General features: G+C 44.2%; 1 protein-coding gene and 1 pseudogene across 9 annotated transcripts; one reads left to right on the top strand and one right to left on the bottom strand.

Annotated features, from left to right (window-relative positions):
* Positions 1 to 19,313: 19,313 nt before the first annotated feature.
* LOC132883797 (leukocyte elastase inhibitor-like) lies at positions 19,314 to 128,045 on the bottom strand. 9 transcript variants are annotated; one of them, XM_060917816.1, is made up of 8 exons: positions 127,949 to 128,045; positions 113,016 to 113,193; positions 103,311 to 103,418; positions 102,811 to 102,951; positions 25,471 to 25,588; positions 21,413 to 21,555; positions 20,007 to 20,174; positions 19,314 to 19,920 (listed from the first exon to the last, which is right to left on the bottom strand). In XM_060917816.1, the coding sequence occupies exons 2-8, from the start codon at positions 113,181 to 113,183 to the stop codon at positions 19,513 to 19,515; spliced, it is 1,254 nt and encodes a 417-aa protein (XP_060773799.1). In that variant the 5' UTR covers positions 113,184 to 113,193; positions 127,949 to 128,045; the 3' UTR covers positions 19,314 to 19,512. The 9 variants fall into 9 exon arrangements, with proteins under 9 accessions (XP_060773799.1, XP_060773796.1, XP_060773798.1 ...); XM_060917813.1 differs by lacking the exon at positions 127,949 to 128,045 and adding an exon at positions 127,853 to 127,942; XM_060917815.1 differs by lacking the exons at positions 102,811 to 102,951; positions 103,311 to 103,418; positions 113,016 to 113,193; positions 127,949 to 128,045 and adding exons at positions 29,703 to 29,843; positions 30,227 to 30,334; positions 34,064 to 34,241; positions 43,127 to 43,233.
* Positions 59,971 to 61,382, top strand: LOC132883796 (trypsin-2-like; annotated as a pseudogene).
* Positions 128,046 to 131,563: the final 3,518 nt, after the last annotated feature.

Below are 131,563 nucleotides of genomic sequence, written 5' to 3'. Positions count from 1 at the left end.
CCGCAGGCCTTCCCCTTACTGAAGGCCTCCAGAAGGTCCCGATAGCAGTCAGGAACATTGTCTATGGAGTCTGGCTGAGGACTCTACTGAGGTGGAAGACACCCTAACCTGAGGATGAGAAAGACAGCTCTGGAAGCATGTGGGGGACCACTGCAGAATTTCTTTACTTTGCCAAGAGATTAACGGATCATGTAGCTGCAGCCAGAGATATCCAAGGATGATATCATGATCAATGGTTGAGGTGACATATAAAGAAATGACTTCCTTGTGTAATGCTCCTACTTGAATTTGGATAGGATGGATGCGAGTGGTGATGAGCCAGTCACCTATGGGACCTCCATCCATGGTTCTAATGCTGAGTGTGCTGTGTAGAGGGGTTGTAGGCAGGTTGAGCTTCTGTACAATGTTGCTGCTGATAAAGTTCCCCTCTGCCCCTGAATCAACAAAAGCAGACAGGATGTGTGTGGAGGATGCCATCTTGAGTACAACTGGAATCCTAAAGGATTTAGAGCTGAGCTTTCTCACCGGACTTGTAGATCTGGCAGAAATTTCTGCTGGAGGCCTTTAGGACAGATGAACTGGACACTGCTGAATGTTATGCTCGGCACTCCCACAGTAGAAACATAGACCCTCCTTGTGCCATTGAGCACGTTCATCATGGGATAACTTGATACGGGCTACCTCCATGGGCAAGCTATCCTCAGATGGCTTAATGGGCCTAGCCCTCTCATGGATGGAGGGTCAGTGTTTTAACAGTTGGTCCAGACGAATAGCTAGGTCTATGAGGGAGTCCAACATGAGGTTCTCATCTTTACAGGCCAGTTCACTGATGATCTCTGGGCGCAGACCTTGGCAAAAAACTGCTTTAAGCACTGGGTCATTCCAGCCACTGGCTGCTGCTAGTGTCCTGAAGTCCAGGGCGTACTCAGCAACACTTCAAGATCCTTGAGAGCAGGCGAGTAGACTCTCTCCCATTTCAATTCCTTCAGGTTCATGATCAAAAACCCTTTTGAATAGGGAGAGGAACTGCTCATATGAAGTAGTTTGTTTCCTGCCCTTGTTCCAAATGGCAGGAGCCCAGCAGAGCACTTTGCCAGTGAGAAAGGACAAAAACTTAGAGATCTTGCACTCATCGGACAGATTAGGCATGGTGGTGAAATACATAGCACACTGAAGTAAAAAACCCTTACATGCAACGGCATTGCCAGCGAACTTCTCCTGCACAGGTGTAACGCAGGGCTAGGAGGAGACTCGGGGCATGCTAGGAGGGCCTGCAACATCACAGTTGCGAGTTGTGTCATCCAAGTATTAAGGTTGGCGAGCATCTGCTGATGTTCCCCTAGCAAACACCCCTGCGCATTGAAAGCAGTCTGTTTTGAATCCTCCGCTACATCCATATTGCGGCAAAGTATCCTGTTAGAATGCAGGCACTTACAGATGTATGTGCAGAAGAGAGCAGGATGCAGACTGACAACAAAACCAAAATGAGGGACAGGAATCAGCGTTGGTAAACAAGCAAGGGTTGGGCGATCGGCGAACAACACAGGGTAGATAAGGCAAGAGCAAAACCGTGAAAGAAATAGCAAAAGGGTCAGACTAAATGAGAGACAGAAGAAACAAGGCTTGTTATGAACTGGAAAGACAGAATGATACTTCACACTGAAGTGTTATTGAGGGAAGCTTAAATAGGTGACCAGGTAATTGAGGAAATGAGAGACAGCTGACTTTCACTAGGAGGGAGACAGAGGGCACTGTTAATCTTGGGAGCTGTGGTTCAAAGTGTTCATGTTTGTAGTTTGTTTACTTTCAGTGGGTTTATAGCACATAGCTGTCAAAGACATAATCTGCTGTTACTCAGGAGAGGTTCAGTTCCCTTTTGAGTTTGGTTCCTCTGAAGGTTTCTTCCTTACATCATCTCATGGAAATTTTCCTTGTCACCATAACCTCTTGCTTGCTAATTAGAGATCTAAATTTACATCTATATCCAGATTTCTGTAAAACTGCTCTGTCACAATATCCCTTGTTAAAAGCACTATAAATAAAAATTGAGAAGGGGAGAAATTGAAAGAGGAGAAAGAAATTAAGGTTAATTCATTTGTCCACTTTCTTGCTTCTTGCTGTATTTAGCTATTGTGATTAAGCATATGTTACATATTTCAAACATTATAACTTGGCATTTGTCATTGACTTGGCAAAACAAGAGGTTGACACGGACTCACAAACAATATGAGGGTGAGAAGACCATCACCTATTGACAGACTTCAAGTGGAAAATCAAATCAAGGTTATGGAGATTACAGACTATCATAAAATAAACTAATCCAGTCCTATACCCTGCTGTATCCAAAGTTACAGTCATTATGAAACTGCATGCCTGTAGTGTGATGAATATTAAACACTGTATAGGTCTCATAAAATAGGGATGTAAGTTTTGGGAAAAGGTTTAGCATAATCTGCACAAAGAAGGCAATTTTATTCACCAGAGAACAAAAAAAGGACTCGTGAAAGGACTTGTGAATGAAAATAGACAACATACAGGTAGACCCACAACAACCACAAGCAGACTGGGCAGGATAATTGTAAATAAATAAAGACAAAAAAACAGCAGTAAGGATTGTTGAGAATTACCAGATACAACTCGATCCCAAACCATATTCTTCAGACTCAAGAATAAGAAAGGAAAAATAAACAAGTATTGCCAAGCAAAAAAAACCTCGCCTGGCAGCACTTATTTTATACAATGGTGCTTGAAAGTTTGTGAACCCTTTAGAATTTTCTATATTTCTTTACAAATATGACCTAAAACATCATCAGACTTTCACACAAGTGCTAAAAGTAGATAAAGAGAACCCAGTTAAACAAATGAGACAAAAATATTATACTTGGTCATTTATTTATTGAGGAAAATGATCCATTATTACATATCTGTGAGTGGCAAAAGTATGTGAACCTTTGCTTTCAGTATCTGGTGTGACCCCCTTGTGCAGCAATAACTGCAACTAAACGTTTCCGATAACTGTTGATCAGTCCTGCACACGGCTTGGAGGAATTTTAGCCCATTCCTCACATGGACTGCTCGCTTCAGGTCCTTCCACAAAATTTCAATTGGATTAAGGTCAGGACTTTGACTTGGCCATTCCAAAACATTAACTTTATTCTTCTTTAACCATTCTTTGGTAGAACGACTTGTGTGCTTAGGGTCGTTGTCTTGCTGCATGACCCACCTTCTCTTGAGACTCAGTTCATGGACAGATGTCCTGACATTTTCCTTTAGAATCCGTTGGTATAATTCAGAATTCATTGTTCCATCAATGATGGCAAGCCGTCCTGGCACAGATGCAGCAAAGCAGGCCCAAACCATGATACTACCACCACCATGTTTCACAGAAGGGATAAGGTTTTTATGCTGGAATGCAGTGTTTTCCTTCCTCCAAACATAACGCTTCTCATTTAAACCAAAAAGTTCTATTTTGGTCTCATCCGTACACAAATGTTCTTTTTGGAGAGCAGTAGCTTTCTCCTTGTAACCCTGCCATGCACACCATTGTTGTTCAGTGTGCTCCTGATGGTGGACTCATGAACATTAACATTAGCCAATGTGAGAGAGGCCTTCAGTTGCTTAGAAGTTACCCTGGGGTCCTTTGTGACCTCACAAAGGACCCCAGGACTATTACACGCCTTGCTCTTGGAGTGATCTTTGTTGGTTGACCACTCCTGGGGAGGGTAACAATGGTCTTGAATTTCCTCCATTTGTACACAATCTGTCTGACTGTGAATTGGTGGAGTCCAAACTCTTTAGAGATGGTTTTGTAACCTTTTCCAGCCTGATGAGCATCAACAACACTTTTTCTGAGGTCCTCAGAAATCTCCTTTGTTCACGCCATGATACACTTCCACAAACATGTGTTGTGAAGATCAGACTTTGATAGATCCATGTTCTTTAAATAAAACAAAGTGCCCACTCACACCTGATTGTCATCCCATTGATTGAAAACACCTGACTCTAATTTCACCTTCAAATTAACTGCTAATCCTAGAGGTTCACATACTTTTACCACTCACAGATATGTCATATTGGATCATTTTCCTCAATAAATAAATGACCAAGTATAATATTTTTTGTCTCATTAGTTTAACTGGGTTCTCTTTATCTACTTTTAGGACTTGTGTGAAAATCTGATGTTGTTTTAGGTCATATTTATGCAGAAATAAAGAAAATTCTAAAGGGTTCACAAACTTTCAAGCACCACTGTACCTATATGTTGATAATGGTAATATTTCTCAATCATCAGCTGTCAGGTTATAGTCCTATGAAAATCCATGACCTTGAGTTTGACATTTCAAAGTCATTCAAGGTCAAAAGTCATGGCAGCAACTGAAAGCCCATATGGGACTTCTTATCGGTTGATAATTGTAAACATCTGGCTATCATGAACCATTTTCAAGTTATAGCCCTTTGAAAACCCATGACCTTCAGTTTGACCTTTCAAGGTCACTCAAGGTCAAAGATTATGGTGCCAAATGAAAGCCCATATGGCACTTCCTATAAGTTGATAATGGTATATAGCTGTCTACCATCAACCGTTTTCAAGTTACAGTCCTCTGAAAATCTGTGACCTTGAATTTGACCTTTCAAGGTAACTCAAGGTCAAAGATCATGGTGCCAAATGAAAGGTCATATGGGAGTTCCTATATGCTCATAATAGTAAACATCTGTCTATTGACAACCGTTTTTGAGTTATAATTGAAAATGTGTTATTTTGACCAAAAGGTTGACCTTTCCGGTGACCTTGACCCAATTTCCCCAAAAATTTAATCAGGTAATCTATGGACCATTGCCCACCTACCCTGAAAATATGAAGTCAATCGGTGCAACCGTCTAGACGCTAGATTGTTAACAGACAGACACACAAACAGACAGACAAACAAACAAACCACACTGATTACAATACCTTGCCCTTCTTACTCTGTCGCGGGCGAGGTAATAAGGATGAAGTTTGCAAAAGAACAAACCCAGAAAGACAGGAGCTCCTGGAGAAATATCTTATTTTCAGATGAATCCAAATTTAACTGCATGGATCTGATGGTGATGTTTGTATGGAGAAAGCCAGGAGAAGAATTCTAGCCAAACTGCATTTTAAAACATGGAGGTGGCTGTGGAGGTGGGGGTGTTTTTCCTACAGTGCTGTTGGTGAACTTGTGTTTACTGATGGCATCATGAACTCAGGAGTGTCGAGGCATTTTGGATGCAAGCTTGCAGCAAGCAGTAAAGAAATCTTTCATGCAACAGAAGTGGATTTTTCAGCAAGATCATTATCTAAAGCATACCATCCACATTTTTAAAGGATATTTCTCAGAACTCTATCTACGGGATGCAACTGAGAAGAAACGAGCAGATTGTCAATCCTCTAGTTTGGATGAACTCTATGTTTTGCTGGCTGAAACTAGGAGCAAACTTCCACTACATTTCTTACAGAAAATGATCGATACCATGCGCAGATGTTCGTCTAGAAATTCTGCAAAACAAAATAATAATAATAATAATAAATTTTATTTGTAGCGCCTTTCAAGGTACCCAAGGACACTTTACAGTACAGAATGTTAAAATACTAAAATGTTAAAACAATAGCAAGATGGGTAATAAAACAATAAAAAATACAGGTCAGTAATATATGTAAAAGAAAAAGAAACAAATAAAAATCAATAAGTACATGGTAAAAGGCATTGTATCATGATACAAAATAAAATCAGAGAAAGAAGCAAATAAAATAAAATAAATGAGATAAAATAATAAAAATCAATAAGATATCATTGTGCAGGGAAAGCAAGGCTGAAGAGGTGAGTTTTGAGCGTGGATTTGAATGACAAAAGGGAAGTGCATTGTCTCAGTGAAAGTGGGAGGTTGTTCCAGAGTTTAGGGCCGGCAACACTAAATGCCCTGTCACCCATGGAGCGGAGGTTCGTGGAGGGGATGGACAAAAGAAGCGTGTCAGAGGAGCATAAAGTGCGAGTGGGTAGGTATGGGTTAAGGAGACTAGTGAGGTATGTGGGTGCTAGGTTGTGTTGGGCCTTGTAGACAAGCAGGAGAATTTTGAATTGGATGCGATATTGAACAGGAAGCCAGTGTAATTGATGGAGGATGGGTGTTATGTGATGCCAAGGTCTGGTGTGTGTGAGTAGTCTAGCTGCAGAGTTTTGGATGTATTGTAATCTGTTGATAGATTTAGCCGGAAGACCAATGAGCAGGGCATTGCAATAATCAAGTCTAGAGGTGATGAAAGCATGAACGAGGGTCTCTGCAGTAGTGAGGCTGAGAGAAGGGCGGAGTTTGGAGATGGTTTTAAGATGAAAAAAATGCAGTTTTAGTGATATGTTTTATATGTGAGTCAAAGGAGAGAACAGAATCGATAATGACACCCAGGTTTTTTACTTCAGATGAGGTAGTGGTGAAGTAGCCAGGAATGGAAAACTGTGTAGTGTTTAACTTTTTCAGCAATGCCGGAGTGGCGATGACTATGGCTTCTGTCTTGGTATGGTTGAGTTTTAGAAAATTATGTGTCATCCAGTTGCTTATATCGTTGAGACAGGTGGACAGTTGTGAAAGGGGAAGTGAGTGAGAGGGTTTAGAGTGAATGTAAATTTGTGTGTCATCAGCATAGCAGTGAAAGTGTAGGCCATGCTGGCGGAGGATGTAACCCAGGGGGAAAATGTAGATGATGAAGAGCAGGGGGCCTAGAACAGAACCTTGGGGAACACCATGGAGGAGGGGTGCACTAGGGGACCGGAAATCACCAATGGAGACAAACTGTTCCCTACCCATGAGATAAGACCTCAACCAGGAAAGTGCAGTGCCAGTGATGCCCAGAAGAGTTTCTAGCCGTGCAAGTAGAGTGTTGTGGCAAACCGTGTCAAATGCAGCAGTCAGGTCGAGCAACAGGAGGATGCTGAAGTGTCCTGTGTCAGCAGCTATCAGTAGGTCGTTGACAACCTTCACAAGGGCCGTTTCTGTGCTATGTTTAGCCCTGAAACCAGACTGCAGTTCCTCCCACAGGCTACACACCGTCATGTGGTCCTGGAGCTGTGAGGCCACAGTATGCTCTAGCAGCTTGGAGATGAAGGGAAGGTTTGAAATAGGGCTGTAGTTTTTAAAATCATCCACTGCAGCTCCAGATTTTTTTATTACAGGCGTGATGGCTGCAGTTTTTAAAGAATTAGGAACAATGCCTGTCTGGAGAGAAGTGTTGATAATGTTGGCAAGGAGGGGACAGAGAGTTGGCAGGCAGGCTTTGACTAGAGGGGTGGGCATGGGGTCCAAAAGGCAGGTGGTAGGCCTGGCCTTGGTGGCAAGATTGTGGACAGTTTCTTCACTAATAGCAGAGAAGAAAGACAGCAGTTGAGGGGGGGTTATGGGGAGAGATGGGCCATCATTCAAAGTGGGAGAAGAGAGAGACTGTAGCTGGTTATAGATGGTACTGATCTTGTTTCCGAAATAGTTCAGAAACTCACAGCAAAGATCTGTTGATGGTGTAAGTGGGAAGGGTTTTGAAGGTTGGAGGATTTTGTTCACAGTGAAGAAGAGAGCTCTGGGGTTGCTCTGACCTTTGCTGATGATCGCGCTGTAATAACAGGACTTAGCCTTGTTTAGGGCTTCCTTATAGGCCAGAACATGGTCTTTATAGGCTTGTAAGTGGACAGTTAGCCCAGTCTTTCTACTGAGCCACTCAAGCCTACGGCCAGCTGCCTTCATTGCCCTCAGCTCAGGTGTAAACCACGGAGCTGAGTGAGAAAAGGAGACGGTACGTGTTTTCAGGGGGGCAAGTTTGTTGAGTGTACAGGAGAGGTTGGAGTTATAGGATGTTACAAGGTCATCAGAGGACGGACTGAGTGGTAGGACTGAAAGTCGGGATTGTAGTAGGTCAGATAACTCAGCCGTGTTGATGTTTCTGGTGTTCCGATATGTGATGGAGCGAGGGGGGCGGAGGCGGCACTGAGACACAGGGACAGCAAGATGGAAAAGAATGGCTATATGGTCAGAGATAGCGAGGTCTTTAGGGACAATGTCATGTGGGGATGTTCCACTGGAGCATACAAGATCAAGAGTGTGATCTTTTGAGTGTGTAGGGAAATGTATGTGCTGAGTAAAATCATAGCAGTTTAAAACGTTTAAAAATTGGTGGGCAAAGTTACAATGGTAAGAGTCAACATGTATGTTAAAGTCACCCAGAACAAGAATGGAGGAATACTTGGGACATAGAGAAGAGAGCATTTCAGTAAATTCAGTTATAAAAACAGAAGATGCCTTTGGGGGTCTATATATCAGTAAAATGAGTAAAGGTAGGCTCCCAGTAAAACCTAAAGCAAGACACTCAAAAGATGTAAAAACCTGCAGGGGCACAGACACAACTTTAAAACAAGAGCGATGTATTACAGCCAGACCTCCCCCGCGCCCTGACAGGCGGGGCTTATCAAGGAAAGTATAACCTGGAGGCGCAGCTTCATTTAGCGACATATACTCATTAGGAAGTTGCCAAGTCTCTGTTAAACACATAAAGTCCAAGTCTTCATCTGTTATTAAATCGTTGATGAATGGCCCTTTGTTATTAAGGGATCGCACGTTTAAAAGAGCAAATGACGACAGTGTGGTAGAGCCATGTGTTAGAGATGGCTCAGATAATTTTGCAGTACATAAATTGTCCACATTTACAGAGTGCTCCTCAACAACACCAGTGTATTTGCGATACTGACTCCAGATAGAATCAATGTTATTGGAATGGGAGAAACGGGAAAGCAACCTACGAGAGCCTCTATGGATGTATTTCGGCCGACAACGTAGAATGCCAAGGTGTTGGTGTATTTTAAGGGCGTCGGGGATTTTATACGAGTCCTTGCGTAGGCTGTGCAGGAATGCTGCTGAATATTTTAAGGCCATCATTGAATGCAACAGTTCATGCAGAAATTGACAAAGCACTGGTGACAGCAGCCAGAACCCCTGGACAAGGCTCCAGAGCAGCACCACCATATGTCGCATCGGGAGGAGTGGGAGACAGAGGTAAGCAGATGTAATGACTCGTATCGCCGCGAGTTCACGGCAGGAGCATAATCTGCAGTGGTGGCCTAGAGAAATCTAGTGCGTTAGCCAACAAGAGCGGCCACCGACAAGCATAAGTAAGGGGGCTTACCCACTGAAACAGAAAGCAAGACACCTACTAAGTTGTCCCGGGCTACTGATGAGAGGGCTCGCACAGATAAGCCTACATGAATCTAGTACGTTAGCCAGGGAGAGTAACCACTGGCATGTATAAGGGACCTACTCACTAAATAGCAAGCAAGACACTTACCATGTCAGCAGAGTACCCCCGAGAGGGCTCGCACAGAAACGTGGCACAACAGGCACTCACCGACAGACCATCCCACGATGACAGTTGATCCGGAATCAAATACAATCCACAGGTAGTCCGCAACACTCCACCCAGCAGATGATCCAAAGTCAGATACAATCCGTAGGTAATCCAAACAGTTAAGGCCACTCGTAGTAGAGTAGAATCACAGGTAGCCCTGAGGTTAGCGAAAACGTTTGCTCACCAGTGGCGTAATACACGTACAGCAATGGAGAAGGTAGGGTCCACAAGTTATAATGTTGGGTTTAGGGAGACCGTTTTGGTCCAGTTGGCCAACTCAATCCACAGGTTATAGCGGGGGGTAGCCTATGCCTTCCGACAGTTCACTCATGTAACCCCAGGCAGAGTTGAAACATCCGGGGGTGTGGGTCAAACAGGTAGCCTGATGCTTAGCGCACAGGTAAACAGGCCAGCAAACACGCATCCAATAAAATAATCAAACGGTCAGCGACTCAGACGTACGTTTAGTAAGAAAGTTAATTGAATTCGGATGGCTAAACTGACATGACAATAAATACTAGGCAGAATAGACGAAGATAGGCAGAGGTCAACCACAAACAGACCCGGGGAGTAGCGGCAGCCAAACGCGCCGGGGTTCACTCGCAACCGGAGAAAAAAAAAAACTGGAAAACCTTCAAACAAAGGATGGCAAACTACTGTAATTATTTTTATGGCCACTGTATATACAAACAAATTATATGCATATGCTTTTCACACTGCCTGAGCATTCAATGTAGAATAGAAAGAATGGTATAGGTAGGGCATAGAAGTAGTGCACTAGTTGAGACAGAGCAAGAATCTCACCTTGAACCAATTGTGAAAAAAAATGTGAAAAACTCACATTTTTCAGATGAAATACATTGTGGATCTGACTGACAGATTTAAATAATATTGGCTGGCATTGAGTGGTATATCGGATATATTACATTCAGCTAGCATGATACTGAACAAGTCGAAAATGAGTTCAACATCATGCTAGCTGAATGGAATATATCTGATATACCATGAAAAAAGCCAGCCAATATTATTCATAACCTCTTATCCTGTGCAGGGTGATGGGCAAGCTGGAACCTATCCCAGCTGACTATGGGCGAGAGGTGGGGTACACCCTGGACAAGTCACCAGGTCATCGCAGGGCTGACACACAGAGACAAACAGCCATTCACACAACCATTCACACCTACGGTCAATTTAGAGCTACCAATTAGCTTAACCTGCATGTCTTTGGACTGTGGGGGGAATTCAGAGCACATGGAGGAAGCCCACGCAGACACGGAGAGAACAGGCAAACCCCACACAGAAAGGCCCCCATCAGGCACTGGGCTCGAACCCAGAACCTTCTTGCTGTGAGGCGACAGTGCTAACCACTACGCCACCATATTATTATTATTCATCTCATCTCATTATCTCTAGCCGCTTTATCCTTCTACAGGGTCGCAGGCAAGCTGGAGCCTATCCCAGCTGACTACGGGCGAAAGGCGGGGTACACCCTGGACAAGTCGCCAGGTCATCACAGGGCTGACACATAGACACAGACAACCATTCACACTCACATTCACACCTACGGTCAATTTAGAGTCACCAGTTAACCTAACCTGCATGTCTTTGGACTGTGGGGGAAACCGGAGCACCCGGAGGAAACCCACGCGGACACAGGGAGAACATGCAAACTCCACACAGAAAGGCCCTCGCCGGCCCCGGGGCTCGAACCCAGGACCTTCTTACTGTGAGGCGACAGTGCTAACCACTATGCCACCATATTATTATCTCATCTCATCTCATTATCTCTAGCCGCTTTATCCTTCTACAGGGTCACAGGCAAGCTGGAGCCTATCCCAGCTGACTACGGGCGAAAGGCGGGGTACACCCTGGACAAGTCACCAGGTCATCACAGGGCTGATACATAGACACAGACAACCATTCACACTCACATTCACACCTACGGTCAATTTAGAGTCACCATTTAACCTAACCTGCATGTCTTTAGACTGTGGGGGAAACCGGAGCACCCGGAGGAAACCCACGCGGACACAGGGAGAACATGCAAACTCCACACAGAAAGGCCCTTGCCGGCCCCGGGGCTCGAACCCAGGACCTTCTTGCTGTGAGGCGACAGTGCTAACCACTACGCCACCATATTATTATTATTATTATTATTATACATACACACTCTCTTTTCCAGTTTTTCAATGTCCGTTGGTATGTTTTTCTCTTGTAAGGCCCAATCCCAATTCTAATTTCTACCCCTACCCCTCCCCCTTCCCCTCCCCCTTCCCCTTGGCCCTTCCCCTTGAAACTGAGCTACAAGGGATAGGGCTTGAAATTCAACCCCTACGTATTGGGATAGCCCTTCAATGATCGCATACATCATCGCGTACCTCCGTCAGCGTTTACGTTAGCAAAACGCGACCAAATGCATCATTGGTTGCGACCAGCCACTACAGTCAGAGCCAGAACCAGAAATCTCTGCTGGCAGGGTGTGATTTGTTAACTAACACCACTGAATGGGATATCTTTGGCGCTTCGTGCACCACATCCGACAGAATGAGGTGTCAGAACACTCATGTAAACAATAAAAGCGAGAATAACAGAACAAAACGTACGCAGTCAAGCAACCGAAAACAATACTCACTCCCAAAGCTTTTTAGCAGCAGCTTGGATTTCAGAAATCGCTGCTCATTCTCAGCTCGAAAGCGAATCAAGCGGCGTGTTTCCTCTGGATAACAACTTAAAACACGTAAATAATGGAGAAAATACATTTATGACAATCTTTCGCCGCGGGAACCGCCATCTTTCTGAAATCCGCATGAAATCTCGCTGAAATCCGCATGGCATTGTGGGAAATCACTCAAACCCCTTCGTTCGGAGTCAGCTCCAGAAAAATCTCCGTTTGGAGGGGTACAGAAGCCCTACCCCTTCCCCTACCCCTCCGCGTTAACTGGGATTGGGATACCCCTACCCCTTCACGTGAACGCGCAAAATGGAGGGGAAGGGCCAAGGGGTTGGTCCAAGGGGAGAAATGGGATTCGGCCTAAATATGCGTGAAGAATATCTAATGAAGTTTTGATAGCCTTTCTCTTTCCTGGTGAACAAAGAAATGCTTGTGTGCATGCGCAGCAGAAAACTTCCTCACTGGATACTTCCATCAGCTCTGATGTTTAACGTCATGTTGGCTTGACAACCATGTAATAGCGTAAACCATATTGCACACCAGTGGCGGCTGGTAGTCTTTCAAACAGGGGAGGCTGGTCGGTTACGATATTTCCAGATTTTAAAAGAAAAAACACATCAATTTTGCCCATACTCTTGCCTCTGATCTGGCTGATTGTTGGCAGGGTCACAAACTGTGAAATAACAGGTTCTTTTGGACCATTAGCCTACTGTCCAATATACATGATGGTGGTGTTGGGGGGGGGTATATATTTTAACATTTTATATTTTAAAATTGTGGCATGTTGTTTAAAAATTGATCATTATTGAAAGCAGCTCTTTGTCAGGAACCTCAGCAGTAACAGCAGTGTTCTGGAATAGGCACAAGCACTGACCTTGGGGAGCCAAACATAGAGCTGGGTGCCACACATTTCATTCAATGACACTTTCCCTATATTTTACTTATTTTGACTGAGAAATGTTTGATTGACAATTTTGATAACCCTTCACTTTTAATCCAGGTCTGTAGTGTGAAATGTTCTCGGATGTGTTTTTGTTTAAAAATGTTTTCCAAATTGTAGCTGTGTTTAATTCATATCCAGAAAAATATATATTCCAATATAATATACTCAGCATAAACATTTTAAATAGATTCTATATTTTTGGTCCATCCATTACAAAAGTAGCCTATTTACTGTTGTTGATGTGGGTCACTTGCTGTTAGCCAATTCACTTTCTCGTACCAGGAGAGCTGAAAGGAACGAGTATTAGTCCCTACCTTTTTCACCAAGTCAATTTGAGGCGTTGGTCTACCCTGCTCTTTAATTTTAATTTTTTCCTCGAAAGGAAGACTGGCAAATGGCTTCGCCAAAATTAAATCAGCAATGCTTGGCATCCGTGCGCAGCTTTCTTGCTAGCTGACTAGCCCCCTCAAGTTCAAGTTCAGTCACTCAAATAAACGAAATTTCTGGAACTAAGATAGCAAACTTGACAACACTATATTTACACTTTATTTACAATGAAAATATATACAAACTAAAAAAGCTGGTAGAAACCGTATGTAATGAATGAAATCGAAATGTAAGCTGATCTCTTACAATACACCACAGCACTTGCGAATCCGCATGGGACTGAACTGAAATTCACCGCTGCCTGTCTATATTTGAAACGAGCTGTCAATCAAAGAAAATATCCGGCCGCTTTCACCAATCACCAGTCTCCTCGCGGAAACTGCCATGTCCCTCCCACTGTGAGGCTGGGACTCCGTGGGCGGACATTTTTGCAGTATTTGTCCAATAACCATCTTGCATTTTGAGATTGAAAAGCGCAGAGCTCCCAAATGCCATTGAAGTCCACTGAGGCTGGGCTGCATCGCGTTGTCACGAGGGGGAAAAACTCACGCACACATTAGGCGAACTGGGGAAAATTATAATGGAATGATTTCGCACTGTAGTTGGGTTGAGCACATATATTTCTATGATTCTGGATCTGAAATAGCAATGTTATAAGGTCGGCTATAACATAAGCCTAGCGCAATTCATCCTACACGATGTTCGTCATTTTTAGAGGAGGCTGAGCCTCCCTCGTTGTCTTAGAGCAATCGCCCGTGTTGCACACTCATTTTCCATTGGGTAGAGTGATGTAATACACATAGGATAAGCGATATGCTAACAATATTGCATGCTATCAAACCAAATTAATGCAACCCGCAAGAACACGTTTTTATTCCATGGAAAAAGTGTCCTGTATGTATAATAATTTCCAATATTTCACTCCAATGACGTCACTCCCAGTGTTTGCCCATTGACTAGACTTGCATTGTCAAAATGGCGAACCGATTCAAAATTCAAATTCTTTTGATTAACTTGCATATTTTTTTGTGGATGTGTCCACATAACATAAAGAACATTACACGGTTGTGTGAAGATATGAAGTTTAGCTTCTAGTGTTGAAAATATTGTCACTCGTTTGCTTTGCTCACTCGTGAATACATTGACCACTCAAAGATAAACCTCTCTCTCTCTCACACACACACACTAGATAGATAGATAGATAGATAGATAGATAGATAGATAGATAGATAGATAGATAGATAGATAGATAGATAGATAGATAGATAGATAGATTTTTTTCTCTCACTAATTAAATGAAAGTTTATTTGGATGAGCACTGCATTCAGATATATGAAGGCACTGGGCAGTTCATCGCCTAATCTCATGTCATTCTTGGTACTTGGATGGGGAAACACCATGAATGCCAGTGGGTACAAGCTGGTTAACTTTAGGGAATATATTTATTTGTATGTAGCAAATAATATTGGAATGCAGTCATAAATGTAGTGTAGTAATATATGGAGGATAAAATGTATGACATAATACTGAAATGCATGTTAAAGAAACTACGAGAAAAGGGCATTTTATGATGAAAATAAATTAAGATATCATACCATTGTTTAAAATTATTACATCAGTCCTCATTAATGACACTGACTGGTTTTCATGGTTTTGAAAACATTTTTAATGTCTTTCACAACTGCACATTCTACACAAACACATTTGATATTTACGAGTCTAAATCAGAGAGACTCCAATTCAGTGACCTTAAGATTATATCTGTAAACCCCTCACACTACAGGATTATTTGGGCAGATAAAACGCTTCCAACCAGCCTTGAATCGGGAACACCCCTGCGATTATAATACCCAAAATCGGCCTGATCATCCTCTAGGGTGGCACCAGCTTTTGTCTTGACTCAAAGCGCCAAAATCTTTTGTATGCTCAGGTAAATGCACATGTTAGCAGTTGCATCAGGTACTGTAAACATACTTACACTTTGTCCACAGTTGCAGCCTAAGCTCTCAGTGTCCTCACACATAGTTTATATTCATACTATTTATTAACAGAATATTTAATACCAGAGATAGTCTCACCTGTCATGGACAATACACTGCTACACCACCAGAGGGCAGCGTCATCTACCTCTCTACACATCTACCCGTCTCTCCTCTCATTGTTAGAATTGTGATTTAGAATGTTTTTGCCTCTGAAGTATTATGTATGACCTGGATTGGCCTTTTGAACATGAAAAGGAGAAATCTTGGATTTGCATCAAAAAAGTCAAAGTCCCTTCCATGCCAGGATCTGGTCTTCCCAGGCAGTTTCCTGTCCCAGTACTAACCAGCTCTTGGAGGCGCATGGGTGTGGCGCTGATCTCCATAGCCCTAGGCCTCTCGCCTATACAGCTAGGATTACAGCGGGGGGCTAGTCCTCTGGTAACTGCAAGAGTTTGACTTTCCTACTCACATCTGTATTGCAGCATGCCTTGCCAGATGGCAGTAGGTACCATTTTTCTGATGGTCTTTGGTATAACCTGACCATGAGTAGAACTCTTAATCTCCCGGTCAAGAGGCAGACACACTAACCACTAGACCAACTCGCAGTTTGGATTTGCATGCATGATTATAATAAACCTCCTGCACATGGATCATAAAGACTCTCTTAAGTCTCCTCCAGGAACTGATTTTTACAACAGAAGCCTGAGGAGGTCAATGGATGAGACAGCTGCTTCTCCAGGTGAACACCAAGCAGTAAGAATATAACTACTTCAGAGATGGCAGTTCCATCATGCCTAACTTTCTTGTCTCATTTCCTTTTCCTTGAAGTCAAGTCAGTTTATTTGTACAGTGCTTTTAACAACAGACACTGTTGCAAAGCAGCTTTACAGAAAATTAAAGACTTTAAACATGCTAATTTTATCCCTAATAAATTTATTTATCTATCCCTGATGAGCAAGCCTTTGGTGATGGTGGCAAGGAAAACCTCCCAGAGACAACATGAGGAAGAAACCTTGAGAGGAACCAGACTCAAAAGGGAACCCATCCTCATTTGGGTGATAACAGATTGCATCATTATAAATAACCTGTTTCTATAACTGTGTCCTATAGAGTCACAAAGTACCACATTATTTTTAGCATGAAGTCTGTTTTGTTGACATTGTTAGCTGTTCATTGATGGAGACTTGAGTGCAAAACTGTTTGTGAGAAGTGCAGTCCTAAAGCTATCATGACAAATGTAGTCCTCAGCCACTGTAGCAAGTCTCCAGAGCCATCTTCCAAGTGCGACTTTTGACTGTCCATGTAAGGCCATCCTCCACAGGAGCAATAGAGCTTTTCCATGAAATTTTATTTGCATTTTGTCATTCTGCTGCTTTATCTGAGATGACAAAGGATTTTATTTTCAAGTGGCTCCCATATCTCCAGAGCAATTACAGTAGTTAAAAATGGTAAAATGATAGATGGTGACACCGTACTACTACTAATAATAATAAGGAGAAGAAGTAGAAGTGCTATTAAATGTTGAAATAACAATTGTAAGAAGACAGACTCATCTATACCTCCCACCCTATATACCAAGTTTCAAGATATTATTTGTCACATTTTTCAAGTTGGGCGGCATGGTGGTGTAGTGGTTAGCACTGTCGCCTCACAGCAAGAAGGTCCAGGTTCGAGCCCCGTGGCCGGCGAGGGCCTTTCTGTGTGGAGTTTGCATGTTCGCCCCGTGTCCGCGTGGGTTTCCTCTGGGTGCTCCAGTTTCCCCCACAGTCCAAAGACATGCAGGTTAGGTTAACTGGTGACTCTAAATTGACCGTAGGTGTGAATGTGAGTATGAATGGTTGTCTGTGTCTATGTGTCAGCCCTGTGATGACCTGGCGACTTGTCCAGGGTGTACCCCGCCTTTCGCCCATAGTCAGCTGGGATAGGCTCTAGCTTGCCTGCGACCCTGTAGAAGGATAAAGCAGCTAGAGATAATGAGATATGAGATTTTTCAAGTTCTGCTGTAGGAAACCAACCCTACCTCTTTACACTGACCTCAGCAGCCCATGGCATAAACCCACTGGATCTTTGGTCCAGGTGAGCTAAAAATTAAAATTTCTCACATTTCTTAGTATCAAAAGGCATATATATATATATATATATATATATATATATATATATATATATATATATATATATATATATATATATAATTACTTAATCAACATGTATACCAACTTTCAAGACCATACCACTCAGTTTCAAAAAGTTTTGCTCCAGAAACAAAACCTACCCCTAAGACTAACCTGAGAGACTAAGTCTGAAATTGTTTCCATGGAAACATCTCATCTCATCTCATTATCTCTAGCCGCTTTATCCTTCTACAGGGTCGCAGGCAAGCTGGAGCCTATCCCAGCTGACTACGGGCGAAAGGCGGGGTACACCCTGGACAAGTCGCCAGGTCATCACAGGGCTGACACACAGACACAGACAACCATTCACACTCACATTCACACCTACGGTCAATTTAGAGTCACCAGTTAACCTAACCTGCATGTCTTTGGACTGTGGGGGAAACCGGAGCACCCGGAGGAAACCCACGCGGACACGGGGAGAACATGCAAACTCCGCACAGAAAGGCCCTCGCCGGCCACGGGGCTCGAACCCGGACCTTCTTGCTGTGAGGCGACAGTGCTAACCACTACACCGCCGTGCCGCCCTCCATGGAAACATGAAAAATTAAAAACGCACATATACATCACCGTGTTAACATGTATACCAAGTTTCAAATCCGTATCATGAATAGTTTTGGATATATGCTCCGGAAACGAACATTGCTCTTAGAAACTAAGTCAAAATCTATTTTCTATGTAAAAGTTTGAAAAATACTTTTTTTTTTCCAAAAATCCAAAATAGCAAAAGGCACCAATTCACATGTTTCTTGATATGTATACAAAGTTTCATGAAGATATCTTCAGAAGTTTTAAAGATATGGCCCGGAAACGAAAATGTGACCGGACAGACAGAACCCGTGTCTATATCCCCCTGCCCAAAGAAAGTTTGGCGGGGATATAGAGACAGCTACCTAGTGTGCCATGGACTGTATTGTAGGTGGCTGATAGGTGGTGATCTGAGATCACCACTTGGGTGGTCTGAGACACCACTTATCAGCCACCTACAGTGCAGTCCTTGGCACACTTCCCAGACAGCTGAATACACACCCTCACCAAAACTCAGTGGACTTCAATGACTCACAGGATGACATAGAGAACCAACCACCCACAGATCACCCTAACGATCCTCTAGGCTGCTAACACCATTCACACCCGGCCCCCAGTGACCTACAGTACACCTACAGGATGACTCAGCAGCCCATGTAACCTTAATGACTTTCCTGAGGGTTGCTTTTGATCCACTAGAGGATAAATACCTGGAACTTCCCACTAATCAGACAGAACCGAAGAAGCATTTCGGATGAAAGGTGAAATACCTTCAAGGATTTCAAACAAGTCCAGTTGCCTTCTTTTAGCACCTACCTTCTCTGCATCCCCAGCCATGGGTATTCTCCTTCTACCAACTGTAGACACACACACACTTTCAGTTGTTATAGCAACTGCTTCCTGCTATTATAGATTACACCAGCTCTGTTGCTGTAGTAAAGATGACATTCAGCATCTGTATATGCCGTATATGCCCAGGTTGGGGAGAAATAAATGGCCCTCACAAGACCGGCCCACCAGGAAAATAGCCAAACTTCCCGACGGCCAGTGCATACATGCATTCTGTCTATATGCATATTTCTGAAGAGTGAGAGGAAGCCCGCATGAACAGACAGAACGTGCATGCACACACACCTATCAAGATTGAATGGGGCCCTGGAGGTGGCAATGCTACCCAATGTGCCACTGTGTTGTACCAGCATTGTTTTCAATATTGTTTAATAGAACACTGATATGTGATGTCAAGAAAATGTTTATTTCATGTAAGCAATATCACATCACCATATTTTACCAAAGTGATTTCTTGGAAATATGTCAGTTGACATTTTCACACAATTTCATTATCTAAACATGTTTAGTGAGTACACACTTATTTAATTATGACATCAAATGACTGCAAAGAATTATAATTGCACTTCAGAACATCAGGCAATTTAAGGAGAGCTGTAGCGTCCACAAAAGAGAAGACTTCGGGTTGGTGTGTGTTGAATGAAAAAGAGGAAGGGGTGGTCAGCCACAAAGGCCTCTGGGGGAATCGGGGCACAACGCAACATCATTATGGCTGCGGTAGCCGCAGCTGCTTCAGTGCCTTCCTCATTCACGTCTACAAAAGACTTGTGCACCACCTTGGAGAGCACCAGATTATTGGAAGGAGACATGCGTGAAAAATCACACCTGTCCAGGCTAAAGGCATCTACCATGCCCATACTAATGAGCAGGTCCTTCATGTCATAAGATTCCTCAAGTTTGAACCGTGGCAGAGACACCTCCACCTCCACCCTGTCCATCATATCGGGCCGTGTCCACTCCATGAAGTTCTCATAGGTGAGCGCTTGCTCAAGCTGAGAGAAAATATAAACACAACATAGAAATGCATTTTATACATAGATTAGTTAGATTTACAAAAGCATGTCAATTTAGCGTTTACCTTCTCAAGGCCGGTAGTGTCATCCTCTATCGAATCAGGTAGCAGAATTAGCATGCTGAGCTCCTTGCCATTGTATGGCATTTCAAGAATCCTGCACCGCAGATCAGCAATAAAGGTCAGGGGAAATTTTGCCTTCTGTTTCATCATCTGCACTGGTTTAGTGTCTCTCTGTGTGTAATCCAAGGGGGGGGGGACAAAAATTCACAAATGTGCATGACAGATCATCACTGTTTTCACATGTTGGATATGCTGCAATTTTTAACTGGGAGGCTTTATTTTTTTTTAATTATTCGTACCCCGCCTTTCGCCCGCAGTCAGCTGGGATAGGCTCCAGCTTGCCTGCGACCCTGTAGAAGGATAAAGCGGCTAGAGATAATGAGATGAGATGAGATGAGATTCGTATATTTAAGTTATACTGTTACTTTTTGAGGGGCAGCACAGTGGTGTAGTGGTTGGCACTGTCACCTCACAGCAAGAAGGTTCTGGGTTCAAGCCCAGCGGCCGACGGGGGCCTTTCTGTGTGGAGTTTGCATGTTCTCCCTGTGTCTGCGTGGGTTTCCTCCGGGTGCTCCGGTTTCCCCCACAGTCCAAAGGCATGCAGGTTAGGCTAATTGATGGCTCTAAATTGACCGTAGGTGTGAATGTGAATGGTTGTTTGTCTCTATGTGTCAGCCCTGTGATGATCTGGGGACGTATCCAGGGTGTACCCCGCCTCTCGCCCACAGTCAGCTGGGATAGGCTCCAGCTTGCCCACAACCCTGCACAGGATAAGCAGTTACGGATGGATGTTACTTTTTGATCTTCGTTTTTCTAAAATGTCAACACTGGCGGTACGATGCTGCGATGGTCAGCACTGTCCCCTCACAGCAAGAAGGTTCTGGGTTCAAACTGGGGCCTTTCTGTATTGAGTTTGCATGTTCTCCTCATGCCTGCGTGGGTTTCCTCCAGGAGCTCCAGTTTCCTCCCACAAAGACATATGGATTAAGTTAACTGGCTACTCTAAATTACCCATGTGTGTGAATGTGAATGGTTGTGAGTCTCGACGTTCGCCAAGCGAAAGATCGGCGACCTGCCCAGGGTGTACCCCACCTCTCATTCAACATAAGCCAGGATTGGCTCCAGCTCACCTGCAACCCTGACGGACAAGTGGTATAGATAATGGATGGATATCAGAACCTGAACTAAATAGGTCTAGAATGTGTTACTTAAACATTAGATATCACTGCAATTCTCAAAGCAAAATAGGACAAGGCAGAACTGCACAGAGGAAGATGGGATGCACAGGAGAAAACAAGTGCAGAGGAGAGGAGAGGAAGGAGTGCACAGGAATGTACAGGAGAGGAGCAGGTACAAGACTGCTTAAAAAAAATAAAATTAAATTTAAAAAAAAAGTGCATGGCACCCACCTTGTTCAACCTGAAAGGACGCTCCTTTGTATTCTCCACCTTGAACTGCGTTGCCCAGTTGCCCTTGAAGTAGATGGCATTCACCAAGACAAGTATGGTACTGTTGTCAATATTTCCTTCTTTCAGCAAGTCCTTGATTTTTTCTATTGTGAGCATTTTAATTCACAAAAACACGTTAAGTAGATGCCAACATTCATGGAGAAACATTGCATGGGAAGAATACATTTTCTGTAATGCAGTCAAATAGAACATATTATAATGATGATACTAACAATAATGCTGCAACTACTACTATTAGTAGTACAGGAAGTAGTAGCATTAGCAGTAGTATACAGTGTCTTGCAAAAGTATTCATCCCCCTTGGTGTTTGTCCTGTTTTGTTGCATTACAAGTTGGAATTAAAATGGATTTTTTGGTGGTTAGCACCATTTAATTTACACAACATTCCTACCACTTTAAAGGTGCACATTGTTGTTTTATTGTGACACAAACGATAATTAAGATGAAAAAACAAATCTGGAGTGTGCATAGGTATTTCACCCCTTTCGTATGAAACCCCTAAATAAGAGCTGGTCCAACCAATTCACTTCATAAGTCACAGAATTAGTTGATTAAGATCCACCTGTGTGCAATCAAAGTGTCACATGATCTGTCACATGATGTCTGTATAAATCAACCTGTTCTGGAAGGACCCTGATTCTGCAACACTACTAAAGAAGCAACATGAAAACCAAGGAGCCTCCAAACAGGTCAGAGACAAAGTTGTGAAGTATGGATCATGGTTGGGTTATAAAAAAAATATCCCCAACTTTGAATATCCGAGGGAGCACCATTAAATCCATTATAACAAAATGGAAAGAATATGGCACCACTACAAACCTGACAAGAGAAGGCTGCCCACCAAAACTCACAGACCGGGCAAGGAGGGCATTAATCAGAGATGCAACAAAGACACCAAAGATAACACTGAAGGACCTGCAAAGATCCACAGCAGAGGTGGGAGTATCTGTCCATAGGACCACTTTAAGCCGTACACTCCACAGAGCGGGGCTTTATGGAAGAGTAGCCAGAAAGGAGGGCATTCATTTAAAAAACATTGCTTAAGAAAACACGTTTGAAGTTTGCCCAACAGCATGTGGCAGACTCCCCAAACACAAGGAAGCTTCTCTAGTTAAATGCAACTAAAATTGATCCTTTTGGCCATGATGGGAAACACCATGTGGGGCACAAACCCAACACCCTGAGAACACCATTCCTACAGTGAAGCATGGTGGTGGCAGCATCATGCTGTGGCGATATTTTTCATCTGCAGGGACAGGAAAGCTGGTCAGGACTGAAGGAAAGATGGATGGCACTAAATACAGGGCAATTCTGGAGGAAAACCTGTTTGAGTCAGCCAGAGGTTTCAGACTGGGATGAAGGTTCACGTTCCAGCAGGACAATGACCCTAAACATACTGCTAAAGCTACACTGGAGTGGTTTAAAGGGAAACATTTAAATGTCTTGGAATGGCTTAATCAAAGCCCAGACCTCAATCCAATTGAGAATCTGTGGCATAACTTGAAGATTGCTGTACACCAACGAAACCCATCTAACTTGAAGGAGTTGGAGCAGTTTTGCCTTGAGAAATGAGCAAAAATCCCAGTGGCTAGATGTGCTAAGCTAATAGAGACATACCCCAAGATACTTTTAGCTGTAATTGCAGCAAAAGGTGGCTCTACAAAGTATCGACTTTGGGGGAAGTGAATACCTATGCACACTTCAGATTTCTGTTTGTTTTTTTTTCCATCTTAATTATTGTTTGTGTCACAATAAAAGCAATTTTTTCACCTTTCAAGTGGTAGACATGTCATGTAAATCAAATGGTGTTAACCCCCCCAAATCCATTTTTATTCCTGCTTGTAATGTAACAAAAAAGGACAAACATCAAGGGGGATGAAAACTTTTGCAAGACACTGTATCAGTACTGAAGGAGTACACAAAATGATATGAATGAAAATCAATACGATCACAAGGGAGCAAACCACAAAGTGGGTCTGCATTATACCCAACTTTTTTTAGGCTTCATGAGAGATACACATGGGCAGAAAGGGTTAATCAGATTAAAAAGCATGCATGATTGATTATACAACCCCGATTCCAAAAAAGTTGGGACAAAGTACAAATTGTAAATAAAAACGGAATGCAATAATTTACAAATCTCAAAAACTGATATTGTATTCACAATAGAACATAGACAACATATCAAATGTCGAAAGTGAGACATTTTGAAATTTCATGCCAAATATTGGCTCATTTGAAATTTCATGACAGCAACATCTCAAAAAAGTTGGGACAGGGGCAATAAGAGGCTGGAAAAGTTAAAGGTACAAAAAAGGAACAGCTGGAGGACCAAATTGCAACTCATTAGGTCAATTGGCAATAGGTCATTAACATGACTGGGTATAAAAAGAGTATCTTGGAGTGGCAGCGGCTCTCAGAAGTAAAGATGGGAAGAGGATCACCAATCCCCCCAATTCTGCACCGACAAATAGTGGAGCAATATCAGAAAGGAGTTCGACAGTGTAAAATTGCAAAGAGTTTGAACATGTCATCATCTACAGTGCATAATATCATCAAAAGATTCAGAGAATCTGGAAGAATCTCTGTGCGTAAGGGTCAAGGCCGGAAAACCATACTGGGTGCCCGTGATCTTCGGGCCCTTAGACGGCACTGCATCACATACAGGCATGCTTCTGTATTGGAAATCACAAAATGGGCTCAGGAATATTTCCAGAGAACATTATCTGTGAACACAATTCACCGTGCCATCCGCCGTTGCCAGCTAAAACTCTATACTTCAAAGAAGAAGCCGTATCTAAACATGATCCAGAAGCGCAGACGTCTTCTCTGGGCCAAGGCTCATTTAAAATGGACTGTGGCAAAGCAGAAAACTGTTCTGAGGTCAGACAAATAAAAATTTGAAGTTCTTTATGGAAATCAGGGACGCCGTGTCATTCGGACTAAAGAGGAGAAGGACGACCCAAGTTGTTATCAGCGCTCAGTTCAGAAGCCTGCATCTCTGATGGTATGGGGTTGCATTAGTGCATGTGGCATGGGCAGCTTACACATCTGGAAAGACACCATCAATGCTGAAAGGTATATCCAGGTTCTAGAGCAACATATGCTCCCATCCAGACGACGTCTCTTTCAGGGAAGACCTTGCATTTTCCAACATGACAATGCCAAACCACATACTGCATCAATTACAGCATCATGGCTGCGTAGAAGAAGGGTCCGGGTACTGAACTGGCCAGCCTGCAGTCCAGATCTTTCACACATAGAAAACATTTGGCGCATCATAAAACGGAAGATACGACAAAAAAGACCTAAGACAGTTGAGCAACTAGAATCCTACATTAGACAAGAATGGGTTAACATTCCTATCCCTAAACTTGAGCAACTTGTCTCCTCAGTCCCCAGACGTTTACAGACTGTTGTAAAGAGAAAAGGGGATGTCTCACAGTGGGAAACATGGCCTTGTCCCAACTTTTTTGAGATGTGTTGTTGTCATGAAATTTAAAAATCACCTAATTTTTCTCTTTAAATGATACATTTTCTCAGTTTAAACATTTGATATGTCATCTATGTTCTATTCTGAATAAAATATGGAATTTTGAAATTTCCACATCATTGCATTCCGTTTTTATTTACAATTTGTACTTTGTCCCAACTTTTTTGGAATCGGGGTTGTAAAATACAGATAATTCATTGTCTGTGTTTCCCCAAAGTCACAAAAGCCCTTTATAAGTGCAAGTATTGCTCCACTTGCCGTGATATCATGCCTCAACTTATCAGCAAGTGGATTTTCTGAAGTCTAAAACTAAATGATATCTGACTTTGTGACATTCCAACTTCAGGAATGTTTGATGCTATGAATTTATTTTCAATGATCTTACAATCTGTTTACCAAACTATTTTTCTTCCCATGAAAGTGTAAATCCTGTATGAAAAAAAAAAATTATATATATATATATATATATATATATATATATGTAAACTTCAAAAACAATACTAACCTTGTGTTTGTTTCTCCACCCACTTATTAATTTTGACACGTTCGGCTTCTGCATTTGATTGAAAGTCGACAGTTTCCAGTTTAGCATTGTAGTACGTTTTGGTGTCACGCAGAAATTTCTGTTTAAAAAAAAAAATAAATAAATATATATATATATATATATATATATATATATATATATATATATATATACACACATATACACACACACACACACACACACACACACACACACATTATATTAATTCAAAACAATGAAATTCATGTAGATTGACAATTGTTGTAGAATAAATACAACTGATAACTTCTAGACCAATATATTATAAAAAATAAGCATGGTCTTTTTCTTCTGAGGCCCTGTCCACACGAGTACGTTTTTGTCGAATCCGCATAAATACTTTATCGTTTCGGCCTCGCATCCAGACGGAGCTGGCTTTTTCAAGGTGTGAAACCGGTATTTTTTGAAAACGGGTCCCAGAGTGGGAAAATCCTAAAACGCCGGATAGCCCGGAGTCGTCTGGACAGCGAAGCGGATTTTTTCAGAAACGATAACGTATAAGCCCCGCCTCTCTAACCTTTAACCTCAGCCGCCGCCGCTAGACGCGTCATAACAACAACGGCGGACTACAGGCTTGTGCTCGTACTGCAGAAACAGCTCAGTCTATTGCGGCTGCTACAACAAAACCTTCTGCTTTTATATTACTGCGAGGAGCAACAAAACTTCTCGTGTTATGAGCTTGTTTTGTAAACAGCGCATGACCTTTATACGCATGCTCCATGGCTTCTCTTCCAGTTTTAGTGTATTGGTGTGGTGGCGTCACAGCGCCACATACAGGCCTGGCATATGTACTACAGCGTTTTGGGTCGTTTCCAGTGAATCGAAACGCTGTGTTTATGGAGATTTTTTTTCAAAACGACAGCATATTGGGTGAGGCCGCATACTCGTGTGGATGGGGCCTGAGTCTTAGTTCTTTCACAAGTTTCTTCCACCTTATGGCCAATTTCTCCATAGAGCTTTTTTCCTTTTCTTGCCTTTGGACACTGACAAGCTGTTAAGAAGCTAGAAAATCATTTATACTGTCAAGAGTGATATAATAATTTAATTTATTACACTATCCTTATTAGTGTTAATACCAATATTTATGGTATGGACTGCATTTGAAAGGTCTTGGGCGGCATGGTGGTGTAGTGGTTAGCAGTCTCGCCTCACAGCAAGAAGGTTCTGGGTTCGAGCCCAGTGGCCAACAGAGGCCTTTCAGTGTGGAGTTTGCATGTTCTCCCCGTGTCTGCGTGGGTTTCCTCCGAGTGCTCCGGTTTCCCCCACAGTTCAAAGACATGGAGTTAGGTTAACATGGGGCGGCCTTGGGCCAAAGTGCCCTTGAGCAAGGTACCGAACCCCTAACTGCTCCTCGAGTGCTGTAGTATGGCTGCCCACTGCTCTGGGTGTGCGCACTTGTGTTCACTGCTTCAGATGGGTTAAATGCAGAGGATGAATTTCACTGTGCTTGAGTATGCATGTGCTTTTTCAATACCGCAAAAGTGAGATAAACAGGAAACCAAGAACAAGATTTCACAATTGACCAATATGACAATATAATGTTGATAGTATGACCTCATACAGCAATTGTGCTTTATGGCCAAAAGTATGTGGACACCTGACCACCACAACTTTTGCCACAAAGCTCGAAGCACTCAATTGACTAGATTATTTAGAGCATTACAATTTCCCTTCACTGGAACTAAGAGGCCCAAATGTGTTCCAACATGACAATGTGCACAAAGTGAGGTCTAAGAAGACACTGTTTGTCAAGGCTGAAGTGGAAGAACTTGAGTGGCCTGAACACAGCCATGACTTCAATCCCACGGAATGTATTTGGGATAAACTGGAATGCTGACTTTGCACCACACCTTCTCACACATCAGTGCCTGACCTTACTAACACTCTTGTGACTGAATGAGCACAACTCCACAGCTGCACTCCAAAATCTCGTGGAAAACCTTCCCAGAAGTGTGGACAATATTACAACAGTACACGGGGACTAAAATGTACAACATGGCAATACAGACTCAAAAAGCATATATGGGTGTAATGTGTTTATTTTTATTGTCTCGATATACTTTTAGTCCATGGGCCAAGAGACCCAAATTAGGGATTTTTGTACCACATAGAGGGACCAGTGCTATCATAGATTTATTTTTTTTAAAATCTACAATAGTAGTTGTTTATTTTAAGGTATGATCGCAAGCCTCTGTGAGTAGCTTTTGTGCTGTAATCATGTGATCAAATGACATCATTCAAACTAGCTTATGGCCAGCAATCTAGAGCTGTGAAATTTGAAGTTATAATTATACTTAAATGTTTTTTTTTTAATAATTTACACATAAGCCATGCAAACAAAGTTCGAATGCACAATAATGGAAATGTTGAATTTTTGTTGTTGTCGTTTTTTGCTACCATGGCAACAGAAATGCCCCATAAAAGTCCACAACTAAAAATAAATTTCACTGAAAAAAAAAGTATTTTTATGTTCTAACTAAGCAACCACATCAATACTAGAGATGAAAGTGGAGCAAAGAAAAAAACCCTGAACTTTTGAAAGTCAAACTAAGATATGGGGCGGGGCAACGTCCCCCGAAAATATTTTAATAACATAACACGCAAAACCCGCATTCTAGTGCATTTTAGCACTTATTTTCACTAAAACAAGTTATAACTTTTAAGCCTTTTTCTTTCAAGTACATTAATGATTAACATGTCAAAAATATCCAATTTAATTCCCCTAGTTAATGAGTAATTTTCAGGAGTGCATTTAGAAAACGCGGTGATTTTCCTGCTACACAGTTCAGTACTTCGAAAAAAAAAAAATCAGACAGTTGAAGGTAAACTCAGCAAAATCCCAAACCAGTCCTGTTAAAAAGTAAAGGTCTGTTAGAGTTTCTAAAGCTTTCAGGTTTCAATGTTGGGGACATTGAGCCTCGTTTATCAATCTTTTAGTAGAGTTGTGCGTTTGCAGAAGCTAAAGTGAACTAAACATTTCCAATTCATATTTATGCGAGTTGAAGCCAATTGTTTACATTAGTTCGCATTGTCTGTAAATTTAAACACACCAATGGATACCAAATTTCTCATATAAATCAGGGGCGTAGGGTGCGTGTGTGTGTGTGTGTCACACACTGACTGGCAGCCTGAGTGCATTATGTAACAAAAAATTATTACCATTGCTAGTTTTAGGCAGCTTATAAACCGGCTCTTCCGTTATTGCTGTTTCTTCCATGTTTTCTTGATGCTGTGTTCTAGAAACGGCACTAAAACTTAGCTTCAAAGCCACAAAATGCAACTTTGATGGGGAAAAGAAAAAAAAAAAAAAAAAAAAAAATATATATATATATATATATATATATATATATATATATATATATATATAATAAACTGCTTACCTCTCTTCACGTCGAAAGAAGGAGGAAAGTTTTACTTGTTTTGATATGGCGAATTATTAACACAAGAGAAAATACTCGTAATTTGCAACTAAAAAGACTGCAGCTACACTGGCAGCTTGAACATGCTTTCTAGTGCGATTGTGTTGCGCTTGCGCAGAACGGTGTCAGTCCTGTGTGCCTTAGCACGTGCACCTGAAGGCGTGCCTTGGGCATGCGCGCCTAACGAGCTCTGGCACGCGCGCCGTTAACAAAGAACACTTGTTAGTTTAATCAATGAACTACGTTTGGGCTATTTAAGGACTGCGCCCACGCAAGGACGATGCGAAGTATTACACCGTGTCTAGGAACGCGAAAAATCCGAAAAATAAATTTCTCCATTCAGAAAACCGGAGATTTAAGAGTTGTCAAATATCCGGATTTCCGGGTATTTCTGGAAGACTTGTCATTAGCAGAAAAAATCTGGAGGAATTTTCATGAAAATCTAAAAATCCGGAATTCCGGGAAAATCCGGAACACTTTCATGACTACAAAACACACTGAAATAAAAGTTAAATCCTTACTTCTGCAGATCATTAAAGAATTAATCATCAGTGAATTCTGGTGATTTTTTTTTTAATGCAACCCAGGCCAAACTTCAAATGTGTCATTATCAGCTGGTCCCTCGGAGTGGTACATCTAGGTGAGTAGACCATTTGTTGTGATATCACAGATATTTCGAAAGCAAAGCTCCATCATGATGTATAATGTGTACTGTAGAAAGGTCATTTTGCACGTCTTTGTATCCAGACGTCTTACCTCCACAAATTTGTAGGTCTTCTGTCCATAAAGCCTATTGGCCAAGCTGAGGGAATAAGGCGCTTCTGCTTTGTTCAGTTTACTCATCAGCTTGTTGAAGCTGTCATGGATGTCACCTGTGGATTTTTTCTGTTGCAGTATCTAGGGAATATGGATGGCGATATAATCCAAGTTAACCAAAAAAAAAAAATATATATATATATATATATATATATATATATATATATATATCTTTGCAGTAAGTGAATATTCAACTCCATCCTGAGAGAATTTTAGAGCCAAAAAATAAATAAAACGGGTAAGCAAGTGAAAACGCACATGTTGCTCATATACATCAGACTTTAATATACAAGCTGCGTCATATAAATGCAAAGAAAGAAGGACGGCACTGGATCCCAGTTATCCACCACCAAGGAGAAGCACCTATATGTATGCCATGAACTACCATCACCAATGTTATTGCCAAATTAATGCTTTTTCCCCATGGATGTTAGTGCCTCCACTGAGTATTTGCATCCAATAACCTTTTGTAAAGCCGCCGGTATCTCGAACGTCTGAGTTTGTTGTTGTGCAAGTGTGACTGCGACTGGTTGAACAGGCTTGGGCACCACTGGTTTGTTGAAGCACAAAACCTACAGTAACATATTAATCATCAGAATTCAAAACCTTTCACTGCATACACTAGCTGCTGTTTGCAGGAACATGACTAAAATCTGTTCAGTGCCTGCACTATGGTCATACATGTACTACATAAAAGTGGACTTAATCATGAAAGAGGATTTTACCATGTGCATTACATCTATTGCACAGTAGGAACTGTTCATACAGGAATTTAAAAGAGCCAGACATTTCTCTACGCACTACTCATGTTTGAGTATCTAAGCTTTGCAGAAGTGGCCATGCCTAAACAAGCACAAAAAGGCCTTTTTTAATTATTATTAGGAAGAATGGAAAGTAAGGAGTGCCTGATAAAACAGTATTTTTTACCTACCACACAGTTTACTTTCCTCATGACAGAAAAAGACCATGAGTAATTCCTAAGACTTGCACGACAGATTGCAACAAGTCCTATTTCAGTAAAGTGACTTGTACTTCATTCATCAACAACCTGCTTTGGGTGCATGTTGAGAAGACACAAGCAGTGAATGTGATACACGTTGAAACCCTTTACCATGGCCCAATAAACAAACAATCCGCTGTGTGAGGAGTCTTGCTTTTTATTTGGACAAGTTGAGAAACGTTCCCGCTCTCACTTCTACAATCTGTTGTACATTACTTCTACTCGCCGCCACAGAAAACGAAGAACTTTTTGTGTCTTGCTACGTTATTAATGTACAATATGGGTGAATTTCCATCACATCATGTATCCTGTGATGTTCCTTCTTTATAAACCACAGTAAACAAACTGCATCCTGCCACATCAAAAGAAGGGAGCAGAGTTGGGATAGCAATTAAACAGAGCTACAATTATAAAGAAATGATAACGGATGATAAATGTGAATTTCTTTAGAATAAAGGTTCACAACTAGTAGTTAGTGTTTTACTTGCTCTATCAGACTTGCGTTAATTCAAGACGGGGTCTTTACTGGGCGGCACGGTGGTGTAGTGGTTAGCATGGTTGCCTCACAGTTCGAACCCAGCGGCCGGCGAGGGCCTTTCTGTGTGGAGTTTGCATGTTATCCCCGTGTCTGTGTGGGTTTCCTCCGGGTGCTCTGGTTTCCCCCACAGTCCAAAGACATGCAGTTAGGTTGACGTGGGGCGGCCTTGGGCTGAGGTGCCCTTGAGCAAGGTACCGAACCCCTGACTGCTCCCCGGGCACTTTGGTGTGGCTGCCCACTGCTCTGTGTGTGCGCGCGTGTTCACTGTTTCAGATGGGTTAAATGCAGAGGATGAATTTCACTGTGCTTGAAGTGTGCATGTGACAAATAAAGGTTTCTTCTTCTTACTTAGCCCGTGTGTTAAAATCCAATGTGTTGGAAGCTGGGAAAACACTAAAATGTGCAGGATGGCAGGTAGTACAGAACCAGGTTCCCAACACTGATTTAAAGTATTGCCAATTATAAAACATAAAATGATATCCCGCTGTAGTACAGTACAGAGATTTGTGTGCATCAGCAATCAGCATGGTCTCATTTTATATGAAATTCAGTGTCTTTGTTTATTATGCTCTCTTTCCTGCTGACTTATTTCATTTTTTATACTGAGTATTTCTTAACTGACTGAATAGTCTGTAATGTATTACAACAGGAGTGAACTCGAACTGCAAAATAGGTCAACCTGGGAGTGGTTTGAGAAATACTGTAATAAACTGTTTAACTACACCCAACCCTGGTCATGAGTGATGACACCATTTATGGCTGACAACAATGGAGAAACACAACATAGTCATGCCTCAATGACTATAAACCTGTAGCACGTACTTTTTTTTTAAAGTCAGAACACCTTTGAGCTGACATGGATTTTGTAATAATTCCACTCTCAGCCGAAGACAGTGCGATGGAGTCGAGGCAATCTGGGCTTGTGCAACTGGGTGTGTCTAAAGACAGATGTGGATCTAAAGATGGTCATCTTTGCAGTAAAATCTTCATTTTTTATGTAGGTCTAGTTCACATGCTCTGGATGGTTTGTAGTGGATGACTATTCTGAAACTAAACTATGTTAATTCGGTGCACTTAGTCACAGCATGCTTAAAACACTCACGTCTGCTAACAGCGCAATTGTTTTGGGATTGGCCTTTATATTCACAGTAACCAGTCTCTTGGAATGCAAACTGTCACACGTGTATGATACATAACTGCTTTAAAAAAAGAAAATAAAAATAGGTACATGTGGCTACTGCTTAAAAATAAAATTGTTTTCTGATCCCATGTCCATACAGTAAATATAGCATATATACATGTTACCAATTATACTCGCCTCATCTCTTACAAGCATCACCAAGCTGTAAGCAGCATCAGGGTTTGTAGTATTTTGTTTACTGTGTTTTGTTCAAAATACAGTGCTGTGAACTTTATTTTCAAAATAGTAAGAAAGCACTTGTTCATGAATTGTCTTAGAAGCATTATTTAGTACTAATGAGCACATTTTGTTTCGCTAGTGTAAAGACTCTAAAATTAAAATAAATAAATAAATAAATAAATAAATAAATAAAAGCGAATAGCAGAAGATTGATATCGGCTTCTCAATATATCTGCCAAAAAGTTTAAAAAAAAAAATTCATTTGACCTTTCAGAAGGACTAAAATTAAAAAGTTAATTTTCTTAAAATAAAACACCACTTACTTCCAAAAATGAAGCGTAATCCCAAAATGAACAATTTAAAATATATATCACAGAAGTAAAACATACCAAGTGTCTGTACTTTATATTATTCTATTCTTACAGTTTTCGAAACTGAAACCTCCGAACCGAGGCTGACTTACACACGCTGTCGCCATGACCCAACTTCTTATTTCCCGGAAATGGCCCGGTGCTAGAGCTCAGTGGTCTCAATACTCTTTTCGACAACTTCCCGTAACAACTCGGAAGTGCGTCACATCTACATCACATCACACACGGGACCACTGGCTGAAGAAGGCGAAGAAAAGAGGACAACCTGGAGTATATTTTAAAATACGAACGTACTTTCCCTCTGTAATAAGCATAAACATGTCTGAAAGTGATTTCTTTAGTCTCGTCCATTTATTTTGAATGGTGAACCGAATTGTATACGCTCACCGGTCATTTTAATAGGAACACCTGTATGCGCATGCACAGTGCGCTACTGTTACATTTCACTCTTACATCACGATGACATAGTGGCTACAGCTTCTATATGACGCAGTAGCCACAAAAACACACATCATCAGGCACAAGAGACACCACAGGTCAACCAAAGACAGGTAAGGACCGTGTGCAATAATATTTGTTTATTATCCAAAAAAAAAAAACATGCCAGATGGTACAAATGTCTATAGTGAAAAATGTACAGATAGTGAGAATATTAGACTAAAATACCCTCAACATTCTTGCTCTCTCTGACTTGTTTGAGCTTGTTTTCTCTTACCAACCCTTCCTCACCCAAATCATCCCTCGTTTTCTTCTGTGACTGTGAATTATTCCTGCTACTAAGCTGTACAGCACTGGTAAGTGTGCTTTCTCTATTCTAGCATCTCTCTGGAAGTTTTAACCAATCTCATTCCACATCCCATCTTCAAAACTCATTTCTACAGGTGATGAGCTCCAGGACTCAGAACTACATTCTCTACTCCAATGCTGCACTGGATCGTCACTGCTTTTGCCAACCAGTCAGTTTCTGACCTTTGTTTCCTACTTGATTATTAACATTTATTGTACCATGTATTTTTTTTTTATTGTTCTGACCTCAGACATCTGAGTTGCTGTGTTGCCTGCAGCTCCGAGATACACCATGGCCAGCGCAGAAGAAATGCTGAGAGGAGAGTAGAAGATATTGTTGGTTTCGTTGGTTTCCTTGATCTTGCTGAACAGGTTAAGGGCAAAACTGGTGTTGGCCACTGACAGAGACTCCATTTTGCAAAATCTGTAGGAAAAATTATAAATAAAATAGTAAACTGACAAAGAAAGTACTGGATTGTTAAAAAAAATTATATAAAACAAACTGCATTTTCGATACTGTTGTTGGGTCTTTTTGTTTGTTTTTACACATCACACATCCAACATCCAAGGTGAATGAAAATTAAACAGACTGACAATGTTACTGAGTGTTAGGTTCCATCCATCATCTGTAACCACTTACCCTGTGCAGGGTTGCGGGCAAGCTGGAGCCTATCCCAGCTGACTATGGGTGAGAGGCGGGGTACACCCTGGACAAGTCGCCAGATCATCACAGGGCTGACACATAGACAAACAACCATTCACACTCACATTCACATCTACGGTCAATTTAGAGCCACCAATTAGCCTAACCTGCATGCCTTTGGACTCTGAGGGAAACTGGAACATCCGGAGGAAACCCATGCAGACACGGGGAGAACATACAAACTTCACACAGAAAGGCCCTCATCAGCCGCTGGGCTCGAACCCAGAACCTTCTTGCCATGAGGCAACAGTGCTAACCATGACACCACCATGACACCCAATGTAATAGATAGATAGATAGATAGATAGATAGATAGATAGATAGATAGATAGATAGATAGATAGATACTCTAATTTAAGACTCTTGTTTCATGACAAATGAGGTAGTTTGCAACTTATGGGTCCTGTATCAGGGTCTGCAATCCAGACTTTGTCTGTTATTTATCATCCTCAAGTTTTCCAAATACTGTTGCTTGGCACTGCCATTCAATTTCTCCTGGTTGGGTCTCTTTTCCCTTCTCCACAGCGTTCAAGATAGCCGGTATCACATCACAAAACAACCCAATTTTGAAGAACTGCTAATCAATTTCCCCAGTGTAATCACAGAAATGCAATGCAAAAAGTTGTCCAACTTCTCTAAGAAAATTATAAGCTTTCCTTATTTCCTAACATTCCCAGGGTAACTGGGTTAGTCAGTTGCCGATTGTCCAGCAAGGGACAAATGGATGGATAAATATCTCATCTCATCATCTCTAGCCGCTTTATCCTTCTACAGGGTCGCAGGCAAGCTGGAGCCCATCACACAAACCATTCACACTCACATTCACACCTACGGTCAATTTAGAGCCACCAATTAGCCTAACCTGCATGTCTTTGGACTGTGCGGGAAACCGGAGCACCCGGAGGAAACCCACGCGGACACGGGGAGAACATGCAAACTCCACACAGAAAGGCCCTCGCCGGGCCCGGGGCTCGAACCCAGGACCTTCTTGCTGTGAGGCGACAGCGCTAACCACTACACCACCGTGCCGCCCGGATGGATAAATATATTATATTATATTATATGAGACAACCGTTTTCCGCAATCGCGGTAAACAAATGGAAAACATGGAATCCAGTATTTGAAACGGCATATCCAAAAAGTTTATCTACACAAATTAAAACTAAATATTTTCTATCAAATAAGCCATTATGGTGTTGGACAGGCCATCTGTCTACAGCAGAAAAAAATTAAAACAAAACAACACTTCTGGAAAAATCCTAAGGGAGTCTGGAGCCAGATTCGTGACGTTATCTGCGCAAGCGCCAGCAGGCTGCGCGAGCTTGCACAGTTTCAGTGCACAGCCTATGTAGACCAAGCGCTCCCATTTCTCTCTCATTGTCCAATCTTTTGGAAAACAATGAGTACTAATCCCATCATGATTGGTGCTGCTACACCCTCCTATGATACATCTGTTAACCATTTTAATAATTACGTGATAACGTTGAAGAAATTTGCAGAAAACCACCAGGTCGTTTTCTCATAAACAAACCAGCGCTGACGTAGGATTCAGAGGGAAGTGTCCCACATGTGACGTCACGAAAATCAACGTTTCCCGGGAAATCCAAATGCAAAGTTTTTTTCCAGAGGTGGACCAATTTGCCTCAAATGGCTTGATTTCAACTGAATTTTTCTGGTATTGCGCAAGGTAAAAAAAAAATTGCAGAGAATGCAGAATGTTACAGATACTTGACCAAAGTTTAATATAAAATAGGAGAATTACATTGATCTTGCTCCTAAATATACCCAATATGTGCACTAAGTCATTCAAATTCTGTAAAGCTGCTTTGCAACAATGTCTGTTGTTAAAAGCGCTATATAAATAAACTTGACTTGACAACATGCAGCACGGAATGACAAACCGTCTCGTCTTCATCTGCTTATCCGGGGTCGGGTCACGGAGGCAGCAGTCTGAGCATGGAAGCCCAAACTTCCCTTTCCCCAGACACCTCGGCCAGCTCCTCGGGAAGAACACCAAGGCGTTCCCAGGCCAGCCGAGAGACATAGTCCCTCCAGCGTATCCTGGGTCTTCCCCGGGGCCTCCTCCCAGGGGGACATGCCTGGAACACCTCCCCAGGGAGGCGTCCAGGAGGCATCCGAAAGAGATGCCCAAGCTAACTCAGCTGATTCCTCTCGATGTGGAAAAGCAGTGGCTCTACTCCAAGCTCCTCCCGAGTGACTGTGCTTCTCACCCTAAGGGAGCGCCCAGCCACCCTGCAAAGGAAACTCATTTCGGCCGCTTGTATCCACGATCTTGTTCTTCCGGTCGTTATCCAAAGCTCACGACCATAGGTGAGAGTCGGAACGTAGATCGACCGGTAAATCAAGAGCTTTGCCTTTTGGCTCAGCTCCTTCTTCACCACGACAGACCGGTAAAGCGACCGCATCACTGCAGAGGCTACACCGATCCGCCTGTCGGTCTCACGCTCTATCCTTCCCTCACTCATGAGCAAGATCCCGAGATACTTAAACTCCTCCACTTGAGGCAGGACTTCTCCACCAACCTGGAGAGGGCAAGCCACCCTTTTCCGGTTGAGAACCATGGCATCGGACTTGGAGGTGCTGATTCTCATCCCAGCCGCTTCACACTCGACTGCAAACCGCCCCAGTGCATGCTGAAGGTCCTGGTTTGAAGAAACCAACAGGACATTATCATCATCATCATCATCATCTGCAGAAAGCAGAGATGAAATCCTGTGGTTCCCAAACAGGATTCCTTCCAGCCCCTGGTTGTGCCTAGAAATTCTGTCCATAAAAATTATGAACAGAACCGGTTACAAAGGGCAGCCCTGCTGGAGTCCAACGTGCACTGGGAACAGGTCTGACTTACTGCCGGCAATGCGAACCAGACTCCTGCTCCATTCGTACAGGGACCGGACAGCCCTTAGCAAAGAGCCCTAAACCCCATACTCCCGAAGCACCCCCCACAGAATACCACGAGGGACACGGTCGAATGCCTTCTCCAGATCCACAAAGCACATGTGAACTGGTTGGGCAAACTCCCATGAACCCTCGAGCACCCTATGAAGGGTATAGAGCTGGTCCAGTGTTCCACAACCAGGACGAAAACCGCATTGTTCCTCCTGGATCCGAGGTTCGACTATTGGCCGAATTCTCCTCTCCAGTACCCTGGAGTAAACCTTCCCGGGGAGGCTGAGAAGTGTGATTCTCCTATAATTGGAGCACATTCTCCGGTCCCCTTTCTTAAAAAGAGGGACCACCACCCCAGCCTGCCACTCTAGAGGCACTGTCCCTGACCACAACGTGATGTTGCAGAGCCGTGTCAGCCAAGACAGCCTCACAACATCCAGAGACTTGAGATACTCAGGGCGGATCTCATCCACCCCCGGTGCCTTGCCACCGAGGAGCTTGCAAACCACCTCAGTGACTTCGGCTTGGGTAATGGATGAGTCCACCTCTGAGTCATCAGCCTCCGCTTCCTCAATGGAAGATGTGATGGTGGGATTGAGGAGAGCCGCGAAGTATTCCTTCCACCACCCAACAAATGTCCCCAGTCGAGGTCAACAGCTCCCCACCCGCATTGTAAACAGTGTTGGCAGAGTACTGCTTCCCCCTCCTGAGGCACCGGACGGTTTACCAGAATTTCTTCGAGGCCGACCGATAGTCCTCCTCCATGGCCTCACCAAACTCCTCCCATTTCCAAGTTTTTGCCTCCGCAACTGCCCGAGCTGCGGCACGCCTGGCCTGCCAATACCCATCAGCTGCCTCAGGAGTCCCGGAGGCCAACATGGCCCGATAGGACTCCTTCTTCAGCTTGACGGCATCCCTTACTTCCGGTGTCCACCACCGGGTTCGGGGATTGCCGCCACAACAGGCACCGGAGACCTTGCGGCCACAGCTCCGAACAGCCGCGTCTACAATGGAGATAGAGAACATGGTCCACTCAGACTCAATGTCCCCCACTTCCCTCGGAAGCTGGGAGAAGCTCTCCCGGAGGTGGGAGTTAAAGACCTCCCTGACAGAGTACTTGGCCAGACGTTCCCAGCAGACCCTCACCATACGTTTGGGCCTGCCAGGTCTGTCCGGCTTCCTCCTCCGCCACCGGATCCAACTCACCATCAGGTGGTGATCAGTTGACAGCTCAGCCCCTCTCTTTACCTGAGTGTCCAAGACATAGGGCCGGAGATCAGATGAAACAACAACAAATTCGATTATCAACTTCCGACCTAAGGTGTCCTGGTGCCACGTGCACTTATGGACACCCCTATGCTCGAAGATGGTGTTCATTATGGACAAATCATGACTAGCACAGAAGTCCAATAACAAAACACCACTCGGATTCAGATCGGGGAGGCCGTTCCTCCCAATCACGCCCCTCCAGGTGTCACTGCCGTCACCCACATGAACGTTGAAGTCCCCCAGTAGAACAATGGAGTCCCCAGTCTGAGCACCTCTCAGTACCTCTCCCAGGGACTCCAAGAAGGCCAGATACTCTATACTATTTTTCGGCCCGTAGGCACAAAACAACAGCAAGAGCCCTCTCCCCGATCTGAAGGCGCAGAGAGGCGACCCTCTCGTTCACTGGGGTAAACTCCAACACATGGCGGCCGAGCTGGGGAGCTATAAGCAAGCCCACACCAGCCCGCCGCCACTCACCATGGGCGACTCCAGAGAAGTGGAGAGGCCAACCCCTCTCGAAGAGCTGGGTTCCGGAGCCCAAGCTGTGCGTGGAGGTGAGCCCGACTATCTCTAGCTGGTACCTCTCAACCTCCCGCACAAGCTCAGGCTCTTCCCCCCCCAGTGAAGTGACATTCCATGTCTCAACAGCTAGCCGCTGTGTTCGGGGATCAGGTCGTCGAGGCCCCTGCCTTCGACTGCCGCCCAATCCACACTGCACCGGCCCCCTATGGCTACCTCTGTGGGTGGTGAACCCACAGGAGGTCGGGCCCACGTCACCTCTTCAGGCTGAGCCCGGCCGGGCCCCATGGGCAAAGGCCCGGCCACCAAGCGCTCGCATACGAGCCCCAACCCCGGGCCTGGCTCCAGGGTGGGGCCCCGGCTGCGTCATCCCGGGCGACGTCACGGTCCTCGGATTTTTTTCCATAGGGGTTTTGGTGAACTGCTCTTAGTCTGGCCTGTCACCTAGGACCTGTCTGCCTTGGGAAACCCTGACAGGGGCATAATGCCCCCGACAACATAGCTCCTAGGATCATTCAAGCACACAAACCCCTCCACCACAATAAGGTGGCAGTTCTAGGAGGGGCATATCAGACATATCACATATCTACAACATATCAGACATAAAAAAAGGTTGATCAATGGCTCAGCAGCATCAAAATATTGAGCACAGAGAGGCTGTGACACAGACTGGTAGCTGACACAGAGTGTTTTTACACCATGCTGGGGCAATACGCAGAGCATACATGTGTGAAATTATTGACGAAACAAAACATGGGTCAGTTTAGGAGCACTGAGAAAAACCGCAGCTTTGACGATCCCAAAATCGTGTTGTCTGAGATCGCGATTTTCGGTCGAAAACGATAGATCGTTCAGCCCTAGTTAAAATGTATCAACAGCAGTGCGGTCTGTTAAGATAAGCCCACACATCAGTTCCTCGCCCTTATGGTGGTAGGCTAAGTGTTATTTTAAATAACTCAGTTCGTCACTTGTCACTTCTGGTTGCATTCGCGAAAAAGCCAAGACCAGCGTCTCGTTACTGTTCGGACGTCAACAAGCTGCTAGCCTCAAACTAGCTCAAGTCCTAACCTAACATTAGCATCAGACTACACTTTGGAAAGGGGGTAGAGTTGGATATAGGCTGCTACTAAAATATTACAGGACAAGATAGTGCTCGTCTATCCAGAATGCTATTAAACTGCCTGACGCAACAAACAAGATTAAAAAATATCCACCTGTATTTTTGCTACAATCGTCTAAAATGTAGCGCTAATGTGCTAGCTAGCACTATGTCTTACAGATGAACTTGACATAGTTATTAAAAGACGTAATGACACATTACTAGGACTACCTAAACATTACACAATGCAAATAGTAGAAATTATATGATTAGAAGATCAAATAATATGGTTAACCTTACCTCTCTTGCAAAAAGACCAGGCGCGACACAAAATTCCGTTACGTAGGACTGATGGAAATCCTTGCGGTGAAGCGCAGCCAGCAGCAGATAATGGCGTGCAGCTTCCGCGCAAAAAAGTGCGCAGTTTTCTGAGTTACTGTTTTCTTCTCATACTTTATACTTCCTATGTTTCATGGACTGTAACAGCATTTGCTTATTTAGTAATTTTAATAGAGAATTTACTTTGATGAAATTATAATCAGACACTCCAACCGCCCCCCCCCCCCCCCCCAAAAAAAACCTCATCGGATCTGTACGATTCACGCAAGTCCCCCAGACAGCCGTGAAAAAGGCGGCATCCGCCAAAAGGCGCGCCGTTTGCATCCCTGGATCCATTGCATGATGTTCGGGTGATGTTGCTGGCGGCGGCTGTGCTGGAGATGTGGGACTGTCAGGGTTCCTACACATTTTCAAATTTAAAATTCCAGACTTTTTCCATACTCAAATTCTCAGGTTTGGAGACTTCAGCGAACAAACAAATACTCATATATTTAAAAGAATTACTTGAAAATCAAACAGGTACTCACATTATGACATACCACCAAAATGCATACCATATTTAGCTTGGCCTAAAATTTGTATCAGTGGCCCTGTTTTTGTCATAAATATATATACACATTACACAAAATACAGGATGCCACTCTGACGCACACGTATCTGATGCACACTTCAAGACATTAAAACACAGGTGTGTGAAGATGTCAAGCACATACAGGATGTCCCGAAAAAAAATGTATACACACTTTTAATCACTGTAAAGTACTGTATGTGTTTATTAAAATCCATAGAATTTACAGACATTTTATTATTTAGTCACCGCCTGTTCTCAAACTGACATCCATTCTGGTCCAGTCACTGCTGACAAAGCAAATCACATTCAATTCTCTTGGTATTTTTGGACGTTCACTTTCAGTGACTGTTGCAGGTCTCATAGCGTAGACTATAAACATCAGTTAGAGGCAGTGATAAAACAGGAAAGTGATGTCTGTAAATTCTATTACACCTTGAAAATGAAATGAATTTTAATAAACACCTACTTCACAATGATTCAAAGTGTGTATACATTTTTTCGGGACACCCTGTATGTTGTGCGCACACACAAGTTTACTGAAGCTTCTAATTTGAAAACAGTCATTATGGCATTTTTTGTATTTACTATTGTGTTTTATGAAGGCCCTGTGTTAGTTCCACTGTAGATCACATTTTGTCCACATACCAAGAGATGGCAGACGTGGCCGAGACGTGGCCACCCTAACCAGTATGTAATGGCTGCAGTGCCCTTGAGCTAGGCATTTAACCCCACATTGCTCCAGGTTGTAACCATGTTGTACCCTGTAATAACTAAGTGGCTTTGGATAAAAGCGACAACTAAATGTAATGTAGTTATAATAATAATGTAATAACAGCATTGTTCAGTTTATATGTATGTTTGTGTACACAGCCTTCATATTTTTGTTGGCAGTTTTTTTTGTCTTGGGTTGCTTGTTTTCAGGGTCCATGTGCCTTATTTTTCTAGCAAATTCTGGCAACACTGCCAAATAAGCCATAAGCATTTTTACACTGACTGGAGCTATGATGTGTGTTCACGCGTGTTCAAGAGGCGTTTTGTAGCAGGGGGTTTTCCTGCGTCTTGTCCAAAGTCTTTCAAGAAGCAAGCAGGTTCAGAGGGTGTGGCGGAGCGCATGCCAGTACAACAGAACACCCGTTTCCCTCCCTCCGCATTTCAACACATTTCTTTGGCAAAATTCAACTGAATGTCAGAATGTTGAGCTTCATTTTACTATGTAGCGGCAAAGGTCTGGAAACACAAATATTTCTCCATACCCTAATTTCCATTTTCCATACTTTTCCAGACCTGGAAAATACTAAAATCAAATTCCATACTTTTCCATACTGCGTAGGAACTCTGGACTGTGGCTGCTACATTACTGGAACGATATCCCGACCTCTATTTGGTGGACTTTTTTTTTCTTTTCTTCTGCTGATTATTGTAAAGCAACCTTGGGTTTTGAGAAAGACGCTATATAAATTGAACATATTATTATTATTATTATTATTATTATTACATTGATCTTGCTCCTGAATTTACCCGTGATATGCACTTTAACAGGACCCCATGGTGCTGTGACAACCAACCCCGTTCTCCCCGATGACTGTCCATCTTGACAGTTCTGCATGTCTGACTTCCTTTTCCGTGTTCAGACTGCAGGAGTTTACAGCCACACCAAGACGACTCGAAAAATAAAATGACTCCAAGAAAAAAAAAAGTTTTGTTAGCTAATAAGACGGCAATCGAAAGACAAGTAAATTCAAATAGATAGTTCTAACATTCACAAAAAACTTTGTGAACTAAAAACCAAGAACTAGTGTTTACCTGGTAAGTACTGCCTGGGGCATCGACCTAATAACCTGCAGGAGATGAGGCTTTGACTGCACAGTTCTCACTGTAAAACCTCCTCAGTACACTCACCTGAGCTCGAACACGGTCCCAGTGAACAGGTATCAGAATAAATGCAGTCAGTGCTTGTTACAGCATGTTATTAGATCATTTCTCAGCCCAACATCTGAACCCCACCCACCTTGGAGGCAAGTCCAGGAAATGACGTCGTAGGTTTAGTCAAGTCACGTGATTGTGAGCTCGCTGGAAAGGAGCGCTTAGAGCTGGCCGCCATTTTACCACTCCCATCGCGTGTATTTGGCTTGTGTGGCATTTGATCAAATTTGCCCCAAGAAAATTTGACTCTCCTGACTTTTTTTCCCTTTCATTACCTCCTTTTGGGGCGGCACGGTGGTGTAGTGGTTAGCACTGTCGCCTCACAGCAAGAAGGTTCTGGGTTCGAGCCCCGTTTCTGTGCAGAGTTTGCATGTTCTTCCCGTGTCCGCGTGGGTTTCCTCCGGGTGCTCCGGTTTCCCCCACAGTCCAAAGACATGCAGGTTAGGTTAACTGGTGACTCTAAATTGACCGTAGGTGTGAATGTGAGTGTGAATGGTTGTCTGTGTCTATGTGTCAGCCCTGTGATGACCTGGCGACTTGTCCAGGGTGTACCCCGCCTTTCGCCCGTAGTCAGCTGGGATAGGCTCCAGCTTGCCTGCGACCCTGTAGAACAGGATAAAGCGGCTAGAGATAATGAGATGAGATTACCTCCTTTTATTTTCTCAACTTTACACACATTCCTTACATATCTTTATAGCGCTCTCCACTGTTACTGTATTTTTTTTTCCTTTTCCAGCTGATCATTTTTTTTTTAAAGAGATTATTTCAGTTTTGGTAGTACGGTGGTGTAGTGGTTAGTACTGTCTGCCTCACAGCAAGAAGGTTCTGGGTTCGAGCCCCGTGGCCGGCGAGGGCCTTTCTGTGTGGAGTTTGCATATTCTCACAGTGTCCACATGGGTTTCCTCCAGGTGCTCCGGTTTCCCCCACAGTCCAAAGACATGCAGGTTAGGTTAACTGGTGACTCTAAATTGACCGTAGGTGTGAATGTGAGTGTGAATGGTTGTCTGTGTCTATGTGTCAGCCCTGTGATGACCTGGCGACTTGTCCAGGGTGTACCCTGCCTTTCGCCCGTAGTCAGCTGGGATAGGCTCCAGCTTGCCTGCGAGCCTGTAGAACAGGATAAGCGACTACAGATAATGGATGGATATTTCAGTTTTTCTCTGATACAGTGTACCTTTCTCTTTCATATATTTCTTCTTCAATATATATTGAAGACAGTATAAACTGAGAACTTTGTGATTTTGAGTCAGTTCACTCTGCAAACCGAACACAGCTTTTATTAACTGATTTAATAAAAGTCTAAACCTTTCTGCAACCTCTTGGACTTTGAATCATTTTTGCTTGGAGTTTAAGTTTTGAGAGTTTCCATAACACCCCGTTGTTAAAAAGAGCAACAAGCTCACTGCAGTCTATAGCGAGGAGCACAGGCATCACTCATGGTGGACCAAGGCCTAAAGGGAACCAATGCCCAGAAGTGGGTCCGGAGCTACGCCACAACCGGCAGACAAAACATTCAAACGAAGAACAAACATCAAAATATATAAACACACAAAAAAAAAGGGAGGGGGATAAAAAGCTCCAGTGTGAAGCATCATCCAAAATGTCGTTACATCACTAGCATATACAGCGCCCTCCACAATTATTGGCACCCCTGGTTAAGATGTGTTAAAAGCCTTAAAATAAATTCAATTTTTATTGCAGAAGCATAATCTCACACTGAAAATTGTAGAAAAATTTAACCTTTAACTCAAGTGAATTAAAATAAAAAATCCCTGACTAAGAAATAATTATTTTTCATAAAATCACCTGTTCCACAATTATTGGCACCCATAACAATTCCTAGAAAATAAGTGTAATTGAAGCATTTCTTTCATTTCTACTGTAGTTTATAAAGTTGATCAGAGTATCTAGGAACCTTTAATTAGTAATTCATCACATCCTGTTTCCCTGGGGTATAAATACGATGTGACACAGAGGCCTATTTCTCTTATCCGCTCTTCAACATGGGAAAGACAAGAGAACTCATCATTCAAGTAAGGCAGATGTGTGTTGACCTTCATAAGTCAGGCAATGGCTACAAGAAAATAGCCGCTCACCTACACCTGCCCATATCTACAGTCAGAGGAATCATCAAGAAGTTTAAAACAACTGGAACAGTGGCAAACAAACCTGGACGAGGATGCAAGTTTATCTTGCCACCACGCACAGTGAGGAGTATGGTAAGAGAAGTAAAAAGTTCTCCCAAGCTCACTGTTCGAGAACTGCATCAAAGAGTAGAATCTTGGGGTCACAAAGTCTCCATAACAACCATCACATGCCAACAAGCTGTTTGGGAGGCATGCACGGAAAAAGCTTTTTCTCACTTACAAGCAGAAACGTAAATGTCTGGGGTTCGCTAAGCGGTACTGGGACTTCAACTGGGACCGTGTGCTTTGGTCAGATGAGACTAAGATAGAGCTTTTTGGCAACAAACACTAAGTGGGTCTGGCGTAACACAAAAGATGAGTATGCGGAAAAGCACCTCATGCCCACTGTGAAGTATGGGGGAGGATCGGTGATGCTGTGGGCCTGTTTCTCTTTCAAAGGCCCCGGGAACCTTGTTAGGGTGCATGGCATCATGAACTCTTTGAAATACCAGGACATTTTAAATCAAAATCTGGTGGCCTCTGCCTGAAAGCTGAAGATGGGTCGTCACTGGGTCTTTCAGCAAGATAATGACCCTAAACATGTGGCCAAATCTACACAAAAATGGTTCACCAGACACAAAATCAAGCTCCTCCCATGGCCATCTCAGTCCCTAGACCTCAACCCAATTGAAAACATGTGGGGTGAGCTGAAGAGGAGAGTGCATAGGAGAGGACCCAGGACTCTGGATGATTTAGAGAGATTGTGCAAAGAGGAATGGTCGAAGATCCCTCTCTCTCTGTGTGTGTTCTCCCATCTTGTGAAATGTTATAGGAGAAGATTAAGTGCTGTATTGTTGGCAAAAGGGGGTTGTACAAAGTATTAACATCAGGGGTGCCAATAATTGTGGCACACATGATTTCATGTAAAAGAATTACAGTATTTCTTAATGTGGGATTTTTTTTTCCCACTGAATAAATGCACTTGAATTGAAGGATGGATTTTTCTCTTTTTTTGCATTGTTGTCCTATATTATTATTTTTTTAAATGAATTTATTAAAAGCCTAAGAACACATCTTAACGAGGGGTGCCAATAATTGTGGAGGGCGCTGTATTTCCTTGTGGAATACCAACATGGCTAGCCCAGGCTTAGACTAGTGACAGCTATGTACAGTAGTTTTATGTTTTAGCTTGGTGACGTCATAATATTACAACCCCGATTCCAAAAAAGTTGGGACAAAGTACAATTTGTAAATAAAAACGGAATGCAATGATATGGAAGTTTCAAAATTTCATATTTTATTCAGAATAGAACATAGATGACATATCAAATGTTTAAACTGAGAAAATGCATCATTTAAAGAGAAAAATTAGGTGATTTTAAATTTTATGACAACAACACATCTCAAAAAAGTTGGGACAAGGCCATGTTTCCCACTGTGAGACATCCCCTTTTCTCTTTACAACAGTCTGTAAACGTCTGGGGACTGAGGAGACAAGTTGCTCAAGTTTAGGGATAGGAATGTTAACCCATTCTTGTCTAATGTAAGTAAGTAAGTAAATAAATTTTATTTATACAGCACATTTAAAAACAGTGCAAACTGACCAAAGTGCTGTACAGTGTCTGGCTAAAACAATAAAAAGAAAATAAAAGCAATAAAGCATATTAGTAACATATGGTAAGAAAACATTTTAGCAGCATTCCAATAAACAAAGACAACTGGGCGCAGTGTACAGTGGCAAAACACTGACAGCATTGACCTACACATAGTAAAAGAAGATGAAGCGTAAAATAATTAAGATACATAAAAAGTATTAAAAAGCAATTTAGATACATAAAAGGTGTTAAAGGGCAGTGGCTTAAGGGATAGAAGAAAACTAAGAACTAAGAAGCAAAGGCTAAAGTGTAAAAATGTGTTTTCAGTCTAAATTTAAAAGTAGTGATAGTGGGAGCAAGTCTGATGTCTTGAGGCAGACCATTCCAAAGACGTGGGGCTGCCACTGCAAAGGCTCGGTCACCTTTATGTATGAGACGGGACCGGGGAACATGGAGGAGGCCTTGGTTCGTGGATCTGAGAGACCTGGGTGCAGAGTGGTGTCGCAGCATATCTGAAATGTAGGAAGGGGCCTGACCATGTAAAAACTTAAAAACTAAAAGAAGTATTTTGAATTGGATTCTAAAACATATGGGGAGCCAGTGCAGAGAGGAGAGGACAGGAGTGATGTGATCATGCTTCCTAGTACCAGTTAAAAGTCTAGCAGCAGCATTCTGCACCAGCTGTAAGCATGCTATCTGGGACTGGGGGAGGCCAAAATATAGGGCGTTACAGTAGTCGAGGCGAGATGTTACAAAGGCATGTATAATGGTTTCTAAATCCTGGAATGATAGGGAGGGCTTAAGGCGGGTCATGACTCTGAGTTGGTGGTAGCTGTTTTTAATGGCTGAGTTTATCTGTCTCTTAAAACAAAGTTCAGAGTCGAAGAGGACCCCGAGGCTTTTGGTGTATGGTTTCACAAAAGGTGAGAGGGTAGATAAACTAGAAGTCACAGAGGGGATTGATTTGGGGGAACCAAAAATGATAACCTCAGTCTTAGAATTGTTGAGTTGGAGAAAGTTCTTGGTCATCCAACACTTAATGGCATCCAGGCAGTCCAACAAACACTGGGTGGAATCCTTTGATGTTAATGGTATGTATAACTGAGTGTCATCTGCATAAAAATGAAATGAAACATTGTGTTGGCGAATTATGTCACCTAGGGGGAGCATGTATAAACAGAAGAGCACCAGGCCCAAAATGGAACCTTGTGGGACACCATATGTGACCGGGGCTGAGGGAGAGGAGGAGTGGTCGATAGAGACTAAGAAAGTTCTGTGTAGTAGATATGATTTAAACCAGAGTAGTGCTGTGCCACTGATGGCCACCCGCCCCTCGAGGCGGTTAAGGAGGATGTTGTGGTCCACTGTGTCGAAGGCAGCACTGAGATCCAACAGAACCAGGACTGCATTCTCACCCGAGTCCAGTGTGAGAAGTAGGTCATTTGTAACCTTCAGCAGTGCAGTCTCAGTGCTATGGAAAGGTCTAAAACCGGATTGAAAAGGCTCTAGAACTGCGTTTTGGGACAGGTAGGGGGACACTTGGGCAAGAACAGCTTTTTCCAGGACCTTGGAAATAAAGGGCAGCTTAGAAATAGGCCTATAGTTGTTTAGACATTTGGGGTCCAGGTTGTGTTTTTTAAGCAGTGGCTGGACGACTGCATGCTTAAAGCAGGCTGGAACAACACCTGATGTCAGACAGGCGTTGATAATCAGTTGTAAAGAAGGGCCTAAAACATCAAGAGCTTCCTTTAAAATGAGAGTGGGGACATCATCACCAGGAGAGGAGGTGGTTTTCATATGCCTGACAATGTCATTTAGGGCAATCAAGGATAAAGGGTCAAAGTGAGAGAGAGTAGCTGTTGAGCGGGAAGGTGGAGGTGTATGTGAGGAGGTTAGAGCTGGGGGTGGGAAAGTAGCTCTGATATTCTCAATTTTGTTAGTGAAGAAATTCAAGAATTCCTCACAAGTATGCGAAGTTGTGATGGGAGCTGGTGAGAGAGGTGGGTTTATGATGGAGTTTATAGTGTTAAAAAGAATTTTAGGTCTATTGGAATGCTGGTTGATTATATCTGAAAAATGTTTGACTCTGGCTGCTTTGGCGGCTGACTGGAAAGATGACAGGGTAGACTTAAAAATTTCAAAGGAGACAGTGAGGTGATCTTTCTTCCATCTCCGTTCAGCTCTGCGGCAGGCCTGCCTGAGTGAGCGAGTGTCTTCATCCAGCCACACCTTGGATTTAAAATTAGAATGTTTGTAACAGAGCGGAGCCACTACATCAAGAATCCCCAAGCAGGAAGAGTTAAATAAAGTAACCAAGTCATCAGGACTGCATAAGGCAGCTACTGCTGTAGACATGGTTGAAAAAACATCCTTACTTAAAAAATGCTCTACAAACTGAGCAGTAGTCTCAGGGTTCAGGCGACAGGAAAACTGTCCAGGGGCTTTGGCTATCTGCACAGGATTTGGAATGCTGATGTTAAAAAATATAGGCTTATGATCAGAGAAAGTGGCATTGTCCATTGATATATTCTCAACAGAGAAGCTGTAGGATAAAACTAAATCAAGAGTATGGCCCAGTATGTGAGTGGCTTGGTCTATATGTTGAGTGAAACCAAATGCATCCAATACATCGCAGAACTCTTTAACCATGGGTTTATCTGGACAGCAGACATGAATATTGAAATCACCCACCAGCAATAAACAGTCATATGTAGAGACCGTCTGAGGTAGAAAAAATGAAAATTCTGAAATAAAGTCTTTATCTGGTTTGGGGGGTCTATAAATTAGTGCACACAACAGCGGGCTTTGTTTAGACTCCACAGTCACACATTGCAATTCAAAAGTGGAATATGTGCTCAAGGAAAGCCTCTGGATTTTTAAAGCATTATTGAAAACAAAAGCCACTCCACCACCTCGTCCAACGCGCCTTGGAGTGCTGATGAATGAACAGTTCGCAGGGCACAGTTCGCCGAAGGCAGAAGACTCACCAACTCCGGCAGAAATCCAAGTCTCAGTCAGAAATAACAAATCCAGTTCATGACGGGAGAAGAAGTCATTGAGTATGAAGGTCTTGTTTAACACTGATCTGCTGTTGACCAGTGCCGCTTAAGCCTTGGTGTGTGTCACTGCCTGCGAGCAGTGTGAGTATTCCAGCAGCCGAATGTTCCCGGGGTTAACCCCACCGCTGCAGATGCGAAGTCTTGGCCGGTTGGAAATGGCAGGTTCCGAGGATAGTCGTGGGATTATAGGGATGTGGCAGGAGTAATTCAGATCCCAGGATCGCCGCGCCAGGAAGAGATCCTTTCGTCCTTCATGGAGTAGGCGACAGCAGCAAGGGCTTGGCCATTGCTTTGAGATAGCGTGAGCCCATTCCCTGACCTTCACCATCAGAGATGCAGGCTTCTGAACTGAGCGCTGATAACAACTTGGGTCGTCCTTCTCTTCTTTAGTCTGAATGATACGGCATCCCTGATTTCCATAAAGAACTTCAAATTTTGATTCGTCTGACCACAGAACAGTTTTCCACTTTGCCACAGTCCATTTTAAATGAGCCTTGGCCCAGAAAAGACGTCTGTGCTCCTGGATCATGTTTAGATATGGCTTCTTCTTTGAACTATAGAGTTTTAGCTGGCAACGGCGGATGGCACGGTGAATTGTCTTCACAGATAATGTTCTCTGGAAATATTCCTGAGCCCATTTTGTGATTTCCAATACAGAAGCATGCCTGTATGTGATGCAGTGCCATCTAAGGGCCCGAAGATCACGGGCACCCAGTATGGTTTTCCGGCCTTGACCCTTAAGCACAGAGATTCTTCCAGATTCTCTGAATCTTTTGATGATAATATGCACTGTAGATGATATGTTCAAACTCTTTGCAATTTTACACTGTCGAACTCCTTTCTGATATTGCTCCACTATTTGTCGGCGCAGAATTAGGGGGATTGATGATCCTCTTCCCATCTTTACTTCTGAGAGCCGCTGCCACTCCAAGATGCTCTTTCTATACCCAGTCATGTTAATGATCTATTGCCAATTGACCTAATGAGTTACAATTTGGTCCTCCAGCTGTTCCTTTTTTGTACCTTTTAACTTTTCCAGCCTCTTATTGCCCCTGTCCCAACTTTTTTTAAATGTGTTGCTATCATGAAATTTCAAATGAGGCAATATTTGGCATGAAATTTCAAAATGTCTCACTTTCGACATTTGATATGTTGTCTATGTTCTATTGTGAATACAATATCAGTTTTTGAGATTTGTAAATTATTGCATTCCGTTTTTATTTACAATTTGTACTTTGTCCCAACTTTTTTGGAATCGGGGTCGTATGAAGAACTAGAGACTTTCCTGAACAGATTTTCACACAAGTCCTAAAAGTAGATAAAGAGAACCCAGTTAAACTAATGAGACAAAAATATTATACTTGGTCATTTATTTATTGAGGAAAATGATCCAATATGACATATCTGATATCTGTGAGTGGCAAAAGTATGTGAACCTCTAGGATTAGCAGTTAATTTGAAGGTGAAATTAGAGTCAGGTGTTTTCAATCAATGGGATGACAATCAGATGTGAGTGGGCACCCTGTTTTATTTAAAGAACAGGGATCTATCAAAGTCTGATCTTCACAACACATGTTTGTGGAAGTGTATCATGGCATGAGCAAAGGAGATTTCTGAGGACCTCAGAAAAAGCACTGTTGATCCTCATTGGGCTGGAAAAGGTTACAAAACCATCTCTAAACAGTTTGGACTCCACCAATCCACAGTCAGACAAATTGTGTACAAATGGAGGAAATTCAACACCATTGTTACCCTCCCCAGGAGTGGTCAACCAACAAAGATCACTCCAAGAGCAAGGCGTGTAATAGTCGGCAAGGTCACAAAGGACCCCAGGGTAACTTCTAAGCAACTGAAGGCCTCTCTCACATTGGCTCATGTTAATGTTCATGAGTCCACCATCAGGAGAACACTGAACAACAATGGTGTGCATGGCAGGGTTGCAAGGAGAAAGCCACTGCTCTCCAAAAAGAACATTGCTGCTTGTCTGCAGTTTGCTAAAGATCATGTGGACAAGCCAGAAGGCTATTGAAAAAATGTTTTGTGGAGAGATGAGACCAAAATAGAACTTTTTTGTTTAAATGAGAAGCATTATGTTGGGAGAAAGGAAAACTCTGCATTTCAGGATAAGACCCTTATCCCATCTGTGAAACATGGTGGTGGTAGTATCATGGTTTGGGCCTGTTTTGCTGCATCTGGGCCAGGACAGCTTGCCATCATTGATGGAACAATGAATTCTGAATTATACCAGCAAATTCTAAAGGAAAATGTCAGGAAATCTGTCCATGAACTGAATCTTAAGAGAAGGTGGGTCATGCAGCAAGACAACGACCCTAAGCACACAAGTTGTTCTACCAAAGAATGGTTAAAGAAGAATAAAGTTCTTGTTTTGGAATGGCCAAGTCAAAGTCCTGACCTTAATTCAATCGAAATGTTGTGGAAGGACCTGAAGCGAGCAGTTCATGTGAGAAAACCCACCAACATCCCAGAATTGAAGCTGTTCTGTATGGAGGAATGGGCTAACATTCCTCCAAGCTGCTGTGCAGGACTGATCAACAGTTACCGCAAATGTTTAGTTGCAGTTATTGCTGCACAAGGGGGGGTCACACCAGATACTGAAAGCAAAGGTTCACATACTTTTGCCACTCACAGATATGTAATATTGGATCATTTTCCTCAATAAATAAATGACTAAGTGTAATATTTTGTCTCATTTGTTTAACTGGGTTCTCTTTATCTACTTTTAGGACTTGTGTGAAAATCTGATGTTATTTTAGATCATATTTATGCAGAAATATAGAAAATTCTAAAGGGTTCACAAACTTTCAAGCACCACTGTACACATGCATATATATATATATATATATATATATATATATGGGGCGGCACGGTGGTGTAGTGGTTAGCGCTGTCGCCTCACAGCAAGAAGGTCCTGGGTTCGAGCCCCGTGGCCGGCGAGGGCCTTTCTGTGCGGAGTTTGCATGTTCTCCCCGTGTCCGCGTGGGTTTCCTCCGGGTGCTCTGGTTTCCCCCACAGTCCAAAGACATGCAGGTTAGGTTAACTGGTGACTCTAAATTGACCATAGGTGTGAATGTGAGTGTGAATGGTTGTCTGTGTCTATGTGTCAGCCCTGTGATGACCTGGCGACTTGTCCAGGGTGTACCCCGCCTTTCGCCCATAGTCAGCTGGGATAGGCTCCAGCTTGCCTGCGACCCTGTAGAAGGATAAAGCGGCTAGAGATAATGAGATGAGATGAGATATATATATACACACCAGCCATTAGGTTTCCCAAACCACCCTACATAGATAGATAGATAGATAGATAGATAGATAGATAGATAGATAATGATCAGTTAATACACTAATAAATTACTATTACTAATATTAAGAATTCTTCCAGATTCTCTGAATCTTTTGATGATATTATGCACTGTAGATGATGATATGTTCAAACTCTTTGCAATTTTACACTGTCGAACTCCTTTCTGATATTGCTCCACTATTTGTCAGCGCAGAATTAGGGGGATTGGTGATCCTCTTCCCATCTTTACTTCTGAGAGCTGCTGCCACTCCAAGATGCTCTTTTTATACCCAGTCATGTTAATGACCTATTGCCAATTGACCTAATGAGTTGCAATTTGGTCCTCCAGCTGTTCCTTTTTTGTACCTTTAACTTTTCCAGCCTCTTATTGCCCCTGTCCCAACTTTTTTGAGATGTGTTGCTGTCATGAAATTTCAAATGAGCCAATATTTGGCATGAAATTTCAAAATGTCTCACTTTCGACATTTGATATGTTGTCTATGTTCTATTGTGAATACAATATCAGTTTTTGAGATTTGAAAATTATTGCATTCCGTTTTTATTTACAATTTGTACTTTGTCCCAACTTTTTTGGAATCGGGGTTGTATGAAGAACTAGAGACTTTCTTGAACTGAAATTATCTGTCATCTGTCCCTTTTAGCACATATCTTAATCATAAGCAAAAGTTTTATATATATATATATATATATATATATATATATATATATATATATATAAATAAATCTCCTTCTCACCCCCGGCGGGGGGGGGGGTGGTATCCATGTCATCCTCAAGCTCGGGTCCTCTACCAGAGGCCTGGGAGTTTGAGGGTTCTGCGCAGTATCTTCGATGTTCCTAGGACTGCGCTCTTCTGGACTGAGGCTTCAGATGTTGTTCCTGGGATTTGCTGGAGCCACTCTCCCAGTTTGGGGGTTACTGCCCCAAGTGCCCCCACTACCACAGGGACCACGCAACCCTTGACCTTCCACATCCGTTCCAGCTGCTCTTTCAACCCTTGATACTTCTCAAGTTTCTCATGTTCCTTCTTCCTGATGTTGGCGTCAGCTGGGATCACCACATCTATCACCACCAACCTCTTCTGCTCTTTGTCCACCACCACTATGTCCGGTTGGTTAGCCAGGATCTGTTTGTCAGTCTGGAAGCTGAAGTCCCACAGAACCTTGGCCTTGTTGTTCTCAGCAGGGCTTTGAACCGGTTCAAGGAACGAAAACGAAAACCGGGAACTTTTTCTATTTCACATGGAACAGAAACGAAACCAGAAACTTTATTATTTTTTATGTTCTGGAACAGAAACGCTTATTAAAAATAATGGTAACCAGTTAATACCGGTTTTTATTTCGTTCCTCAAAGTTTCCGTAGCCTACAAATAAAAAAGCCATTCTTCTCCTGCGCAAGTTTCTATGACCCGCTGGGGTTCACTTCCTGTGTGGCGTTCGCTGACTGAATGGAGAGAGCGGGAAGGTGGACTACTATCACGTCTCCATGTGATAATAAGTGAATTACTGAGTGTCTGAGCAAAGAAGAGCCTGAACGTTGCAACCTCCCTATTGGCTGTTTGTAAAAATGTATCAGTTGTTGCCCTTCCCACGGGAATCATCGCGGACTCGAGAGACGAGACCTGACGAGTTAGTTCGTTGGTAGCAGAACAAAATGTCTGGACACAAATCGGGTTTTCAGAAAAGGAAAGAAAATAAACGGAGGGTTGAAAATACAAAAAAGGAGGCAGAAAATGCAAAACGAGTTTTAAGGTAGGACAAATGGTTACTTTTTAAGGCAGCCCGCCGTGGCTGCAGGCTTTCTGTTGTCTCATTGAATGGTTACTTTTCTGAGGCAGCCCGCCGTGGCTGCCTGCAGGCTTATTTATTATAGCCCATTTAGTTAAAATAGTTGATATAAAATGTTTATAGTTATAGTTATGTGATGGTTGTCCTGAATTAGGCCTTTTTTTGGGGGGGGGGTTGCGCGATGTTGCACCCAGGTCCAGATTAGGACAGAACCGGCCCTGGCTACATTTCAGGTGTAGTTTGTTTTATGTATGTATGTACTTGCATAGATGTGTACTTGGTCTTCCAATATGGCGACTACCGAAATCTCGTGGCGCGGTGACATCATGTGGTAGCCCTCTATAGGGCCTGACTAGCCTTTGGTAACACACTAAACGAATTATCTTTCATTTTTGGCACTTTTTCTGTTTGTGTAGATGGGAAGACATACTGAGAATCCAAATCGCCAACATTTGAAATAATAATTGTTTTGAATTATTTCTTGTCTTATTTAATGAAGGTTGTAATAGAATTAGCCTACATTTGGCTTAAGCTGGATGAGACAGAGACATAATTTTATAGCCATTTGTTAAACAGCTGACAGGGAACGTAATTAACCGTTCCGGGAACGAAATTTTTTTGTTCTAACCGGTTCGGGAACGTCTATTTAATGGTGGAACCCCAAACCGGAAACGTTAAAATTCCGTTTCTGTTCGGAACGAACCAATAGGAAAAAAATTCTGGTTTAAAGCCCTGGTTCTCAGCCACCTTCTGTGGTATGGCCCATTGGGACTTGGGTACTTCTATTCCATACTGGTTGCAGATGTTCCTGTATACTATCCCAGCCACTTGGTTGTGCCTCTCCATGTACGCTGATCCAGCTAGCATCTTACACCCTGCTACTATGTGCTGGACTGTTTCAGGGGCTTCTTTGCACAGTCTGCATCTTGGGTCTGATCTACTCTGGTAGATCCTGGCCTCTATGGCTCTTGTGCTTATGGCCTGTTCTTGTGCTGCCATGATTAGTGCCTCTGTGCTGTCTGTCAGTCCTGCATTATCCAGCCACTGGTAGGATTTCTTGATATCAGCCACTTCCTCTATCTGACGGTGGTACATGTCATGTAGGGGTTTGTCCCTCCAGGTTGTCTGTTCCTCCTCCTCCTCTGCACTCTCATCAGGGTTCTGCTGCCTGAGACATTCACTTAGCAGTTCATCCTTTGGGGCCATCTTTCTGATGTATTCTCGGATTTTTGATGTTTCATCCTGGACCGTGGTCTTGATGCTCACTAGCCCTCGGCCTCCCTCTTTCCGCTTAGTGTATAGTCTCAGGGTGCTGGACTTGGGGTGGAACCCTCCATGCATGGTGAGGAGCTTTCTAGTCTTGATATCTGTGGCTTCTATCTCCTCCTTTGGCCAGTTTATGATACCAGCGGGGTATCTGATGACTGGTAGTGCGTACATGTTGATGGCTCGGACCTTGTTCTTACCATTCAGCTGACTTTTCAGGACCTGCCTTACTCTCTGGAGGTATTTGGCTGTGGTTGACTTCCTTGTGGCCTCTTCATGGTTTCCATTAGCCTGTGGGATGCCAAGGTACTTGTAGCTGTCTTGGATATCACCTATGTTGCCCTCTGGTAGGTCAATCCCCTCAGTCCGGATCATCTTGCCTCTCTTTGAGACCATCCGGCCACACTTGTCCAATCCGAATGACATCCCTATGTCATCGCTGTAGATCCAGGTGGTGTGGATCAGCGAGTCTATTTCTCGCTCGTTCCTGGCATACAGCTTGATGTCATCCATGTAGAGCAGGTGGCTGATTGTTGCCCCACTACGGAATCGGTACCCGTAGCCGCTCTTCGTGATGATCCGACTGAGGGGGTTCAGGCCTATGCAGAACAGCAGTGGTGATAGCGCATCTCCTTGGTATATGCCGCACTTGATGTTGACTTGGGCAATGGGTTTTGAGTTGGCCTCTAGGGTTGTCTTCCACATTTCCATTGAGTTCTGGATGAAGGTCCTTAGGTTCCTGTTGATCTTATACAGTTCCAGACATTCCAGTATCCATGTGTGTGGCATTGAGTTGTAGGCTTTCTTGTAGTCAATCCAGGCAGTGCACAGGTTGGTCTGTCTCTTCTTACAGTCTCGAGCGACTGTTCTATCAACCAGTAGCTGGTGCTTGGCTCCTCTGGTGTTACTGCCAATTCTTTTCTGTGCCCTGCTCATGTATTGAGCCACATGCTTACTCATTTTTGCCGCAATGATGCCTGACAGGGCCTTCCATGTTGTGCAGAGACAGGTAATTGGCCGGTAGTTGGATGGGATGGGTCCCTTCTGGGGGTCCTTCATGATTAGGACTGTCCTGCCTTGGGTTAGCCATTCTGGGTGGGTCCCATCCCTCAGCAGCTGGTTCATCTGTGCTGCTAGGTGTTCATGGAGTGCAGTTAGCTTCTTCAGCCAGTTAGCTTCTTCAGTTAGCTTCTTCAGCCAGTACGTATGGATCATATCCAGCTCTTCATCTTTGACACTCTTTCTTGGACGTCTGCCATTGAGATGGTTACTGGTTCTTGTTCTGGGAGGTTGCTGTGGTCAGCTCTTAGGTCCACTAACCATTGGGCATCGGTGTTGTGTGATGCCTTTCTTTCCCATATGTCTTTCCAATATTTTTCCACCTCAGCTCTTGGTGGGTCTGACCGGTTGTTGTTTCCCTGCCACTGAGAGTACACCTTGGCTGGTTCAGTGGAGAACAGCTTGTTTATTCTCCTGGCCTCTCCCTCCTTGGTGTATCTCTTCACCCGGGTGGCCAGAGCTGTTAGTCGCTGTTTGGCAGTTTCGAGTGCCTCTGGTATGGAGAGTGAGTTGTACTTCCTGGGTGCCCCTTTATTCACCATGTTCCCTTTCTGTAGTTCAGCTAGCTGGCTAACTTCTCTCCGTGCTGCTTTTATCTTGGCCTCTAATTGTCTTTTCCATGGTGGATACTGTTTGTTATGTTATTGGACTGTTTCAGGCTTCTTTGCACAGTCTGCATCTTGGGTCTGATCTACTCTGGTAGATCCTGGCCTCTATGGCTCTTGTGCCACCCGGTTGAAGAGATACACCTTGTGTCCAAGCACCTTGTCTCCATGATTACTGTTGCTGTACTGTGTATCAGCTTGTTGGTCTCAGTGATGGTTCTTGTGGAGATTGTCTTCAGAGCAGCATTCACATCTACTAGTAGATCTTCTGAAGGTATTCGTCGGGGGCTCCAGTTGGGTCACGATCTTCCTTCTCTGGTTGTGGGGATGATGATGACATCTCCCCGCTGACCTGTCTTCCTGGCTCCCCCTTGCCGTAGCATCCCTTAGCCTTGATTGTGGGTTTCGAAGTATCCAATGGTCCCACATTCGCTGCATGTATCCCCTCTCTCTGGGATTGCTTGCATTCCAGCAATTGTCCTCATCCACCGATGTAGCCCAGTAGCCCATTTCTCATCAGTTTGCCCTGGTTCCCTAGCAACTGACGCAGACGGGTGACGTCTAAGCCGGTATGACTCTATCAGTTATGTCTTCACTCATTCCTGAGGTAGGCTGATATATCATGAGGGGTCTTGCCTAAGGACCCTTACTGGATGATGTTTTGCCCCAACCAGGATTCGAACCCCGATCTCCTGCGTCGTAGTCAGTGAGCATTACCACTGTACTATCCAGCTAATATATATGTATGATCAGTTGATCAGTTAATATCACTAATACATTACTATGTCTAATTTAAATAAAAATCTAAATTATAATTTTATGAGGTTTTAATGTTGTTGTTTGCACTGTATTGTCTCTGGGAAGAATAGTTATATCATGGCCTTAGGCCCACTTTACACGGGGACGGTCTGAAACAAAAACGCAAAAGTCCGTTTTCGTTCTCACTTTTTTCCGCGTCTACACGACCGTTTTCAAGGAAGAAATCTGCGTCTATACGGTGACGCATAAATGTGTGGAATTCAATCGGATGTGCATGCCAGGCGGCTAGGTGGTGCTGTGAAAGACCTCCGCTATGTCTGCACGCATGCGCAACGTCTTCCGTCTTGTCTGATCTGCACATCTGCGCCGCGAAAACTTTGACTACTCTGGCTATGGTAAGTAAGAAAGTAAGTAAAAAAGTAAGAGCATACTATACCCGCCTCTGTTCATTAACGGTATATATGCAGATTCGGTATAGATGTTCGAAGGACTCCTGGACGTTTATTAAAGCTGCCAGAGCAGCTTGAAGGTCCGTTGGATCGATGTAATCAGACATGCTCTTACTTTTTTACTTGCTTTCTTACTTCCCGGGCTGGCATGTACAGTATATGACATATGTATGACGTAAACGCGTACCCGACGTGAGCAGATCCGAGCAGAGTTTCGCGTATTGGGTAGTTTAGATGGATATGCAACTGGGGCTGTTTTTAACTTATCCACTCTGGAAGGCGTTTTCAATTTTTTTCCATTTTTCAGCCTCGGAAACGCCGTTCCCGTGTAGACGAAAGGCACTTCCGATAAAATATTTAGTCGTTTTTACCCGACAGCGTCCTCGTGTAAATGGGCCCTTAGAATGAGTGAAATGAACTGTTTACATTAGCAGAGTGAACAACACTATTGAACAAAGGAAAAAAGTATAATGATTTTCAAGAAAAAAGGAAGTTAGAAAAATTGACTAAATATTCCTTATTTTTCTTTTTAGGAAGTAGCTTGGAGGTGCTTTAGGTAAAGGGTTCCAGGGTTTCCAGTTCAATCCCAAGCTTGGCTCCAGCTTCCCCATGACCCTGACCAGTTAGTGAGAGTGACCAATTTATTTTTGGCCAAAAATAATAATTCATTTACAGAGTCACTTATCAGACTTTAGATTATTTTTTAGTTCCAATTTTTGATTAGTCCACACAGGACTACTGTTTGGCATAAATAGGAGTGTGAAGTGAGATCCCCATCATAGGTGATCAAGAGCCATCATGAAGTCTCTGGTCCTGCTTTTGCTTGTAGGAGCTTGTTGTAAGTATAAAGCTGCTTTTTTTTTAAACAGATGCTGAGCACAATGATATATATATATATATATATATATATATATTTTTTTTTTTTTTTTTTTTTTTTTTTTTTTTTTTTTGCATGCAGTTGCTCTGGAGGATGACAAGATTGTTGGAGGGTATGAGTGCCAACCCCACTCCCAGCCCTGGCAAGTGTCTCTGAACTCCGGCTATCACTTCTGTGGTGGTTCTCTGATCAATCAGAACTGGGTTGTGTCTGCTGCTCACTGCTCCAAATCGTAAGTGATTTATGTTATGATTAATGAATTAGTCATGATGAAAAATACACCTCTTGAACACAGAACCATTTCCCTCCCATCTCTAGTCGTGTGGAGGTTTGTTTGGGTGAACACTACCTCAACATTGATGAGGGTCATGAGCAGTTCATCTCCTCCTCCCGTGTCATCGTCAATCCCAACTATGACTCCTGGAACATTGACAATGACATAATGCTTATCAAGCTGAGTTGACCTGCTACCCTGAACAGCTATGTGCAGCCTGTGGCCCTGCCCACGAGCTGCCCCCCTGCGGGTACCCTGTGCCTGGTCTCTGGATGGGGAAACACCATGAGCCCCAGTGAGTACACACTTTGATCATTAGCCCAAGACAATTTGATGTTAAAATGCAATTGAAAACTACAAGTAGGAGTTTTATGTCTAAAATGCATTAAGATATGACAACATTGTGTGGAAGTATTGCAACACTGACTGGTTTTCATTGCTTCGAAAGCAATTTTTCAGAACTTCTTTCCTAATTGCTTCCTATATGTGTTTTGGATTGTAAATAATATATTCCTGTTTGAATGCTCTTTACTTATGTTGACTCATTTTGGAAACTTGCTTGCAGCTGCTGATCGCAACAAGCTGCAGTGTCTGGAGGTCCCTATTCTCTCTGAAAGGGATTGTAACAACTCTTACCCTGGTATGATCACTAATGCCATGTTCTGTGCTGGCTACCTGGAGGGAGGCAAAGACTCTTGCCAGGTAAAGTGAAATGTGAGAGTAAAGTGGAAAGCAAAGGGGACCATATTTATATTTTTGGCCTAATAACAATAAAATGTTAACTCTCCCTTATTCAGGGTGACTCTGGTGGCCCTGTGGTGTGCAATGGTCAGCTGCAAGGTATTGTGTCTTGGGGCTATGGCTGTGCTGAGAAGGATCACCCTGGTGTCTATACCAAGGTAAAATCAAGTGCTGTCTGTTGTAATATTAGATACAATCTATAGCATAGACAGCAAATGTCTCTTTTACACAAATAATCTGCCTCATTAATCTGCATCATTCTGCCTCCAGGTTTGCATTTTCACCAACTGGATTACCCAGACAATTGCCAACAATTAAATCTGCAATGCAGCAACGTACTGTGAAATCCAACACCAGCATTATATTAAAATAAACATCTTCCTGAAGCAATAAAACTATCCTGTTTGACTTCATTTGGAAATTTGACTTTTTTTCTTAAAACATGTTCATGCACTATAATCCTCTTTTCAATAATGAATAGCAGATGAATGAACCGATAGCCTACTTGTGGTTCCAGTAAGTTAGGTTTTTAATTAGCATAGTCATTTTTCTCTAGAAAGTACAAACTGCTGACAAAATAAGGTCATGCTTTGCATAGATATTACATAAACTTTGTTGTTCCTTACTAGTCTAAGCCCTGGAGGGCAACAACTACAAAAACGCTGACTCAATAAATCAGATTTTTCTGGCAATAAATCTGTAAACTGTTGAAAAATGTAAATCACACAATTTCAATGACATATTGTGCACTTCATTGTTAAACCTGGTTTATACTTAACACGTATTTGTGTCACGACACAGATAAAAAAGAGTTCATGGGTATTTATCGCAGCCAAAGCCACAGATGATGGGGAAAAGACATAGCTAGTGCTCAGTCCTCCCATGATCTCTAGTTAAACACATGGTACATATCTGCAGTGGTATATGTCAGAACAACACGAATTGGTTGGTGGACTAATGCCGCTTTTCCACTACAAACGCGGCTGAGTCGGGCTGAGCCGTGCCGTGCCGAGTCAGGCTGAGCGGGGCTGTTGGAGTTGCATTTCGACTACAACCGCGCTGAACCGTGCTGGCTGGAAGTGGGTGGACACATTGGGTGGAGTTAGCGAAAGTGGGTGGACGTCAGGTGATGTCGTTAAGCAGCGCAAACAGTGACATCAGTGAGCTTTTAAGCGGTAGTCTCACGACCCGAATAGTAAACAATAAACATGGAGGACATGGAGTCGTTAGTGTTGCTGGTCTTGGTTCTGTGGCTTGTTGTCACCGACAACACCAACAGATACTGACAAGAGCGTATAGATGAGGCGAGGCGCATAAGGCTTCAGAAATTCTCGTAATTCGTAATTCTCCTTCTTCCGGGTTTGCGGTGTTTACAGATCCCAGCGCGCTCGCGGGTCGTGTGTGGGCATGTGAGGACACTCCTCCTCACCAACCAGTGCACAGGGGAGTGTCTGCTCACACCCCCAACCTCACTCGGCTCGCTTTGGCTCGCTTCAGCCCCACTCCAAAACGGTGCGAGTTTTAGGGGCTAAGCAGGGCTGAAGCGAGCTGAGTCGTGCTGGTTTTTGGTAGTTGAAACGCGAGCCGTGTCGGGCTGAAGTGAGCTGAAGCGAGCTGAAGTGAGCTGAAAAAGGGTAGTGGAAAAGGGCCATAAGAGATGTCTCCAGTTCTATACCCAGAAGCATTTTGATGAAACTTGACATTTCTTCTGCAGGTTCAATCAAACTTGGAATAATGTTCTTGAATTCTTAGTAATAGTGTTCAAAATACAGCTGAAGTGTAACCAATAACATGCCAAACAATACAGTGTAAACAATAAAATTCTCTTATGGCATCCAGTTCTTTCCATCTTGTATAGCATTCGATACTGCTTTCTCAAAGTGCAGTCCAAAAATCTTATACAAAAGTACTCACAATAGAAATGAATGATACACTAGTTAAATTGACATGTTTCAATTCAAAAGTCACTGATACTGTTGAATACACATGAGTTAAAACACTTAAGGAATACTTTCAGTGAAAACACACTTGATTTAAAATTGATCACATGAGGTTTCCTTTTTCCCTCGGCACATTTCAAAACAACTCTATGCCTCTGTTAGCTTCACTTTCAAGAAGTAGTTTATTTGTCACATGTACACTCAAGCACACAGTGAAATTTAACCTCTGCATTTAACTCATCTGAAGCCGTGAACACACACAAATACTCAGAGCAGTGGACAACTATGTTACAGCACCCAGGGAGCATATGGTTAAGTGCCTTGCTCAAGGGCACTTCAGCCCAAGGCTGCCCCATGTTAACCTAATCGCATGTCTTTGAACTATGGGGAAAACCAGAGCACCTGGAGGAAACCCATGCAGACACGGGGAGAACATGCAAGCTCCACATAGAAAGGCCCCTGTCGGCTGCTGGACTTGAACCCAGAACCTTCTTGCTGTGAGGCGACAGTGCTAACCACTATACCACCATGTCGCCCTACAGTGAAACACTAATACGTTAAAACGCTCCTTTAAAAAATGTGTTCTTTAATTTTCTTGTGATTTTGAGGAAATAACATAATTGGGAGGAATTCCACTGTGGACAGCATGATGCCTTATTGTCAAACTTTTATTCTGTGTAACCACAGAATAATCAACCCTGTTACTAATAGTTGGGGAAATAGTGCAAAAATGCATGTAAATACAGTATATTGGGTTGACCATCGAATACATTCACTTGTGCATGATATTGCATGGACACCCTTAAGATGACTGTTCTTACTTTTTATATTTAAAAAAAAAACCACACACAGGTCTATATATTTAAACCTAAAAACACAAATAATAATTAAAATATTTTCTGGTGTTCATAATGAGGATCCTTTCAACACAGTATTGTTTAACTTTATGTTAGAATGCAAGCACAGATGTATGCGCAGAGGAGAGCAGGATGCAGACTGACAAAGCGAGGGACAGGAATCAGCGTTGGTAAACAAGCAAGGGTTAGGCGATAGGCGAACAACACAGAGTAGATAAGGCAAGAGCAAAAATGTGAGAGAAATAGCAAAAGGGTCAGAATAAACATGAGACAGTCAGAAGAAACAAGGCTTGGCATGAACTGGAAAGACAGAATGATACTTCACACTGGAGTGTTATTTAGGGGAGCTTAAATAGGTGACCAGGTAATTGAGGAAATGAGAGACAGCTGACTTTCAGTATGAGGGAGGACAGAGGGCGCTGTGAATCTTGAGAGTTGTAGTTCAAAGTGACCATGTTTGTTTACTCTCAGCAGGTTTACTGACAGAACCCCCCTGAGGAGCTACCTCTGGGAGCTACCTTTTTTCTTGGATGACCCCTGCCTCTGGATGCTGGTTTGTTGGGATGCTGGGTGTGAAATTCTTGTTTTAACAGGAAATCTAGGATGTCCTTGGCCCTGACCAAACTTTGTTCCTCGGGTCCATATCCCTCCCAGTCCATCAGGTCCTCGACTTGGCCTCCTCTTCGTCTTGAGTCAAGGATCTTATTTACCTGGTACATAGGCTCTCCCTCGAGCTTGAGTGTGGAATGCTCCTGGGCCGGAGTGTTGCTGGCAAAAGGTCCTGGCATAGCAGGTTTTAGATGTGCTACATGGAAGGTGGGAGATATTCGGTTATGTGGGGGAAGTTCAAGATGATATGCTACTTCATTAAATGTGATGTATTACCTTGAATGGCCCGATGTAACGTGGCTGAAGTTTTCTACAGGTGTTGTGTTCTCATAGGTTCTTTGTTGCTACCCAAACTCTGTCACCAGGGGAAAAGTTTAGAGTCTCTCCTCTATGCTTATCCACATACTCCTTTTACTTGGTGTAAACTGTTACAAGACACTGATGAACCTCTTCCCAGACAGCTTGACTGCATCTGAACCAGTTGTCAACCGCTTGTACCTGGCTAGGAGTGTCATCCCAGGGGAACAAGGGCGGTTGGTAACCGAGTATGCACTGAAACGGTGTTAACTGGGTGACTGAGTGTTTGAGTGAGTTTTGTGCATACTTGGCCCAAGGAAGGAAGCATGCCCAGTCCCCCTGGTTATGCATGCAGTAGATTCTTAGGAAACAACCGATTTCTTGATTTGCTCTCTCTACTTGGCCATTTGACTGAGGGTGATAGCTTGACATGAGGCTTACCGATACTCCCAACCTGTCCATGAAGCTAGTCCAGAATTGTGAAGTGAATTGAGGGCCCCGGTCACTGACTATATCCTCGGGAAAGCCATAATATCTGAAGACTTGTTGAAACAGCAGTTCTGTGGTTTGAGCGGCTGTGGGGATGCCTGACAATGGGATGAGTTTAAGTGCTTTAGAAAATCTGTCGATGGTTACCATTATGGTGGTGTTTCCTTGAGAACGAGGGAGGTCCATGATGAAGTCAATGGCTAAAGGCCAATTTATGCTGACAACGCAGTCCTCGCAGACAGCGTCGCAGATGGCGTCTGCGTAGCCCCCCTACCTTCGCAGACGTTCTTCGCGCACCTCCCAAAAATTGTGACCACCGCAGAAGCCTCGCAGACAGCATCGCAGACAAGAGGGCTCTGATTGGTCCACTCTACATCCGCTGTACACGCACTTCTGCTTCCCTACTTTCCCGGTTTGGTTTGTTTTCACAACCACCATTTTTAAAAACACGAGCGAAGATGGAGCAGCACGAAGAGCGGTTGATCGAGGAAGTGAGGAAGTACGTACATCTATACGACTCCAGTTCTAGTCATTATAAGTAACCGGAGGATAAACACTCCACTAACCACACCCACCAACTACTCCTAGCAATGTCGCGACTTCGCGCCCCCTTGCGTTGTGGCGGTGAATAACATCGCACACGCCTATTACTCCCCGCTCAACGATAAATTACAACTGTCTGTGAAAAGCTATCTGCGAAAGCCTTGTCGCAAGAGCATGCAGAGGCCCTAAGTGTGACCAGGGTCTCTGGGGAATCTGGAGGGGGCATAATTTGCCTGGGAGGTGGGGGGGGGTTCTCAGGACTTTAGCTTGGGCACATTCAGAACATGAAGTGATAAACTGGTTGATTTATGTGAGCATGTTCTCCCACCAATACTTATTTTTCAGCATTTGGTATGTGTGTTGACTGCCCGGATGACCAGTGGCAGGAGATGCATGTGCCCAGGTGATGAGTTGGCTGCGAAGGTGTGTGGGTATGTAGAGAAGGCCAGGTGGGAGATGAATAGGACAGTTTTGTGGCTGTGACTTCCTTATTTCTTTGTCCAGTTCCCAGGTGATGGATCGTACAAAGCTCTGTGTAGGAAGGATATTGTGAGATACTGAGTCTTGGAGGGATGGACCAAACACCCTAGACAGCATGTCTGCTTTAGTGTTCTTGGAACCTGGACGGAATAAAATTGTGAAGTCAAACCTGGTGAAGAACAATGCCCACCTAGCCTGACATGGATTTAATCTCTTGGCTTTCTTGAGATACTCCAAATTCTTGTGATCCGTGAGGATTGTGAAGGGGTGAGTAGCTCCCTCTAACCAGTGCCACCACTCCTTGAGGGCTAATTTGATAGCGAGGAGTTCTCTGTTCCCCATGTCATAATTCCTTTCTGCTGAGAAGAATTTCTTAGAAAAGAAGGCTACTGGGTGTAGCTTGTGTTTCTCCCCAAAGCATTGGGAAAGAATAGCCCCAACTCCAGTATCAGATGCATCCACTTCACCGATGAATGGCTTAGTAGAGTCAGGACGCTGGAATATGGGAGCCGAGTTGCTCAAGCACCACAGGGACTAATGGAAGAGGATAGGGGTATTTAACAGTAACCTGGTTGAGACCTCTATAATCAGCCTTAGACCACCTCCTCGTTTTTCCACAAAAAAAAGAAACCAGCAGAAGCAGGGGACTTGGAAGGATGTATATATCCCTGTTTGAGGGCCTCCTGAATATACTCCTCCATAGCAACATGCTCCTTCTGGGATAGAGGGTAAATACCAACATGTGGTGGTGACATATCTGGTAGTAAGTCAATTATGCAGTCATATGGCTGGTGTGGTGGTAGCCCGCAGGCCTTCCCCTTACTGAAGGCCTCCAGAAGGTCTACATAGCACACTGAAGTAAAAAACCCTTACATGCAACGGCATCTCCAGCGAACTTCTCCAGCACAGGTGTAACGCAGGGCTAGGAGGAGACTCGGGGCATGCTAGGAGGGCCTGCGACATCACAGGTGCGAGTTGTGTCATCCAAGTATTGAGGTTGGCGAGCATCTGCTGATGTTCCCCTAGCAAATACCCCTGCGCATTGAAAGCAGTCTGTTTTGAATCCTCCGCTACATCCATATTGCGGCAAAGTATCCTGTTAGAATGCAGGCACTTACAGATGTATGTGCAGAAGAGAGCAGGATGCAGACTGACAACAAAACCAAAATGAGGGACAGGAATCAGCGTTGGTAAACAAGCAAGGGTTGGGCGATCGGCGAACAACACAGGGTAGATAAGGCAAGAGCAAAACCGTGAAAGAAATAGCAAAAGGGTCAGAATAAACGAGAGACAGAAGAAACAAGGCTTGTTACTGTATGAACTGGAAAGATTGAATGATACTTCACACTGGAGTGTATTTAGGGGAGCTTAAATAGGTGACCAGGTAATTGAGAGACAGCTGACTTTCAGTAGGAGGGAGACAGAGGGTGCTGTGAATCTTGGGAGCTGTAGTTCAAAGTGTTCATGTTTGTAGTTTGTTTACTTTCAGTGGGTTTATAGCACATAGCTGTCAAAGACATAATCTGCTGTTACTCAGGAGAGGTTCAGTTCCCTTTTGAGTTTGGGTCCTCTTAAGGTTTCTTCCTTACATCATCTCATGGAGATTTTCCTTGTCACCATAACCTCTTGCTTGCTCATTAGAGATCTAAATTTACATCTATATCCAGATTTCTGTAAAACTGCTCTGTCACAATATCCCTTGTTAAAAGCACTATAAATAAAAATTGAGAAGGGGAGAAATTTAAAGAAGAGAAAGAAATTAAGGTTAATTCATTTGTCCACTTTCTTGCTTCTTGCTGTATTTAGCTATTGTGATTAAGCATATGTTACATATTTCAAACATTATAACTTGGCATTTGTCATTGACTTGGCAAAACAAGAGGTTGAAACGGACTCACAAACAATATGAGGGTGAGAAGACCATCACCTACTGACAGACTTCAAGTGGAAAATCAAATCAAGGTTATGGAGATTACAGACTATCATAAGATAAACTAATCCAGTCCTATACCCTGCTGTATCCAAAGTTACAGTCATTATGAAACTGCATGCCTGTAGCGTGATGAATATTAAACACTGTATAGGTCTCATAAAATAGGGATGTAAGTTTTGGGAAAAGGTTTAGCATAATCTGCACAAAGAAGGCAATTTTATGTAACCGGGTCATATTTATGGATTTTTGATTTTTTAATTTTGGGTTTAAATACCCTGGTTTGAAATTGACTCAAAACAGGAAGTGACTTCAGGTTGTAGGCGGGAGATGCCATGAGGAGGATCGGGGTTTTCCAGTTGGGGAAACGGTTCACGAACCCAGACTGAAAACCAAGCGAGACGAGAAATAATCTGCACTAAGCAATGTTGTAAGTTCACCTCTGTTCAAATATATCGCTACACGTAATTAACACGGTGAATTTTGCTGAAGATGATTTGAAAGAGTTCGCCTATGTAACAGATGAATGTAGATTTACTTGCAGATTTGCTGCCTCACTAGTATGGTATACTGTGACTCAACGTAGTGCCGCTACAAGAGGATATAGAGTTAAAATGTTAGCTGATGGAGACTCGGTGTCCTGTGAAGATCAGTGAGCTCATGCTGGTGTGGCGTCGTGTGTATTGTTATCACCACTACCGTTTGTTCTGACTTATTTGGGGTCATAAGCTTATTCAATGTTCTATCAGCTTGGCTGCTTTATCTCGTAGTACTTAACAATTTTGTTTTGAGATTAGCCTCTTGGGTATTTTGAGGCAGTTGTACTGTAACACGAACTGGGAACATTTTACTCTGACCAAAAGTAACCTTGTCAATTTTATTTCCAATTGTAATTCTTGTTGATCTTCTGAGTCACAAGTGTGGTGCTCTTTATTTTCTATTTTTTACTCTTACTAAAGATATACTTACATTTACTTTCTATCAGATAAAACCCTTGAAATGCATTTGTTGTTCTGTGTACATCATTTCCCGGCAACAAATTTTGGTACCAGGAGTGGGGTCAATTTTCTGATAGTTTAAAGTGGGTTGGTGTCCTGCAGCGGAGTACAGTAAACGGTAGTGGTGATACGAAGCAGATGTGTGCGGCTGGACGGTTGGAGCCTGACGGGGTGCAGACGGAGGGACTGGCAGGAGTGATCGTAGACCGTGGATCAGCTGAGAGGACTCTTGGCCAAGAGACTGCATTTCCTGGGGGTTCATCAGACCGGCTCGGGGCTTGGACTGTTCAACGCAATATCCTTGACTACTTGTAAGAGAGACTTTTAAACATGGAGGAGGGTGCAGTGGGTGGTGCTGCACATGGGGGCGCTGAGGAATTGCCTGAAAACAGAGACATTTTAGAACAGGTTTCTGAACTGAACCGTAAACAAAATGAAGCCATGGCAGCTATAGCTTCTTTGAGGCAGGAACCACAGAGATCTTATGTCTATGTACCTAGAGAACGGCAAATAACCCCTTTCAGTGGTGATTATGATAAGGATGGCCGTTTGGTTGATGAGTTTATTGAAGAGGTTGAGCGTGTGGTGCATTCTCGATACCAATCAGCCAATGACGGGTATGACTTTGTAATGTCACTTCTAAAGGGTGCGGCTCTAGAGGAGATGCGATTTCGTAGTGGGGGGGGTCACTACCTGTTGCTGATCTGTTCAAGTACCTCAGAGAAGCCTTCAGAGATAAAAGATCCACTGCTCAGCTCTTACATGACATACAGCCGAAAACAAAAAGATGGTGAGGATATTCTTGGTTACTCACATGCCTTGTGTCAGATTCTAAGAACGATCTTGAAGCATGACTCAAATGCCCTAGCTAATGAGCAGAAAGTTCTTAGAGATCAGTTCATTGAAGGCCTTCTTGATCCACTCCTTAAGAGAGAACTGAGGAAGTTTGCAAGGGAGAAACCAGACTCCACTATGATACAGGTTCGAGAAGAAGCCTATTTGTGGTCAGTGGAGGATGGTAGCCATTCAAAATCTGCTAAAAGCCAAAGTAAAGGAGACAGTGGAGATAGAGAGACTCAGTACAGTGCTGTAATGGCTCAGGAACAGCAAGTGGGAACTGTAGGTGATCTCGTCAAAGTAGTAGCAGAGCAAGGGAGACAGATCAGTGAGTTGACTGCTGCTGCTGTTAAGACCCTAACTATGCAGAGAACAAATTCAAGTGAACAGACCAATACCCGCCGTCGAGCCCAGTTGAAATTTATAGATGATGGAAAACCCATCTGTCTTAAATGTCAGGGGGAAGGGCATATAGCCAAGAACTGCCCATAGAAACCAAATGCACAGCAAAGCAGTCGGATTCAGGGAAACTAGAGGCCCCGGTCGCTGTGAGTCAAGCGATTAAGGGGAACACTTCAGACTCAGTTAAAGCACAAATTACTCAGGATCAGTTACTGGCCCGTGCAGTAGGAACATGTCCCACTGTAGAGATTAACATACGTGGTGTGGTAACTCGTTGCTTACTAGATACGGGCAGCCAAGTCAGCACCATAACTGAATAGTTTTTCCGTCAGCATTTGTGTGGGGAGGATGATGACATGGTGGCTACAGCGGGGTGGTTAAGGTTGACTGCTGCTAATGGATTAGAAATTCCATATTTAGGATATCTTGAGTTAGAGATCGAGACCATGGGACTGAAAATACCTGATTGTGGCTTTCTCGTTGTGAAAGACCCGCCAAATTCAGAAACTGCAGGGATTGTTGGCATGAATATCATTAGCCGCTGCCATCAACTGGTGCATGCTGAGTTTGATACTGTCCTAGAGGGAAAACTTGATTCAGACTGGAGAAGTGCCTTTCAGCAAGTTCAGAAATATACAGTCACTAGGCGAAGTGTAGCGAGGCTGGTAGGTAGTTGTGGAGCCCACATTCCCGCAGCATCAGTAGTTACGGTCATGGCAAAAGGGCTTTCAAAGATACAAGATGGTGATAGCTTGAGGTTACTAGAGCTGGGGAACATCACTGTTCCAAGTGGTCTTGTTGTCCTACCCACTTTGGTTGAGGCTAGCAGTAATACTGTCCCAGTGCAGGTAGTGAATCTTTCATTGGAGGATGTGTGGCTAAATGCTAGGACCCGGCTTGGGGTATTTTCCCCTGTGGAGTGCTTAAGTGACAAACTCCCAGTTAAAGTAAAGTTTAACCGTGTTTCAGCACGTATCGAACATGTCTCAGTTGATCAGCCCAGTGCCCTGGGTGCCAGCACCTCATCTGTCTTGGACAAATTAGATATTGGAGGGAGTAAAGAGCAAAAGGAACAATTGAAAACGGTGCTAGCTAAGTATGTTAATGTTTTTGCCGTTGATGATGATGACTTGGGGTACACCGACAGAGTCAAACATGACATAAACCTAGTGGATGATGTGCCTGTGAACCTGCCTTATCGGCGAATTCCACCTAACCAGTATACAGAGGTGAAAGAGCATATATCCAAGCTGTTGAAGAAGGGTATAATCAAGGAGAGTTGTAGCTCTTATGCATCTCCTGTGGTGGTAGTGAGAAAAACTGACGGTAGTATACGGCTATGTGTGGATTTCCATAAACTTAACCAGAAGACTCGAAAAGATGCTTTTCCGCTGCCAAGAATTGATGAGAGTTTTGATGCTTTGCAGGGCGCGAAGTTCTTCTCAACAACTGACTTAGCAAGTGGGTACCACCAGGTGGCAGTAAAAGAGCATGACCAACATAAAACAGCTTTCACAACCCCTTTTGAATACTTGCGAATGCCGATGGGTGTCTGTAATGGTCCAGCAACGTTTCAAAGATTAATGCAAACTGCAATGAATGATTTGATATTCCAAATCATGCTGGTGTTTTTGGATGACATTTTGCTGTTTTCCAAGACCTTCACGGAGCACCTAGAAAGAGTTGACGTAGTCTTGAAACGACTACAGGATACCGGTCTTAAAGTCAAACTAGAGAAATGCCACTTTCTGCAGCAGAAGGTTAAGTTCTTAGGTCACCAAATTTCAGCAGAGGGAATTGAAATGGACCCAGGTAAAATAGAGGCAGTGAAACAATGGCCTACCACACTGAAGGAGTTGCGCTCGTTCCTAGGGTTTTGTGGTTATTATAGGCGATTTGTTGAGCACTTTTCCCAGATTGCTAGCCCGCTCCATGACCTAGTGAATCTCTGCTTGAATGCAGGGCCTCCCTCCAAGGTGAATCAGTGGATGTGTAGTCTATGGACGCCGCAATGTCAAAACTCGTTTGATGTTCTGAAGCAGAAACTCACTAGTGCCCCAGGACTAGCGTATGCTGATTTTACTCGTCCCTTTATTGTTGAGACTGATGCCAGTAATCAAGGGTTGGGAGCAGTATTGTATCAACAACAAAAGGGGGAAAAAAGAGTTATTGCGTATGCAAGCCATAGGCTCAGAAATGCAGAGAGGAATGACAGAAATTATAGCAGTATGAAAGTAGAACTTCTAGCTCTGAAATGGGCGATATCAGAAAAATTTAGAGGCTACCTGCTAGGTTCTAAATTCACTGTCCTTACTGATAACAATCCACTGTGTCATCTTAACACTGCCAGATTAGGAGCACTTGAACAGCGATGGATGGCCCAGTTAGCAGTGTTTGATTTTGATGTGCAGTATAGGCCTGGCCGGTCCAACCGGGCTGCTGATGCATTATCTAGGCACCCATTTGCAGGGGAGCATGAACCTATGCCAGCTGACATGGAGTATGATGGGTGTGTGGCTATCTGCAATGTTATCCAGAAAGGGACAGCACTTGGCGCTGAGCTAACAACCGCTGGTATTGAGAGTTATAAAATTAGGCAGATGCAGGCAAACGAAAAGGGAGATGGTTCTGGTTTTGGAGCACAGGGAAATACTCCAACCTTACCTGGCTACTCAAAAGATGACTTGAAGGAATTTCAGGGGCAGGATCCAGTACTGGGGGTTTTTAGAAGGTTTTGGGACAGCAAGAGTAAGCCTAACTTTCAGGAGAGGAAAGATCTTGAAAAACCAGTGCTATCCCTTTTAAAACATTGGCCAGATATTAGGGAGAAGGAGGGACTGCTGTATCGGGTGGTTGAGGATGTGAGGTATGGGGAATGTTTTCAACTACTCGTGCCAGGCTGTTTGAAGTCCCAAGTGCTAGAGAGTGTGCATGACTCAATGGGGCACCAAGGCATTGAGTGGACTCTAGAATTGCTATGACAAAGGTGTTTTTGGGTGGGGATTCATGAGGATGTCAAACTGTGGATAAAGAAATGTGAACGCTGTGTGTTAACAAAAATGCCGAATCCTAAGATTCACCCCCCTATGAAGTCATTTCTAGCTAGCAGGCCATTAGAAGTAGTCGTAGTGGATTTTACTCTTCTAGAACCCGCTAGCGACGGTAGGGAAAATGTACTAGTGATCACTGATGTTTTTACGAAGTTCACACAGGCTTTCCCAACACGTGATCAAAAAGCCAACACAACAGCCAAGGTTCTGCTAAGAGAGTGGTTTCTCAAGTATGGTGTCCCTGAACGGTTGCATTCGGACCAGGGCCGGAATTTTGAAAGCGAAGTGATTTCAGAGCTCTGCAAGTTGTATGGTGTGAAGAAAAGTCGTACAACCCCCCCATCATCCTACCGGGAATGCTCAATGTGAGTGCTTTAATAGGACGCTGCATGAACTCATGCGCACCCTCCCGCCCGAGAAAAAATGCAGATGGCCAGAGCATTTGCCAGAGTTAGTCTATGCGTACAATGTTACCCCACATTCAACGACAGGCTACTCCCCCTACTACCTTCTTTTCGGTGTGGACCCACACCTTCCTGTTGATGCCCTTTTAGGACAGGAGTCCACTGTAGAACCCAGTCACGACTGGCTGGCGATACATCAGCGGCGTCTGAACGATGCTCATGCCAGGGCCAAAGAGTACTGTGAACAGAAAGCTGCTGAACGCATTTCCATGCATAATGAGAAGGTGTACTGTCTTCCCATTGAGCTAGGTCAGATTGTGTATGTCAGAAATCGGCCCCCAGGCAGAAACAAAATTCAAGATGCTTGGAAACCCATTCCCCACCGCGTGGTGCAGATTCAAGGAACCACATACACAGTCAAACCAGTAGAAGGGGGGCCTACAAAAAGAGTTAACAGAGTTGACATCAGACCATGTGTGTTCCCGCCCGTCCCCAGGTTACGAACCAGTAGCAGGTGTCTTAGAAAGCCCCTGGCGTCCCCGCAGGAGGACTGTATAGATTCAGAGGACACTACCGATGGTTTAGTTTTGGAAGAAGTGAGGGTTCCTTGTCCAGTCCATATTCCAGCTCACACTGAAGACCCAGGCCAGGTCAGGCTCCCTAGCAGTGAGAATAGCGCCGAAGGTAGTATCAATGGTGAGTCTGAATGGGATGAAGAATTTCCTGAACCAGAATCTGAGGTAGAATCACAGGGAGCACATTCTGATACAGAAGATGAGGCCAGGCCTGAACCTGCTTCCTTTCCCCGCAGGAGTCAAAGGTCAACAGCAGGCCATCACTCCAACCCTCACCATGAGCCAAAGTCAGTTTTAGATCCCAGTTCTTTAGCTGTAATCTCTCAGATATTTGCAAACCTAGGGGCAGTGTTGTTCAGAGAAGCTGTTAGGGAAATCAAAAACTCATTTGTAGTCACCGAGGCCGTTGACTTGTAAGCAGGGGAGAATGTAACCGGGTCATATTTATGGATTTTTGATTTTTTAATTTTGGGTTTAAATACCCTGGTTTGAAATTGACTCAAAACAGGAAGTGACTTCAGGTTGTAGGCGGGAGATGCCATGAGGAGGATCGGGGTTTTCCGGTTGGGGAAACGGTTCACGAACCCAGACTGAAAACCAAGTGAGACGAGAAATAATCTGCACTAAGCAACATTGTAAGTTCACCTCTGTTCAAATATATCGCTACACGTAATTAACACGGTGAATTTTGCTGAAGATGATTTGAAAGAGTTCGCCTATGTAACAGATGAATGTAGATTTACTTGCAGATTTGCTGCCTCACTAGTATGGTATACTGTGACTCAACGTAGTGCCGCTACAAGAGGATATAGAGTTAAAATGTTAGCTGATGGAGACTCGGTGTCCTGTGAAGATCAGTGAGCACGTGCTGGTGTGGCGTCGTGTGTATTGTTATCACCACTACCGTTTGTTCTGACTTATTTGGGGTCATAAGCTTATTCAATGTTCTATCAGCTTGGCTGCTTTATCTCGTAGTACTTAACAATTTTGTTTTGAGATTAGCCTCTTGGGTATTTTGAGGCAGTTGTACTGTAACACGAACTGGGAACATTTTACTCTGACCAAAAGTAACCTTGTCAATTTTATTTGCAATTGTAATTCTTGTTGATCTTCTGAGTCACAAGTGTGGTGCTCTTTATTTTCTATTTTTTACTCTTACTAAAGATACACTTACATTTACTTTCTATCAGATAAAACCCTTGAAATGCATTTGTTGTTCTGTGTACATCATTTCTCGGCAACATTTATTCACCAGAGAACAAAAAAAGGACTCGTGAAAGGACTTGTGAATGAAAATAGACAACATACAGGTAGACCCACAACAACCACAAGCAGACTGGGCAGAATAATTGTAAATAAATAAAGACAAAAAAACAGCAGTAAGGATTGTTGAGAATTACCAGATACAACTCGATCCCAAACCATATTCTTCAGACTCAAGAATAAGAAAGGAAAATTAAACAAGTATTGCCAAGCAAAAAAAAACCTCGCCTGGCAGCACTTATTTTATACAATGGTGCTTGAAAGTTTGTGAACCCTTTAGAATTTTCTATATTTCTTTACAAATATGACCTAAAACATCATCAGACTTTCACACAAGTGCTAAAAGTAGATAAAGAGAACCCAGTTAAACAAATGAGACAAAAATATTATACTTGGTCATTTATTTATTGAGGAAAATGATCCATTATTACATATCTGTGAGTGGCAAAAGTATGTGAACCTTTGCTTTCAGTATCTGGTGTGACCCCCTTGTGCAGCAATAACTGCAACTAAACGTTTCCGATAACTGTTGATCAGTCCTGCACACAGGCTTGGAGGAATTTTAGCCCATTCCTCACATGAACTGCTCGCTTCAGGTCCTTCCACAAAATTTCAATTGGATTAAGGTCAGGACTTTGACTTGGCCATTCCAAAACATTAACTTTATTCTTCTTTAACCATTCTTTGGTAGAACGACTTGTGTGCTTAGGGTCGTTGTCTTGCTGCATGACCCACCTTCTCTTGAGATTCAGTTCATGGACAGATGTCCTGACATTTTCCTTTAGAATCCGTTGGTATAATTCAGAATTCATTGTTCCATCAATGATGGCAAGCCGTCCTGGCACAGATGCAGCAAAGCAGGCCCAAACCATGATACTACCACCACCATGTTTCACAGAAGGCATAAGGTTCTTATGCTGGAATGCAGTGTTTTCCTTCCTCCAAACATAACGCTTCTCATTTAAACCAAAAAGTTCTATTTTGGTCTCATCCGTACACAAATGTTCTTTTTGGAGAGCAGTAGCTTTCTCCTTGTAACCCTGCCATGCACACCATTGTTGTTCAGTGTGCTCCTGATGGTGGAATCATGAACATTAACATTAGCCAATGTGAGAGAGGCCTTCAGTTGCTTAGAAGTTACCCTGGGGTCCTTTGTGACCTCACAAAGGACCCCAGGACTTTTACATGCCTTGCTCTTGGAGTGATCTTTGTTGGTTGACCACTCCTGGGGAGGGTAACAATGGTCTTGAATTTCCTCCATTTGTACACAATCTGTCTGACTGTGAATTGGTGGAGTCCAAACTCTTTAGAGATGGTTTTGTAACCTTTTCCAGCCTGATGAGCATCAACAACACTTTTTCTGAGGTCCTCAGAAATCTCCTTTGTTCACGCCATGATACACTTCCGCAAACATGTGTTGTGAAGATCAGACTTTGATAGATCCATGTTCTTTAAATAAAACAAAGTGCCCACTCACACCTGATTGTCATCCCGTTGATTGAAAACACCTGACTCTAATTTCACCTTCAAATTAACTGCTAATCCTAGAGGTTCACATACTTTTACCACTCACAGATATGTCATATTGGATCATTTTCCTCAATAAATAAATGACCAAGTATAATATTTTTTGTCTCATTAGTTTAACTGGGTTCTCTTTATCTACTTTTAGGACTTGTGTGAAAATCTGATGTTGTTTTAGGTCATATTTATGCAGAAATAAAGAAAATTCTAAAGGGTTCACAAACTTTCAAGCACCACTGTACCTATATGTTGATAATGGTAATATTTCTCAATCATCAGCTGTCAGGTTATAGTCCTATGAAAATCCATGACCTTGAGTTTGACATTTCAAAGTCATTCAAGGTCAAAAGTCATGGCAGCAACTGAAAGCCCATATGGGACTTCTTATCGGTTGATAATTGTAAACATCTGGCTATCATGAACCATTTTAAAGTTATAGCCCTTTGAAAACCCATGACCTTCAGTTTGACCTTTCAAGGTCACTCAAGGTCAAAGATTATGGTGCCAAATGAAAGCCCATATGGCACTTCCTATAAGTTGATAATGGTATATAGCTGTCTACCATCAACCGTTTTCAAGTTACAGTCCTCTGAAAATCTGTGACCTTGAATTTGACCTTTCAAGGTAACTCAAGGTCAAAGATCATGGTGCCAAATGAAAGGTCATATGGGAGTTCCTATATGCTCATAATAGTAAACATCTGTCTATTGACAACCGTTTTTGAGTTATAATTGAAAATGTGTTATTTTGACCAAAAGGTTGACCTTTCCGGTAACCTTGACCCAATTTCCCCCAAAATTTAATCAGGTAATCTATGGACCATTGCCCACCTACCCTGAAAATATGAAGTCAATCGGTGCAACCGTCTAGACGTTAGATTGTTAACAGACAGACACACAAACAGACAGACAAACAAACAAACCGCACTGATTACAATACCTTGCCCTGCTTACTCTGTCGCGGGCGAGGTAATAAGGATGAAGTTTGCAAAAGAACAAACCCAGAAAGACAGGAGCTCCTAGAGAAATATCTTATTTTCAGATGAATCCAAATTTAACTTGCATGGATCTGATGGTGATGTTTGTATGGAGAAAGCCAGGAGAAGAATTCTAGCCAAACTGCATTTTAAAACATGGAGGTGGCTGTGGAGGTGGGGGTGTTTTTCCTACAGTGCTGTTGGTGAACTTGTGTTTACTGATGGCATCATGAACTCAGGAGTGTCGAGGCATTTTGGATGCAAGCTTGCAGCAAGCAGTAAAGAAATCATTCATGCAACAGAAGTGGATTTTTCAGCAAGATCATTATCTAAAGCATACCATCCACATTTTTAAAGGATATTTCTCAGAACTCTATCTACGGGATGCAACTGAGAAGAAACGAGCAGATTGTCAATCCTCTAGTTTGGATGAACTCTATGTTTTGCTGGCTGAAACTAGGAGCAAACTTCCACTACATTTCTTACAGAAAATGATCGATACCATGTGCAGATGTTCATCTAGAAATTCTGCAAAACAAAGGATGGCAAACTACTGTAATTATTTTTATGGACACTGTATATACAAACAAATGATATGCATATGCTTTTCACACTGCCTGAGCATTCAATGTAGAATAGAAAGAATGGTATAGGTAGGGCATAGAAGTAGTGCACTAGTTGAGACAGAGCAAGAATCTCGCCTTGAACCAATTGTGAAAAAAAATGTGAAAAACTCACATTTTTCAGATGAAATACATTGTGGATCTGACTGACAGATTTAAATAATATTGGCTGGCATTGAGTGGTATATCGGATATATTACATTCGGCTAGCATGATACTGAACAAGTCGAAAATGAGTTCAACATCATGCTAGCTGAATGGAATATATCTGATATACCATGAAAAAAGCCAGCCAATATTATTCATAACCTCTTATCCTGTGCAGGGTCATGGGCAAGCTGGAACCTATCCCAGCTGACTATGGGCGAGAGTTGGGTAACCCCTGGACAAGTCACCAGGTCATCGCAGGGCTGACACACAGAGACAAACAGCCATTCACACAACCATTCACACCTACGGTCAATTTAGAGCTACCAATTAGCTTAACCTGCATGTCTTTGGACTGTGGGGGGAATTCAGAGCACATGGAGGAAGCCCACGCAGACACGGAGAGAACAGGCAAACCCCACACAGAAAGGCCCCCATCAGGCACTGGGCTCGAACCCAGAACCTTCTTGCTGTGAGGCGACAGTGCTAACCACTACGCCACCATATTATTATTATTATTCATCTCATCTCATTATCTCTAGCCGCTTTATCCTTCTACAGGGTCGCAGGCAAGCTGGAGCCTTTCCCAGCTGACTACGGGCAAAAGGCGGGGTACACCCTGGACAAGTCGCCAGGTCATCACAGGGCTGATACATAGACACAGACAACCATTCACACTCACATTCACACCTACGGTCAATTTAGAGTCACCATTTAACCTAACCTGCATGTCTTTGGACTGTGGGGGAAACCGGAGCACCCGGAGGAAACCCACGCGGACACAGGGAGAACATGCAAACTCCACACAGAAAGGCCCTCGCCGGCCCCGGGGCTCGAACCCAGAACTTTCTTGCTGTGAGGCGACAGTGCTAACCACTACGCCACCATATTATTATTATTATTATTATTATTATTATGCATACACACTCTCTTTTCCAGTTTTTCAATGTCCGTTGGTATGTTTTTCTCTTGTAAATATGCGTGAAGAATATCTAATGAAGTTTTGATAGCCTTTCTCTTTCCTGGTGAACAAAGAAATGCTTGTGTGCATGCGCAGCAGAAAACTTCCTCACTGGATACTCCCATCAGCTCTGATGTTTAACGTCATGTTGGCTTGACAACCATGTAATAGCGTAAACCATATTGCACACCAGTGGCGGCTGGTAGTCTTTCAAACAGGGGAGGCTGGTCGGTTACGATATTTCCAGATTTTAAAAGAAAAAACACATCAATTTTGCCCATACTCTTGCCTCTGATCTGGCTGATTGTTGGCAGGGTCACAAACTGTGAAATAACAGGTTCTTTTGGCCCATTAGCCTACTGTCCAATATACATGATGGTGGTGTTGGGGGGGGTATATTTTAACATTTTATATTTTAAAATTGTGGCATGTTGTTTAAAAATTGATCATTATTGAAAGCAGCTCTTTGTCAGGAACCTCAGCAGTAACAGCAGAGTGTTCTGGAATAGGCACAAGCACTGACCTTGGGGAGCCAAACATAGAGCTGGGTGCCACACATTTCATTCAATGACACTTTCCCTATATTTTACTTATTTTGACTGAGAAATGTTTGATTGACAATTTTGATAACCCTTCACTTTTAATCCAGGTCTGTAGTGTGAAATGTTCTCGGCTGTGTTTTTGTTTAAAAATGTTTTCCAAATTGTAGCTGTGTTTAATTCATATCCAGAAAAATATATATTCCAATATAATATACTCAGCATAAACATTTTAAATAGATTCTATATTTTTGGTCCATCCATTACAAAAGTAGCCTATTTACTGTTGTTGATGTGGGTCACTTGCTGTTAGCCAATTCACTTTCTCGTACCAGGAGAGCTGAAAGGAACGAGTATTATTCCCTACCTTTTTCACCAAGTCAATTTGAGGCGTTGGTCTACCCTGCTCTTTAATTTTAATTTTTTCCTCGAAAGGAAGACTGGCAAATGGCTTTGCCAAAATTAAATCAGCAATGCTTGGCATCCGTGCGCAGCTTTCTTGCTAGCTGACTAGCCCCCTCAAGTTCAAGTTCAGTCACTCAAATAAACTAAGTTTCTGGAACTAAGATAGCAAACTTGACAACACTATATTTACACTTTATTTACAATGAAAATATATACAAACTAAAAAAGCTGGTAGAAACCGTATGTAATGAATGAAATCGAAATGTAAGCTGATCTCTTACAATACACCACAGCACTTGCGAATCCGCATGGGACTGAACTGAAATTCACCGCTGCCTGTCTATATTTGAAACGAGCTGTCAATCAAAGAAAATATCCGGCCGCTTTCACCAATCACCAGTCTCCTCGCGGAAACTGCCATGTCCCTCCCACTGTGAGGCTGGGACTCCGTGGGCGGGCATTTTTGCAGTATTTGTCCAATAACCATCTTGCATTTTGAGATTGAAAAGCGCAGAGCTCCCAAATGCCATTGAAGTCCACTGAGGCTGGGCTGCATCGCGTTGTCACGAGGGGGAAAAACTCATGCACACATTAGGTGAACTGGGGAAAATTATAACGGAATGATTTCGCACTGTAGTTGGGTTGAGCACATATATTTCTATGATTCTGGATCTGAAATAGCAATGTTATAAGGTCGGCTATAACATAAGCCTAGCGCAATTCATCCTACACGATGTTCGTCATTTTTAGAGGAGGCTGAGTCTCCCTCGTTGTCTTAGAGGAATCGCCCGTGTTGCACACTCATTCTCCATTGGGTAGAGTGATGTAATACACATAGGATAAGCGATATGCTAACAATATTGCATGCTATCAAACCAAATTAATGCAACCCGCAAGAACACGTTTTTATTCCATGGAAAAAGTGTCCTGTATGTATAATAATTTCCAATATTTCACTCCAATGACGTCACTCCCAGTGTTTGCCCATTGACTAGACTTGCATTGTCAAAATGGCGAACCGATTCAAAATTCAAATTCTTTTGATTAACTTGCATATTTTTTTGTGGACGTGTCCACATAACATAAAGAACATTACACGGTGGTGTGAAGATATGAAGTTTAGCTTCTAGTGTTGAAAATATTGTCACTCGTTCGCTTTGCTCACTCGTGAATACATTGACCACTCAAAGATAAACCTCTCTCTCTCACACACACACACTAGATAGATAGATAGATAGATAGATAGATAGATAGATAGATAGATAGATAGATAGATAGATAGATAGATAGATAGATAGATAGATTTTTTTCTCTCACTAATTAAATGAAAGTTTATTTGGATGAGCACTGCATTCAGATATATGAAGGCACTGGGCAGTTCATCGCCTAATCTCATGTCATTCTTGGTACTTGGATGGGGAAACACCATGAATGCCAGTGGGTACAAGCTGGTTAACTTTAAGGAATATATTTATTTGTATGTAGCAAATAATATTGGAATGCAGTCATAAATGTAGTGTAGTAATATATGGAGGATAAAATGTATGACATAATACTGAAATGCATGTTAAAGAAACTATGAGAAAAGGGCATTTTATGATGAAAATAAATTAAGATATCATACCATTGTTTAAAATTATTACATCAGTCCTCATTAATGACACTGACTGGTTTTCATGGTTTTGAAAACATTTTTAATGTCTTTCACAACTGCACATTCTACACAAACACATTTGATATTTACGAGTCTAAATCAGAGAGACTCCGATTCAGTGACCTTAAGATTATATCTGTAAACCCCTCACACTACAGGATTATTTGGGCAGATAAAACGCTTCCAACCAGCCTTGAATCGGGAACACCCCTGCGATTATAATACCCAAAATCGGCCTGATCATCCTCTAGGGTGGCACCAGCTTTTGTCTTGACTCAAAGCGCCAAAATCTTTTGTATGCTCAGGTAAATGCACATGTTAGCAGTTGCATCAGGTACTGTAAACATACTTACACTTTGTCCACAGTTGCAGCCTAAGCTCTCAGTGTCCTCACACATAGTTTATATTCATACTATTTATTAACAGAATATTTAATACCAGAGATAGTCTCACCTGTCATGGACAATACACTGCTACACCACCAGAGGGCAGCGTCATCTACCTCTCTACACATCTATCCGTCTCTCCTCTCATTGTTAGAATTGTGATTTAGAATGTTTTTGCCTCTGAAGTATTGTGTATGACCTGGATTGACCTTTTGAACATGAAAAGGAGAAATCTTGGATTTGCATCAAAAAAGTCAAAGTCCCTTCCATGCCAGGATCTGGTCTTCCCAGGCAGTTTCCTGTCCCAGTACTAACCAGCTCTTGGAGGCGCATGGGTGTGGCGCTGATCTCCATAGCCCTAGGCCTCTCGCCTATACAGCTAGGATTACAGCGGGGGGCTAGTCTTCTGGTAACTGCAAGAGTTTGACTTTCCTACTCACATCTGTATTGCAGCATGCCTTGCCAGATGGCAGTAGGTACCATTTTTCTGATGGTCTTTGGTATAACCTGACCATGAGTAGAACTCTTAATCTCCCGGTCAAGAGGCAGACACACTAACCACTAGACCAACTCGTAGTTTGGATTTGCATGTATGATTATAATAAACCTCCTGCACATGGATCATAAAGACTCTCTTAAGTCTCCTCCAGGAACTGATTTTTACAACAGAAGCCTGAGGAGGTCAATGGATGAGACAGCTGCTTCTCCAGGTGAACACCAAGCAGTAAGAATATAGCTACTTCAGAGATGGCAGTTCCATCATGCCTAACTTTCTTGTCTCATTTCCTTTTCCTTGAAGTCAAGTCAGTTTATTTGTACAGCGCTTTTAACAACAGACACTGTTGCAAAGCAGCTTTACAGAGAATTAAAGACTTTAAACATGCTAATTTTATCCCTAATAAATTTATTTATCTATCCCTGATGAGCAAGCCTTTGGTGATGGTGGCAAGGAAAACCTCCCAGAGACAACATGAGGAAGAAACCTTGAGAGGAACCAGACTCAAAAGGGAACCCATCCTCATTTGGGTGATAACAGATTGCATCATTATAAATAACCTGTTTCTATAACTGTGTCCTATAGAGTCACAAAGTACAACTGTATAACCACATTATTTTTAGCATGAAGTCTGTTTTGTTGACGTTATTAGCTGTTCATTGATGGAGACTTGAGTGCAAAACTGTTTGTGAGAAGTGCAGTCCTAAAGCTATCATGACAAATGTAGTCCTCAGCCACTGTAGCAAGTGTCCAGAGCCATCTTCCAAGTGCGACTTTTGACAGTCCATGTGAGGCCATCCTCTACAGGAGCAATAGAGCTTTTCCATGAAATTTTATTTGCATTTTGTCATTCTGCTGCTTTATCTGAGATGACAAAGGATTTTATTTTCAAGTGGCTCCCATATCTCCAGAGCAATTACAGTAGTTAAAAATAGTAAAATGATAGATGGTGACACCGTACTACTACTAATAATAATAAGGAGAAGAAGTAGAAGTGCTATTAAATGTTGAAATAACAATTGTAAGAAGACAGACTCATCTATACCTCCCACCTATATACCAAGTTTCAAGATATTATTTGTCACATTTTTCAAGTTGGGCGGCACGGTGGTGTAGTGGTTAGCACTGTCGCCTCACAGCAAGAAGGTCCAGGTTCGAGCCCCGTGGCCGGCGAGGGCCTTTCTGTGTGGAGTTTGCATGTTCTCCCCGTGTCCGCGTGGGTTTCCTCTGGGTGCTCCGGTTTCCCCCACAGTCCAAAGACATGCAGATTAGGTTAACTGGTGGCTCTAAATTGACCGTAGGTGTGAATGGTTGTCTGTCTCTATGTGTCAGCCCTGTGATGACCTGGCAACTTGTCCAGGGTGTACCCCGCCTTTCGCCCATAGTCAGCTGGGATAGGCTCTAGCTTGCCTGCGACCCTGTAGAAGGATAAAGCAGCTAGAGATAATGAGATGAAATTTTTCAAGTTCTGCTGTAGGAAACCAACCCTACCTCTTTGCACTGACCTCAGCAGCCCATGGCATAAACCCACTGGATCTTTGGTCCAGGTGAGCTAAAAATTAAAATTTCTCACATTTCTTAGTATCAAAAGGCATATATATATATATATATATATATATATATATATATATATATATATATATATATATTACTTAATCAACATGTATACCAACTTTCAAGACCATACCACTCAGTTTCAAAAAGTTCTGCTCCAGAAACAAAACCTACCCCTAAGACTAACCTGAGAGACTAAGTCTGAAATTGTTTCCATGGAAACATGAAAAATTAAAAAGGCACATATACATCACCGTGTTAACATGTATACCAAGTTTCAAATCCGTATCATGAATAGTTTTGGATATATGCTCCGGAAACGAACATTGCTCTTAGAAACTAAGTCAAAATCTATTTTCTATGTAAAAGTTTGAAAAATACTTTTTTTTCCCCAAAAATCCAAAATAGCAAAAGGCACCAATTCACGTTTCTTGATATGTATACAAAGTTTCATGAAGATATCTTCAGAAGTTTTAAAGATATGGCCCGGAAACGAAAATGTGACCGGACAGACAGAACCCGTCTCTATATCCCCCTGCCCAAAGAAAGTTTGGCGGGGATATAGAGACAGCTACCTAGTGTGCCAAGGACTGTATTGTAGGTGGCTGATAGGTGGTGATCTGAGACACCACTTATCAGCCACCTACAGTGCAGTCCTTGGCACACTTCCCAGACAACTGAATACACACCCTCAGCAAAACTCAGTGGACTTCAATGACTCACAGGTTGACATATGGCCCTTTTCCACTACCCTTTTTCAGCTCACTTCAGCTCGCTTCAGCTCACTTCAGCCCGACACGGCTCGCGTTTCGACTACCAAAAACCAGCACGACTCAGCTCGTTTCAGCCCTGTTTAGCCCCTAAAACTCGCACCGTTTTGGAGTGGGGCTGAAGCGAGCCAAACCGAGCCGAGTGAGGCTGGGGGCGTGAGCAGACACTCCCCTGTGCACTGATTGGTGAGGAGGCGTGTCCTCACATGCCCACACACGCCCCGCGAGCGCGCTGGGATCTGTAAACACCGCAAACCCGGAAGAAGAATAATTACGAATTACGAGAATTTCTGAAGCCTTATGCGCCTCGCCTCATCTATGCGCTCTTGCCAGTATCTGTTGGCGTTGTCGGTGACAACAAGCCACAGCACCAAGACCAGCAACACTAACGACACCATGTCCTCCATGTTTATTGTTTACTATTCGGGTCGTGAGACTACCGCTTAAAAGCTCACTGAATCAGTGACATACAGAGCATCGTGGACGAGTTCGCGGAGCGCAAGGCTCGTCGTATGCCCTTCAAATAATGCGCGCAGTAGGCTATTGATGTTTTATTATGAGCCATGTACAGTATGTCGCCTAATGTTTTTTTGTTTCTGAGTTACATGTTCGTTTGAAGGACTTAATGTACAAAATAACATAGTTGCACCCCGTAGTGTTGAAATTGGTAAACACAGTGCATTCAGTGAGGTTTGCACCGCCCTCCTTTTATTTCTGACTCTTCCTGTCACCACTCTGAGCGCTCATTCGTATGCCCTTCAAATAATGTGCGCAGTATAGGCTATTGATGTTTTATTATGAGCCATGTACAGTATCCTAATGTTTTTTGTTTCTGAGTTACATGTTCGTTTGAAGGACTTGATGTACTAAATAACATAGTTGCACCCGGTAGTGTTGAAATTGGTAAACACCGCAGTTACGGACATTTTGTAGCCTAAAATGATGTTATGATAAGCTTTAATAAAGGGCCCGGTCATTTGCCCCGCCCCCGGCCCGGCTCTGACTTGTTCCGCCACTGTCACTGATGTCACTGTTTGCGCTGCTTAACGACATCACGTGACGTCCACCCACTTTCGCTAACTCCACCCAATGTGTCCACCCACTTCCAGCCAGCACGTTTCAGCGCGGTTGTAGTCGAAATGCAACTCCAACAGCCCCGCTCAGCCCGACTCAGCTCGATTCAGCACGGCACGGCTCAGCCGCGTTTGTAGTGGAAAAGCGGCAATAGAGAACCAACCACCCACAGATCACCCTAACGATCCTCTAGGCTGCTAACACCATTCACACCCGGCCCCCAGTGACCTACAGTACACCTACAGGATGACTCAGCAGCCCATGCAACCTTAATGACTTTCCTGAGGGTTGCTTTTGATCCACTAGAGGATAAATACCTGGAACTTCCCACTAGTCAGACAGAACCGAAGAAGCATTTCGGATGAAAGGTGAAATACCTTCAAGGATTTCAAGCAAGTCCAGTTGCCTTCTTTTAGCACCTACCTTCTCTGCATCCCCAGCCATGGGTATTCTCCTTCTACCAACTGTAGACACACACACACACACACTTTCAGTTGTGATAGCAACTGCTTCCTGCTATTATAGATTACACCAGCTCTGTTGCTGTAGTAAAGATGACATTCAACATCTGTATATACCCTATATGCCCAGGTTGGGGAGAAATAAATGGCCCTCACAAGACCGGCCCACCAGGAAAATAGCCGAACTTCCCGACGGCCAGTGCATACGTGCATTCTGTCTATATGCATATTTCTGAAGAGTGAGAGGAAGCCCGCATGAACAGAGGGAACGTGCATGCACACACACCCATCAAGATTGAATGGGGCCCTGGAGGTGGCAATGCTACCCAATGTGCCACTGTGCTGTACCAGCATTGTTTTCAATATTGTTTAATAGAACACTGATATGTGATGTCAAGAAAATGTTTATTTCATGTAAGCAATATCACATCACCATATTTTACCAAAGTGATTTCTTGGAAATATGTCAGTTGACATTTTCACACAATTTCATTATCTAAACATGTTTAGTGAGTACACACTTATTTAATTATGACATCAAATGACTGCAAAGAATTATAATTGCACTTCAGAACATCAGGCAATTTAAGGAGAGCTGTAGCGTCCACAAAAGAGAAGACTTCGGGTTGGTGTGTGTTGAATGAAAAAGAGGAAGGGGTGGTCAGCCACAAAGGCCTCTGGGGGAATCAGGGCACAACCCAACATCATTGTGGCTGCGGTAGCCGCAGCTGCTTCAGTGCCTTCCTCATTCACGTCTACAAAAGACTTGTGCACCACCTTGGAGAGCACCAGATTATTGGAAGGAGACATGCGTGAAAAATCACATCTGTCCAGGCTAAAGGCATCTACCATGCCCATACTAATGAGCAGGTCCTCCATGTCATAAGATTCCTCAAGTTTGAACCGTGGCAGAGACACCTCCACCTCCACACTGTCCATCATATCGGGCCGTGTCCACTCCATGAAGTTCTCATAGGTGAGCGCTTGCTCAAGCTGAGAGAAAATATAAACACAACATAGAAATACATTTTATACATAGATTAGTTAGATTTACAAAAGCATGTCAATTTAGCGTTTACCTTCTCAAGGCCGGTAGTGTCATCCTCTATCGAATCAGGTAGCACAATTAGCATGCTGAGCTCCTGGCCATCGTATGGCATTTCAAGAATCCTGCACCGCAGATCAGCAATAAAGGTCAGGGGAAAATCTGCCTTCTGTTTCATCATCTGCACTGGTTTAGTGTCTCTCTGTGTGTAATCCAAAGGGGGGGGGACAAAAAAATTCACAAATGTGCATGACAGATCATCACTGTTTTCACATGTTGGATATGCTGCAATTTTTAACTGGGAGGCTTTATTTTTTTTTTTAATTATTCGTACCCCGCCTTTCGCCCGTAGTCAGCTGGGATAGGCTCCAGCTTGCCTGCGACCCTGTAGAACAGGATAAAGCAGCTAGAGATAATGAGATGAGATTCGTATATTTAAGTTGTACTGTTACTTTTTGAGGGGCAGCACAGTGGTGTAGTGGTTGGCACAGTCACCTCACAGCAAGAAGGTTCTGGGTTCAAGCCCAGCGGCCGACGGGGGCCTTTCTGTGTGGAGTTTGCATGTTCTCCCTGTGTCTGCGTGGGTTTCCTCCGGGTGCTCCGGTTTCCCCCACAGTCCAAAGGCATGCAGGTTAGACTAATTGATGGCTCTAAATTGACCGTAGGTGTGAATGTGAATGGTTGTTTGTCTCTATGTGTCAGCCGTGTGATGATCTGGGGACGTATCCAGGGTGAACCCCGCCTCTCGCCCACAGTCAGCTGGGATAGGCTCCAGCTTGCCCACAACCCTGCACAGGATAAGCAGTTACGGATGGATGTTACTTTTTGATCTTCGTTTTTCTAAAATGTCAACACTGGCGGTACGATGCTGCGATGGTCAGCACTGTCCCCTCACAGCAAGGTGGTTCTGGGTTCAAACTGGGGCCTTTCTGTATTGAGTTTGCATGTTCTCCTCATGCCTGCATGGGTTTCCTCCAGGAGCTCCAGTTTCCTCCCACAAAGACATATGGATTAAGTTAACTGGCTACTCTAAATTACCCATGTGTGTGAATGTGAATGGTTGTGAGTCTCAACGTTCGCCAAGCGAAAGATCGGCGACCTGCCCAGGGTGTACCCCACCTCTCATTCAACATAAGCCAGGATTGGCTCCAGCTCACCTGCAACCCTGACGGACAAGTGGTATAGATAATGGATGGATATCAGAACCTGAACTAAATAGGTCTAGAATGTGTTACTTAAACATTAGATATCACTGCAATTCTCAAAGCAAAATAGGACAAGGCAGAACTGCACAGAGGAAGATGGGATGCACAGGAGAAAACAAGTGCAGAGGAGAGGAGAGGAAGGAGTGCACAGGAATGTACAGGAGAGGAGCAGGTACAAGACTGCTTTAAAAAAATAAAATTAAATTTAAAAAAAGTGCATGGCACCCACCTTGTTCAACCTGAAAGGATGCTCCTTTGTATTCTCCACCTTGAACTGCATTGCCCAGTTGCCCTTGAAGTAGATGGCATTCACCAAGACAAGTATGGTACTGTTGTCAATATTTTCTTCTTTCAGCAAGTCCTTGATTTTTTCTATTGTGAGCATTTTAATTCACAAAAACACGTTAAGTAGATGCCAACATTCATGGAGAAACATTGCATGGGAAGAATACATTTTCTGTAATGCAGTCAAATAGATTTACACAACATTCCTACCACTTTAAAGGTGCACATTGTTGTTTTATTGTGACACAAACGATAATTAAGATGAAGAAACAAATCTGGAGTGTGCATAGGTATTTCACCCCCTTTCGTATGAAACCCCTAAATAAGAGCTGGTCCAACCAATTCACTTCGTAAGTCACAGAATTAGTTGATTAAGATCCACCTGTGTGCAATCAAAGTGTCACATGATCTGTCACATGATGTCTGTATAAATCAACCTGTTCTGGAAGGACCCTGATTCTGCAACACTACTAAGGAAGCAACATGAATACCAAGGAGCCTCCAAACAGGTCAGAGACAAAGTTGTGAAGTATGGATCATGGTTGGGTTATAAAAAAATATCCCCAACTTTGAATATCCCAGGGAGCACCATTAAATCCGTGATAACAAAATGGAAAGAATATGGCACCACTACAAACTTGACAAGAGAAGGCCGCCCACCAAAACTCACAGACCGGGCAAGGAGGGCATTAATCAGAGATGCAACAAAGACACCAAAGATAACACTGAAGGCGCTGCAAAGATCCACAGCAGAGGTGGGAGTATCTGTCCATAGGACCACTTTAAGCCGTACACTCCACAGAGCGGGGCTTTATGGAAGAGTAGCCAGAAAGGACGGCATTCATTTAAAAAAACATTGCTTAAGAAAACATGTTTGAAGTTTGCCCAACAGCATGTGGCAGACTCCCCAAACACAAGGAAGCTTCTCTAGTTAAATGCAACTAAAATTGGTCCTTTTGGCCATGATGGGAAACACCATGTGGGGCACAAACCCAACACCCTGAGAACACCATTCCTACAGTGAAGCATGGTGGTGGCAGCATCATGCTGTGGCAATATTTTTCATCTGCAGGGACAGGAAAGCTGGTCAGGACTGAAGGAAAGATGGATGGCACTAAATACAGGGCAATTCTGGAGGAAAACCTATTTGAGTCAGCCAGAGGTTTCAGACTAGGATGAAGGTTCACGTTCCAGCAGGACAATGACCCTAAACATACTGCTAAAGCTACACTGGAGTGGTTTAAAGGGAAACATTTAAATGTCTTGGAATGGCTTAATCAAAGCCCAGACCTCAATCCAATTGAGAATCTGTGGCATAACTTGAAGTTTGCTGTACACCAACAAAACCCATCTAACTTGAAGGAGCTGGAGCAGTCTTGCCTTGAGAAATGAGCAAAAATCCCAGTGGCTAGATGTGCTAAGCTAATAGAGACATACCCCAAGATACTTTTAGCTGTAATTGCAGCAAAAGGTGGCTCTACAAAGTATCGACTTTGGGGGAAGTGAATACCTATGCACACTTCAGATTTCTGTTTGGTTTTTTTCCATCTTAATTATTGTTTGTGTCACAATAAAAGCAATTTTTTCACCTTTCAAGTGGTAGACGTCATGTAAATCAAATGGTGTTAACCCCCCCAAATCCATTTTAATTCCAGCTTGTAATGTGACAAAAAAGGACAAACACCAAGGGGGATGAAAACTTTTGCAAGACACTGTATCAGTACTGAAGGAGTACACAAAATGATATGAATGAAAATCAGTACGATCACAAGGGAGCAAACTACAAAGTGGGTCTGCATTATACCCAACTTTTTTTAGGCTGCATGAGAGATACACATGGGCAAAAAGGGTTAATCAGATTAAAAAGCATGCATGATTGATTATACAACCCCAATTCCAAAAAAGTTGGGACAAAGTACAAATTGTAAATAAAAACGGAATGCAATAATTTACAAATCTCAAAAACTGATATTGTATTCACTATGGACCCTTTTCACGTGACGTCACGACAAACGCAGCCGCCATTTTGGACATGTACTACCAGTAGTTTACCACAGCCAGCATTGAGGAACGGCAGCAAAGAAAGTGTTTATTTTCAGCAAGACTTCCATCATGCCACTATATTGTTGTGCACCTGGATGTAGTAACCATCAACAAACAAGGCAAGGGTTATCATTTTATCGGATCCCGACGGAGAAGATGGATAGCGGCCATTAAAAAAAATTAACAGATTGGCAGCCCTCGGCATACCAACGCTTGTGTAGTGACCACTTTGTTGGAGGTAAGACGAATAAAATTAGCCAGAAAAGGCATTACATTGCTGTTAACATTCTGTGGCGGCGAGTGTGTAACCAAATAGGCTAAAATAACCCATTGTAACCTCTTTGTTCTTCTGTAGTAGCTATTAGCTAACGACATTAGCTAGCGTTGTGTTCCTTTGCTGTTGGTAGACTGTAGGACAGATCAGAGGCAGTGTCCTACAAACAGAGCTTAATTTGAGGGGGAGCAAGCCGGAGCGCGTTCCGGAACCTCGGGCGTTGGCTCCGGCAGCTATTTACACTGGATCCGGTGATCCGACACCTCTTTTGACTATGTAACAAAAAAACCCCAAAATAATTAAATAAAAAAATGCAAGTTTATTTAGTGTTAATGTCTGATTTTGATATCTGCCTTGTTGGTGATTTCTCTCATGAAACGACATCCACAAAATATCTGCAGATGAGCTTAATTTGCAGTGTTATTACAAAACATGCCCAGAAGCGCAGCGTAGCGCCCCCTTTTTTTCCGCACCGGAGCCGCTCATCCTCTGCGCTCCGGGACCTCCCACTTTACAAATTAAAGCACTGCCTACAAATAAGTGTTCAAAACAATAGGGGCATGTATTTGTCTCTTAAATCCAGGCCGTTCCCTGTAATCTGTAACACTGGGTTGGAGAAAGTAATGGCAAATAGTGAGTGCACAAGCCATAGAAGGTAAACTGTACACAGCGCCAGGCAGTGTGATGGTATGTCTACTGTTAGATTGTGTTAGCTTATCAATGAACACACTCGTCACTCGATGAGTTTCACGTCTTTACGACGGATACTTAAATGTGTGTTAGGTATTATTGTTGAAGTCTAAGCAGTCATTGTAGCAGCTAGATGAGCGAGAACCGAAAGGGTCTGTGCCATAAACCGTTATTTCTGTACGGCGTTGCTAATGTGTCGTTACTGTTGTTATTTCTCCCTCTGCTCGCCCTGTAAATGCCCTACGTCGCTGGATAGCGAAGGTATTTTCTGCATCTCGCTCCTTTTTCTTGTATGTTCTCCGTTTGTCGCCTTCCTCGCATTCAAACCAATTCGAGCCGAAGTCCGCTACATGTCCAAAATGGTGGTCGCGTTTACGAAGGTCACGTGACTGAAAAGGGTCTATAGAACATAGACAACATATCAAATGTCGAAAGTGAGACATTTTGAAATTTCATGCCAAGTATTGGCTCATTTGAAATTTCATGACAGCAACATCTCAAAAAAGTTGGGACAGGGGCAATAAGAGGCTGGAAAAGTCTCATCTCATCTCATCTCATTATCTCTAGCCGCTTTATCCTTCTACAGGGTCGCAGGCAAGCTGGAGCCTATCCCAGCTGACTACGGGCGAAAGGCGGGGTACACCCTGGACAAGTCGCCAGGTCATCACAGGGCTGACACATAGACACAGACAACCATTCACACTCACATTCACACCTACGGTCAATTTAGAGTCACCAGTTAACCTAACCTGCATGTCTTTGGACTGTGGGGGAAACCGGAGCACCCGGAGGAAACCCACGCGGACACGGGGAGAACATGCAAACTCCGCACAGAAAGGCCCTCGCCGGCCCCGGGGCTCGAAACCAGGACCTTCTTGCTGTGAGGCGACAGCGCTAACCACTACACCACCGTGCCGCCCGGCTGGAAAAGTTAAAGGTACAAAAAAGGAACAGCTGGAGGACCAAATTGCAACTCATTAGGTCAATTGGCAATAGGTCATTAACATGACTGGGTATAAAAAGAGCATCTTGGAGTGGCAGCGGCTCTCAGAAGTAAAGATGGGAAGAGGATCACCAATCCCCCTAATTCTGCACCGACAAATAGTGGAGCAATGTCAGAAAGGAGTTCGACAGTGTAAAATTGTAAAGAGTTTGAACATATCATCATCTACAGTGCATATCATCATCAAAAGATTCAGAGAATCTGGAAGAATCTCTGTGCGTAAGGGTCAAGGCCGGAAAACCATACTGGGTGCCCGTGATCTTCGGGCCCTTAGACGGCACTGCATCACATACAGGCATGCTTCTGTATTGGAAATCACAAAATGGGCTCAGGAATATTTCCAGAGAACATTATCTGTGAACACAATTCACCGTGCCATCCGCCGTTGCCAGCTAAAACTCTATAGTTCAAAGAAGAAGCCGTATCTAAACATGATCCAGAAGCGCAGACGTCTTCTCTGGGCCAAGGCTCATTTAAAATGGACTGTGGCAAAGTGGAAAACTGTTCTGTGGTCAGACGAATCAAAATTTGAAGTTCTTTATGGAAATCAGGGACGCCGTGTCATTTGGTCTAAAGAGGAGAAGGACGACCCAAGTTGTTATCAGCACTCAGTTCAGAAGCCTGCATCTCTGATGGTATGGTGTTGCATTAGTGCATGTGGCATGGGCAGCTTACACATCTGGAAAGACACCATCAATGCTGAAAGGTATATCCAGGTTCTAGAGCAACATATGCTCCCATCCAGACGACGTCTCTTTCAGGGAAGACCTTGCATTTTCCAACATGACAATGCCAAACCACATACTGCATCAATTACAGCATCATGGCTGCGTAGAAGAAGGGTCCGGGTACTGAACTGGCCAGCCTGCAGTCCAGATCTTTCACCCATAGAAAACATTTGGCACATCATAAAGCGGAAGATACGACAAAAAAGACCTAAGACAGTTGAGCAACTAGAATCCTACATTAGACAAGAATGGGTTAACATTCCTATCCCTAAACTTGAGCAACTTGTCTCCTCAGTCCCCAGACGTTTACAGACTGTTGTAAAGAGAAAAGGGGATGTCTCACAGTGGTAAACATGGCCTTGTCCCAACTTTTTTGAGATGTGTTGTTGTCATGAAATTTAAAATCACCTAATTTTTCTCTTTAAATGATACATTTTCTCAGTTTAAACATTTGATATGTCATCTATGTTCTATTCAGAATAAAATATGGAATTTTGAAACTTCCACTTCATTGCATTCCGTTTTTATTTACAATTTGTACTTTGTCCCAACATTTTTGGAATCGGGGTTGTAAAATACAGATAATTTATTGTCTGTGTTTCCCCAAAGTCACAAAAGCCCTTTATAAGTGCAAGTATTGCTCCACTTGCACTTGCTGTGATATCATGCCTCAACTTATCAGCAAGTGGATTTTCTGAAGTCTAAAACTAAATGATATCTGACTTTGTGACATTCCAACTTCAGGAATGTTTGATGCTATGAATTTATTTTCAATGATCTTACAATCTGTTTACCAAACTATTTTTCTTCCCATGAAAGTGTAAATCCTGTATGAATATATTATATATATATATTTGTAAACTTCAAAAACAATACTAACCTTGTGTTTGTTTCTCCACCCACTTATTAATTTTGACACGTTCGGCTTCTGCATTTGATTGAAAGTCGACAGTTTCCAGTTCAGCATTGTAGTACGTTTTGGTGTCACTCAGAAATTTCTGTTTAAAAAAAATATATATATATATACAGTGGGGCAAAAAAGTATTTATTCAGCCACCAATTGTGCAAGTTCTCCCACTTAAAAAGATGAGAGAGGCCTGTAATTTTCATCATAGGTACACTTCAACTATGAGAGACAGAATGGGGGAAAAGAATCCAGGAAATCACATTGTAGGATTTTTAATGAATTAATTGGTAAATTCCTCGGTAAAATAAGTATTTGGTCACCTACAAACAAGCAAGATTTCTAGCTCTCACAGACCTGTAACTTCTTCTTTAAGAGGCTCCCCTGTCCTCCACTCGTTACCTGTATTAATGGCACCTGTTTGAACTCGTTATCAGTATAAAAGACACCTGTCCACAACCTCAAACAGTCACACTCCAAACCCCACTATGGCCAAGACCAAAGAGCTGTCAAAGGACACCAGAAACAAAATTGTAGACCTGCACCAGGCTGGGAAGACTGAATCTGCAATAGGTAAGCAGCTTGGTGTGAAGAAATCAACTGTGGGAGCAATTATTAGAAAATGGAAGACATACAAGACCACTGATAATCTCCCTCGATCTGGGGCTCCACACAAGATCTCACCCCGTGGAGTCAAAATGATCACAAGAATGGTGAGAAACAAATCCCAAAACCACACGGGTGGACCTAGTGAATGACCTGCAGAGAGCTGGGACCAAAGTAACAAAGGCTACCATCAGTAACACACTACGCCGCCAGGGACTCAAATCCTGCAGTGCCAGACGTGTCCCCATGCTTAAGCCAGTACATGTCCAGGCCCGTCTGAAGTTTGCTAGAGAGCATTTGGATGATCCAGAAGAGGATTGGGAGAATGTCATATGGTCAGATGAAACCAAAATAGAACTTTTTGGTAAAAACTCAACTTGTCGTGTTTGGAGGAGAAAGAATGCTGAGTTGCATCCAGAGAACACCATACCCACTGTGAAGCATGGGGGTGGAAACATCATCCTTTGGGGCTGTTTTTCTGCAAAGGGACCAGGACGACTGATCCGCGTAAAGGAAAGGATGAATGGGGCCATGTATTGTGAGATTTTAAGTGAAAACCTCCTTCCATCAGCAAGGGCATTGAAGATGAAACGTGGCTGGGTCTTTCAGCATGACAATGATCCCAAACACACCGCCTGGGCAACGAAAGAGTGGCTTCGTAAGAAGCATTTCAAGGTCCTGGAGTGGCCTAGCCAGTCTCCAGCTCTCAACCCCATAGAAAATCTTTGGAGGGAGTTGAAAGTCCGTGTTGCCCAGCAACAGCCCCAAAACATCACTGCTCTAGAGGAGCTCTGCATGGAGGAATGGGCCAAAATACCAGCAACAGTGTGTGAAAACCTTGTGAAGACTTACAGAAAATGTTTGACCTCTGTCATTGCCAACAAAGGGTATATAACAAAGTATTGAGATGAACTTTTGTTATTGACCAAATACTTATTTTCCACCATAATTTGCAAATAAATTCTTTAAAAATCAGACAATGTGATTTTCTGGATTTTTTTTCTCATTCTGTCTCTCATAGTTGAAGTGTACCTATGATGAAAATTACAGGCCTCTCTCATCTTTTTAAGTGGGAGAACTTGCACAATTGGTGACTGACTAAATACTTTTTTGCCCCACTGTATATATATATATATAAATTCAAAACAATGAAATTCATGTAGATTGACAATTGTTGTAGAATAAATACAACTGATAACTTCTAGACCAATATAATATAAAAAATAAGCATGGTCTTTTTCTTCTGAGGCCCTGTCCACACGAGTACATTTTTGTCGAATCCGCATAAATACTTTATCGTTTCGGCCTCGCGTCCAGACGGAGCTGGCTTTTTCAAGGTGTGAAACCGGTATTTTTTGAAAACGGGTCCCAGAGTGGGAAAATCCTAAAACGCTGGATAGCCCGGAGTCGTCTGGACGGCGAAACGGATTTTTTCAGAAACTATGACGTATAAGCCCCGCCTCTCTAACCTTTAACCTCAGCTGCCGCTGCTAGACGCGTCATAACAACAACGGCGGACTACAGGCTTGTGCTCGTACTGCAGAAACAACTCAGTCTATTGCGGCTGCTACAGCAAAACCTTCTGCTTTTATATTACTGCGAGGAGCAACAAAACTTCTCGTGTTATGAGCTTGTTTTGTAAACAGCGCGTGACCTTTATACGCATGCTCCATGGCTTCTCTTCCAGTCTTAGTGTATTGGTGTGGTGGCATCACAGCGCCACATACAGGCCTGGCATATGTACTACAGCGTTTTGGGTCGTTTCCAGTGAATCGAAACGACGCTGTGTTTACGGAGATTTTTTTCAAAACGACAGCGTATTGGGTGAGGCCGCATACTCGTGTGGACGGGGCCTGAGTCTTAGTTCTTTCACAAGTTTCTTCCACCTTATGGCCAATTTCTCCATTGAGCTTTTTTCCTTTTCTTGCCTTTGGACACTGACAAGCTGTTAAGAAGCTAGAAAATCATTTATACTGTCAAGAGTGATATAATAATTTAATTTATTACACTATCCTTATTAGTGTTAATACCAATATTTATGGTATGGACTGCATTTGAAAGGTCTTGGGCGGCATGGTGGTGTAGTGGTTAGCAGTCTCGCCTCACAGCAAGAAGGTTCTGGGTTCAAGCCCAGTGGCCAACAGAGGCCTTTCAGTGTGGAGTTTGCATGTTCTCCCCGTGTCTGCGTGGGTTTCCTCCGAGTGCTCCGGTTTCCCCCACAGTTCAAAGACATGGAGTTAGGTTAACATGGGGCGGCCTTGGGCCAAAGTGCCCTTGAGCAAGGTACCAAACCCCTAACTGCTCCTCGAGTGCTGTAGTATGGCTGCCCACTGCTCTGGGTGTGCGCACTTGTGTTCACTGCTTCAGATGGGTTAAATGCAGAGGATGAATTTCACTGTGCTTGAGTATGCATGTGCTTTTTCAATACCGCAAAAGTGAGATAAACAGGAAACGAAGAACAAGATTTCACAATTGACCAATATGACAATATAATGTTGATAGTATGACCTCATACAGCAATTGTGCTTTATGGCCAAAAGTATGTGGACACCTGACCACCACAACTTTTGCCACAAAGCTCGAAGCACTCAATTGACTAGAATGTCTTTGCTTATTAGAGCATTACAATTTCCCTTCACTGGAACTAAGAGGCCCAAATGTGTTCCAACATGACAATGTGCACAAAGTGAGGTCCAAGAAGACACTGTTTGTCAAGGCTGAAGTGGAAGAACTTGAGTGGCCTGAACACAGCCATGACTTCAATCCCACGGAATGTCTTTGGGATAAACTGGAATGCTGACTTTGCACCACGCCTTCTCACACATCAGTGCCTGACTTTACTAACACTCTTGTGACTGAATGAGCACAACTCCACAGCTGCACTCCAAAATCTCGTGGAAAACCTTCCCAGAAGTGTGGACAATATTACAACAGTACACGGGGACTAAAATGTACAACATGGCAATACAGACTCAAAAAGCATATATGGGTGTAATGTGTTTATTTTTATTGTCTCGATATACTTTTAGTCCATGGGCCAAGAGACCCAAATTAGGGATTTTTGTACCACATAGAGGGACCAGTGCTATCATAGATTTATTTTTTTTTAAATCTACAATAGTAGTTGTTTTCTTTAAGGTATGATTGCAAGCCTCTGTGAGTAGCTTTTGTGCTGTAATCATGTGATCAAATGACATCATTCAAACTAGCTTATGGCCAGCAATCTAGAGCTGTGAAATTTGAAGTTATAATTATACTTAAATGTTTTTTTTAATAATTTACACATAAGCCATGCAAACAAAGTTCGAATGCACAATAATGGAAATGTTGAATTTTTGTTGTTGTCGTTTTTTGCTACCATGGCAACAGAAATGCCCCATAAAAGTCCACAACTAAAAATAAATTTCACTGAAAAAAAAAGTATTTTTATGTTGTAACTAAGCAACCACATCAAAACTAGAGATGAAAGTGGAGCAAAGAAAAACCCCCTGAACTTTTGAAAGTCAAACTAAGATATGGGGTGGGGGCAACGTCCCCCGAAAATATTTTAATAACATAAAACGCAAAACCCGCATTCTAGTGCATTTTAGCACTTATTTTCACTAAAACAAGTTATAACTTTTAAGCCTTTTTCTTTCATGTACATTAATGATTAACATGTCAAAAATATCCAATTTAATTCCCCTAGTTAATGAGTAATTTTCAGGAGTGCATTTAGAAAACGCGGTGATTTTCCTGCTACACAGTTCAGTACTTCGAAAAAAAAAAATCAGACAGTTGAAGGTAAACTCAGCAAAATCCCAAAACAGTACTGTTAAAAAGTAAAAGGTCTGTTAGAGTTTCTAAAGCTTTCAGGTTTCAATGTTGGGGACATTGAGCCTCGTTTATCAATCTTTTAGTAGAGTTGTGCGTTTGCAGAAGCTAAAGTGAACTAAACATTTCCAATTCCAATTCACAGCGAGTTGAAGCCAATTGTTTACATTAGTTCGCATTGTCTGTAAATTTAAACACACCAATGGATACCAAATTTCTCATATAAATCAGGGGCGTAGGCAGCGCTCAAAACTAACGGTGTCCCGATGTCCCGGGGACCATAAAAAATGTCATCGGGACACAAAATTATCATATCTGGGACAATCCCGGGATAATGGAAAAAAATAGATCTAGAAAAAAGTTCTACATTAATATTATTTACAAAGCCGTAACACATATGTAGACATTCACCTAATTTGTCAATTTTAATTTTAAAACGTTAACAGCGAAAAATACATTAGTAGCTACACTTTCGATGCACCTGCATCCGTAGGCTACAGAGCAGCGCATTCTGTTCTAGAATCTTCGGCCGGAGTCCGCATTATATGGACTTGGAATGGAATTGCTACCGCACACGCTGCGCCGACTCTTGCCAGAACAAAAATGCTTAAGTGGTTGAAGCGGACCGACCGCGGGGAAGAAACTGAAAGCCCAGACATAATGTCTCCGGGACCTTCAGGATCCAAAGTGTCATCGCCTGGTCTGCAGGCAACGCTAGCAACTGAATGAACTTAATGAACACTGTTAAACACGTTATAAAATACAACAGGAATGATGTGGATGATATTGACGGAAGATACCGTTCAACAGAATAAGTGAGTTTTCTTGGTGTCTTTCTAGTTCAGAAAGTTTAGTCAGTCAGCAGCACAACTAGGCTCGGACCTGGCACTATGTTGATGTTGCTAACATTTGCACCCGGCAGCGAAAGTTCATAAAATGGATAACGGAAAGTTCATAAAAATGGATAACGGTAATGGTGAAAATTATAAGTTGGCCTTATAAGTTCCAACAGATATTCAAGGTATAAGTAGATGAAATGAACATAAAAGGGGTCTTATTTTCAACTAAAGTGTACTGCAGATGTAGGGAGTTGAAACATTTTCTGAATGAGCTAGTTGGCCCCTTTAAATAAACAGGTATCTATTCATACAGTGAGATCGCCAAAGTTTAATAAACTGAAAATGCAATAACTGTAATTTTGAAGTAGATGATGTATAGGACATGTGTCGCTTGTGTCTTGTGACTTATTGTAAAAATGATATAAAGGGTTCAAAATCGCATAGTTACAATTATAATAGTAACTTCATATGATGAGCGGCACGGTGGTGTAGTGGTTAGCGCTGTCGCCTCACAGCAAGAAGGTCCTGGGTTCGAGCCCCGGGGCTGGCGAGGGCCTTTCTGTGTGGAGTTTGCATGTTCTCCCCGTGTCCGCGTGGGTTTCCTCCGGGTGCTCCGGTTTCCCCCACAGTCCAAAGACATGCAGGTTAGGTTAACTGGTGACTCTAAATTGACCGTAGGTGTGAGTGTGAATGGTAGTCTGTGTCTATGTGTCAGCCCTGTGATGACCTGGCGACTTGTCCAGGGTGTACCCCGCCTTTCGCCTGTGGTCAGCTGGGATGGGCTCCGGCTTGCCTGCGACCCTGTAGGGCAGGATAAAGCGGCTAGAGATAATGAGATGAGATGAGACTTCATATGATAATATTAACCACTGGTTATTTCAGAGAGGAAAAAAATGGGGACACTATTGCTTCCATTCGGGACAATACAACACAGAATTCGGGACCACTGGGGGACACAAAGAAAAAAAGTTAATTTCGAGCCCTGGGCGTAGGGTGCGCGTGTGTGTGTGTGTCACACACTGACTGGCAGCCTGAGTACATTATGTAACAAAAAATTACTATTGCTAGTTTTAGGCAGCTTAGAAACCGGCTCTTCCATTATTGCTGTTTCTTCCATGTTTTCTTGATGCTGTGTTCTAGAAACGGCACTAAAACTTAGCTTCGAAGCCACAAAATGCAACTTTGATGGGGAAAAAAAAAAATATATATATATATATATATATATATATATATATATATATATATATATATATATAAAATAAACTGCTTACCTCTCTTCACGTCGAAAGAAGGAGGAAAGTTTTACTTGTTTTGACATGGCGAATTATTAACACAAGAGAAAATACTCGTAATTTGCAACTAAAAAGACTGCAGCTACACTGGCAGCTTGAACATGCTTTCTAGTGCGATTGTGTTGCGCTTGCGCAGAACAGTGTCAGTCCTGCGTGCCTTAGCACGTGCACCTGAAGGCGTGCCTTGGGCATGCGCGCCTAACGAGCTCCGGCACGCACGCCGTTAACAAAGAACACTTGTTAGTTTAATCAATGAACTATGTTTGGGCTATTTAAGGACTGCGCCCACGCAAGGACGATGCGAAGTATTACACCGTGTCTAGGAACGCGAAAAATCCGAAAAATAAATTTCTCCATTCAGAAAACCGGAGATTTAAGAGTTGTCAAATATCCGGATTTCCGGGTATTTCTGGAAGACTTGTCATTAGCAGAAAAAATCTGGAGGAATTTTCATGAAAATCTAAAAATCCGGAATTCCGGGAAAATCCGGAACACTTTCATGACTACAAAACACACTGAAATAAAAGTTAAATCCTTACTTCTGCAGATCATTAAAGAATTAATCATCAGTGAATTCTGGTGATTTTTTTTTTTAATGCAACCCAGGCCAAACTTCAAATGTGTCATTATCAGCTGGTCCCTCGGAGTGGTACATCTAGGTGAGTAGACCATTTGTTGCGATATCACAGATATTTCGAAAGCAAAGCTCCATCATGATGTATAATGTGTACTGTAGAAAGGTCATTTTGCACGTCTTTGTATCCAGACGTCTTACCTCCACAAATTCGTAGGTCTTCTGTCCATAAAGCCTATTGGCCAAGCTGAGGGAATAAGGCGCTTCTGCTTTGTTCAGTTCACTCATCAGCTTGTTGAAGCTGTCATGGATGTCACCTGTGGATTTTTTCTGTTGCAGTATCTAGGAAATATGGATGGCGATATAATCCAAGTTAACCAAAAAAAAATATATATATATATATATATCTTTGCAGTAAGTGAATATTCAACTCCATCCTGAGAGAATTTTAGAGCCAAAAAATAAATAAAACGGGTAAGCAAGTGAAAACGCACATGTTGCTCATATACATCAGACTTTAATATACAAGCTGCGACATATAAATGCAAAGAAAGAAGGACGGCACTGGATCCCAGTTATCCACCACCAAGGAGAAGCACCTATATGTATGCCATGAACTACCATCACCAATGTTATTGCCAAATTAATGCTTTTTCCCCCATGGATGTTAGTGCCTCCACTGAGTATTTGCATCCAATAACCTTTTGTAAAGCCGCCGGTATCTCGAACGTCTGAGTTTGTTGTTGTGCAAGTGTGACTGCGACTGGTTGAACAGGCTTGGGCTCCACTGGTTTGTTGAAGCACAAAACCTACAGTAACATATTAATCATCAGAATTCAAAACCTTTCACTGCATACACTAGCTGCTGTTTGCAGGAACATGACTAAAATCTGTTCAGTGCCTGCACTATGGTCATACATGTACTACATAAAAGTGGACTTAATCATGAAAGAGGATTTTACCATGTGCATTACATCTATTGCACAGAAGGAACTGTTCATACAGGAATTTAAAAGAGCCAGACATTTCTCTACGCCCTACTCATGTTTGAGTATCTAAGCTTTGCAGAAGTGGCCATCCCTAAACAAGCACAAAAAGGCCTTTTTTTTATTATTATTAGGAAGAATGGAAAGTAAGGAGTGCCTGATAAAACAGTATTTTTTACCTACCACACAGTTTACTTTCCTCATGACAGAAAAAGACCATGAGTAATTCCTAAGACTTGCACGACAGATTGCAACAAGTCCTATTTCAGTAAAGTGACTTGTACTTCATTCATCAACAACCTGCTTTGGGTGCATGTTGAGAAGACACAAGCAGTGAATGTGATACACGTTGAAACCCTTTACCATGGCCCAATAAACAAACAATCCGCTGTGTGAGGAGTCTTGCTTTTTATTTGGACAAGTTGAGAAACGTTCCCGCTCTCACTTCTACAATCTGTTGTACATTACTTCTACTCGCCACCACAGAAAACGAAGAACTTTTTGTGTCTTGCTACGTTATTAATGTACAATATGGGTGAATTTCCATCACATCATGTATCCTGTGATGTTCCTTCTTTATAAACCACAGTAAACAAACTGCATCCTGCCACATCAAAAGAAGGGAGCAGAGTTGGGATAGCAATTAAACAGAGCTACAATTATAAAGAAATGATAACGGATGATAAATGTGAATTTCTTTAGAATAAAGGTTCACAACTAGTAGTTAGTGTTTTACTTGCTCTATCAGACTTGCGTTAATTCAAGACGGGGTCTTTACTGGGCGGCACGGTGGTGTAGTGGTTAGCATGGTTGCCTCACAGTTTGAACCCAGCGGCCGGCGAGGGCCTTTCTGTGTGGAGTTTGCATGTTCTCCCCGTGTCTGCGTGGGTTTCCTCCGGGTGCTCCGGTTTCCCCCACAGTCCAAAGACATGCAGTTAGGTTGACGTGGGGCGGCCTTGGGCTGAGGTGCCCTTGAGCAAGGTACCGAACCCCTGACTGCTCTCCGGGCACTTTGGTGTGGCTGCCCACTGCTCTGTGTGCGCGTGCGTTCACTGTTTCAGATGGGTTAAATGCAGAGGATGAATTTCACTGTGCTTGAAGTGTGCATGTGACAAATAAAGGTTTCTTCTTCTTACTTAGCACTCTCAGCCGAAGACGGTGCGATGGAGTCGAGGCAATCTGGGCTTGTGCAACTGGGTGTGTCTAAAGACAGATGTGGATCTAAAGATGGTCATCTTTGCAGTAAAATCTTCATTTTTTATGTAGGTCTAGTTCACATGCTCTGGATGGTTTGTAGTGGATGACTATTCTGAAACTAAACTATGTTAATTCGGTGCACTTAGTCACAGCATGCTTAAAACACTCACGTCTGCTAACAGCGCAATTGTTTTGGGATTGGCCTTTATATTCACAGTAACCAGTCTCTTGGAATGCAAACTGTCACACGTGTATGATACATAACTGCTTTAAAAAAAGAAAATAAAAATAGGTACATGTGGCTACTGCTTAAAAATAAAATTGTTTTCTGATCCCATGTCCATACAGTAAATATAGCATATATACATGTTACCAATTATACTCGCCTCATCTCTTGCAAGCATCTCCAAACTGTAAGCAGCATCAGGGTTTGTAGTATTTTGTTTACTGTGTTTTGTTCAAAATACAGTGCTGTGAACTTTATTTTCAAAATATTAAGAAAGCACTTGTTCATGAATTGTCTTAGAAGCATTATTTAGTACTAATGAGCACATTTTGTTTCGCTAGTGTAAAGACTCTAAAATTAAAATAAATAAATTAATAAATAAATAAATAAAAGTGAATAGCAGAAGTTTGATATCGGCTTCTCAATATATCTGCCAAAAAGTTAAAACAAAAATTCATTTGACCTTTCAGAAGGACTAAAATTAAAAAGTTCTCGTCTCGTCTCGTCTTCTTCCGCTTATCCGGGACCGGGTCGCGGAGGCAGCAGTCTAAGCATGGAAGCCCAAACTTCCATTTCCCCAGACACCTCAGCCAGCTCCTCGGGAAGAACACCGAGGCGTTCCCAGGCCAGCCAAGAGACATAGTCCCTCCAGCATGTCCTGGGTCTTCCCCGGGGCCTCCTCCCGGGGGGACATGCCTGGAACACCTCCCCAGGGAGGCGTCCAGGAGGCATCCGAAAAAGATGCCCGAGCCACCTCAGCTGGTTCCTCTCGATGTGGAGGAGCAGCGGCTCTACTCCGAGCTCCTCCCGAGTGACTGTGCTTCTCACCCTATCTCTAAGGGAGCGCCCAGTCACCCTGCGAAGGAAACTCATTTCAGCCGCTTGTATCCGCGATCTTGTTCTTTCTGTCATTACCCAAAGCTCATGGCCATAGGTGAGAGTCAGAACGTAGATCGACCGGTAAATTGAGAGCTTCGCCTTTTGGCTCAGCTCCTTCTTCACCATGACGGACCGGTAAAGCGACCACATCACTGCGGAGGCTGCACCGATCCGCCTGTCGATCTCACGCTCCATCCTTCCCTCACTCGTGAACAAGATCCCGAGATACTTAAACTCCTCCACTTGAGGCAGGACTTCTCCACCAACCTGGAGAGGGCAAGCCACCCTTTTCCGGTCGAGAACCATGGCCTTGGACTTGGAGGTGCTGATTCTCATCCCAGCCGCTTCACACTCGACTGCAAACCGCCCCAGTGCATGCTGAAGGTCCTGGTTTGAAGAAGCCAACAGGACAACATCATCCGCAAAAAGCAGAGATGAAATCCTGTGATTCCCAAACAGGATTCCTTCCGGCCCCTGGCTGCACCTAGAAATTCTGTCCATAAAAATTATGAACAGAACCGGTGACAAAGGGCAGCCCTGCCGGAGTCCAACATGCACTGGGAACAGATCTGACTTACTGCCGGCAATGTGAACCAGACTCCTGCTCCGTTCGTACAGGGACCGGACAGCCCTTAGCAAAGAGCCCCGAACCCCATACTCCCGAATCACCCCCCACAGAATACCACGGGGGACACGGTCGAATGCCTTCTCCAGATCCACAAAGCACATGTGGACTGGTTGGGCAAACTCCCATGAACCCTCGAGCACCCTATGAAGGGTATAGAGCTGGTCCAGTGTTCCGCGACCAGGACAAAAACCGCATTGTTCCTCCTGGATCCGAGGTTCGACTATTGGTCGAATTCTCCTCTCCAGTACCCTGGAGTAAACCTTCCCTGGGAGGCTGAGAAGCATGATTCCCCTATAATTGGAGCACACTCTCCGGTCCCCTTTCTTAAAAAGAGGGACCACCACCCCAGTCTGCCACTCCAGAGGCACTGTCCCCGACCGCCACGCGATGTTGCAGAGGCGTGTCAACCAAGACAGCCCCACAACAACCAGAGACTTGAGATACTCAGGGCGGATCTCATCCACCCCCGGTGCCTTGCCACCGAGGAGCTTGCAAACCACCTCAGTGACTTCGGCTTGGGTAATGGATGAGTCCACCTCTGAGTCATCAGCCTCAGTCTCCTCAGTGGAAGACATGACGGTGGGATTGAGGAGATCTTCAAAGTATTCCTTCCACCGCCCGACAATGTCCCCAGTCGAGGTCAACAGCTCCCCACCCGCACTGTAAACAGTGTTGGCAGAGTACTGCTTCCCCCTCCTGAGGCGCCGGACAGTTTGCCAGAATTTCTTCGAGGCCGACCGATAGTCCTTCTCCATGGCCTCCCCGAACTCCTCCCAGTTCCGAGTTTTTGCCTCCGCAACTGCCCGAGCTGCAGCACGCCTGGCCTGCTGATACCCGTCAGCTGCCTCAGGAGTCCCGGAGGTCAACATGGCCCGATAGGACTCCTTCTTCAGCTTGACGGCATCCCTTACTTCCGGTGTCCACCACCGGGTTCGGGGATTGCCGCCACGACAGGCACCGGAGACCTTGCGGCCACAGCTCCGAACAGCTGCATCCACAATGGAGGTAGAGAACATGGTCCACTCAGACTCAATGTCCCCTGCCTCCCTCGGAAGCTGGGAAAAGCTCTCCCGGAGGTGGGAGTTAAAGACCTCCCCAACAGAGTGCTCGGCCAGACGTTCCCAGCAGACCCTCACCATACGTTTGGGCCTGCCAGGTCTGTCCAGCTTCCTCCTCCGCCAGCGGATCCAACTCACCACCAGGTGGTGATCAGTTGACAGCTCAGCCCCTCTCTTCACCCGAGTGTCCAAGACATAGGGCCGGAGATCAGATGAAACGACTACAAAGTCAATCATCGACCTCCGACCTGAGGTGTCCTGGTGCCACGTGCACTTATGCTCGAACATGGTGTTCGTTATGGACAAACCGTGACTAGCACAGAAGTCCAATAACAAAACACCACTCGGGTTCAGATCGGGGAGGCCGTTCCTCCCAACCACGCCCCTCCAGGTGTCACTGTCGTCGCCCACGTGAGCATTGAAGTCCCCCAGTAGCACAATGGAGTCCCCAGTCTGAGCACCCCTCAGTACCTCTCCCAGGGACTCCAAGAAGGCCGGATACTCTATACTGCTATTTGGCCCGTAGGCACAAACAACAGCAAGAGCCCTCTCCCCAATCCGAAGGTGCAGAGAGGCGACCCTCTCGTTCACTGGGGTAAACTCCAACACATGGCGGCTGAGCTGGGGAGCTATAAGCAAGCCCACACCAGCCCGCCGCCGCTCACCACGGGCGACTCCAGAGAAGTGGAAAGTCCAGCCCCTCTCGAGGAGCTGGGTTCCAGAGCCCAAGCTGTGCGTGGAGGTGAGCCCGACTATCTCTAGCCAGTACCTCTCAACCTCCCGCACAAGCTCAGGCTCCTTCCCCCCCAGCGAAGTGACATTCCATGTCCCAACAGCCAGCCGCTGTGTCTGGGGATCAGGTCGTCGAGGCCCCTGCCTTCGACTGCCACCCAATCCACACTGCACCAAACCCCTACTGCTACCTCTGTGGGTGGTGAACCCACAGAAGGTCGAGCCCACGTCACCTCTTCGGGCTGAGCCCGGCCGGGCCCCATGGGCAAAGGCCCGGCCACCAAGCGCTCGCATACGAGCCCCAACCCCGGGCCTGGCTCCAGGGTGGGGCCCCAGCTGCGTCCTACCGGGCGACGTCACGGTCCTGGATTTTTTCTCCATAGGGGGTTTTTGGTGAACTGCTCTTGGTCTGGCCTGTCACCTAGGACCTGTCTGCCTTGGGAAACCCTAACAGGGGCATAATGCCCCTGACAACATAGCTCCTAGGATCATTCAAGCACACAAACCCCTCCACCACAATAAGGTGGCAGTTCTAAAAAAAGTTAATTTTCTTAAAATAAACCACTTACTTCCAAAAATGAAGCGTAATCCCAAAATGAACAATTTAAAATATATATCACAGCAGTAAAACAACCTCCTGTGGGTTCACCACCCACAGAGGTAGCAGTAGGGGTTTGGTGCAGTGTGGATTTGGTGGCAGTCGAAGGCAGGGGCCTCGACGACCTGATCCCCGGACACAGCGGCTGGCTGTTGGGACATGGAATGTCACTTCGCTGGGGGGGAAGGAGCCTGAGCTTGTGCGGGAGGTTGAGAGGTACCGGCTAGAGATAGTCGGGCTCACCTCCACGCACAGCTTGGGCTCTGGAACCCAGCTCCTCGAGAGGGGCTGGACTTTCCACTTCTCTGGAGTCGCCCGTGGTGAGCGGCGGCGGGCTGGTGTGGGCTTCCTTATAGCTCCCCAGCTCAGCCGCCATGTGTTGGAGTTTACCCCAGTGAACGAGAGGGTCGCCTCTCTGCGCCTTCGGATTGGGGAGAGGGCTCTTGCTGTTGTTTGTGCCTACGGGCCAAATAGCAGTATAGAGTATCCAGCCTTCTTGGAGTCCCTGGGAGAGGTACTGAGGGGTGCTCAGACTGGGGACTCCATTGTGCTACTGGGGGACTTCAATGCTCACGTGGGCGATGACAGTGACACCTGGAGGGGCGTGGTTGGGAGGAACGGCCTCCCCGATCTGAACCCAAGTGGTGTTTTGTTATTGGACTTCTGTGCTAGTCACAGTTTGTCCATAACGAACACCATGTTCGAGCATAGGGGTGTCCATAAGTGCACGTGGCACCATGACACCTTAGGTCGGAGGTCAATGATCGACTTTGTAGTCGTGTAATCTGATCTCCGACCCTATGTCTTGGACACTCGGGTGAAGAGAGGGGCTGAGTTGTCAACTGATCACCACCTGGTGGTGAGTTGGATCCGCTGGCGGAGGAGGAAGCTGGACAGACCTGGCAGGCCCAAACGTATGGTGAGGGTCTGCTGGGAACGTCTGGCCGAGCACTCTGTTGGGGAGGTCTTTAACTCCCACCTCCGGGAGAGCTTTTCCCAGCTTCCAAGGGAGGCGGGGGACATTGAGTCTGAGTGGACCATGTTCTCTACCTCCATTGTGGATGCAGCTGTTCGGAGCTGTGGCCGCAAGGTCTCCGGTGCCTGTCGTGGCGGCAATCCCCGAACCCGGTGGTGGACACCAGAAGTAAGGGATGCCGTCAAGCTGAAGAAGGAGTCCTATCGGGCCATGTTGACCTCCGGGACTCCTGAGGCAGCCGACGGGTATCGGCAGGCCAGGCGTGCTGCAGCTCGGGCAGTTGCGGAGGCAAAAACTCGGAACTGGGAGGAGTTCGGGGAGGCCATGGAGAAGGACTATCGGTCGGCCTCGAAGAAATTCTGGCAAACCGTCCGGCGCCTCAGGAGGGGGAAGCAGTACTCTGCCAACACTGTTTACAGTGCGGGTGGGGAGCTGTTGACCTCGACTGGGGACATTGTCGGGCGGTGGAAGGAATACTTTGAGGATCTCCTCAATCCCACCGTCATGTCTTCCACTGAGGAGACTGAGGCTGATGACTCAGAGGTGGACTCGTCCATTACCCAAGCCGAAGTCACTGAGGTGGTTTGCAAGCTCCTCAGTGGCAAGGCACCGGGGGTGGATGAGATCCGCCCTGAGTATCTCAAGTCTCTGGATGTTGTGGGGCTGTCTTGGTTGACACGCCTCTGCAACATCGCGTGGCGGTCGGGGACAGTGCCTCTGGAGTGGCAGACTGGGGTGGTGGTCCCTCTTTTTAAGAAAGGGGACCGGAGAGTGTGCTCCAATTATAGGGGAATCACACTTCTCAGCCTCCCAGGGAAAGTTTACTCCAGGGTACTGGAGAGGAGAATTCGACCAATAGTCGAACCTCGGATCCAGGAGGAACAATGCGGTTTTCGTCCTGGTCGCGGAACACTGGACCAGCTCTATACCCTTCATAGGGTGCTCGAGGGTTCATGGGAGTTTGCCCAACCAGTCCACATGTGCTTTGTGGATCTGGAGAAGGCATTCGACCGTGTCCCCCGTGGTATTCTGTGGGGGGTGCTTCGGGAGTATGGGGTTCGGGGCTCTTTGCTAAGGGCTGTCCGGTCCCTGTACGAACGGAGCAGGAGTCTGGTTCGCATTGCCGGCAGTAAGTCAGACCTGTTCCCAGTGCATGTTGGACTCCGTCAGGGCTGCCCTTTGTCACCGGTTCTGTTCATAATTTTTATGGACAGAATTTCTAGGCGCAGCCAGGGGCCGGAAGGAATCCTGTTTGGGAACCACAGGATTTCATCTTTGCTTTTTGCGGATGATGTTGTCCTGTTGGCTTCTTCAAACCAGGACCTTCAGCATGCACTGGGGCGGTTTGCAGTCGAGTGTGAAGCGGCTGGGATGAGAATCAGCACCTCCAAGTCCGAGGCCATGGTTCTCGACCGGAAAAGGGTGGCTTGCCCTCTCCAGGTTGGTGGAGAAGTCCTGCCTCAAGTGGAGGAGTTTAAGTATCTCGGGATCTTGTTCACGAGTGAGGGAAGGATGGAGCGTGAGATCGACAGGCGGATCGGTGCAGCCTCCGCAGTGATGCGGTCGCTTTACCGGTCCATCGTGGTGAAGAAGGAGCTGAGCCAAAAGGCAAAGCTCTCAATTTACCGGTCGATCTATGTTCCGACTCTCACCTATGGTCATGAGCTTTGGGTAATGACAGAAAGAACAAGATCGCGGATACAAGCGGCTGAAATGAGTTTCCTTCGCAGGGTGGCTGGGCGCTCCCTTAGAGATAGGGTGAGAAGCACAGTCACTCGGGAGGAGCTCGGAGTAGAGCCGCTGCTCCTCCACATCGAGAGGAACCAGCTGAGGTGGCTCGAGCATCTTTTTCGGATGCCTCCTGGACGCCTCCCTGGGGAGGTGTTCCAGGCATGTCCCCCCGGGAGGAGGCCCCGGGGAAGACCCAGGACACGCTGGAGGGACTATGTCTCTCGGCTGGCCTGGGAACGCCTCGGTGTTCTTCCCGAGGAGCTGGCCGAGGTGTCTGGGGAAAGGGAAGTTTGGGCTTCCATGCTTAGACTGCTGCCTCCGCGACCCGGTCCTGGATAAGCGGAAGAAGACGAGACGAGACGAGGCAGTAAAACATACCAAGTGTCTGTACTTTATATTATTCTATTCTTACAGTTTTCGAAACTGAAACCTCCGAACCGAGGCTGACTTACACACGCTGTCACCATGACCCAACTTCTTATTTCCCGGAAATGGTCCGGTGCTAGAGCTCAGTGGTCTCAATACTCTTTTCGACAACTTCCCGTAACAACTCGGAAGTGCGTCACATCTACATCACATCACACACGGGACCACTGGCTGAAGAAGGCGAAGAAAAGAGGACAACCTGGAGTATATTTTAAAATATGAACGCACGTTCCCTCTGTAATAAGCATAAACATGTCTGAAAGTGATTTCTTTAGTCTCGTCCATTTATTTTGAATGGTGAACCGAATTGTATACGCTCACCGGTCATTTTAATAGGAACACCTGTATGCGCATGCACAGTGCGCTACTGTTACATTTCACTCTTACATCACGATGACATAGTGGCTACAGCTTCTATATGACGCAGTAGCCACAAAAACACACATCATCAGGCACAAGAGACACCACAGGTCAACCAAAGACAGGTAAGGACCGTGTGCAATAATATTTGTTTATTATCCAAAAAAAAAATAAATACATGCCAGATGGTACAAATGTCTATAGTGAAAAATGTACAGATAGTGAGAATATTAGACTAAAATACCCTCAACATTCTTGCTCTCTCTGACTTGTTTGAGCTTGTTTTCTCTTACCAACCCTTCCTCACCCAAATCATCCCTCGTTTTCTTCTGTGACTGTGAATTATTCCTGCTACTAAGCTGTACAGCACTGGTAAGTGTGCTTTCTCTATTCTAGCATCTCTCTGGAAGTTTTAACCAATCTCACTCCACATCCCATCTTCAAAACTCATTTCTACAGGTGATGAGCTCCAGGACTCAGAACTACATTCTCTACTCCAATGCTGCACTGGATCGTCACTGCTTTTGCCAACCAGTCAGTTTCTGACCTTTGTTTCCTACTTGATTATTAACGTTTATTGTACTATGTATTTTTTTTTATTGTTCTGACCTCAGACATCTGAGTTGCTGTGTTGCCTGCAGCTCCGAGATACACCATGGCCAGCGCAGAAGAAATGCTGAGAGGAGAGTAGAAGATATTGTTGGTTTCCTTGGTTTCCTTGATCTTGCTGAACAGGTTAAGGGCAAAACTGGTGTTGGCCACTGACAGAGACTCCATTTTGCAAAATCTGTAGGAAAAATTATAAATAAAATAGTAAACTGACAAAGAAAATACTGGATTGTTAAAAAAAATTATATAAAACAAACTGCATTTTCGATACTGTTGTTGGGTCTTTTTGTTTGTTTTTACACATCACACATCCAACATCCAAGGTGAATGAAAATTAAACAGACTGACAATGTTACTGAGTGTTAGGTTCCATCCATCATCTGTAACCACTTACCCTGTGCAGGGTTGCGGGCAAGCTGGAGCCTATCCCAGCTGACTATGGGTGAGAGGTGGGGTACACCCTGGACAAGTCGCCAGATCATCACAGGGCTGACACATAGACAACCATTCACACTCACATTCACATCTACGGTCAATTTAGAGCCACCAATTAGCCTAACCTGCATGCCTTTGGACTCTGAGGGAAACCGGAACATCCGGAGGAAACCCACGCAGACACGGGGAGAACATACAAACTTCACACAGAAAGGCCCTCATCAGCTGCTGGGCTCGAACCCAGAACCTTCTTGCCATGAGGCAACAGTGCTAACCATGACACCACCATGACACCCAATGTAATAGATAGATAGATAGATAGATAGATAGATACTCTAATTTAAGACTCTTGTTTCATGACAAATGAGGTAGTTTGCAACTTATGGGTCCTGTATCAGGGTCTGCAATCCAGACTTTGTCTGTTATTTATTATCCTCAAGTTTTCCAAATACTGTTGCTTGGCACTGCCATTCAATTTCTCCTGGTTGGGTCTCTTTTCCCTTCTCCACAGCGTTCAAGATAGCCGGTATCACATCACAAAACAACCCAATTTTGAAGAACTGCTAATCAGTTTCCCCAGTGTAATCACAGAAATGCGATGCAAAAAGTTGTCCAACTTCTCTAAGAAAATTATAAGCTTTCCTTATTTCCTAACATTCCCAGGGTAACTGGGTTAGTCAGTTGCCGATTGTCCAGCAAGGGACAGATGGATGGATAAATATCTCATCTCATCTCATCATCTCTAGCCGCTTTATCCTTCTACAGGGTCGCAGGCAAGCTGGAGCCCATCCCAGCTGACCACGGGCGAAAGGCGGGGTACACCCCGGACAAGTCGCCAGGTCATCACAGGGCTGACACATAGACAACCATTCACACTCACATTCACACCTACGGTCAATTTAGAGTCACCAGTTAACCTAACCTGCATGTCTTTGGACTGTGGGGGAAACCGGAGCACCCGGAGGAAACCCACGTGGACACGGGGAGAACATGCAAACTCCATACAGAAAGGCCCTCGCCGGGCCCGGGGCTCGAACCCAGGACCTTCTTGCTGTGAGGCGACAGCGCTAACCACTACACCACCGTGCCGCCCGGATGGATAAATATATTATATTATATTATATGAGACAACCGTTTTCCACAATTGCGGTAAACAAATGGAAAACATGGAATCCAGTATTTGAAACGGCATATCCAAAAAGTTTATCTACACAAATTAAAACTAAATATTTTCTATCAAATAAGCCATTATGGTGTTGGACAGGCCATCTGTCTACAGCAGAAAAAAATTAAAACAAAACAACACTTCTGGAAAAATCCTAAGGGAGTCTGGAGCCAGATTCGTGACGTTATCTGCGCAAGCGCCAGCAGTCTGCGCGAGCTTGCACAGTTTCAGTGCACAGCCTGTGTAGACCAAGCGCTCCCATTTCTCTCTCATTGTCCAATCTTTTGGAAAACAATGAGTACTAATCCCATCATGATTGGTGCTGCTACACCCTCCTACGATACATCTGTTAACCATTTTAATAATTACGTGATAACGTTGAAGAAATTTGCAGAAAACCACCAGGTCATTTTCTCATAAACAAACCAGCGCTGACGTAGGATTCAGAGGGAGGTGTCCCACATGTGACGTCACGAAAATCAACGTTTCCTGGGAAATCCAAATGCAAAGTTTTTTTCCAGAGGTGGACCAATTCGCCTCAAATGGCTTGATTTCAACTGAATTTTTCTGGTATTGTGCAAGGTAAAAAAAAAAATTGCAGAGAATGCAGAATGTTACAGATACTTGACCAAAGTTTAATATAAAATAGGAGAATTACATTGATCTTGCTCCTAAATATACCCAATATGTGCACTAAGTCATTCAAATTCTGTAAAGCTGCTTTGCAACAATGTCTGTTGTTAAAAGGGCTATACAAATAAATTTGACTTGACAACATGCAGCACGGAATGACAAACCGTCTCATCTTCATCCGCTTATCCGGGGTCGGGTCACGGAGGCAGCAGTCTGAGCATGGAAGCCCAAACTTCCCTTTCCCAAGACACCTCGGCCAGCTCCTCGGGAAGAACACCGAGGCATTCCCAGGCCAGCCGAGAGACATAGTCCCTCCAGCGTATCCTGGGTCTTCCCCGGGGCCTCCTCCCAGGGGGACATGCCTGGAACACCTCCCCAGGGAGGCGTCCAGGAGGCATCCGAAAGAGATGCCCAAGCTAACTCAGCTGATTCCTTTCGATGTGGAAAAGCAGTGGCTCTACTCCAAGCTCCTCCCGAGTGACTGTGCTTCTCACCCTAAGGGAGCGCCCAGCCACCCTGCGAAGGAAACTCATTTCGGCCGCTTGTATCCACGATCTTGTTCTTCCGGTCGTTATCCAAAGCTCACGACCATAGGTGAGAGTCGGAACATAGATCGACCGGTAAATCAAGAGCTTTGCCTTTTGGCTCAGCTCCTTCTTCACCACGACAGACCGGTAAAGCGACCGCATCACTGCAGAGGCTGCACCGATCCGCCTGTCGATCTCACGCTCTATTCTTCCCTCACTCATGAGCAAGATCCCGAGATACTTAAACTCCTCCACATGAGGCAGGACTTCTCCACCAACCTGGAGAGGGCAAGCCACCCTTTTCCGGTTGAGAACCATGGCATCGGACTTGGAGGTGCTGATTCTCATCCCAGCCGCTTCACACTCGACTGCAAACCGCCCCAGTGCATGCTGAAGGTCCTGGTTTGAAGAAACCAACAGGACATCATCATCATCTGCAGAAAGCAGAGATGAAATCCTGTGGTTCCCAAACAGGATTCCTTCCAGCCCCTGGTTGTGCCTAGAAATTCTGTCCATAAAAATTATGAACAAAACCGGTTACAAAGGGCAGCCCTGCCGGAGTCCAACGTGCACTGGGAACAGGTCTGACTTACTGCCGGCAATGAGAAACAGACTCCTGCTCCATTCGTACAGGGACCGGACAGCCCTTAGCAAAGAGCCCTAAACCCCATACTCCCGAAGCACCCCCCACAGAATACAACGAGGGACACGGTCGAATGCCTTCTCCAGATCCACAAAGCACATGTGAACTGGTTGGGCAAACTCCCATGAACCCTCGAGCACCCTATGAAGGGTATAGAGCTGGTCCAGTGTTCCACAACCAGGACGAAAACCGCATTGTTCCTCCTGGATCCGAGGTTCAACTATTGGCCGAATTCTCCTCTCCAGTACCCTGGAGTAAACCTTCCCGGGGAGGCTGAGAAGTGTGATTCCCCTATAATTGGAGCACATTCTCCGGTCCCCTTTCTTAAAAAGAGGGACCACCACCCCAGCCTGCCACTCTAGAGGCACTGTCCCTGACCACCACGCGATGTTGCAGAGGCGTGTCAGCCAAGACAGCCTCACAACATCCAGAGACTTGAGATACTCAGGGCGGATCTCATCCACCCCCGGTGCCTTGCCACCGAGGAGCTTGCAAACCACCTCAGTGACTTCGGCTTGGGTAATGGATGAGTCCACCTCTGAGTCATCAGCCTCCGCTTCCTCAATGGAAGACGTGATGGTGGGATTGAGGAGAGCCAAGAAGTATTCCTTCCGCCACCCAACAAATGTCCCCAGTCGAGGTCAACAGCTCCCCACCCGCATTGTAAACAGTGTTGGCAGAGTACTGCTTCCCCCTCCTGAGGCACCGGACAGTTTACCAGAATTTCTTCGAGGCCGACCGATAGTCCTCCTCCATGGCCTCACCAAACTCCTCCCATTTCCAAGTTTTTGCCTCCGCAACTGCCCGAGCTGCGGCACGCCTGGCCTGCCAATACCCATCAGCTGCCTCAGGAGTCCCGGAGGCCAACATGGCCCGATAGGACTCCTTCTTCAGCTTGACGGCATCCCTTACTTCCGGTGTCCACCACCGGGTTCGGGGATTGCCGCCACAACAGGCACCGGAGACCTTGCGGCCACAACTCCGAACAGTCGCGTCTACAATGGAGATAGAGAACATGGTCCACTCAGACTCAATGTCCCCCACTTCCCTCGGAAGCTGGGAGAAGCTCTCCCGGAGGTGGGAGTTAAAGACCTCCCCAACAGAGTACTTGGCCAGACGTTCCCAGCAGACCCTCACCATACGTTTGGGCCTGGCAGGTCTGTCCGGCTTCCTCCTCCGCCACCGGATCCAACTCACCATCAGGTGGTGATCAGTTGACAGCTCAGCCCCTCTCTTTACCTGAGTGTCCAAGACATAGGGCTGGAGATCAGATGAAACAACAACAAATTCGATTATCAACCTCCGACCTAAGGTGTCCTGGTGCCACGTGCACTTATGGACACCCCTATGCTCGAAGATGGTGTTCATTATGGACAAACCATGACTAGCACAGAAGTCCAATAACAAAACACCACTTGGATTCAGATCGGGGAGGCCGTTCCTCCCAATCACGCCCCTCCAGGTGTCATTGCCGTCACCCACATGAACATTGAAGTCCCCCAGTAGAACAATGGAGTCCCCAGTCTGAGCACCTCTCAGTACCTCTCCCAGGGACTCCAAGAAGGCCAGATACTCTATACTGTTTTTCGGCCCGTAGGCACAAAACAAGAGCAAGAGCCCTCTCCCCGATCTGAAGGCGCAGAGAGGCGACCCTCTCGTTCACTGGGGTAAACTCCAACACATGGCGGCTGAGCTGGGGAGCTATAAGCAAGCCCACACCAGCCCGCCGCCACTCACCATGGGCGAATCCAGAGAAGTGGAGAGGCCAGCCCCTCTCGAGGAGCTGGGTTCTGGAGCCCAAGCTGTGCATGGAGGTGAGCCTGACTATCTCTAGCTGGTACCTCTCAACCTCCCGCACAAGCTCAGGCTCTTCCCCCCCCAGCGAAGTGACATTCCATGTCCCAACAGCTAGCCGCTGTGTTCGGGGATCAGGTCGTCGAGGCCCTTGCCTTCGACTGCCGCCCAATCCACACTGCACCGGCCCCCTATGGCTACCTCTGTGGGTGGTGAACCCACACGAGGTCGGGCCCACGTCACCGCTTTGGGCTGAGCCCAACCGGGACCCGTGGGCAAAGGCCCGGCCACCAAGCGTTCCATACGAGCCCCAACCCCGGGCCTGGCTCCAGGGTGGGGCCCCGGCTGCGCCATACCGGGCGACGTCATGGTCCTTGATCTTTAATTATCCATAAGGGTTTTGGTGAACTGCTCTTGGTCTGGCCTGTCACCTAGGACCTGTCTGCCTTGGCAGACCCTAACAGGGGCGTAATGCCCCCGACAACATAGCTCCTAGGATCATTCAAGCACACAAACCCCTCCACCACAATAAGGTGGCAGTTCTAGGAGGGGTCACATTCTATATAAAGAAATACTGGCAATCATAAAGAAGTCCAATAAAATCAAGTAAATAAACAGAGTTGACCACTGCCCTTATAGCATACTGTTTTAAAGGGCATATTCTGGACCAATTTTGGATTTTTTATATGAAAGTATGTCCCTTTACACACTCATCCAGAAGGGTAATTTTGCACAAGGCCATCTGTCTACAGCAGAAAAAAAAATAAAATAACAAAACGCGTCTGGAAAAATCCCAAGGGAGTCTGGAGCCAGATTCGTGATGTCACCTGTGGAAGCGCCAGCAGGCTGCGCAAGCTTGCACAGTTTCAGTGCACAGCCTGTGTAGACCAAGCGCTCCCATTTCTCTCTCATTGTCCGATCGTTTTCCAAAAGACGAGTACTAATCCCATCATGATCGGTGTTGCTACACCCTCCTACGATACATCTGTTAACCATTTTAATAATTATGTAATAACGTTGAAGAAATTTACAGAAAACCACCAGGTCGTTTCCTCATAAACAAACCAGCACTGACGTAGGATTCAGAAGGAGGCGTCCCGCAGATGACATCACGAAAATCAATGTTTCCCGGGAAATTCAAATGCAAAAGTTTTTCAGAGGCAGACCAATTTGCCTCAAATGGCTTGATTTCAAATGAATTTTTCTGGTATTGCACAAGGTAAAAAAAAAATTGCAGAGAATGCAGAATGTTACAGATATTTGACCAAAGTGTAATATAAAATAGGTCTGTTGCTTTTTTATTTTCTCTTCTTTTATTTTATTTTTCTTTCTTTTTTCTGTGTTTGATGTTTGTTTGAGTGTTTTGTCCACCGGTTGCGGTGTGGCTCCGGACCCAGTTTTGGGCGTCGGTTCCCTCCATGCCTCGGTTCGCTGTGGGTGATGCCTGTGCTCCCAGCTATGGACTGCCGTGAGCTCGTTGCTCATTTTAACATTGTGGTTGTCCAGCGCTCTGTGCTTTAACGCTTGGCGTGATGTTCCGAGCGATGTTGCTTGGTGGTGTCCCGGCGGCTGTGCAGGCAGTTTGGGACATACCAGCGCTCTGTGTGGCGGTGCTTCTGTGCTCGCTTTGTGCAGGGATGCAAACAGAGGTATGGTCAAAAAGGAGTGAGATTATCGAAGCCGTGCCTCCGCAGCAAATATCGTATAATTACATTGCCACCAACCTCTGCCATCCAGGGCTCACCCTATACACACACAAAGTTCTTTATATGAAAATACACTGTCCCAGTTCCTTGGAAATTCTTAAAAGTAAAGAACACTGAGACAATGCTGGAAAATTGAACGTAAATTTTATTCCAAAATAGAACTTATTAGACTATTGTGCCAGTCCCTTCGGAGGAACAAGTTATAATAACTTAAAATAAAAAGAAAAAGAGAGCCATCTTTCTTAAGTAAACGTTTGCTTCTTTTACTTTTCCCATCTACAACATCGTCTCATCTTCTCGTCTTCTTCCGCTTTATCCAGGACCGGGTCGCGGAGGCAGCAGTCTAAGCAGGGAAGCCCAAACTTCCCTTTCCCCAGACACCTCGGCCAGCTCCTCGGGAAGAACACCGAGGCGTTCCCAGGCCAGCCGAGAGACATAGTCCCTCCAGCGTGTCCTGGGTCTTCCCCAGGGCCTCCTCCCGGGGGGACATGCCTGGAACACCTCCCCAGGGAGGCGTCCAGGAGGCATCCGAAAAAGATGCCCGAGCCACCTCAGCTGATTCCTCTCGATGTGGAGGAGCAGCGGCTCTACTCCGAACTCCTCCCGAGTGACTGTGCTTCTCACCCTATCTCTAAGGGAGCGACCAGCCACCCTGCGAAGGAAACTCATTTCGGCCGCTTGTATCCGTGATCTTGTTCTTTCGGTCATTACCTAAAGCTCATGACCATAGGTGAGAGTCGGAATGTAGATCGACCGGTAAATTGAGAGCTTCGCCTGTTGGCTCAGCTCCTTCTTCACCACAACGGACCGGTAAAGCGACCGCATCACTGCGGAGGCTGCACTGATCCGCCTGTCGATCTCACGCTCCATCCTTCCCTCACTCGTGAACAAGATCCCGAGATACTTAAACTCCTCCACTTGAGGCAGAACTTCTCCACCAACCTGGAGAGGGCAAGCCACCCTTTTCCGGTCGAGAACCATGGCCTCAGACTTGGAGGTGCTGATTCTCATCCCAGCCGCTTCACACTCGACTGCAAACCGCCCCAGTGCATGCTGAAGGTCCTGGTTTGAAGAAGCCAACAGGACAACATCATCCACAAAAAGCAGAGATGAAATCCTGTGGTTCCCAAACAGGATTCCATCTGGCCCCTGGCTGCGCCTAGAAATTCTGTCCATAAAAATTATGAACAGAACCGGTGACAAAGGGCAGCCCTGCCGGAGTCCAACATGCACTGGGAACAGGTCTGACTTACTGCCGGCAATGCAAACCAGACTCCTGCTCCATTCGTACAGGGACCGGACAGCCCTTAGCAAAGAGCCCCGAACCCCATACTCCCGAAGCACCCCCCACAGAATACTACGGGGGACACGGTCGAATGCCTTCTCCAGATCCACAAAGCACATGTGGACTGGTTGGGCAAACTCCCATGAACCCTCGAGCACCCTATGAAGGGTATAGAGCTGGTCCAGTGTTCCGCGACCAGGACGAAAACCGCATTGTTCCTCCTGGATCCGAGGTTCGACTATTGGTCGAATTCTCCTCTCCAGTACCCTGGAGTAAACCTTCCCTGGGAGGCTGAGAAGTGTGATTCCCCTATAATTGGGGCACACTCTCCGGTCCCCTTTCTTAAAAAGAGGGACCACCACCCCAGTCTGCCACTCCAGAGGCACTGTCCCTGACCGCCACGCAATGTTGCAGAGGCGTGTCAACCAAGACAGCCCCACAACATCCAGAGACTTGAGATACTCAGGGCGGATCTCATCCACCCCCGGTGCCTTGCCACCGAGGAGCTTGCAAACCACCTCAGTTACTTCGGCTTGGGTAATGGACGAGTCCACCTCTGAGTCATCAGCCTCAGTCTCCTCAGTGGGAGACATGACGGTGGGATTGAGGAGATCCTCAAAGTATTCCTTCCACCGCCCGACAATGTCCCCAGTCGAGGTCAACAGCTCCCCACCCGCACTGTAAACAGTGTTGGCAGAGTACTGCTTCCCCCTCCTGAGGCGCCGGACGGTTTGCCAGAATTTCTTTGAGGCCGACCGATAGTCCTTCTCCATGGCCTCCCCGAACTCCTCCCAGTTCCGAGTTTTTGCTTCCGCAACTGCCCGAGCTGCAGCACGCCTGGCCTGCCGATACCCGTCAGCTGCCTCGGGAGTCCTGGAGGTTAACATGGCCCGATAGGACTCCTTCTTCAGCTTGACGGCATCCCTTACTTCTGGTGTCCACCACCGGGTTCAGGGATTGCCGCCACGACAGGCAAGGGAGACCTTGCGGCCACAGCTCCGAACAGCTGCATCCACAATGGAGGTAGAGAACATGGTCCACTCAGACTCAATGTCCCCCGCCTCCCTCGGAAGCTGGGAAAAGCTCTCCCGGAGGTGGGAGTTAAAGACCTCCCCAACAGAGTGCTCGGCCAGATGTTCCCAGCAGACCCTCACCATACGTTTGGGTCTGCCAGGTCTGTCCAGCTTCCTCCTCTGCCAGCGGATCCAACTCACCACCAGGTGGTGATCAGTTAACAGCTCAGCCCCTCTCTTCACCCGAGTGTCCAAGATATAGGGCCGGAGATCAGATGAAACGACTACAAAGTCTATCATTGACCTCCGACCTAAGGTGTCCTGGTGCCACGTGCACTTATGGACACCCCTATGCTCGAACATGGTGTTCATTATGGACAAACCGTGACTAGCACAGAAGTCCAATAACAAAACACCACTCGGGTTCAGATCGGGGAGGCCGTTCCTCCCAACCACGCCCCTCCAGGTGTCACTGTCATCTCCCACGTGAGCACTGAAGTCCCCCAGTAACACAATGGAGTCTCCAGTCTGAGCACTCCTCAGTACCTCTCCCAGGGACTCCAAGAAGGCCGGATACTCTATACTGCTATTTGGGCCGTAGGCACAAACAACAGCAAGAGCCCTCTCCCCAGTCCGAAGGCGCAGAGAGGCGACCCTCTCGTTCACTGGGGTAAATTCCAACACATGGCGGCTGAGCTGGGGAGCTATAAGCAAGCCCACACCAGCCCGCCGCCGCTCACCACGGGCGACTCCAGAGAAGTGGAGAGTCCAGCCCCTCTCGAGGAGCTGGGTTCCAGAGCCCAAGCTGTGCGTGGAGGTGAGCCCGACTATCTCTAGCCGGTACCTCTCAACCTCCCGCACAAGCTCAGGCTCTTTCCCCCCCAGCGAAGTGACATTCCATGTCCCAACAGCCAGCCGCTGTGTCCGGGGATCAGGTCGTCGAGGCCCCTGCCTTCGACTGCCACCCAATCCACATTGCACCAGTCCCCTACTGTGTACCTCTGTGGGTGGTGAACCCACAGGAGGTCGGGCCCACGTCACCTCTTCAGGCTGAGCCCGTCCGGGCCCCATGGGCAAAGGCCCGGCCACCAAGCGCTCGCATACGAGCCCCAACCCCGGGCCTGGCTCCAGGGTGGGGCCCCGGCTGCGTCATCCCGGGCGACGTCACAGTCCTCGGATTTTTCTCCATAGGGGTTTTGGTGAACTGCTCTTAGTCTGGCCTGTCACCTAGGACCTGTCTGCCTTGGGAAACCCTGACAGGGGCATAATGCCCCCGACAACATAGCTCCTAGGATCATTCAAGCACACAAACCCCTCCACCACAATAAGGTGGCAGTTCTAGGAGGGGCATATCAGACATATCACATATCTACAACATATCAGACATAAAAAAAGGTTGATCAATGGCTCAGCAGCATCAAAATATTGAGCACAGAGAGGCTGTGACACAGACTGGTAGCTGACACAGAGTGTTTTTACACCATGCTGGGGCAATACGCAGAGCATACATGTGTGAAATTATTGACGAAACAAAACATGGGTCAGTTTAGGAGCACTGAGAAAAACCGCGGCTTTGACGATCCCAAAATCGTGTTGTCTGAGATCGCGATTTTCAGTCGAAAACGATAGATCGTTCAGCCCTAGTTAAAATGTTTCAACAGCAGTGCGGTCTGTTAAGCTAAGCCCACTCACCAGTTCCTCGCCCTTATGGTGGTCGGCTAAGTGTTATTTTAAATAACTCAGTTCGTCACTTGTCACTTCTGGTTGCATTCGCGAAAAAGCCAAGACAAGCGGCTCATTACTGTTCAGATGTCAACAAGCTGCTAGCCTCAAACTAGCTCAAGTCCTAACCTAACATTAGCATCAGACTATACTTTGGAAAGGGGGTAGAGTTGGATATAGGCTGCTACTAAAATATTACAGGACAAGATAGTGCTTGTCTATCCAGAATGCTATTAAACTGCCTGACGCAACAAACAAGGTTAAAAAATATCCACCTGTATTTTTGCTACAATCATCTAAAATGTAGCGCTAATGTGCTAGCTAGCACTATGTCTTACAGATGAACTTGACATAGTTATTAAAAGACGTAATGACACATTACTAGGACTACCTAAACATTACACAATGCAAATAGTAGAAATTATATGATTAGAAGATCAAATAATATGGTTAACCTTACCTCTCTTGCAAAAAGACCAGGCGCGACACAAAATTCCGTTACGTAGGACTGATGGAAATCCTTGCGGTGAAGCGCAGCCAGCAGCAGATAATGGCACGCAGCTTCCGCGCAAAAAAGTGCGCAGTTTTCTGAGTTACTGTTTTCTTCTCATACTTTATACTTCCTATGTTTCATGGACTGTAACAGCATTTGCTTATTTAGTAATTTTAATAGAGAATTTACTTTGATGAAATTATAATCAGACACTCCAAACCCCCCCCCCCCAAAAAAAAAAAAAAAAAAACCTCATCGGATCTGTATGATTCACACAAGTCCTCCAGACAGCCGTGAAAAAGGCGGCATCCGCCAAAAGGCGCACTGTTTGCATCCCTGGATCCGTTGCATGATGTTCGGGTGATGTTGCTGGCGGCGGCTGTGCTGGAGATGTGGGACTGTCAGGGTTCCTACACATTTTCAAATTTAAAATTCCAGACTTTTTCCATACTCAAATTCTCAGGTTTGGAGACTTCAGCGAACAAACAACTACTCATATATTTAAAAGAATTACTTGAAAATCAAACAGGTACTCACATTATGACATACCACCAAAATGCATACCATATTTAGCTTGGCCTAAAATTTGTATCAGTGCCCTGTTTTTGTCATAAATATATATACACATTACACAAAATACAGGATGCCACTCTGACGCACACGTATCTGATGCACACTTCAAGACATTAAAACACAGGTGTGTGAAGATGTCAAGCACATACAGGATGTCCCGAAAAAAAATGTATACACACTTTTAATCACTGTAAAGTACTGTATGTGTTTATTAAAATCCATAGAATTTACAGACATTTTATTATTTAGTCACCGCCTGTTCTCAAACTGACATCCATTCTGGTCCAGTCACTGCTGACAAAGCAAATCACATTCAATTCTCTTGGTATTTTTGGACGTTCACTTTCAGTGACTGTTGCAGGTCTCATAGCGTAGACTATAAACATCAGTTAGAGGCAGTGATAAAACAAGAAAGTGATGTCTGTAAATTCTATTACACCTTGAAAATGAAATGAATTTTAATAAACACCTACTTCACAATGATTCAAAGTGTGTATACATTTTTTCGGGACACCCTGTATGTTGTGCGCACACACAAGTTTACTGAAGCTTCTAATTTGAAAACAGTCATTATGGCATTTTTTGTATTTACTATTGTGTTTTATGAAGGCCTTGTGTTAGTTCCACTGTAGATCACATTTTGTCCACATACCAAGAGATGGCAGACGTGGCCGAGACGTGGCCACCCTAACCAGTATGTAATGGCTGCAGTGCCCTTGAGCTAGGCATTTAACCCCACATTGCTCCAGGTTGTAACCATGTTGTACCCTGTAATAACTAAGTGGCTTTGGATAAAAGCGACAACTAAATGTAATGTAGTTATAATAATAATGTAATAACAGCATTGTTCAGTTTATATGTATGTTTGCGTACACAGCCTTCATATTTTTGTTGGCAGTTTTTTTTGTCTTGGGTTGCTTGTTTTCAGGGTCCATGTGCCTTATTTTTCTAGCAAATTCTGGCAACACTGCCAAATAAGCCATAAGCATTTTTACACTGACTGGAGCTATGATGTGTGTTCACGCATGTTCATCACATTTTGTCCACATACCAAGAGACGGCAGACGTGGCCGAGACGTGGCCACCCTAACCAGTATGTAATGGCTGCAGTGCCCTTGAGCTAGGCATTTAACCCCACATTGCTCCAGGTTGTAACCATGTTGTACCCTGTAATAACTAAGTGGCTTTGGATAAAAGCGACAACTAAATGTAATGTAGTTATAATAATAATGTAATAACAGCATTGTTCAGTTTATATGTATGTTTGCGTACACAGCCTTCATATTTTTGTTGGCAGTTTTTTTTGTCTTGGGTTGCTTGTTTTCAGGGTCCATGTGCCTTATTTTTCTAGCAAATTCTGGCAACACTGCCAAATAAGCCATAAGCATTTTTACACTGACTGGAGCTATGATGTGTGTTCACGCATGTTCAAGAGGCGTTTTGTAGCAGGGGGTTTTCCTGCGTTTTGTCCAAAGTCTTGCAAGAAGCAAGCAGGTTCAGAGGGTGTGGTGGAGCGCATGCCAGTACAACAGAACACCCGTTTCCCTCCCTCCGCATTTCAACACATTTCTTTGGCAAAATTCAAATGAATGTCAGAATGTTGAGCTTCATTTTACTATGTAGCAGCAAAGGTCTGGAAACACAAATATTTCTCCATACCCTAATTTCCATTTTCCATACTTTTCCAGACCTGGAAAATACTAAAATCAAATTCCATACTTTTCCATACTGCGTAGGAACCCTGGACTGTGGCTGCTACATTACTGGAACGATATCCCGACCTCTATTTGGTGGACTTTTTTTTTCTTTTCTTTTTTTCTGCCGATTATTGTAAAGCAACCTTGGGTTTTGAGAAAGACGCTATATAAATTGAACATATTATTATTATTATTACATTGATCTTGCTCCTGAATTTACCCGTGATATGCACTTTAACAGGACCCCATGGTGCTGTGACAACCAACCCCGTTCTCCCCGATGACTGTCCATCTTGACAGTTCTGCATGTCTGACTTCCTTTTCCGTGTTCAGACTGCAGGAGTTTACAGCCACACCAAGACGACTCGAAAAATAAAATGACTCCAAGAAAAAAAAAAGTTTTGTTAGCTAATAAGACGGCAATCGAAAGACAAGTAAATTCAAATAGATAGTTCCAGGGGCGTGTTTAGCCTATTTTTGGGGGTGCTCAAGCACCCCCAAAAACGAGCTCAGCACCCCCTAGCTCAGCACCCTCAAAAACACTGCTTTTGGACGTAATTTTCAGAAATAAGTGCCCTTGCGCACTGCGCAATGAATGTGTGCGCGGGCGTGTGTGTGTTCTTGAATTCACCTGTTACGTGATAGTTCTATGACCAGTAAAATACCTCTCCTCCTTGCGTCCCCTCTGATTGGGTTGCCTGTCCGCGCGAGCGCTTGCTACGACATGGTGTTTTTTTAACTGGATTCCACGCCGATGAGGAACTCGAAGTAGCACCTGAGTATTACTGGGATAGCGAGATGTGAAGGTACGGAATAGCTCCAACATTACAAATGCAGTAGTAGGTCTTGTTTAGTTTAAAATATGACGTAAATATTTGTGTCAGTGGTTGTAAATGTGTAGATATCATAGTTTATTGGGTCAGCTTCTGTTAAAACATTGCATAAGTCTAGTATTGTCTAGTCTAGTCTTCTTGTCTAGTTAAGTCTAGTCTAAATGCGGAATAAACGTGGAAACACTGTCGTTCAAGCCAGGTGCCTCTGTCAGCTCTGGGGGCTAAGCACCCCCAAAGATCAGATGCTAGAATCGCCCCTGGATAGTTCTAACATTCACAAAAAACTTTGTGAACTAAAAACCAAGAACTAGTGTTTACCTGGTAAGTACTGCCTGGGGCATCGACCTAATAACCTGCTGGAGATGAGGCTTTGACTGCACAGTTCTCACTGTAAAACCTCCTCAGTACACTCACCTGAGCTCGAACACGGTCCCAGTGAACAGGTGTCTGAATAAATGCAGTCAGTGCTTGTTACAGCATGTTATTAGATCATTTCTCAGCCCAACATCTGAATCCCACCCACCTTGGAGGCAAGTCCAGGAAATGACGTCGTCGGTTTAGAAAAGTCACGTGATTGTGAGCTCGCTGGAAAGGAGCGCTTAGAGCTGGCCGCCATCTTACCACTCCCATCGCGTGTATTTGGCTTGTGTGGCATTCGATCAAATTTGCCCCAAGAAAAGTATCTCCTGACTTTTTTTTTCCCTTTCATTACCTCCTTTTGGGGCGGCACGGTGGTGTAGTGGTTAGCACTGTCGCCTCACAGCAAGAAGGTCCGGGTTCGAGCCCCGTTTCTGTGTGGAGTTTGCATGTTCTCCCCGTGTCCACGTGGGTTTCCTCCGGGTGCTCCGGTTTCCCCCACAGTCCAAAGACATGCAGGTTAGGTTAACTGGTGACTCTAAATTGACCGTAGGTGTGAATGTGAGTGTGAATGGTTGTCTGTGTCTATGTGTCATCCCTGTGATGACCTGGCGACTTGTCCAGGGTGTACCCCGCCTTTCGCCCGTAGTCAGCTGGGATAGGCTCCAGCTTGCCTGCGACCCTGTAGAACAGGATAAAGCGGCTAGAGATAATGAGATGAGATTACCTCCTTTTATTTTCTCAACTTTACACACATTCCTTACATGTCTTTATAGCGCTCTCCACTGTTACTGTATTTTTTTTCCTTTTCCAGCTGATCTTTTTTTTTTAAAGAGATTATTTCAGTTTTGGTAGTACGGTGGTGTAGTGGTTAGTACTGTCTGCCTCACAGCAAGAAGGTTCTGGGTTCGAGCCCCGTGGCCGGCGAGGGCCTTTCTGTGTGGAGTTTGCATATTCTCACCGTGTCCACATGGGTTTCCTCCAGGTGCTCCGGTTTCCCCCACAGTCCAAAGACATGCAGGTTAGGTTAACTGGTGACTCTAAATTGACCGTAGGTGTGAATGTGAGTGTGAATGGTTGTCTGTGTCTATGTGTCAGCCCTGTGATGACCTGGCGACTTGTCCAGGGTGTACCCCGCCTTTCGCCCATAGTCAGCTGGGGTAGGCTCCAGCTTGCCTGCGAGCCTGTAGAACAGGATAAGCGGCTACAGATAATGGATGGATATTTCAGTTTTTCTCTGATACAGTGTACCTTTCTCTTTCATATATTTCTTCTTCAATATATATTGAAGACAGTATAAACTGAGAACTTTGTGATTTTGAGTCAGTTCACTCTGCAAACCGAACACAGCTTTTATTAACTGATTTAATAAAAGTCTAAACCTTTCTGCAACCTCTTGGACTTTGAATCATTTTTGCTTGGAGTTTAAGTTTTGAGAGTTTCCATGACACCCCATTGTTAAAAAGAGCAACAAGCTCACTGCAGTCTATAGCGAGGAGCACAGGCATCACTCATGGCGGACCAAGGCCTAAAGGGAACCAATGCCCAGAAGTGGGTCCGGAGCTACGCCACAACCGGCAGACAAAACATTCAAACGAAGAACAAACATCAAAATATACAAACACACACAAAAAAGCGGGGGGGATAAAAAGCTCCAGTGTGAAGCGTCATCCAAAGTGCCGTTACCTCACTAGCATATACAGTGGCCTCCACAATTATTGGCACCCCTGGTTAAGATGTGTTAAAAACCTTAAAATAAATTCAATTTTTATTGCAGAAGCATAATCTCACACTGAAAATTGTAGAAAAATGTAACCTTTAACTCAAGTGAATTAAAATAAAAAAATCCCTGACTAAGAAATAATTATTTTTCATAAAATCACCTGTTCCACAATTATTGGCACCCATAACAATTCCTAGAAAATAAGTGTAATTGAAGCATTTCTTTCATTTCTACTGTAGTTTATAAAGTTGATCAGAGTATCTAGGAACCTTTAATTAGTAATTCATCACATCCTGTTTCCCCGGGGTATAAATACGATGTGACACAGAGGCCTATTTCTCTTATCCGCTCTTCAACATGGGAAAGACAAGAGAACACACCATTCAAGTAAGGCAGATGTGTGTTGACCTTCATAAGTCAGGCAATGGCTACAAGAAAATAGCCGCTCGCCTACACCTGCCCATATCTAAAGTCAGAGGAATCATCAAGAAGTTTAAAACAACTGGAACAGTGGCAAACAAGCCTGGACAAGGATGCAAGTTTAACTTGACACCACGCACAGTGAGGAGTATGGTAAGAGAAGTAAAAAGTTCTCCCAAGCTCACTGTTCGAGAACTGCATCAAAGAGTAGAATCTTGGGGTCACAAAGTCTCCATAACAACCACCACATGCCAACAAGCTGTTTGGGAGGCATGCACGGAAAAAGCCTTTTCTCACTTACAAGCAGAAACGTAAACGTCTGGGGTTCGCTAAGCGGTACTGGGACTTCAACTGGGACCGTGTGCTTTGGTCAGATGAGACTAAGATAGAGCTTTTTGGCAACAAACACTAAAGGGGTCTGGCATAACACAAAATATGAGTACGCAGAAAAGCACCTCATGCCCACTGTGAAGTATGGGGGAGGATCAGTGATGCTATGGGCCTGTTTCTCTTTCAAAGGCCCCGGGAACCTTGTTAGGGTGCATGGCATCATGAACTCTTTGAAATACCAGGACATTTTAAATCAAAATCTGGTGGCCTCTGCCTGAAAGCTGAAGATGGGTCGTCACTGGGTCTTTCAGCAAGATAATGACCCTAAACATGTGGCCAAATCTACACAAAAATGGTTCACCAGACACAAAATCAAGCTCCTCCCATGGCCATCTCAGTCCCCAGACCTCAACCCAATTGAAAACATGTGGGGTGAGCTGAAGAGGAGAGTGCATAGGAGAGGACCCAGGACTCTGGATGATTTAGAGAGATTGTGCAAAGAGGAATGGTCGAAGATCCCTCTCTCTGTGTTCTCCCATCTTGTGAAATGTTATAGGAGAAGATTAAGTGCTGTCTTGTTGGCAAAAGGGGGTTGTACAAAGTATTAACATCAGGGGTGCCAATAATTGTGGCACACATGATTTCATGTAAAAGAATTACAGTATTTCTTAATGTGGGATTTTTTTTCCCACTGAATAAATGCACTTGAATTGAAGGTTGGATTTTTCTCTTTTTTTGCATTGTTGTCCTATATTATTTTTTTTAAATGAATTTATTAGAAGCCTAAGAACACATCTTAACAAGGGGTGCCAATAATTGTGGAGGGCGCTGTATTTGCTTGTGGAATACCAACATGGCTAGCCCAGGCTTAGACTAGTGACAGCTATGTACAGTAGTTTTATGATTTAGCTTGGTGACGTCATAATATTACAACCCCGATTCCAAAAAAGTTGGGACAAAGTACAAATTGTAAATAAAAACTGAATGCAATGATGTGCAAGTTTCAAAATTCCATATTTTATTCAGAATAGAACATAGATGACATATCAAATGTTTAAACTGAGAAAATGTATCATTTAAAGAGAAAAATTAGGTGATTTTAAATTTCATGACAACAACACATCTCAAAAAAGTTGGGACAAAGCCATGTTTACCACTGTGAGACATCCCCTTTTCTCTTTACAACAGTCTGTAAACGT

This window comes from Neoarius graeffei, chromosome 3, assembly GCF_027579695.1.
Source record: "Neoarius graeffei isolate fNeoGra1 chromosome 3, fNeoGra1.pri, whole genome shotgun sequence".
NCBI classification, from domain to species: Eukaryota; Metazoa; Chordata; class Actinopteri; order Siluriformes; family Ariidae; genus Neoarius; species Neoarius graeffei.
Note: the sequence above shows the minus strand (reverse complement) of the source record. Positions and strands in the feature narration are given on the sequence as shown.

Coding starts and splice junctions, on each gene's coding strand:
- LOC132883797 (XM_060917813.1), bottom strand. CDS start 127,875: ATGCCCCAGGCAGTACTTACCAG. Junction 102,952..103,310: donor TACCGGCGGCTTTACAAAAG/GTTATTGGATGC, acceptor CATATTTCCTAG/ATACTGCAACAGAAAAAATC. Junction 19,921..20,006: donor ACACTACCGGCCTTGAGAAG/GTAAACGCTAAA, acceptor ATTTTCTCTCAG/CTTGAGCAAGCGCTCACCTA.